The 130,016-nt window shown below is 40.5% G+C and overlaps 1 protein-coding gene and 3 long non-coding RNA genes across 4 annotated transcripts; 2 read left to right on the top strand and 2 right to left on the bottom strand.

The window, feature by feature from the left end:
- Positions 1–21,502: 21,502 nt before the first annotated feature.
- On the bottom strand, positions 21,503–26,768 carry LOC125008364. Its single transcript, XR_007112879.1, has 4 exons — positions 26,658–26,768; positions 24,943–25,052; positions 23,228–23,445; positions 21,503–21,750 (listed from the first exon to the last, which is right to left on the bottom strand). It is a non-coding gene; the product is annotated as an uncharacterized LOC125008364 (long non-coding RNA).
- A 17,373-nt stretch (positions 26,769–44,141) lies between these two features.
- On the top strand, positions 44,142–107,363 carry LOC125007621 (F-BAR and double SH3 domains protein 1-like). The gene is made up of 21 exons (XM_047584338.1): positions 44,142–44,162; positions 45,443–45,540; positions 45,675–45,720; positions 46,082–46,155; positions 47,319–47,463; positions 47,605–47,741; positions 47,978–48,041; positions 48,227–48,355; positions 48,797–48,919; positions 65,439–65,534; positions 65,848–65,964; positions 66,293–66,397; positions 85,171–85,326; positions 85,766–85,894; positions 103,664–103,747; positions 104,163–104,307; positions 105,448–105,548; positions 105,829–105,939; positions 106,046–106,163; positions 106,255–106,310; positions 106,463–107,363. The coding sequence occupies exons 1-21, from the start codon at positions 44,142–44,144 to the stop codon at positions 106,511–106,513; spliced, it is 2,106 nt and encodes a 701-aa protein (XP_047440294.1). The 3' UTR covers positions 106,514–107,363.
- LOC125007622 lies at positions 89,196–91,633 on the bottom strand. The gene is made up of 3 exons (XR_007112753.1): positions 91,617–91,633; positions 91,375–91,469; positions 89,196–90,312 (listed from the first exon to the last, which is right to left on the bottom strand). It is a non-coding gene; the product is annotated as an uncharacterized LOC125007622 (long non-coding RNA).
- A 7,047-nt stretch (positions 107,364–114,410) lies between the features above and the next one.
- Positions 114,411–116,290, top strand: LOC125007753. Its single transcript, XR_007112790.1, has 4 exons — positions 114,411–114,507; positions 115,391–115,476; positions 115,625–115,730; positions 116,166–116,290. It is a non-coding gene; the product is annotated as an uncharacterized LOC125007753 (long non-coding RNA).
- The last annotated feature ends 13,726 nt before the right edge of the window (positions 116,291–130,016 follow it).

The following is a 130,016-nucleotide window of genomic DNA, read 5'->3' on the forward strand; positions in this document are numbered from 1 at the left end:
CTGCCAGACATGTATATATAGAGCTTGACCAGGACTAGTACAATTTCTGAACATGGAGGCACCTGGCCAAGTAAATGAACAAGGGCAACTGCCTGGGCGAGGAAGAAGAGGAGGAGGTGTAAGGGTGCGTGGTGGTAGAATAAGGGGAAGAGGTCGAGGAGCAAGAAGACACCATGCTATTCCAGATGAAATTCGGGCCACACTTATAGACCATGTTATCAACCATCGGCTCACAATGGCAGAGGCAGGTCGCAGCGTACAGCCTAATGTGCCCCGCTCTACAGTCTCCTTCATCATCCAAAACTTTTGCAGGTATGTACTCATTTACTCGTGTGTGTGTGTGTGTTATAGGCCTACAGTAATATCTTACCTCAGTGGAATGTTATGACACTAAAAATGAGAAATAAACTATTAAATTATTGATGACACAGTTCACAGTAGTATAACAGTGCAGTGATGCATTACCATTGTGGTAAAGTTACTTTAAGCAAAACAACAATACAATTAAATTAGTAACTCATTCTGCAAGACATACATAAGGCATTGTTGAGAAGCTGACCGGAGCGGCATAAGTAGGAGGCAGACTCAAGGCCGTTTGTTTAGAAAAAATCACCACAAGGTGTTTATTTACAGGTGCTTCCAGCTTGGTATCAACAAAAGTATATACAACAGAAAAAAAAAAAGGTAACTGAACAGTTAACCGAGTTAAACTAAAGAAAACTCAACTTATAACAAAGCAAGATTCAACTGAAATCATGTGTAAATAGCTACACCTGATAAGCACACTGTCCTTCCTCCCCGACCGACAAAAGGCCTCTGCTTAAATACCCTATCCTCCTCGTAACCCAGCCTCCCTGGCTGTACCACTATGTGAGGAGAGTCCACTGGCTCCTAATAAAACCATTAAGAAAGCTAATCTCATACCCAACTACAGTAAAAACACCTTTACCTACATTACTGATGAATCCATATTTAACCATTTCTTCATTTAATAACAAATAAACCTAAATAATACTTTTGAGTAATTTCCCTTACCCGTACCCACTTGGACTAGTCCAATGACCTGCCCCCAATCATGTCACCTGAGTATAAAAGTAGGAAATATGGCCGCACTCCCTCCTTTGACTCTGGCTACATGGTGAGTATGGTAAGTAACACAAATGAATAAATACATAACTTATTTTAACAAGAAGTAAATCAATAAACTTTAACTAAATCTAACATGTGTAAGTGTCTATTTTAACCAAGATGTGAAGCTACCAAATATAACCAAACATAATACAAAACACAAACAAACCCGGGATAGTCTGTATCTGCAAAATGGTGATTACTGTTGGCAACATAACTGAAAACAAACAAGTGTGGTCAAACTAAAGATGGTAATAATGAGACAAATTGTCTGACCCACTTTGTCACCCCCCCCCTTAAGACCGTTACTCTTCAGAGTCACGGGACAAGAAGTCAGCAATGACATTCCTATATCCTGGTCTGTACCGTACCTGGAAACGAAAAGGTTGGAGAGACAAATACCATCTGGTAATTCTGGCATTGGTGTCTTTCATCTTGTGTATCCACTGTAAAGCACGATGATCAGTCTCAAGAATAAACTCTTTACCAATGAGGTAATACTTCAAAGTGTCCAAAGCCCATTTGATCGCTAGAGCTTCCTTCTCCACCGTTGAGTACCTCATTTCCCTTGGAAACAGTTTCCGACTGATATACTGCACAGGCAACAGATCTTCAGCTTCCTCTTGAAGTAAGACAGCACCAAGTCCTACTCCAGAAGCATCTGTCTGTACAGTAAAAGGAAGAGTGAAATCTGGACACTGCAACACAGGTTTCTCACAAAGACAGTTTTTCAAGTCCTTAAAAGCATCTTCGCTCTCTTGAGTCCATTTTAGCTTTACTGGGCTGGATTTGCGAGTCATATCAGTTAACACAGCAGATCTTTTTGCAAAGTCAGGTATTAATCTGCGATACCAGCCGACTAACCCCAAAAATGACCTCAGTCTCTTCTTGGTGTTAGGTAATGGTGAAGCTGCAATTGCCTCCACCTTACCTACCTGGGGTCGGATACCACCACCATCACATACCCAAGGTACTGAACCTCAGGCTTGGCAATGTGACATTTCTTTCCATTAATGACCAAACCCGCACTCCGGATACTTTGAAAGACATCAGCAAGATGTAGTACATGCTCCTCCCAGGTCTCGCTGTAGATAATGATGTCATCAATGTAGGCTGCTGCGTAGTCCTCTGCTCCTCGCAAAACCTCGTCCACCAGTCTCTGGAATGTTGCTGGTGCTCCATGCAAACCAAAAGGCATCATTCTAAACCTGAATAAGCCCCTCGGTACTCTAAACGTTGTTAAGTCCTTTGATGCCTCTGTCAAGGGTACTTGCCAGTAACCTTTGCAGAGGTCAAGGGTCGTCAGAAAGTTGGCATGTTCCAAGCGCTCAATCAGCTCATCCACCCTCGGCATTGGATACGGATCAAAAGCCGAAACTGCATTCAATTTTGAAAAGTTGACACAAAATCTCAGTTTTGGGTCGTCTTTCTTTGGCACCAACACGACGGGGCTGCACCACTCACTACGTGAGGGCTCGATAATTCCCATAGCCAGCATATCCTCCACTTCCTGCTTCAACTCAGGAACAAGTTTGGCTGGAATGCGACAAGTAGTGTCTCTGATGGGTTGCTGCTCGGCTGCATGCAGACGGATGTGATGTTTGATGAGGTGTGTACAACCTGGTTTCACACTGAACAGTTCTTTTGTCATGTATTTCTGAAGCACCTGGCACTTCTCTGCTGGCAGGTGACTCAACTCAGGATACACTGGTCTATCCATTGCAGAGGGAAAATACTGCTCTTGAAGCTCCTCCTCAATAACTGCACGTGCCCACAGGGTCCTAGAATGTTCTGGCTGGTCTACCCAGTCTTTCAAAAGATTTACATGAAAGATCTGATGTTTCTTCCGGCGATCTGGTAAAAACAGTTTATATGTGACCGGTCCAGTCTTTTTGGTGATCTTGTATGGTCCCTGCCACTTGGCCAGGAGACCACTATCTGATGTTGGGAGCAACAGGAGTACTTTCTGGCCCTCCTGAAACACTCTTCTCCTTGAAGACTTGTCATAGCTCTGCTTCTGCTTTTGCTGTGCCTGTGCCAGATTGTCATTGGCGAGCTCTTGGAACTGGTCAAGCTTGTCTCTCATTTTCAGAACACATGAGAGTTCACTGCACTGTTGCTGTGGTGCGGGTCCCTCCCAGGCTTCCTTCAAGACATCCATTGGACCCCTCACTGAATGTCCATACAGTAGTTGGAAAGGTGAAAATCCAGTTGATGCCTGTGGGACTTCCCTGTATGCAAACAATAAGAATGGAAGCCACTGGTCCCAGTCTGTCCCAGAGTCATTCACAAACTTCCTCAGCATGGACTTGAGGGTCTTGTTAAAGCGCTCAACCAGACCATCTGTTTGTGGATGGTAGGGACTGGTCTTCACCCCTTGAATGCCCAGCATGCTATAGACCTGTTTCAGCAGGCTTGAGGTGAAGTTGGTACCTTGATCAGTGATGATCTCTTTTGGAATTCCCACTCTAGAGAACAGCTGGATGAGGCAGTTGACGATCTGCCGAGCTTTGATCTTCTTCAGTGGAAAGGCTTCAGGGTATCTTGTGGCGTAGTCACAAACTACCAGTATGTACCTATGGCCTGCACTACTTCTTTCGAGGGGGCCTACAATGTCCATGGCAATACGGGAAAAGGGTGTTTCAATGATGGGAGTGTTAATAAGGGGGGCCCTATCTCCCTTCTTGCCTGGTGCTGTTAACTGACATTGCGGACATGACTGGCAATGTTTAACTGTGTCAGCATATTGATAAGGCCAATAAAACCGGGGAACCATCCTAGCAAATGTTTTTGCCTGCCCTAAATGTCCTGCCCAAGGGATAGCATGACTCAGATTTAAAATTGTTGCCCTCAAACTCTCGGGAATGACTAATTGGTCACCAATCTGGCTACGGCGATACAACAAGTCTCCCTTAACCACATACGCTTCCTTTCCTCTGTCTATTACCTGCATGGACTCTGGTACACATTTAGCAAACAGATTTGACAGAGTAGGGTCCTCTCTCTGTAGCCTAGCCACATCAGTAGGAATGAACACGAGATCAGGATCTAAAGGCTTGGTCACCTCCTCCACTAGTGACGTCCCCCTTATTCTGTCCTGCCTTCTCTGCCTCCTAGTCTTCCTCTCTCTGAGCCGTCTGATTTGGGTGAAGCTAGGTGCTTCCTCATTAGCAAAAGGTAGCTCCTCCCACTCTGAAACTGAGCTAGGCTGATCCTGCTTGGTTTTTGACCTTGTCACTGCTAGTAGACTTGAACTATTGCTAATAGCCCCGGCCTCACAAGACTGCTTAGCTATCAGATCAGCAAGGATGGGTAGATCACAACCTAAAACAACCTGATAGGGTAGTTGTTCAAATACTCCAACAGAAAGCAAGTAGTTTTGAGCTCCAACTTGTATCATTACCTCAGCTATGGGGTACCCTACCTTATCACCATGCACACAGACCACATCAACTGTCCCTCCACAAAATGTAGTGTCACTAGGGAGACTATCCTGTCTAACCAGGGTGCGATTACTCCCCGAGTCAAGCAGAGCTACACAGGGCCTATCTGCAATCAGCACACCAATTGTTAACTCCTCATGACAACATTCTGTGACTTTACCCCTTACCTCACTACCAGGTAACTGAGGTGTGAAACACATGTAGTTATTACTGGTATAAAGCTTAGGACACTTGGCTTTAAAATGCCCTGTCTGACCACAAAAATGACATGCTAAATGGGATTTGTTTCTCGGCTCAAATCTAGTTGAATTAGAGGGTGAGAAACTATGTCTAGAGTTCTTAAATCTAGAGTCATTCAAGCCAGCAGGTTTACTAGAGGGTGTGGGTGGGTGGGACTTAACTCTTATGTACTCTCTGGATGGACAGCGTGCAGCCAAAAAAGCTTCTGCCATCTCTGCTGCTTCCTTTGAAGTATCTGGGTTTCGTTCCTTTATCCAGGTGCGCAGTTCAGGGTTCAGGGCTTTAAGAAATTGCTCCATTATGATTGCATCACCGATCTGGTCTTTTGTTTTTTCAGTTGGCGTCATCCACTTGAAGTACAAGTCCTTGAGGCGCACCTGCAGCTCTTTTGGGGTCTCGTCTTCTCCTGGTACGCTTGAACGGAACCTTAGCCGATAGGTTTCTGCACTTATCTCAAACTTCTTCAGAACAGCAGATTTTACTTTAGCATAGTCCATTGTATCGTCTATGTCCATAGCTATATAAGCAGCACGAGCTCTGCCAGTCAGTAGTGGGACTAAGTGCAGTGCCCACTCTTCTTGAGGCCACTGACAGGCTTGAGCAATCCTTTCAAAGGTAATGAGATAGTGCTCAATGTCCTCACCTTCATTGTAGGGCTGCATTATAGGACTTTTCCAGCCAGGAAACCTCACCATACTGGAAATCTGTCCTCCATCTGCTGGCTGCAACGAGACGGTCTCAGACCTGAGTTGGACTGCTGGAATGTTAGCTGGCTCGGCTGGCAGTTCTCTGGAAGTGGTGGATGTGGCTGCAAGCCCTTCCAGTGTCTGCTGACGATCATGGCGATCCTGATGTACCTCATGTTGCAGCTGAGCAAACTGGTGCTGTATTCTTTTCCACCGCTCCTCCTGTCGCTTGTGGTCTTGATCTGCCCTGATGTCCCGATCAGTCTGCTGTTGCATCAGGCCTCGCAGGAGATTTGAGAGTTCAGCCACGCTGTCTTGCGTCGGTTGACCACCTGCTGCCCCTTGCTGGTCACAGCCATCTTGCAACTCTTCTGACGCTCACTTGTCAGTTTCTTTAGTCGAGTCGACATTTTCTTCACTACCTCCTACTGGCCTGGATCCCACCGCTGCCAACAAAAGTTGGGAAGCTGACCGGAGCGGCATAAGTAGGAGGCAGACTCAAGGCCGTTTGTTTAGAAAAAAATCACCACAAGGTGTTTATTTACAGGTGCTTCCAGCTTGGTATCAACAAAAGTATATACAACAGAAAAAAAAAAGGTAACTGAACAGTTAACCGAGTTAAACTAAAGAAAATTCAACTTATAACAAAGCAAGATTCAACTGAAATCATGTGTAAATAGCTACACCTGATGAGCACACTGTCCTTCCTCCCCGACCGACAAAAGGCCTCTGCTTAAATACCCTCTCCTCCTCGTAACCCAGCCTCCCTGGCTGTACCACTATGTGAGGAGAGTCCACTGGCTCCTAATAAAACCATTAAGAAAACTAATCTCATACCCAACTACAGTAAAAACACCTTTACCTACATTACTGATGAATCCATATTTAACCATTTCTTCATTTAATAACAAATAAACCTAAATAATACTTTTGAGTAATTTCCCTTACCCGTACCCACTTGGACTAGTCCAATGACCTGCCCCCAATCATGTCACCTGAGTATAAAAGTAGGAAATATGGCCGCACTCCCTCCTTTGACTCTGGCTACATGGTGAGTATGGTAAGTAACACAAATGAATATATACATAACTTATTTTAACAAGAAGTAAATCAATAAACTTTAACTAAATCTAACATGTGTAAGTGTCTATTTTAACCAAGATGTGAAGCTACCAAATATAACCAAACATAATACAAAACACAAACAAACCCGGGATAGTCTGTATCTGCAAAATGGTGATTACTGTTGGCAACATAACTGAAAACAAACAAGTGTGGTTAAACTAAAGATGGTAATAATGAGACAAATGGTCTGACCCACTTTGTCACAGGCATACATTACAAATGGTAATATAGTGTTGTCCTTTGAATTGTATGTCTAGGATTGGAGGACAACCTTGCACGGGTGGCAGAGGATAACTTCTCAATGACCAACAAGAACAAAACATCTGTAACATGGAGATGGCAAATAATGCCATCACACTGAGACAGATCCGCACTGCAATCATACAAGACAATGCCGTATTCCAAAATGTCAACTCTATAAGCATCTCCACAATAAACCGGATATTGAACAAGCATCAGATGACCATGAAGCAACTTTACAGGGTACCACTTGAGAGGAACTCTGGTAGAGTGAAAGAGCTGCGGTACCAGTATGTACATGTAAGTCAGTTAGTGGTTGTCTATCATTATAACCTTTTTACAATTAAGCAGTGGTTACCCCAGGTTTGGAACCACTGGAGTAGTGGCCAGTAGTATATTCCTATGTCATTTTCATTTACTGATTTGATTCTTTTTTATTTTTACTCTGTTGTAGAGAATAATGGCATTGGAAGGAAATGAGACCCCTCACATCCTTGTGTTTGTGGATGAAGCTGGCTTCAACCTGGCCAAGGGCCGAAGACGTGGCCGTAATATTATTGGCCACCGGGCCACGGTGGATGTCCCAGGCCAGCGTGTGGGCAATATAACTATGTGTGCTGCCATTTCTGAGAATGGTGTGGCCACTCACATCCCCAGTCTTGGACCATACAATACACAGAAGCTCCTCATCTTCTTGGACTGCCTTCGCAAGGGAGAATATACGCTGTGATGTGGACAAGAATCTGTGGCCAGACAGACAGCAGCGTGTGGATGGCCAGGAGACGGAGGGTGAGGACAGCGACCAGTGAAGAAATGTTAGTTTTGAGTCTCCGGCTTTATTTACAGCACTGTAGGCTACATATAATTTTCCTAGTTTTTGTGTGTATGTGTTTATATTACAGTATATTGTGCTGTATACATTTTCTTTTAACTCAGATGTATGGAAGTTACTTTATGTATGTGAATAAAAATGGTTACAATTTCCTTGGCAGTATGAGTGCAATGTGTGAAGTCAAACCTTGGAGGGTACTCTAACCGTAAAGTCCTATTTTTTCTTGTTTTTTTTTTCAGTTTTATACACAATTGTATTCTGTTAGCTAGAAAAAAAAATAGTACAGTAACTATTGAAGGACTGGGCTAAGACTGAGAGGTGGACATAAGGGATATTTCAATGGTCCTCTGCCATAGTGACAAAACATCTAACCATTTTGACTTGCAGTGCTCACACAATGCCAATGGGACAATGCATTTTGGGGGCACTGACTGTTTATATGAGAAAGAAATTTAGTTTTGACACATGAATGAACCGTTTTGGGAGAGATATGAGCTTTTGGAGGTGAACCATGGTGTTGTGCTGAACCATCCAGGTTATTTTGGCAAAAGCACGAAGAGTGTTGAGAATGTCCAGTCTGTTTCGAGAAATGAGCCAAAGCAATTGAGAAGGATCCTTTGGTGGCACTGACTATTTATATGGAAAAGGAATTTAGTTTTGAAGCATGAGTGAATGATTTTGGGAGAGATATGAGCTTTTGCAAGTGAACTATGGTGTTGTGCTAAACTGTAAGACTGTTCTGCCAAATGATCTTAGAGTTTTGAGAATGCAATTTCTGTTTCAAGAAATGAGACAAACCAATGGAAAAAACTGTGATAACCAACATAATTATATACTAGTAACCAAATGATATATTTCAAACTGTTTCTTTCTCAATATAATGCAGTACACCACCACTAACACCCACTATGGAATGAATGATGAACAAGGTGTAGTGTATAGTCATCAACAAAAATGTAGAGAAGATTCTTTGAAGTATAATTGATAGTAGAACTGCTGTATTGGACTGCATTAATTAGAACAGGTGTAGCTAATAAGTATATTTTGACTATGATTTTTCTAATGTGAAAGTTTAGTCTGTACAAACGAAACACATACTTGAAACACTTTCTTTTTGAGCAGTGACAGATGTTTCCTGGCTTCAACTGGTCCGAGTACAGAAAGGAGGTCACTGTCCTGCAGGTAGCTCAGGTCCTCCAGGTCCTCAACTCCTAAACATTGCAGATGCTCCAGCAAAGGCTCAGGGTCTCTCGGTTTAGGAAGACTTGATTTGATGAAAGACAGAAGTGCATCAAGCATACTGTCATATTTTAATCGCTCAAATTCCAGATTACTCTGAGTCAACAATGCTATGCTTAAGTGAAATTACTCTTGTCCTACAAAGTTTGTACACAGGCAAAGGGTCTAGTTTCCCCTCAGGCTTCTAACATTTCATGCTCTGCCTTGCTTGTTTCACTTCATACAATGCAAATGCTGGCATATAGGACACGGCATGAGGTGTAACAGTAAAGTATACATGCTGGTCTTGCGTCACAAGCATGAAATCAATCTGTCTGAATTAAAGTGCTTCACCTTGGTTTAAACACAGAAAGAGTCCCTTTCCACTGCACCTCGGTAGCTGCTCAACGTTGGGTTCTTTGACTAAGGTTTCTCCTACTGCAGAGCACACTACTTCGCTGTACAGTTCATGGAAAGGAGTGGCGTTCTTAACCACCAGTTTATGCCATGAAAACAACTCTCACCACTTATCTGCAGAAAGATCGAAAAAAAATTATGAAACATGAAATTTGCCAAAATCAAAATAACTGCTATTGGTTGGGAAACAGTCGACCTAAACTGTGTTCGTAGATCTCCCCTCAATAAACTAAAAGATGATCGTTAGCTTATCCTTTACATATTTTTTCAGTATTGTTTTGCATTTCATGTTGACCACTGACTGGTGTTGCACCAAAATTAAAATTTAAAAAACCTTGAAAATGTCAGAGTAGGTCACTCCTCCTATATTTTTGAGAGGTGTTGAAGAACATCAATTATTCTTTTACCCTGTTAGTCTAGGACGAAAATACACATGCTTTGTATATTGTGCTGTTGTCCAGGAGGTGACACTGTCTGAATCACCAGGTTATTCAGTAATGCCTGGACTGTTTCCTACCCCCTAGTGCTCAAGTCCTTGTTACCTTTTGTCATCCTTACCTGTGTGCCAGACCTGGAGCCTCCTGGCCTTTTGTTCCAATAGAGACTCTACAAGGATCCTTTTATTTTTTCATTTTCTTTTTATTGAGCATCAGTAATACATTACATCGTTTCAAATACAGGAGACACAATCGTCATATTTATATTTTAACCCCCCGTCCCAAGAACATGTTGGACACCAATCCAGTAAGAATAGATAATTGAAAGTAATACAAAAATAAATAAGAACAATAAGAAATCGAACACACACACACACACACACACGCACGCGCACGCACGCACGCGCACACACACACACACGCGCGCACGCGCACACACGCGCGCGCACACACACACACACACGCGCGCGCGCGCACGCGCACGCGCACACACACACACACACACACACACACACACACACACACACACACACACACACACGTTTTTATAGCTTTTCCTTAATGTTGTATGTCTTCTATCTGTGGTACCAAATATGGCCATAGCTATGTTTTGTTGAAGATTAATATTCAATGCTTCTGACAACGTTTTAAAGATGGTAGACCAATAGGTTGCCAGGGCTGGACATGACCAAGACATATGTGTTAAATCAGCAGGAGTGTTTCGACACCTGTCGCAGTTCGCATCCGGGTTAGGATATATTTTAGCCAGTCTTGCTTTGGAGTAGTGGATGCGATGTAGGATCTTGAATTGTATAATGCTTAACTTGGCACAGGAAGTGCTGTTGTTTACTCTTAGTAGAGCGCTCTCCCAAGTGTCCTCTTCCAAGTCCTCCCCCAACTCATCCACCCAGTCTGCTCTGATCTTTGCAACTGTTGTGTTTTTAAGAGAGGTTATACAATCACTAATTCTGGAGACCAGTCTTTTAGAATTCAACGGAGATTTTAATGGATCATCTAGACCAGAAGCTGATGTTATGTATGGGAAATTGGGATCATGATGTTGAAGGAGGTGGCGGACTTGTAAAAGTGGAAATAAGCTAGCCCGAGCTAGAAAGGTTTGTAGACTTAGAACTGGAGCGGTCAAGTGCTGGATTCATCACACAGTTTAAGTCTCCGCCAAAAATCAATTGTTGTGAATTCAAGTCTGGGATTAATGACATAATTTTGCCCATAAACTTCTCATCATCTCATCATTAGCGAGTGTTGTGCTGACATCCTGATAGACCCTTATAGTGGCAACTTGGTATCTGAGCTCATGATTCCTGGCCCAGTGCAGTGCAGCTTCTTTCTGTTGGAATCTGGAGAAGCAGACCAGGAACGTGTGGGGGTATGATCTCTGGCCGGCTCTGGAGGTTGGGGTACGGTGGGCTCTCTCCAGCTCAGGTGGTGTAGAAAAAACATTGGGGCCTATCACTTCCATCAAAACATCCGACATGAACTTTAGGGGATCTTTGCCGTCTTCACTGCCCTCGGGAATATTCAATATACGGAGATTAGATCTCCGTGAGCGGTTCCCGAGGTTGTCGCACCAGTCCAGCAGTGACTGGGTCTGGCTCTGGAGTGTTTTGATGGTGGACTTCAGTGAAGCTTGTATTGGTCTGATGGCGTCTTGAATCAGGCTGGAAACATCCTCCTTGAGTGATGTTCGCTGTCTAGAGAATTCAGCAGACAGTTGGTCCATAGTCACCACCGCAGCTGCAGGTTTCTTGGGTGTCACAGGATCTCCCGCTGTTGTCGGAGGGTTACCAGCTGCAAAGGATGCTAGCTTGTCCACCGCACGAGTCGCCGGAGTTTGTACGTTAACTGATTTCACGTGTTTGGACATGCTCACTACTGCGACATTGGTTAAACTAACTTCAGCAGCTAAAATTGTGTCGAAGTTCGTACAGAAAATTCGTTCAAAAGGGAGGGTAACAAAAAGTGAACTGGGAGCCTTTGCGTGTGCGTCCTCTCCCTACATGTCACAACCGGAAGCCCCTGAGAGTGCCATGAGGAAAGGGATCCTTTTGAAAACCCAATTGTTGTTGCTGTGTGTGGTTGGAGGTCTGTGAAATTGTAGTCCCAAAGAAGTTGACGCCATCCAGAATTTCAAGTAAGTTGCTGCTTATTTGAATTAAGTTTGCTATATGTGGTTGCGGGATGGGGTTGGGTCATCTATAGAAATGCTTAGGAAATGCTTGTCTTGAGTTGACCTTGCAAGTCTGGCTTGATTTTGTCATCTCAAGGTTATCTTGCGTTTTCTTGTTTTAGAATATGATTCACTCTTCTAAAGACAGTTGCTACAGAAATCTTAGAATCCTGCAAAGTGGTTTGTGTGTTGAGTGTTTGGAACACGAATAATGAAGGGCTTAAGTGTTTGGAACACTAAGAGAAGTTCAAAGTCCTGTGCTTAGAGCACAAAATTAAGGGCCAGTGTTTGGAACACTAAGAAGTTAAAAAGGTCCTGTGTTTGAAACACAAATCGTGAAGGGCTTGTGTATTTGGAGAAGTCCTGTGCTTGGAGCATGAGTAAGATTTAAGTTTGGGAATTTGTGGAATAACTATCTGCTTGTGCAGGACTGGCTAGGAAGAAGTAGGGATCTGATTCGCTCTCCCAGGGATGCTTGGAATGCTCCAATACTTAGCGTTACCTTTTGTTCTTGTAAGGATTTGACCCGCTCTCCTTACGCTAAAAAGAATAAAGGGTATTGTCTGAGTAGCAAGTTGATTTAAGGAATTCGGAAATGAATGTTGGCAACAGTCAGTGATAACCAACGTGGTTAAGAGGTTTTACAGAGAAGGACAGAGGGAGTTTGGTTTGTGTAGAGGGGCAGAGAAGATATTTCCGCTCCTGTAAAGTGTAAAATGGTAATTATGCAACAAATCAAAAGTGTAAAAATGATAATTAAGCTACAAATCACATTTTGTGAATTCAGCTAACCACAAGAAATGGTCTGCTAAGGTTCCCCAGTATGGAATTCTTAACTAGACCAAGTTAGAAAATTTAGGGAGATTGTAATTCAGAGGGACATAAAGTAACATCTCAACACCCTTTAACTTCAGACATGAAGATATAGGAGTGTGTGCTGAAATGCAGACTCCCAAACAGCTTTACTTGCTAGAAAGAAAGACGGAAAGAAAGAAAGAAAACGTAAAATTAATCTATCACACTTACATTATATAGCCAGAGGGAAGATCAACAACCCCCACAGACTGGCAATATAGTTAGAGGATAGTAACCAATCTGGAACAGTAAATGTGATTCAAGCTCCACTAATTAAGCTGGCAAAAAGAAACGAAGAGCCACATTTAACAATTGTTGTAAATGGAAAGCCAGCTCAGTTTTGGTAGATACTAGAGCTTCTCTTTCAACTTTAAATTCAAATGTAATTGACGTGAGAGCTTCAAACGAAACAGTACGAGCAGTGGGGGATGGAGGTATTCCCATGCGTTTGCCTGTCTCTGAACCCACACTAGTATCTATTGGCCCATTCACTGAGAGCTTGTCAAATTTCACAACTTCACATTCTTTTCTCCTATCAGACACCACTCCTGCCTTGATAGTCCAAGATCCACCCTCAAGTAAGGAAAAAGGAGAAATTTGTGATAAAATAGTAGCCAGTGTCCCTCCCATAGTTTGGGCTTCTTCCTCTAATGATGTTGGTCTGATCATAGCTGCTGAATCTGTGCAGATACTGAGGCCTGATGCTAATCTGCCAATGATTTGATTTCACAGTACCCTCTCCTATGAAAAGAGAGAAGGCATTCGACCTGTAATACAGTCGTTGCTGAACCAAGGAATAATAGTGCCTTGTAACACCCCCATACTTCCTGTAAAGAAAACAGGAAAACCTGAATACTGATTTGTACAAGATCTAAGAGCCATCAACAAAGTGGTACTCCCACGTTTTTCTTTGGTGCCAAATCCTACCGCTATCTTGTCCACAATACCTACTAACTCAAACTATTATACTGTAATTGACCTCTGCAGTGCGTTCTTTTCTATTCCACTACATGAAGACAGTCAGTATTTGTTTGCATTTACTTATGAGGGTCAGCAGTATACATTTACAGGATTACCTCAAGGGTACACAGAATCCCCCACAATCTTCTCTCATGCCTTGCACAATGATCTCAGAAATGCCTCATTTCCCAAAGTGTCTACCTTCATCCAGTATGTGGATGAGTTGCTCCTTGCATCTCCCTCGGTCGCGGCTTGTGAGGCTGATACAATAGTCCTTCATGAGGCATTGGCTAGGAAATTCACAAGTCTTCATTAAAGAAAGCACTGTGTTTAGACACTGTTCAATATTTGGGGCATACATTATCTGATTCCTTAAGAGTCCTAACCCCATCTAGAGTAAAGGCTATATCAGAAATGCCCAAACCCACAAACACAACACAAATGAAGACTTTCTTAGGAATGGCAGGTTATTGTAGACAATGGATAATGATGGATTATGCATCACTTACAGCACAACTTCAGGATATTTCAAAACCCTTGACATGCACTAACCCACTTACTTGGTCGCAACAAGCAGACGAGTCATTATTATTAGCACCAGCATTAGGACTACCAGACTATGGTAAACCTTTCACACTGTGAAAGGGTAGATAATATTCTCACTCAACATTGCTTACTTTTCCTCCAGACGAGATCCTGTAGAAAATGGATTTCCAACTTGCCTTAAGGCTGTGGCTGCTGCAGCACTCGTAGTCAGCAAATCTGCTGATATAATCTTGGCTCTCCTCTTATGGTTAAAATGCCACATGGCGATCCAATAATTTCTAATACAAGGGATGTCTGGCACCAGATACAGAATAAAGAAGGAGTATCTCCATTTTTGACAGGCTCATCATCAATATGGAATAACCCATCATTTAAAATAGGGGGAAGGTGTTCTTTTGGAAAGAGTGGCACACTAAAGGAACAATCTGCATAACAGATTTCTGGAAATTTATACAAATTAGGGACTGCCTGTCTAAAGCGGCTCCCAGAAGCTCTGCACTACCCATCCAATCTCCTATCTCCTCTAAAATTCATATTGTCAAGTAAGGCACCTCATCTGGTGGGAAACATTTATAATTATCACATTAGTGAGTTTCAAGGTACTACAGCGGGCCTAAAAGCAGTGTGGGAAGGAGATCTAGGAATGAGATATGAGAAGGAAGAGTGGAAAGGTCTGGTTGAGGAGATGCTGAAATCAATGAGGGATGCCAGGTCTAAACTTATCCAGTTTAAAATTCTCAACAGAATATATTGGACCCCATTGAGGATGAATAGGGCTGAGACAATCAAATCTTTGTTGGCGCTGTAAAACAGATAAAGGGGATTTTCTTCACATGTTCCTTTACTGTCCTAGCTTAACTACCTATTGGCAGAGTTATGGGGAAGATTACGGATTGTTTCGGCATAAATATCAATCTTACCCCTGTGTTATGCCTCCTGAATAGTCTTAAAAGTAATGAGAGAATAAATGGGGGAAAGGCACACTGGTTAAAGGTTGCACTTACTACTGCTAAAAGAATCATATTGAGGCACTGGGCAGGAGGGAATAGCCCAACTTACTCTGAGTGGTTTAATGCTCTAGCAGAAACAGCTTCATATATAAAATAAATGGTAAACTGGACCTATACATAGAAATATGGGATCCATTTCTTACTCAAATGAGGGACTGATAATCCAGGACTAAATTGGAAAAATGGTCAATTTAGTAAATTACCTCTGAGTGTGCTTTGTTTGACTGGCGATCAGGGTCGGGTGGGGGGGGGATTAAGGCTCCTTGTTAGTTTTTTTTTGTGTTCCTTTTGTTATTGCTGTTGATATTTTAAGTTATGTTTTGTTTGTTGGTTTTGTATGATAAATCTGAATTATATAAACTTTAGATACATTACACATGGAAATATGTAGGTGATGAGCTCATGTGTGTAATTATCAGTTGTGTCATTTGTTGTGTCAGTCTGTCATTTCAAAACTCAATAAAAAGTATAATGACAAAAGATGCCACATGACGCACTCACACTGATTACCAGGGAGGCACATTGACATGTTACGGGCACTAGAGAAGCAAAACTGGTGATAGCACTCAGTGCTCCACACTTAACCCTCAAACAATGTTTCAATCATAACCCAACTACACTATTATTTAATGGAGAAGTTGGTGACCCACATAACCTTTTGGATTTTGTTGCATGCACATCTAAACCGCATACTGTGCTCCCTGGATCTCCCCTTACTAACCCAGATCTTACTGTCTATACTAATGAACTGATGAACTCATGAGAGCTTGTCAACTAGCAGAAGGTAAAATGGTCACAATCTACACAAATTCAAGGTATGCTGTTGAGTGGTTGCATGACTTTTGGTATACTGTGACACCTGTTAAACATGACAAATTAAGTGGCAAACTTTTAGAGGCCTGTCAGTTGCCCTCAGCCATAACGGTTCTTAAATGCGAAACTCACAGCAAATCAGATGATCCTGTTTCCAGAGGCAACGCTTTGAGAGCGCTGATGCGAACGAGCAGAGATTATGGCATTCTTATGGGTGTAAATATGTAAATAATCTGTGCGTCCACAACGGCGGCCGCATTGTGGCTCACAGTGCCTTGTACTCGTGGCTAGCACGCATGTCACAAGGCCTAGCACATGTAGTTAAGGGGGATGTGTCAGATAGTACTAAAAGATTGGTACGCTCCAGGATTTATATGTTATGCACAAGAGTATTGTGAAAAACTGTTGATATGTCAGGAACACAACCCTGGAAAGACTGTAAGAACTGCCAGATCAACACACCCCCCTCCACAAGGACCTTTTGAATCTTTCCAAATTGACTTCATATGCCGAAATGTGATGGATATGATAATGTTCTTGTATGTGTGGATGTTTTTTCAAACTGGCCAGAAGCCTGGCCCTGCAAGAAAGCTGACTCTACCTCTGTAGTAAAATGCCTGCTGGAAGTCATGAGTCCAAGATTTGGAATTCCTCCCTGCATCAAAACCAGTTAAACAGAGACTACACACTACACTTGATTTATCAGGTAAGCTTTCAGTCTTTCAGGGATGAAGATAATTTAACTACATGAAGTTGAGAATTCCAAATTAAGGAGCCTCTGTACACAAAAGAAAATGGAGTATGTATAGCATGGCAAAAGGGAAGATGAAGTTATCAGTATGTCTTGTGTTGTAAGAATGGACCTGAGAGTTAACTGTAAAGAATTCATGAAAAGATTTTGGCAGCAAGTGAGAAAGATGAATATATTTATAAATAAAAATGCATGATTGAACTATATTAATATCATAGACTGATGATATATGAAGTTTATTAAACAGAGGGGCAGATGTAGACAAATGATTTGAAAAGGTGGCTAATCTAACACATTTCTTTTGTGTGATTAATAATTTCTGTAAGTGCTGGCCCAGACAATATTACAATAACTGAGATGAGGATAAATCAAACTATAATACAGTATATTTAAAGCATTCTGAGATATGAAACTACATTTTTTTCTGATGATACCAATAGATTTCAATACTTTGTTATTGACATGTTTAATATGTTCCGACCATGATAATCTCTCATCAATTAATACCCCTAAAAATTTAGGAGACGATACCTGGGTAATATCATTATCCCCAATAGTGATCTTAGCACTGGATTTACAATATTTTTTATTTTTTCCAGTAAATACGATAAAATTATTATTATTATTTCTTTTACAGTTAATTTCAACTTATTTATCTGGAACCATTCAGAAAATTTAAAAATGCCCGAATTGGCTTCACTAATTAAAGATTCGAAGTGACTGTGGGTCAAAATCAAATTAGTATCATCAGCAAAAAATATTGGTAGCATAGTGGAAGAAACAGTAGCAAGGTCATTAATGTAAACAAGGAACAATAATGGACAAAGTATGGAACATGGGGGACACCAAAACATTAACTGGACTCTGGAAGAAGTACAACCATTAACATAAACAAATTGTTCTCGATTTGAAACATAATTGACAAGCCAACTATATGAATAATCATGGAAACCATAACAATATAACTTGGAAAGTAAAATAGTGTGATCAACAGAATCAAAGGCTTTCGATAAATCTAAAAAAAATACCCAAGGCGTATTTATTGTTATTTATGGCTGTGTAGATTTTTTTCTACCAGCTGTAAGAGGGCCATATCTGTAGAGTGATTTTCCCTGAAACCATATTGGTGCTAGTGTAAAATAGTGTGTTTGTTTAGATGAGATAACATTCTTTTTGTACCAGTTTTTCTCATATTTTTTTAAAAAACATGGTAAAATAGAAATAGGTCGATAATTATTAAATGATCTTGTATCCCCAGTTAAATTTACCAATTTCGATCCTTTATCCGTTACCCGTTATGTAATCCAATGGGTTTCTATTAGAAAGTTTGACAAAGAGGAAGCCACTTTAGCAAAAAAAAATATTAAATTCACAAGGAATTACATATGGATCAGTAAGTGTTACACCACCCTCATTGAACTCTTAAGGATGAGAAGCAGAGAACTTTTGTTTGTTCATAAGTTGATTGATAACCTTCCAAGTACACTTAATATTAGTGGAATGTTCTTTAAATTCATTACTAAAGTATAAATTTTTAGCTACCCGAATTAAATGATTATATTTGTTATTATATGTTTTGAACTTCGCGAATTCAGAGGTGTAGGATTGGCTAGAAACCGCTTATATAACTTATGTTTGGTTGTTAAGGATTTATAGAGGCCAGATGTATACCAGGGTTTTTTGTTTATTTCAGTAGGTTTCTTTTTTGATTTTACCAGTGGAAAGCATAAATGAATAGTGAATTTAAATTTGACACAAAAGTCTGATAAGCAGACTCAGCATCTATATAATTATAAACATTTTTCCATGAAATGACATCAATCAACTTTTTAACCCGTTCAGTATTTTGCCAGTTAAAAAAAAAAATCGACGTTCAATGCAGAAATCTGTACCAACGGGGCAAGTCTTGTCAGGAAGAGAAAAATGAAAAATGGGGAAACAATCTGAGATATCAGTGAAAAGGATGCCTGATTTAGTTGGTAAAGATATTGTCAATTAGGATGGCAGATGATTTAGTTACTCTTGTTGGCTTAATTATAAGGGGATGAAAAGAACTGAAAAGCAAAATATTAAGAAAATCTGAAGTCTGAGCCTGAATTTCACATTTGAATAAATCAAGATTAAAGTCCCCTAGTAGAAAACAGAGTTTCCTGGTTTCCCATTTATCCTTTCTCATGTTGACCCAAGCATATCATTAAAACTTCCTGAATCTGTATCAGGAGACCTATAAACACATCCAATGATAACATTTCTGTCACTGAAAAATGAACAAGAGATAATTTCTATGAAGAGGGCTTCAACATCAATATTTTTCAATTCATAGACCAGATCTTCTCTAACACAGAACTGTAGGCTGGTATGAAAGTAAATTGACACAGCACCCCCAGTTCTCCATGATCTACAACAATGAACTGTTTTATATAAAGGTATATCATATAACATTTCTGTTGGATCTGTCAGGGCAATAATACAAAATTCATGATTGAGAGAAGATAAATAATTGGTAAAGTCATCATAATTTTAAGGAGGACTGTGAGCATTCAACTGACAAGTAGAAAAAGATGAATTTGAAAAACCCTCACATAACCGTTTAAATTGTTGGACGTTATAATATTCACAAGTGGCAGACACATTGCTGGTGAATTTAAGACAATTTGAGTCTAGATCAGTTCTTACAAAAAAACAAAACAAACAAACAAAAAAAAAAAAACAAGTAGCACTTAGGCTGCTAGGTCATAAACCTAGAATTGACTATAGAAAACTCATACACAAGCATTAGGTGTTGACTTACTTGTGGTAGGCTTGGATGAGGGAGCATGGACAATCAGCTGGTCACACTTTAGGAAAGTAATGTTACCTTTCATTCATTCGTTCTTAAGCTGTGGCAGTAGCTCCTTCCTTTTGGAGCGCACCCTCTCAGAGAAGTCCTCATTAATAAAGAACTTTGTGCCCTTCAGGCACTTGGCCCTGAGGATTTCTTCTTTGCCTTTGAATCGAAGGAGTTTGACAGTCATGGTCCTAGGTCTGCCATCTAGTTGGCCATTTCGGTGCGCTCTTTCCACCTCGATTAGTTTAGGATCCATCTTAAAGTGATCAGCAAGGAATTTCTTAGCTTTAACTTCAGTGTCATGCCAGGTTTCAGTTTTCTCATCTTTGATACCGTCAATGAGGATGTTATTCCTCCTTGTCTGGTTTTCAGTGTAATCCATTTTGGAGGTGAGAGCTTCTAGAGATTTTTGAAATTCACCAATATATGAGTTGATGGATTTAAAAGTGCTCAGATTGGCTGTATGAGCACTCTTTAACTCCTCCACCTCTGACTGAGAGTACTCCATACGAAGTTCTTTTCCTGGAGATCCACACTGTAAAAAAAAAAAAAAAAAAGAAAAAGAAAAAAAAAAGGTAATTTTACGGTAAAATACTGGCAGCTGTGGTTGCCAGAACTTTACCATTTAAATTACAGTAAGACATTTTTTACAATTACGGTAGATGAGTATTAGTACTGCTGATTCCACGGTAATAAATGGTGTTTGATATCACATTTTACAGTAAAAAAAATCCAGTTTTTACCACTGAGAAACATGTTTTGTCCTAAAATATATATTAAAATGATATATAAAATACTGTTTGTGTCATGAAAATATTTTACAGTAAATTAAACTATAAAATACATATTCACCATGTAAACATGTCCCTAAATTACTGTTTTTTTCTGTATTTTTAAACGGTAAAAAACTGGCAGCTGCAGTTGCCAGAACTTTACCGTAAAAATGATGGGTACATATTCTATACTATAACAGTAAAAGAGCAACAGTATTGCTGATTTTACAGTGTATTACTGTGTTTGAATTCATAATGTTCTGTAAAACTACAAGTTTTTACCACTGGAAAAAAAAAAAACTTGTTTCACTTAAAAATTAACAATAAAGAAAATTAAACTTTGTGCCATGAAATATGAGAGGATTAAAGGTAAATTCTCAATTAGAGCAGAAAAATAATGTGTTACCAGATTTTTCTAATGATGAAAATATGGAAAACTAAAAGTACGCTGTACATAAAACATCCAAAAACCTAACTTTTTCATTTTAATTTTTCATTTAATGAAAATTTGTGTGGCTGTGCAAACTTCTCACAACACTGTGTGCACTCCGAATACACAGAACTCGGAACACATGCAAATGCTACATTTAGCATTTATACCAGTGCAAAGGTTGGAACAGATGTGACACAACATTATCATTTCTTCTCCGGTGCCGTGTGTGTGTGTCAGATGAATATTCCACAGGTCACATGAAATTGACATAAATACACAATCTTAAGAACTTTCTAACAGATGTGCTGGGCAAGACTGTATCTTTTCTGAAATAAAGAGAAAGCTAAAATGCTACTGACTGTTCTTGCTGTTCTGATCTTCAGACTTGTAACAGTAAAATCACCACAGGTTCATTAAGCTGTGACAGTGGTGCAGCACAAAACCAGGACCCTGTTTTTGCTGTAGTGTTATATGCTATATATATATATATATATATATATTAAAAAAATAAAAAGTCAAAACATCAACCAGTCTCCAACCTAAACAACCATTGACACAAGGCTGGGCATGAATGATGAATGATGAAAAAGGATCACATCTTACACTGTGTACACTCAGAATACCAATAAAATGCAGTGTTTAACATACTGCAACATTACAACAACATTACACCTCACATCACATGACTCACGAAGTATGGTCTAAGTCTACCCATGGTCTGCAAGGTCTGCGATGAGTGTGAGGACTCTTGGGTTGACAGCAAAGACCTTCCTCTTCTTGCTGTGCTCGACTTTTGTTCGTCTCTCTGGATTTATTGAAAAGAAACACCTTGAAGAAAAGAAAAAAGGATAAATATTACAGCGTCTAATATGTTATGTTTTTAAATATCTTAATAGAAAGATACCACAAGATCCAGCTTTGTGGTGAACACAGAGCTGGACTCAGTGGCTGAGAGGACGACTCTTTACACAGAGGAGTGTGTTCAGCGACAGGCTTTTGTCCCTATCCTGCTGCGCAAACTGAAGAACTCTTCTGTCACCATGGCCATAAAAAATATACACTATAACACTGCTCAGCAACGGCATAGAAACGATGACACAAAACATTTGCACAGTTTCTTTTGGCACCGTTTCAATTATGTACATTTATATTTGGCACAGTTTTTTTTTTCTATTTCAATTGTCTTTTGTATTTATTCTATTGCGGTATCTAATAACATTAGGATCTATATGGTGAATATTTTCTTTATCTTTCTGGTAAATATAGTATGCATGTATGTATCTAAGAATTACCTCTGGAGGAACTACAGTGTTGATCTCAGTCCCACTGGGTAGTGTATATTGAAACAATAGTAACTGCCAAATATCAGGCAGATGGCACAGGAGAAGGCAGTGATGTGGTCATTGACAATCTATCTGATCAATGCTCAACATGAAGCAGTCAGCAGTGAAGCAAGAGGACCCTGAGAATTAACAACATGAACAAATATATATTACAAAAGGCATCTGTGTCAACCATTCAACTACATCGCAAACTTGGTTCAGACATACAACACAATAAGGCAGGTTGTTGCTGGCACATCCTCCATCTCAACCTTTTCAGCAAGGCTCATCTTCTCAACTGGACCAACCTTGTCAGTTTGTAACTTGAGGAGAGACCCCAGCACTTGTTTTTGTTTCTGGACAGAAACAGTTTTGAGGAAGTTTAAGAGGCGCTCCCCCTTTTTGTCCAGATTGGTAAAGAAGGCCTCAGTCAGATTGATGCCAGTAAGTTGCTGGAAGTGTCCTGCCATACCAGCTTCATGGAACAGAAACGGCAATTCTTGGCATAGCTTCAGGATGCTGGTACCTTTGTTGATGTCTTTACGCTGTGTGTAATAAGTGGACTTGACAAGTTCTTTCACATCTTCTGCAGCGTAATTTTTGTCTTTGAAGATCTTCTTCATATGTTCTTTTTTCTTAAGCTGACTACAGTCTCAGGAAGGGGCAAAAACTTTGGCTCCCAGTTGACACAGCCATATGTGTCTTGAACACTGGCTTTCTGTTCAGCAGGTATCTCATCAGTGTCGTTATCTGATTCTGCCTTGCGTTTTGTTATCTTTGGCATGTCTGGTCGTCTGACATTTTCAATTCTTGCCTGGAGTTGCTTTACCAGGGTAATGATATCCAAGTCCAATAACAACACCATCAATTACATCCTTAAGTGACTTTGGATATCTGCTCACCATCCTTTCTGCTATTTCAGTAGTGTTGCATTTGGTGGGATTCTTGCAAATCTTCATCATTTCAGAAACAATAATCCTCACCATTTCTCTTCGTAGTTGTGGACTTGGCCTTTTCTGTCTTTCCAAAGTCTGCATTAACTCTTCTGGGAGCTTCTGCCAAGGTATCTGAAAACTGTCTACCCAGGTTGGCAAAAATGGGCTGCAGCTTGGTGAAGGTGATGAGGTAGCAGTAGACGATGGTGAAGACTGAATGGACGGTGAGGAAGAGGATGCCGCGCCTGAAGTTGAAGCCGCTGAGTCTGGAAAGATACCACAAATGAAATTGAAAAGCATTAAGTATAAAATGTTTCTTTATTCTGTAAAAAAATAAATAAATAAGTTTATCAAAACAAGATATTATACACAATATGGTTAAATCTGAATACTGCAATCATCTTGAAAGATTTAATCTTACTGATTGGCCATATCAACTTAATCAAGTTCCTTATTGTATGCAAGTATGTGTACTTTTTGCTGTTACAATTTTTAATCTTTTAAATTGTGTTACTGATATCAAATTTACCTGTGTAATGTCAGGCAACTGTTAATGTAGTGTTTCCTTTTCTAACAGACTGTTGCGTGCCCCCTGCCCAGGAACTACCAGTTGTAAATGAGAAGCTGTACATTGTTGTCCTTCTCAAATAAACATACATATGATTGAAAATTTACCTTGTTGCATCACACCTTTCATTTTCAGTTTGATTTGTAGTTTGATATATCTTCAGTGATATACTGTAAAGACTGTAAAGACTGTGGTTGTAGTGCCGAGTTCCTCCAAAGCATCCTCTACAGCAGCCACAACTTCAAGTGAAGCGGAAGAAATTCTCCGTGATACACTCTCATCAGAAAACGAAGTGCAGAATCATCCTTCACAAAAGTGAGGATGAGTTCACCAAACTCCAGTGACTCATCATTCCTAATGACTACAAATTGGCCCTTCTTGTAAGTTATTCCATTATACTGCACATCAACAGGAATCACCGTATTTTTTTCCAGTGAACCCAAAATGAACGACTGCACCTTTAACTTCCTCACTGTTAAGTTCTGAGTAAAATGGTGAGCCATCTTTTATTTGCAAGGTTGGGGGACACACTGTTCCAGCAGAAAGAAAGACCTGAAACATTTGATGCCTCTCTGAAAGAGTCAAACACAGATTTTTGAAGTTCTTCAGATGTTTGGCACACCTTTTGAACTAACTATGTTTGCTTTCGAACCGCATAGTCCAGAGCCTGATGAGTGGACCAAATTTCAGAATCAGTCCTGGATATAATAATAATGATTTTTAGGTCTCAGTTTGTTATCTGGGAACAGTGCCTTCCTGGTTTCCAAATATTCCTGGATGAGAACATCCAAATATGCACCCTGAGGCTTGGAAATTTGTTGAGCACAAATCAGGTCAACGATATCCTTAAGCTGCAATGTTAACTGCCATATATTATCTTGTGAGTCCTGCACCTTGTCACCAATTAACAGAGGCAACAGTCTCAAGAAATTCCAGTTTTGTATAGCTTGTCCACTGAGTTTCAGTGCTTTCGGAGTGACAGCACAAGGTTTGGAACAAGCATCTGTTGCTTTGTATTTGAATTGTCTGATGTGCCTGTTCAAAATTGTGTATGTGAACCATTTCTTTTTGAGAATCATGTATTTGAGATAAAGGGTAACATCATATGAGGACACCCTCGAAGATGTCATGGCCCAGACAAGGGGGCATGCCTGGTGAACAAACATTAAAGTTCTGTAAAGTGTTAAATACTGACCTGAACTTAATCCCCTGTACTTCTGTCACATCCTCTGTCTCTAGCTGTTCAGTAGCAGATCTATATGTTTCTGCAGTCCGCTCCAGTCCAATAATTGCTGGATAAGCACCCTGAAATTCAGACCGAGTAATCAGACAATATCTGCAGAAGTACTCAGATGTACTGAAATTTTCTGTAAAACCTCCAATGCAGTGAGACCCCAAGTTGTCTCCAGCAATGCAGTACAGTGCTCCTTTCACAACTGATTCATCTGCCATAGTTATCCCATTCTCCTCCAGTAGTTTCAAGTCAGTCAACAGTTCTGAAAAAACTTTGGAATGGCCAAATTCCTTGAAATCCTTCTCTCTACACAATAAGACCAGCTGTATGTGATCAGTATTTGATCGGACATGGGGTGGCATATTGAGTATAGAAAAGTACACAGCCAAGACCTTATGCTTTTTTTTTTTTTTTGCAGATCCCAATGGGTTCACAACTTCGAATGCTTCTTGATATAGAACCAGGTTGAGACAACTTGGGTTTTCCTGAAAAAATGTGTATGACATAAAAACCTTACCATTGTAACAGTCACAGGGACATCAGTTTTTGAAATATCATTAGCCATCATTAGGCCCTGCCAATAACTAGATTCTAGCATACACTTTAAAGTATTTAGCTCAGGAACATAATATGCAAATCTGTCTGTTCTGTCCTCATCTTTGCCCAACAACACTTTTTTGGGTTCCCCATATTTGAACATGTCTTTAAAACACTGGGTTCTTGAATAAGCAGTTCTCATGCGCCCTGTGTGGCAGGCTGAGAAAAAGTCTGACTGCTTTACTGTGTCACAGATTTTTGAAATGTCTTCATCTGCAAATGACATTTCTTTAAGAAGCAAGTTCAATCTATTTAAAGTGTATGTCTGTCCCAATTCATGTATATTCTGTATTTCTTCTAGATGATGGAAGAAGATGCTGTCCCTGTAGTTTTATGTAAAACAAGCATACACTTCTAAGATACAAGTCACTGAAGTTTGGTGCATCTGTGACTGTGTCTTCTGCATCTGGCACACTGAAATTTTGTGTGGTAGCACTTGCAGCACTTTGAGTATCTTCATTACTTGTTTCACAAATCACATTTTCCAAACAATTTTTATGTTTTCTGGACATGTGAGAGGTAAAGGAAGATTTCACACTGAACACACGCGTGCACCCTCTCATAGGGCAGGTTACTTGGCGCCCCTCTATTATGTGCTCCTTCAAGTGAACAAACAAAGCTTTTATCCCCTCACCCTGCCGTTCACACAGTGAAACTGTGCATTTTAATCTCGTTACTGTTGTGTCCAGAGTAACCGTTGGCAAGCTATTATGATGACGATAGAAGTGCGCTTTTAATGCTGCATAACCAGTTCACACGTGCTTGCAACTAGCTGCAACACACTTGAACATGCACCTCGGTTCGTTGCGATGCAGTTTGCAATGGAAAACAAAAGCTTTAACAGATTTGACCGTTTCTGCACATACGTTACATGAATACATCTTACATAGACTACCTCGACGGTTAGCATACAGCAATAGCGACACGAAACAGATGTAGGCTACAGCTAGTGCTGGAAAGGCAAAATTTCCACAACGTTTTCCTCTTTCTTTTGTTTTGTTTTCCTTAAATATCCTTTCAACTAACCGAGTGCAATTTAAACTATCAGCTTTCTGAAATGTTCTGCAATATTTCCATACCTGAGAAATAGAGCAGCTCTGATGCAGAAGGTTGGATGAGAAGTCTGTCTCTGCACAAACTGAGCGGGCAGTGGAAAGCTGAAAAAAAAAACATCAATCGCCGAGTCCGATGGGTCCTCAGGTGCAGCGTGTTGATTGGCCCGTTCAAATCCACCGCCTCCAAACTACCACCAGAGTTCCACTGCGCATGTACGAGTAGACCAGGTGCAGGGCGCCCCTTGATGGGCCATTAAATAAGACTGCTTAATTAAGACTGTCCCACACATGCCCCTGGCAGCTGCTGCTGCCAGGGGCATGTGTGGGACACAACAGTATGCGCTTCTCGACTCTGTCAGGTCTACTTACTACTTAACTTGAATGTGACTGACGTGACTTTTATTAAACCAAATAAATTATATTACAGTACGCTACAAACATCTCTATAACGTTTTCAGTAGCTGGGTGCAGATTACTCTTTTATTTTATTTGTTACTTAATGAAAAAAATCCAATATTGGCAACAAGACAATTTATAGTATGTATTTTTTGCCATAACCATGTGTACCTTTTACAGTTAAAGACTTTATTTTTTAAGAGAAAGTATGCAAGAATTGCAAATATCAACTACTACAGAAATTTGCAGCGTATTTTTGTTATCACAATGAGAGTATGTAAATTTACAAGAATCTTTACAAGACACTCAAAAATTACAGTATTGACTGTTCAAACCCTTGCAGCAAATTTTTGCAATTGCCACAGCAGTATGCATATTTAACAGTTACCAACTGTATTCTTTAGGAGAATTTAATGCAAAAATTACGGTATACACTGCTAGAAAAATTACAGTATATTTTTGTAATTTCCACAAGCGTATGCACATTAACAGTTACAAACTGTATTCTTTAGGAAAAATAAGTGCACAAATTACGGTATGTTCTGCTAGAAAAATTACAGTATATTACTGTTAAAAGTAGTACAAGATTTTTTTAATTACAGCAGGGCAATGTATATATTCTGGAGAAAACCAGTAAAAATTACATTTTTTCCTAATTAACGTATTTACGGTAATTATTTGTTAAAGAAACTGTTTAAAACGGATTTACAGTTTACGGTTTTTAACTGTTATGGTTTACATTCTTTAACTGTACAATTTGTGGATTACAGTGCAGCATATCCTTGTAAAGGAGCTTTTGCTGATCAAGTAGCTCCCGTAGAGTGCTCAAAGAGACATCCATTTTATGCTCCTCATTTCTTTCCCCTTTTGGATTTTCATGAGGCATGGCTGGAAAGGAAGGTGACTAACTGTTGGTGGGGCCTGGTGGTGGCTGGCTGCTGGTGGGCCTGGTGGTGGCTAGCAGCCACTGGGCCTGGTGGTGGCTGGTTGCTGGTGGGCCTGGTAGTGGCTAGCAGCCACTGGGCCTGTTGGTGGCTAGCAGCGACGGGGCTAGTAGTTATCTGACTGCTCAGATCACTTCAGTTCTCTATATTCTCCATTTTAAGTTTTGTATTTAAAATTGCCTCTTGTGTGGAGCAAGTAGACAATTGTGAGCACAAGTAGCAACAGTTAAGTGAAAGAATACTCAGGATTAGCAAGATTACCAAGATTTCAAGCAGATTTTAAGAGGTGTCTTCAGTCTTCAGTCATGGACCTTCATGCCATGGATGAGTCAATGCTATCCTTCTGTTCTGCTCTAACCTCTGCTGTTCAACAAATCCACAGCCGGGTAAAAGCTGTCCAGTCCTTTCCTAGAGACACACTGTGCCATAACATCCAGCCAGGGGACTGGGTCAGCATCAGGGAGGTTCATCGCAAGAACGCTTTGACAACCCGTTGGTCCAAACCACAACACGTCCTGCTCATCACCAACAAAGCAGTCAAGTGTGAAGGCCACTCAGTTTGGTTTGGATCTATGCCTCCCATTGTAAGAAAGTACCTCCTCCATCATGCGCCACAGGCCAGCAGAAAGCCTCATCTTCACATGGGTCCTCGTCCTCATCACCGGGGAAACATAAGTGGCAAGATGGACCCCCCTGCACAGGAGAACTACGCAGGCCCTGGAGGCCCAGAAGAAGACACAGGACTAGGAGCAACACCGATGGAACAAGGGAGCATTTCTGACATTGGAGCCAACAGAAGCAGTCGTTGGCTCCACAGGTAGGACCTGTCACTTGACAGCGAGAGGCCAAATTCACATCCACTATCTAACACCTACCTTCAACTTGCAAAACTGGTGGCCGACAACAGCCCAACACCTAGGAACTGCTATGTGTGTGGTTTCATACCACACAGTACCAGAGAAGGGCTTCCACTGATGGCTTTGGCCACAACCTCTTGCGACACATGCCAGTTGCTACAAGAAGTTTAATTGGTGTCTTAGAGGTACAGGAACCACCTACATAGGATCATCTGACTGCGACCTTAAATATCAACTGTCAGAAAGTCCAGTCATAAGGTTCAAAAATATAACTGCCACACCAAACTCTGTTGACACACCTGATTCTGTTGACTTTTATAGCCTTTTTGCTAAAATGTGGAACAACCGCTCCATTCCCTTGCCAAAAGGATTGTACTGGATCTGTGGAGTGAAAGCATATGAATATCTGCCTGAGTCTTGGTCCGGTGCTTGTGGTGTGGGCTATGTGGTACTGGCTATGAGAGTCCTCACCTTCCACCTGAGGTCCACATCGTCAAAAGGGATCTACAATCATACACACACTCACAAACACCATGGACACGTTTTTTGTGCCCTTATTCCAAGTTATGGAATCATGGCAGCGCTAGACCAAATAAGAGACCTTTCTCATGCTGTGGAAGATTTTGCAAATTCTACTGCAGCAGGTTATGACCATGAAGTCTGCTGTGAGAATGATGACATTGCAAAATCAAGCTGCGCTGGATTTCCTATTAGCATCTCAAGGAGGTACCTGTGCAGTTATTGGAACATAGTGCTGTATTTTCATCCCTGATCACATTGTAACCATGCAAGAATTAACTGAACATTTGAGAAAGATTGCAGACAATACATAATCCTGTTTCTGGTGGACTAGTAGACTGGCTAAAGAGCAAATTAGGCGCACAGGGACATGTCATTTGTGAATGTGTACTGTTTGGCCTTGGTTTGATAATTACTGTGTTCTTTTTGATCACCTGCATCAAATGGATCATGCCATTTCAAGTCACACTGAAAATGTAGAAGACGGTTAATAAACGATTTTTGTTCATTGTTGCAGCTCTAAACAAATGTTGTTCCTCTTTCTCTCCGCCTGTGTCAGTTAGTTCACAAAAGCTAACGTAATGACTCACTGTTAAGTGGTAAGATAACATTAGTGTAAAAAAAAGTGGCTGGTCTGGCTGACTACTAACACTGGCAGACACCACGAGAAAACGCCAACACTGCCAGCCATGCTTTTGTGAGCTTGATAGTTAGCTAACATGTCAATCGACATGCTAGCGGATTCGGTTCCTTTTGCCGACTGAGCAAACTCAGAGGCATGGTGGTAAATAAAGCTAATGCTACTTAGCTTTACAATTTAAATGTAGATATCGATTATCAAGTTTTAGATATCTTGAACTGAAGTTTGATTATAGATATCTGAAATTGGAGATATCTGTAACTTTCATTCCATCTACTCAGAATGTAATTACAGATATCTTGAATTAAAGTTTTGCCTAGGCGAAATGACATTGCAGAAGGCCCCGCCTACCACTTCAAGCGGGAGCGAGCTGTTGATAAAACATTGCATCTGTGATGAGCAAGATGGTGGAGCACCTAGAGCTACTCAAATACTCAACGCCATAGCCTGTGCAAGGCAGGAGCTGGCTGGGAGGAATGCAGAGAACGCATTACTGGCCTCCTCATTTTCTTGCGTTTCTCTCAATTGCAGCCAACAGCATCTTACTTCTTTCTGAACTGACAGATGTTCAGAGTCCGAACAGCCAATGGCATGTCTTCTTCTGTTTCTGTCGACCAACCCAAATGGGAACCACGCTTTTCACAGCACATACTCCAATGACATGTTGACATGCGTTCACGTTTTTGTCTGTCTTTCTTTTTTTCTTTTGTGTGTTTGTGTGTAGTGGTGTGCGATACTGCATATTTTGGTATCAATCCGATACCAAGTAAATACGGGCCAGTATTGCCGATACCGATACTTAAATAAGGTTGTACTGGATGCGTCACCGAATTGCTAAATCGCTTAGTGTTTTTTGTGAGGTTTCCTTTTTTATTATTAAATAGTTTAAACCCAAGACAGTAGATAATAGAAAATCCTTTATTATCAATTATCTTTCAGAAAAATCTTAAATAAAAAGTGCACGCAAACCAGAAGTACTGTTGAGAAACTATAATACAAAAATTAAATTAAAATTCTCAACAACAAAAACAACAACTGGTGAAAATATAAATAATATGTAAACAACTTAACAACCCCCAAATCCTTTAGTTAGTCTGTGCAAAACAAAGGTTTTGGTTGCAGGTTTTTGTTCAAGAACAGTATCATATTAAAATTTTTCCTCTCCCACCACTATTGTGTAGGCAGACGCTGCAGTAGTAAAATGTCTCCTGATTACACGTGTTTTGTTCAGACATGCTGTGAAATAATTCAAGACTTTGTGAGTTACATTGGATATATATATCACAATAATGATTAAATCTCCTTTTCAAAATCACCAGTTCAACAGATAAAGTAAATTAACTATTTACTAGGCTACGTAGCTGGTGGCTAGGTAGCTGGTGTCTGGTTGTATCTTATTTCTGATATAGGCAGAAGGAAGAAATGTTTGGTTGGAGTGTGGTCACATTCCCATCATTTCTTACCTACTGCTGGTGGCTAGGCTAATTAGCTGGTGTTTCCAGTGGTGTACTTCCGTGGCAAAGCTAATTAGCTAGTTTCTGATAGTGTTTTATTTCTGATCCTAGCAGAAGGGAGCAGTGTTGGTTGAAGTGTAGTCGCATGTCCCACCACCTCTCATTACCTCCTGCTGTGGACTAGGCTATGCAGCTGGTGTCTGGTTACATCTTATTTCTGATGTAGGGAGAAGGAAGAAATTTTTGGTTGGAGTGTGGTCACATTCCCATCATTTCTTATGTACTGCTGGTGGCTAGACTAGTAAGTAGCTGACCACTGGTCTGCTGGTCAGTTCTCCAGTTGGACTGGGCTTCTAAAGGAGTTTTGCCCCAGATCATGGCACAAGGGATCGTAACATCTCGTCCTGTGTATTAATGTATATTTACAAATGTATGAGACTCCAGTCCTGCTTTATCAAGAGCATCAAACACAATACATTAGTTCTTGAGAGAACTTTACAGCCAGGCTATGAACAGCTGAATCTATACAAATTAACAGGTAGTCAGTGAGTGAGTGTGTGAGAGAGAGGAAGACAGGTATGCTTGTGCTTCTAAGGTGAGTGGATGGATAGTTCTTATTTGTTGAAGAACTTTGCTCATCTGTCTTTCTGAGTGGCAAGTTTCTCAATGACCCTGGTGTTGTTATTGACCTCTTCAATTGTGTTGTCTTACCGCAACGCTGTGTCCGTCATTCAGCTGCGTCGCTATACTAATCTTTCCTAGCACAGCTAGCTTGACGCAGTTTTCCATATTAACTCTTGATCGTCCATGCTTCTGGATGCGTTTAGAGAGGTGCTTTAAGTTTATTTGTCCTGACTGTGTCCATGTTAAGTCGCACTTTGGAGTCACAGGCTGCCCTCAGGCTTAGGGATATCATGGGGCATGTGCAGCAAGGGCGTGGAGGCCTGGGACCGTGTGCAGGGAAACCTCTGTGGAGCAAGGCATCCGGAAAAGAGGAAGATGGTAGTGGAGGAAATTCATAGGCAAGAGGAAGTAACAAGATGCACAAAGGCAGTGTCGCAGGCTGAGAAAAGAAAGGTGTCGTGGAGATCCGCCATTGCTCTCCTGTGTGAGTTGGGCATTCGCGGAAAAGAACAGTGGGTTGCCGTAAAGAATATGTCCCTGGCAGTGGAGCGAGTGAGCCAGTGGTTGTGGCTATAGAGGAAGCACGCTAGCTGGGGAGCATGCTAAAGGTAAGGCTAGCCATGTACTGACAATGGGTAGCAGTTGTAGTTAGATTAATCTTATCTGTTGGTTGAAAGGCACATGGTGGCGTGGTGGCTGCATTGGGGGGGGGGGGGTGCCCACTTGAAAACCCCAGTGATGTGCTGCCAACTGCTCACTGCCTACTGTTGCTAGTTAGGCTTGTTTGCTGGTGTTTTCTTGTGTGTAACTTCTGATCTTGGCAGAGGGGAGGAATGATTTTGAAGCATAGTTGCATGTCCCATCATTTCTGCCTATAAAAAATGTAAAATAAACAGTAAAATTCTATTATATTACTTTTTTTTTAACAGTGTGTGAAATAGAGTGCTTTAGTATATTTAGTATAAGTGCTTTAGTAGGAAACGAATATTTAGGACAAAACAACTTTATTAACGGATAAATTATTTACTCACCGAGAAGCCACCCATCGCGCATCTAGTGTTACGCCCGGAAAATGTTAAAGAAAACAGTGTGGAAAAAACCACATGAGCACGACACGGAGTGTGTTCTCTTTTAGTCGGGCATACTTTTTTTTAATTTTATTATTTGCACTGGAAAACAAAAAGGCATTAACAATCAACCACCGCGCAGCACACATCCACCACAGACCCGGGAGGCAAAAGCAGCCGAACACAGACTAGGTGATCATTTCAACATTTTTTTACATTTTTAACTCCAAACACATAAAATGTATGCATTATTATTCTTTTTAACTCACCCTTTCTAAGGTATTGCTATGTTAGCATAATGAACTACATTTTTAAAACAGAAAATCATGAATTATTGTCAGTTAACCGTAACCTTTTCTCATGTTCAATGTGATAGTCTAACCATAATCATTATAACCATGACACACCATTATAACCATGACACTAGCCTGTTCCCAACCATGCTGTTGGTCAGCATTTGCACATCACATATTATTTGAACATTTATGGAATTAAAATGTTTCTTGTGATGTCAATAGCTCTGATTACATTAGGGAATTGCAGTCTCTTGCTGTAAATTGCACTCTAATGTTGGTCTGTTCAACACATTGTATTGGAATTTGATGTACCTGGATGACATTCTGATTATCCCGTCCCACACTGCTGGCATGACTCGGCTCAGGGTTGACTGACACACTCCTGATTGGTCAGCCAGTTCCCACTGGAAACCTCCTGTTGCCAGGAACCCCAGAGTGGTGACCACCTGTGTGGGCACAGACAACCCCTGGCTCCGCGCTGTGTTGCGTTCTAGGGCCGGCTGTAGCTCTGCGTACAGCTCGAGTAACACTGGCCTCGGTAAACGAAAACAATTCATGAGCCGGTTGTTGTCGTTTGCCAGATCTTCGCATTCTCAACTACCCAGGCCGAAGGGACCCAATGGACTGCCCCTCCATGAGGAAACACTAAAAGACTAAAACAATAATTTTTTGTTTTATTGTCAAGGGGTGATACTGTAAAAGTAGGTCAGACAAATAAGAAGGTCCAAGACCATTAAGACATTTAAAAACTACTAAAAGAACCTTAAAATCGATCCTGAAGATTTTAAAACTGGTGTAATGTGCTCTCGCCCTCTAGTCCTCGTCAGCACACGAGCAGTTGAATTTTGTAACAGTCGTAGATTGTAATTGCTCTTTTTAGGAAGACCAGAGAGCAGAGCATTACAACAATCCAGACAACATTAGATAAAAAACATGCATCAGCACCTCCCTGCTAGCCTGAGAGAGAAACAGGCGGACTCTGTCTCTATATTCTTGAGATGGTAATCTTTGTAATATTTTTGATATGTGGATTAAAATTTAGCTCAGAGTCAAAAATCACACCCAGATTTTTTGCAGATTGTGATATCTTAAAATCCTGTAATTTTGGTAAAAGTTTCTCTCTCTGGTGTTCACGACCAATGACTGAAACCTCTGTTTTGTCCTGGTTGAGCTGTAGGAAGTTCTCTGTCATCCATGACTTAATATCTAAAATACAGTTTAAAAGGGCATCAATAGGCCCTGAGTTATCAGGAGACGTAGCGATGTACAGCTGTGTATCGTCAGCATAACTATGAAAGTTGATGCCATGTCTCCTGATGACGTCCCCCAGGGGAAGCATGCAGAGGTTAAAAAGAGTTGGATCTAAAATTGACCCCCGGGGAACCCCACACTCAATCCCATGGGTTTCTGAGGAACAGGTATCCAAACTCACAAAGAAGCTTCTATCAGAGAGGTATGAGATGAACTAGTTAAGAACAGTACCAGAGAGGCTGACCAAGTGAATCAGTCTGTTAATTAAAATACGATGGTCTACTGTATCGAAGACGGCAGTTAGATCCAGCAGAACCAAGACTGCGAGTTTATGGTTATCTAAATTACACCTGATGTCACTTACAATCTTTAAAAGGGCTGTCTCTGTACTGTGGTTCATCGTAAAAGCCAGACTGATGTTTCTCTAAGATGTTGTTCTTACTCAAGAAACCGTTTACTTGAATAAAAACTATTTTTTTCAAAAATTGTGCTTAAAAATTGTAAGTTGGATACTGGCCGATAGTTATTAAAATCGTTTGGGTCCAAATTGCTCTTCTTCAAAAAGGGCCTCACCAACACCGCCTTAAAGGAGGCACGGAAGACACCTGTCTGAAGGGAGCAATTCACCATACATAACAGCTGTTCCTCAAAGAATCCATGAAATGTTTTAAAAAACAGTGTGGGAAATGCGTCTAAAAGGTAGGTTGTGGGCTTTACTTGGGAGAAAGTTTGACCAAGTGTCGACGCATCAACCAGGGCAAAAGTCTCCAGGGTTTCCTCACTTAAAATCAATGATCCAGGTGCGTCAATGGTTAAAATCTGTTGAGGTAAAAGACCCACCCTAATGTCATTGACTTCTGAAGTTCAATTCAATTCAATTTTATTTATATAGCACCAATAACAATACAAATCGACTCAAGACGCTTCACAAAAACCAGCCTGTAACCTCCAGAGCAAGCCTGAGGGCGACGGTGACAAGGAAAAACTCCCTTTAACAGGAAGAAACCTTGATCAGAACCCAGCTCATATGGAGGGGAGGAATTTGGGGTTGTTTCTATGTTCTGTAATTAGATGTGGAAATGGGAAATTCTTGCCTGTTTGACTGAGTTATTGTAAGTTTTGAGGAGATACTGTAATATTGAAAAATGAAATGCTTTGATTTTCTCCATCTCCTTTCAGCACTCCTGCAGTTTCTTTTTATAAATTTTTAATTTCTTCATTTCTCCACGGGGGTGGAGGTTTCGATTTAATTGTTTTAATAACAAGTGGAGCCACTGAGTCCAGCGCTGACTTCAGTTTGCTGTTAAAATCATTAATAATAAAATCACGGAACACTGGTAAAATCTCTGCAGGAGTGCTCTGTAGAACCTGGATAAAATTTGCAGCCACTTTAGTAATAAAGTTAGCGTTTCCTCACTGTTCTCACATGGTCCTCCCGCTGGTTAAAACTGGTGATGTTAAAAAACACACAGAAATGGTCCGACACAGCAAGATCCATGACAGAGGACACACCCATGGACAGGCCATAGGATATGAGCAGGTCCAGGGTATGCCCCGTGCCGTTGGTCGACTGTGTGACATGTTGAGTAAAATCAAAGCACTGTAAAATGTTTAAAAGTTCTCTGGACATAGAGTCCAAGGGGACTTCAAGCTGTAGATTAAAATCACCAGTTATTAAAATTCTGTTATATGATGTGTGGGTAAATGAGAACAGATCTGAGAAGTCTCTGATAAAAGAGGGGGAATGACATGTTGGTCTGTAGATTGTGACACAGAGGATAGGCGGGCTGCTAAAAACAAAGGCATGATACTCAAGTGATATGTAACTGTTAAAAAGAGTTTCATTTGAGAACATGTTATTTTTTTATAATTGATGCAGTCCCTCCTCCTCTTTTGTCCCCCCTGGTGGAAAATAAAAAGTTAAAATTTGGTGGGGAAGCCTCAGTGAGAACAGCAAGTGCATCGGTGCCAAGCCATGTCTCTGTAAGAAGGCAGTCCAGGTTATTGTTTAAAATTACATCATGAATGATAAATGATTTCTTTCCTAGAGAGCGCACATTCAGCACAGCCATTTTAATGCCTGTGTTGAATGAGCGCTCATTATGTTGTTTTAGCAGAATATTAAAAACACTATTTGGTCTAAAAACAGTCCTGGGTCTAGTTCGTCTGTGTGTAATAATTGCTGGGATTGTGTGGATATTGTCCGGTGCTTCTGGGGGCAGTGAGGAGGGGTTGTATATAGTGTGTGTGTGGGTGCAATGGGGGAAGGTGTGTCAGTGTAGGTGAGTCAGGAGGTGGAGTGGATGGTCAGGTCAGCGTTAATAGATAAAAGCCTTGAACCCTCCTGGTTTCGGTGGAGGCCGTCCCGTTTAAAAAGGCTGGGCCTGTTTAAAACACAGTAAAATTGTCCAAGGGTATACTTTTAATCAGGCAATAGGCCTTCAGCCAGGTGTGGAGCTGATGTACCCGGTTGGTGGTGACTTCACCGTAACGAGGTGGGGGATCTGAGATAATCAGCTGCTTCCCTGTATCCAGCAGCTGGTCAGTCAATTCAATGAAGTCTTGTTTGAGGATCTCCGACTGCTGGCTCCTGAGGTCCACCATTGAGGCTGAGCTGGTTGTATAGTCAGCTGTAGAGCGGATGATGCTACCTCCTTAACATGGGCACCAGGATGACAGAAGGTCCGGCCGTGATGGACTGCCACCTGACGGACCATGGAGATCCCGACCACCAGCACGGAGGGGGTCCGCTGCTCCTGAGTGTGGGCCTCTGGCTCCCTGGAGGTGCAGGGGACACAGGACGAAGCCGGAAGCTGACGCCGTCGGGGCACTGCTGTGGGGAATGAGGACAAGTGCCGCGGTCCAGAGGCTTTAGGGAAGCGGGATCCCGCATGACTCGGGAGATTCCCCATTCCCAGAATTGGAAGCAGCCCCAGCCGCGCTGAGGGCCTCCAGATCCTGGCTGCCCGAACCCACCGGGGTCCCCGGGCTAGGTGGAACAGGCGCGCTGATGTGCACATTGCTCTGAGAACTACTTGATTTCACATTACTGACAGTTTCTTAGCATTGCCTCTTAATGTCGCCAAAGGAACAATAGCTGCAGCAACCGGTGTACGCCACCATGATGTTGGCGGAGGGCACATTTCCATGGTCATTTCACTTTTGATACATCTGAACGTTGACGTGAATGTGGGCGTACGCCACGTTTCTGGGCGTCCGCAACTTTGATACTTGAGGCCCCAGCATTTTGTCCTGGTTGATGCTGAAATGCTTGGTCGAATTTTCTCCCGAGTTAACCGCAACAACCTGCCTTTTAGATCCTATTCCCACATCGCTTTTAAAAATATTTTATGGATTTTTTGAGTTTGAACTTTGAACGGCTTTTTAAACAGAAAGAATATTTTAGAACGATGTCAGCCTGGTTTTAGGATGAATCACAGTACTGAGACAGCCCTTTTGAAGATGGTTAATGATCTCAGGTGTAATATGGACTCACAGAAACTTTCAGTCCTGGTGCTACTGGATCTAAGCGCTGCTTTTGACACAGTAGATCACCATATTTTGTTAAACAAACTCAGAAACCTGGTGGGCCTCTCTGGTACTGGTCTCTCAGACCTGTGTTTCTTTGTAAGTTTGGATACATGTTCCTCAAGAACCCATAAAATCAAGAGTGGGGTTCCCCAAGGTTCAATTTTAGGCCCACTACTTTTTAATCTTTATATGCTTCTTCTTGGGAACATCATCAGGAGGCACGGCATCAATTTTCTGATGATACAGAGCTCTGTATCATTGTTTCTCCTGATGACACAAGCCCAATTGATGTCCTTTTAGACTGTATTTTAGATATATTGTCATGGATGGCAGGGAACTTCTTACAGCTCAATCAGGACAAAACAGAGGTGCAAAAATTCCCACCTCCTTCCACCTCACCTCACTGGAGGGCAGAGCCCTGGAGTCTATTGAGCCAGCTCACCTGTGTGAGGCCTTTTCTCCCTGCCTGAGAACAAAGGAGCTGGCTGGCTTCAGCCTCACTAATCCATGATTGCTGAGCTGGGTATTTGATGTGAGTTATTCATTTTTCTGATCCACACAGTCTTAGTAGATTTAGTAGTTAAATCAATAATATAGATGCTAATTTCTACCCTCAAGTTTGAGTTGGATTTGTTCAAATTAAGTATCTTGGTTCAAGTGTTAATTAATCCTTATGTTGGAGTTGTGTGGCTTAATATTTTGCTGTTCTTTCATTTTCTCCTTTCCATCAGAACACAATCAGCTTAAACAATAAATGAGAATGAACTGGATCCTCTGTATTTGTGCCTTGTTCTGACCAACAACCCATCGCGATGATCCCCCCTCACCACGAACCAGTCACTTCACCACACCAAGTAAGTATTTTACAAGAGGTTTTAATCATTGATCCTGAAGGCAAGAGAGAGAAACTTTTACCAAAACTAAAACATTTTAAACCATTACAATGTGTCAAAAATCTGGGCGTCCTATTCAACTCTTTTTTCCACATATTAGAAATGCCACCAAAATAGGATTTTATCATCTTAAGAATATAACCAGAGTTCGCCCGTTTCTCTCTCTCTGGCCAGTCCGGCAGTCCGATTTTTAAGGGGAGGTTTGTATAAAACATTCCACTGTGGGCCGGGTCCAGTTTCCCCAGCTAGTCTTTTACTCCACGCTGTGGCCAGTCTGTTGCTCAGTCCATTTCTGTTGATACCCGTGACACAATTGGAGTAAAAAGTTTTTGAGTTAGCTCGGTGTAATGTCAGTTTACTTTCGTTGATGACGGTAAGCAAGGGGGCGGTCAAGTCTCCTAGTCCTGGGGTTAGATAGATTTCTGGAAAAGGGTCTGTGGAGTCCGGGACAGCCTTTCCCTGGTTATAGTCCATCAGGAGGCTCCTTTCCCTTCCAGAAAGCCTTTGCCTCCAGAGCTCCAAAAACGTTTTAGCAACCCGGACCGAGCGCAGTCCCAGCAGAGAGCCCAGGGCCACAACATTGCTCAGCGCCGGTCCCACCGCATCCACCAGCTGCTGCAGGCACAGGTTCCTGGTCTTGGTCAGGCTGGGTGTGACGCTGCTGCTGCTGATGTCCAGCCTGGCTCCGTGTATCAGTGGCTCCTTCAACAACCAGTGCAGAGAGTCAGACTTTTGGCACCTTTTTTGATAAAAAAAGGACCCAGGATTTGAAAACACCCTGATAAAACGGAGGCAAACCACTTAACTTTAAAAATTTTAAATCCGTTAAAAACAGAGCAGCATCCAGTCCCAAGTTATTTGCACGTCTGAGAATGCAGCTGGCTACATCGCTCCAAACTAGATCTGCCGGACCTGTTAAATACCTTTGTATAAATTGCAATCTAAATGTAGCAGTTCGGCTGGCCAGGTGAATGAGGCCCTGTCCCCCTCCTCTCTGGTTAAAAAAAACACCCCCTGTGGCACCCAATGGAGACCGTCCCAAATTAATCTACTATTTTTCGTTGTAGTTTTTGTAGTCTAATGGGGGATCTATACATGTTAATCGGTGCCAGAGTTGGGATGCCACAAGGTTGTTTAAAACAAGGACCCTACCTCTAAAAGACATTTGAGGGAGCAGCCATTTCTATTTTTCAAGTTTTCCCTCAATCTTTTCTGTAACGTTCTCTCAGTTCTTCTGGACCATGTTTTCATTCCCCAGAAAAACTCACAGGTATTTAAAACCATCTCTTTTCCACACTAGTTTTTGGGGAAGAACCGGTAGACCACCATGCCACTTGCCGACAGCAAGGGCTTCACTTTTCATCCAGTTTACCCTCGCTGCCGACACAATATTAAACTTATTAACAATGTTTGTTAGCCTGTCTGCATCCCTCTGGCTTCTAATAAAAACCACCACATCATCTGCATAAGCTGATAAAACAATGTTTCCCTTAAAACCAGGTAAAACCAGTCCTTGCATGCAGGAGTGTATTTTGCTCAGGAGGGGTTCTAGGGAGAGTGCATAGAACATCCCCTACAGAGCGCACTCTTGTCGGACCCCTCTACACACTCTAAAAGGAGCACACAGATCACCATTTAACTTCAGCACACTCTCAACCTCACTGTACAACACCTTGATCTTAGCTATGAACCCTAAGCTGAACACGAACTTCTCCAACACCCTCCAGAGGAAGCCGTGTTCAACGCGGTCAAAAGCCTTTTCCTGGTCTAGGGAAATCAGACCAGTGTCTATATCCAATGACCTGGAGAGCGCCAAAACATCTCGAATTAGGTAGACATTGTCTACCATGGACCTGCCGGGTACACAATAGGTCTGATCCCGATGGATTACCTGCTCCATAGCCCCTCTCAGCCTGTTGGCCAAGGCCTTGGACAGAATTTTGTAATCCACACATAGCAGAGACACAGGGCGCCAGTTTTGAATGTCCTATAGGTTTCTCTTCTTGGGCAGGAGCGTGAGGACAGCCCTGCGGCTGGACACTGGCATGGAACCAGAGGCCAGACTTTCATTAAACACCTCTAAGATGTCTGTTTTGAGGATGTCCCAGAAAGCTTTAAAAAACTCCACAGTTAGGCCGTCTATGCCAGGGGCTCTCCGTCCCAACATGCTTTGCAGGGCGGCCTGAAGCTCCTGCATCTGCAGCGGCTCTTCAAGGTGGGAGTTGGTGTCTCCAGAGACCTGAGGCAGTCCATTACAGAACTCCTCAGACAATGTGGCTTCCTCCTCATACTTGGAAGTGTAGAGAGAGGAGTAAAACTCTACCGCTCGCCTTCTTATCTGGCTTGGTTCAGTGAGCTCCTGCCCTGTGTCTGCTAGCAACGAGTGGATTACCTTCCTCTGTCCGTTTTTCATTTCTAGACTAAAGAAGTAGCTAGAGGGAGCATCCATTTCAGTGATGTTCTGGAATCGGGACCTGGCCAGTGCACCTTGTACTTTACTGTCCAGCAGGTCGGCTAAAGCCATTTTTTTTCTGTTTGAGAATTTCAATATATCCTCTTTCTCCTGTGGACTCATTCATTGTCTCTAGTTCCACGATATCACTCTCCAGGTCTTTCACAGATCTGGTAATGTCTCGGGTAACGTTGAGGGTGTGCTGCTGACAGAGAAGTTTAATCTCAGTCTTGCCATGGTCCCACCACTGCCTAAGACTACTAAAATCAGCTTTCCTCTGTCTAAAAACACGCCAAAAATAGATAAAAACCTCCCTGAACTTTTTATCAAGTGTTAAAACTGAATTAAAATGCCAATATGCACTTTTCAGTAAAATGTTCCTTATAAAAACATGACAAAAGAGCAAGGAATGATAAATAAGAAATCCTCAGAGGAACAGCTATTTAAAACAATCTTTTTAATTTACTTTTTGTAAAAACAGCTTCCTCTCTGCACCATTGGTTGGAGCGTATAAAACAGCAGTAAAATGTTCAAACCAAGCTTTAGTTAAAAGTAACCTCTCCTCGATTAGGTGCTCGACCTCAAGTGAGATTGGAGAGAAACTCCTGGAGAAGAGGAAGCCCACTCCTCCACTCAGAGTGCTGCTGTGACTTAAAATGGCTTCCCCTTCCCACTCTCTCCTCCAGTCTGCTTCATTACCAGAGTCACTATGCGTTTCCTGTAGAAACATGACATCAATGCGTTTCATTCTGGTAGTTTCATAAATGAGTGCTCTTTTTTTCACCTCTCTTGCTCCATTAACATTTAAACTGCCCATTCTAAAACTATCCATGTTAAAAGAAAGAACGAGAGCAATTTTTAAAATCAATAAATTAGTTAAAATACACATTGGAGTTTTTTAAATCATCACTGTTCATTTGTTTTTTCACTTTCAGCACAAGTTTCTTTAGCCTAAAAAAACTCCTGGTCTGTGATGCCAGACTCCCCTCTTTGGCTCATATGGAGTCTGGCAGACGTATAGAACAATGACAAATCAGGGAAAAACTCTTCTACTTTGACACCGTGTTGGTTTTTTGTCTGTTGGAGGAAACATTTAATCTTTTCTGCAGTGTACAGCTCTCTCTGTTGAGTGCTACTCAGGTTGAACACACATCACTGTTATCTGACACACACTCCTCCTCACTCCCACTTTCATCCGTCTGCACCTGCCTCCTCCCATTGTCCACCCCCACTTTACTTATTTTTGCTTCATTAACGGTGTTCTTTGTTTTCCTCCTATGCTTATGAGCAGGTTTTGGCTTTGCTGATGCCCCTTCTTCTTCCATCTCAGCCTCCTCCACCTGCTCATGCTTTCCGACACTTTTCTCACCCACCCTGTTCACCTCCTCATCTGCCTTACCTGCCTGCAATTCCCCTTCCTCACCTGTTTTTACCTCCTGTGCCCCACTAAATTCACCTGTCTTGTCCATCTGTTCCTCACACACACCAGTTTCTTCCCCGCTTCAGTACTCCCTTTATTTTCCCCTACCTCACCTACCACCACCTCACTCTTCTCATCTTCACCGCTTACATTGTGTGTAATACTGTCCGACCCTCCTAGAACCGGGCCAGACAGGCAGCTCCCTGACGTGGCAAGCTGCGTGGAGCCGGCCGCGGCCTTGCGTCCGCTGCAGGCGCTTCACCCGCGGATCTGGAGGCTCCAGCAGCCGCCGCCAGGCAGACTCGGATCACTCCGCCCCGGACAGGTCCTCATGGTGTGCCCCTCCTCACAACAACCAAAGCACTTCATAACCGATGAGGTTGCGAATATCACGTAGTCATAATCATCTACTTTGACACGGAAAACGAGGTTGAGCTCCTCGTCCCGGTTGTTAAGTATCATATAAAGCTGTCTCCTGTGAGACAGTACATGTTTCAGTAACTGAGACTTGCATCCAGACAGGATCTTCTTGATCGGGGAAACCACTTTCCCGTGTCTGGACAGTTCTCTACTGGGAAACTCATCGGTTATGAACGGAGGGACGTTTGATAGTATCACTTTGGTCGCGGGCTGCGTTAACGGCAGCACTGATACATACATACCGTTCACCGTGATGCCGGTCTCGATGACCCGGTTCACTTTGTCCACCTGGTCCAGGAAGATGACCACGGCACCGTTCATCCTCGCGGCCGACTTTACGCTGCCGTGTCCGACCTTCTCCCCCACCACCAGTGCAATGTCTTCCACGCTGCACGGGAAGCTGGCAGAGATTTTAATGCCATGCTTCCGCGTGAGCCTGGAAAACTCTCCATTTACCATGGCGTCTGAGACTCCGGCCGGACCCCAAAAAACACCAACTAAAACTTGAAAACCTCACACAGTAAATAATTTGAGTCAAATTAAACTACAATACATAACAAAAAAACTGAAAAAAGTTTGAAAACAGAACTTGCTCAGCGTCTCACTCACACGCCACAATCTCCCAGCATGCACGAGGGAGAGAGAGAGAGAGAGAGAGAGAGAGAGAGAGAGAGAGAGAGAGAGAGAGAGAGAATTGCACCAGAGCTGGAGCAAACTGACAAGGGACATCATCACTATCTAAACATGCAGCCACCACCCAGAAAGGTAAGGAGAGCTTTTGTAATGTTAAAAGTACTTATTGTGTCAACACTATGTGTGTCCATCACTCCGCTACTTTGAGTTCTGTTGCATGCATGGCATTTGCGATACATACACTACCTCATAAAGTAAAATATTACAGTATCATCCATTTTCATAGACATTTTATTCTATTTTTTTTGGAAATAATGTACGTATTTGAGTTGACTTGCATAGAGCATTGGATAGTTCCTGCAACTCAGAACTAATTTTACAGTTCATGATTAGATACAGTGAACTTCATTAATAGAAATTAAATACCAGTAATGTACTAGCATAGCAACTGCTATTCTTTTTGGTTGTGTTACTGATGAACAATTCCTTTCAGGCCAGCTTTTTAAAACACAATTTCAGCAACATCACAGGAATTTTCAAGTTTTTACACAAACCTTCTTTGTAAAATACAGACAGGTTTATAGGAAAATTATAAAAGCTAAGCATATTACGAATTTGGACCCTTTAAAATAATGACCAACGCCAATGATGAAAACGTAAATGATATAAATTATTTAATAAACCATGAACAACATCAACAAAAGCACTATTCTTGTTCTATTTAGAAATTGTAAAACACCATCTCCATATAAACTATCGAATTATCGAACATCTCCATGTAAATTATCGACATACTGACTACTACCTATTCCAAGTTCTAAAGTCTTAAATGATAGTTTTGTGGTATTAATTAATTGTGTTGTCTTTCCCTGTGCCTTTCCCTATAACATCTCAAAATGTCTGATATGACATCTTGACTCGTCTCCAACCCCAAAATAGAGGAGTACAGTGTTTTAGCTAACTGCTTTCCACACATCTACAAATGCAGTTATTGTTCTGCTTTTTTCATTTGGAATATTAAAACATTTGTTAAAATAACTAAAACTAAACACAGCATACTGAGTCATTTAGCTAGGCACACGCTGCTAGCTAGTAAGAGCACTAGTTTTTTTGTAGTTAATATTTGATATTGTCATTAAATATAAACTTTACAGCATGTAAATATCTGCTGTGCCTAAGCCCTTTGCCTTAAGTTAATATATTTACAATGATGGAAACTACTGGACAGCATATTAACATTGATCTTAACAAGACTCTGATTTTGATAATGAATGTATAACGAATGAAAAAAGTGCATGGAACACTGGGTCGTGTTTCAGTGGACAAAGATAAACAAAATACCTCTCATTCTCATCTTCTATAACCACTTGAGGTAGCTGACAGACAGTACCTAAACCTCTTTGACTGTGCAGGTTAAGGAGAGCCAGCAGGTGAAACTGGTCTTCTCAGAGCAGCTCAGCAAATTGCAGGCCAAACAACACCAGGACATTGAACTGCTGGAGGAGATCAGGTATAATATTCCTTGTGTCTAGCCAGACTGCAAATCCTCCCACAAGATCCAACGAAGCCAGATCGATACAAAAGTGCAAAATATATATATTTATTATTATTATTATTATTAATTATATGCAACATATCTTCCAGGTCCTACAGTAAGCAACGAGCAGCTATAGAGAAAGAGTATGGTCAGGTGAGTGTACATAGTCTATTCTAGTCCACTGTTACTGGCACCTTTTATCGTTTACTGAAAATGCCCATTATTTATTGATTTGGGGTCCCATGTTAATACCCGAGTGCTGTGTTGTTTCTTGAATTGTGTTGCTCCTCACTATACTGTGTATGTGTTACAGTTACTGCATGCTGTTATGCCACTGTTACTAAAACTAGAGATTTCTCTGTATTTTCTGTTTTTGGTAATTTTCAAATTCGTGTATACATCTAATGTACGTTTATAGAGAAAGACGTCAAAATGAAATGACAAGAAAACCAATCCAACACAATGCCTTTCTGTCTTTCTTTGTGTTGTAATGTGGGATTCTGTGCTTTTTCAGGCTCTTCAGAGGTTAGCTACCCAGTACCAAAAAAAAGACTGGCAAAGAGGAAATACAGATGACACCACATCTGGGTAATGCACAAATGCTGCACTATACACAGCTGTTTTATATAGATGGATGAACGGATAACAGTGATGTTATACAACTACAACTGTGTCTCTGCCCAAACTAATGACATTTTCAGCAAGTTCAGAAACTGTGTCAGCCAAAATCTGTGGGCACATGTGCAGAGACTTATGGTTGATATTAAGATTACATATTATTTACACTGGCGGGAGGTTTTTGGGTTTTAACGAAGATCAAAGGGGCTTTTCTTTCTTTCTTTTCTTTTCTTTTCTTTTCTTTTCTTTTCTTTTCTTTTCTTTTCTTTTCTTTTCTTTTCTTTTCTTTCTGCAGTTTGCTCTCCCTGTGGTCATGTGGGTATACTGACAGCACCCTCCCACGGTTTAAAGACAATCATATTAGGTTAATCAGTGGTTTTAAAATGCCCATAGGTCTGTGTGTGAGTGAAAATAGTTTGTCTCTCTGTATTTCGCCTATGATACACTGGCAACCTCTCCAAGGATGTACCCTGCCTCTTTACCCAGTGATTGCTGAGATAGGCTCTGGTCCATGCATGGCCCTTTAGAGAATAAGGTTAAGAGAGGACACTAGATCGTGAATATTATTTATGCAGATAAAACAATTTGGCTTTAGGTGGTAGCGTATGATAGTTTCTTCCATTCCACATAGATAAACCCCAAACACTAAGCCATAAGACTTCAAACAGGTCCACATTGGGTATCTAACAGCAGGCTTTTGGCAAAATCTAAATCAAAGTTTTTTTGCCGGAATTATTACTGAAATGAAAAAGTAAGTTTCAGCAGATTTGGAACAAACTACAAAGCAAAACTACATGTGCTGGAAAGTTGATCTGCCTTCGAGTCTAACAAACTACTACCATTAAATAGAAAGTAACTCCCTACCTTGTAAACAACATAGATGGTCTTTTATATTCAACTTTTATATTGCGGTTTTCTTCCGATTGATACTTAAAACATTTTACAGTCACAATGACACATCTGTCCATTCATTCACACCAACACACACACACACTCCAACACAGGGTTCACTGTCTTGCTCAAATGATCCAATAATGAACACAAGTTTTATCTGCTTGATCACTTTCACTCATAGTACTTGTATGAGGGAGGCTAAATCAGTGATTGTCTGGGACTGGGGTTTGTGCTTGCAGGGGTGCGTTTGCTGTATGGCGGTCTGTAGTAGATGCTTCAGCTAAGACTTCCACATTTCGCCTTGCTGCTGTAGAGGAATACCATCATCTGATTACACAAGCCTCCAAAAGTCTCCACAATGCAAAGGACATACGAGCTAAGAGAGTGAGTCAGTATACACACACAGGGCTCAAACACTCAGAAGATTATAAAGTCCATCAAATAGAAAACCAAACTGTGTGTGTGTGTGTGTGTGTGTGTGTTTGTGTGTGCGTGCGTGCGTGCGTGCGTGCGTGCGTGCGTTAGGGCTTAGAACAGCTCCAGCAGGTACAGGGTGAAGTGGTGGATGCTGTGCGGGAACTGCACAGGGTCAAGAAGAGCTACCACCAACTCAGTCATATCGCCAATGTTGCCAGAGAGAAAGCCATTGATGGACAGACCAGGTCAGTTTGTGTCAGGGAGAGGAATGCTTGGTTTTCCACACATGAAAAACCATAGAGAAGTACATTTCACCTTGAAAGGCAAAATGACAGTATTGTGAATGTTTGGTGTTATTAAATAGACGAAAGGAAGTATTATCAACAGTAAAATAATGTATATGCCCTCATTTATTCTATGACAGTTGTTCAGTTTGTTTTATCAAGGATATTCTTATTTTTTTTACCTTGTTGCCTTTCAGAGCCAAAAAGAGTGAACATGGGATTTTCCATTTTAAAACAGGACTTCAAAAAATGTCTGCTAAGGTAATGAACTGTTCTTAACTTTGGTGCCTATGAGTCTGGCCTGCCTCTTGGCTTGGTTTAGAGTTGGGAATACAATTGCAGTCAACTGTGATGGTTAAAATTAGGTTAAGGGACAATGGTGATATATTATGGCAATGGAATGTCCTACAGAGATAGTCCAACAAATACTGTGTGTATGTTTGCAGCTCACTGCCAGGCAGAAAGAGTGTGACGACCGTTTGACTGAAGCTCGTAATGAGTATCTACTGACATTAGCCGCTGTGAACGCTCATCAGAAACACTATTACACTAATGACTTATCATCTATTATGAAGGTAACACACACTAAATGGAGGAAGATTAACTAAAGCACTGTAAAATCTAGTAATATGGGCTAACTTAAAAAAAGGATGCAAACTCACTGCCAAAAACAAACTAAGTAAACATAATATGGTGAATTCACTTAAACAAATCTGGAGTGAACAATAAACCAGTGGGATATTACAACTCAGCTTCCTTAGAAGCGATGACTCTCGAAAATGGTTCTTCATTTAGTTTTATTCTGAGCCTCTTATTTTAGACTGTCTGTCTATTTATGATGTCACACTGGTTGCCCATTCTACCTACTAATGTTCATATCCAAACATTATTTGTGGGGGCTTGAAAGAGTATGTAGGGGTAGTTTTTCTTGCAGTGCATACAGTACACTTAATAAAAGCTAGTGTTGAAAGTGGTTGTGAAACTAAATAACACTTCTCCTCTACTTCCCACATCAGCATATGGATGGCCATGTGTATGATGATTTAAGACGGTATTTCACCGTGCTCTGTGGGACAGAGATGCACGCCTGTCTGGCCACACACAAACTGTACCATGGCATATGGGACAGTGCTGCTAAGGTCTGTAATATGTGAGCATTAACATATGAACAAACTGATTATTCTCACTAAATACAGTATATAAAGACTGATGGAGTCATTATTTGCATTTTTTATCAGTTTCATTTAAGCTGCAACTATTGGTCACAGGTAAGACAGAAAATGTGGCTGAAATAAAGAAACATGACAGTGTTCAACATCCAGTAATCAGAGATCATTAGGTCCTGCTGTATCTCATTGGGTAAAGAATGCTGGACATGTTGTATAATGTTGCAAGATTAGCTATGCTGACCTGTGCCATTTTTAGCTGTGATTTGCCATTTGTTTATACTAATCTTGGTTGTCATCTTTTAAAAAAAAGCAGCCATTCTGACAACTTCTTTAATATGCCGTCAGTTACTTTGCCAACGGGTGCAGTACATAAAAACACCATAAATGTATTTATTTTTTTTCCAAGATGGCACCACAGTAGGTGGCCGCTTGTTGCAGCAGCTCCGTATGCCTAACGTGTTTCGTGTTGTCTTTATGTGTATGTTTTGTCTACCGGGTAGCATAATGTGCGCCAAAACTGCAGTGCTATTTCTGTTTTTCCTGCACATATTTACCTGGTTCATTACAACAGCTGCCACAAACTCAACAGGCACTCCATTGTTCACACCCATAATCAGCTGTTAGCTCTAAGTAGCGCAGGAAGGTTAACTGGCTACAGGTCTGACTGTCCTTGGGAGCTGAAGAGAAGGAGAAAAGGCTGATGCTTGGGGGTAAAGGAAATGCGCAATAAGAGGAGCTTCAAGCCGATCCTCCCTACCATCATCACCGGGAATGTGAGATCCATCTACAACACGCCACCAAAGAACCTGACTAATGAAGCTAACACCAGACTGTAACACTGCACTAGCTGGTTTTCATATGATAAGAGCAGATAGGACATGGGGGAGAGCGGTAAGAGAAAAGGTGGGGGACTTGTGTTTGTGAATGATGTGTAACCCTGGGAACATCACTATCAAGGAAAAACTTTGTAGTGGGGACATTGAGCTGTTAGTCATTAGCATGAGACCATAGTTTTTGCATGTGATCGTGATAGCAGCGTACGTCCCCCACTCTGGTAATGCTGACTTGGCATGCAACGCCCTCCACTCAGTTGTAAGCAGGCTGCAAACACAGCATCCACAAGCCCTCATCCTAATTACCATTTAACCATGCCTCTCCCACCTCCACACCGCCAACATTCAGCCAATGCATCACCTGCCATACCAGGGGAAGCAAGACACTCGACTATGCTAACATTAAAGAGGCATATATTTTAAGCTGGACCACGCAGGGGTGCACCAACAGCTGTCAGTCTGGCTCCTGGACTTCCTGTCCAACAGACCACAGTTCATGAAGAGAAAGGACCACACAACCAACTGTCACCTACAGAAGTTCTCGGACGACTCAGACATCATCTGTCTTATCAACAACGGAGACGAAAGGAAGTACCAAAAACTGACATTGTGGCCTGGTGCCAGCAGAACCACCTCTGGATTAATGCGAGGAAAAACCAAAGAGCTGGTAGTGAACATCCAGGGAACAGTCATTGAGATAGTAGACTCTTACAAGTACCTGGGTCTTCACCTAAACAAGAACCTGGACTGGAATGATAACACTCAGGCATTATCCAAAAAGGTTGTAATCATGTTTGATATTGTCGTAAAGTTGAGTTTTTAATATGTGGGGTTTAAAAACATCTAAACAAACTGGCATAAGAAAAGGCGTCTTCGTAACCCTGGAACAACACATTAACTGCTCTACGTTACAATGTTACTGTTGCTGTGGCAACATTAGTTCCACTACATAAACTATGTACTATATGATATCTCCCACTTTTAAGTTATTATCAACCATAACCCTTACATAAAGTGCAATAAACACATACAGTAACAGCCAGAAAAGATTTCATATTCAAACACGTGTTGTAAATTCGCTCTCTATAATAAACACATTTACCCTGAAAACATTTCCCTCTATCTAAGGTAGTCCACACAGGATGCCATTAAATGTAATAATAATAATAGATATCAAACTCGTTATGCTATTTACTTAACCATAAATTACTAAATCAAATATTATGACATTAAAATTAATCAAGGCACTTTCACAATCACAAGATGATTTTCAGTTAACATACATATTTCATTCTTTCTCTCTCTCTCTTTTCTGAGTCCTCCTGTTTCCCCAATCTCTCCAAAGGCTATATGATTGACACATCAGTGTCTGTCTACACGACTAGCCTGTTGACTGGTCTGCCTGTCGTCCAGCTCTAGTTCAATACTGTCCTGATGTCTGTGCAGGGGTGTGTGTGAGGCTTGTGACACCCTTCCAACTAGAAGAAACAGTCTCTTAAGTGATAACAGTTGCTGGCTGGGAAATCACTCCTGTACTCTCAGCTGATGAAAGTAGGGTGTCTTGGGCAGGTTGTGAAGACAGATCTGCCTCCTGCTCCTTGTTTTGTGTTGATGATGTATGACCTTGGAGTCACACACTCTTTCGAAACAACTGCTGGTATCACCCAGGTCATAGTGGTGGAAGAGGTCTGGCTCCATGTCTGCGATAGTAGAAAGCTTGTTTTGTCTTGTCACCAGCATCTTTCTATTTTACAGTCTTTCTGTTGGGCCATTTAGATCGAAGGTTCTTCTCGAATGTGGGGAGTGTTGTTCTGATCTTTCATTAACAGTTCTGCTGGACTGACTTCTGTGGTGGCACAGAGAGTTCATCAGTTGCACATGAGGGCTATTACTGGGTCTTCTTGTCAGAAGATTCTCTTCGGAGTCTGTACTGCTCTCTCCGCATGACCATTTCCTTGAGGATGGTGAGGACTAGACGTGATGTGCTTGAAGTGTAGCTGTCTTGCGAGCTCCTGGAATTCTGTGCTGGAGCATTGAGGACCATTGTCACTCACCACCTCATCCGAGATCCCAATCTTTGCAAAGGTTGCTTTAAGTCTACCGTGAGTAATATTCTTATATTACAAGGTAGTTGTTTTTGTTGTGCTCACAGAGGTCAAGAGCTTTTCTTTTCCATGGACAGACAGGCAGAGGTGTAGAGATGAGTGGCTCTTTTTGTTGGGCCTGTTTTTGCTCTTGGCATGAGTGGCATGACATCACTGTGTTCTTGAGTTCTGCAGAGAGTCCTGGCCACTAAACCAAAGATTTTGCTCTGTCTCTACACTTTGTTAGCCCCTGATGTCCATCATGTATCATTTCTGTAGGATGTCGGCTCTCTGTGACAGTGGAATGACGACCCTGCTTCTACGTATGAGCAAACCATCAGCCTCTGATAGGTCATTTTTCACCTTCATATATTCTCTGACGTTTGGTCGTACATTTCCACTTCTTATGAATTTGATGACAGGACTACAGCACGCTGTCAGCTGCAGTGGCCATTTTGATGCTTTCCATCCTACTTGGAGATGCTGGGATGCCTTCTATCATCAAAGCTACATAACACTCCACCTCGCTATGTGTGTCAGTTTCTTCTTTTGTGTAAGTTTGTGGGCTTCGGGACAAGATATCAGTGAGGAGGAGAGCTTTTCCTGGAACATATACAGCAATTGGTTTGTACCTCATAAGCCGCATTAAGAGATGTTGACATCTCAAGGGAACATTATTGTGGCTCTGGCTGTTGATGAGTGGCACCAATGACTTGTGATCAGTCTCAAGCCTGAATTCATCTAGGCCTCACAGATACTTAGAACTTTTCACAAGCCCACACACCACTTCTTCTCTATCTGGGCATAGCGTGTTTCAGCTTCTGACACACGTCTGGAGCAGTAGGCTACTGGCTTCCACTCTTCTCTGTGGAGCTGAAGCAGCACAGCTCCCAGTCCATAACTACTGGTGTCTGCAGATACAGCTGTGGGCTTTGTGACATCATAAAAGGAAAGAACAGGTGCTTTTGTCAGCATTCTTTTAATGTCTTCAAAAGCTGACTGCTGCGAGTGCCCCAGGTCCAGATGTTCTTGCTCTTTAGCAGCTCAATGGCTGTCCCACCACTACAAAGGCTGGGACGAACCTCCCCAGGTAATTCACCATGAAAAGGACTCTTTTTAGCTCCTGCACATTTTCAGGCGGTGGCAGCTGGTGTATAGCCTCCACTTCGTCAGGGTCCAGTCTGACCCCTGACTGATCGATGAGATGACCCAGGTAGCATAGCTGGCTCTGCCTGAGGTAGCATTTGTCCTTGTTGAGTTTCAACCCTGCCAACTCAACATACTGCAGCATCTTCTCGAGTTGGGTATCTTTTTGCTCCATCAAGGTCCCATAGATTAGGATGTCATCCATGAAGACTGCCACGCCTTCCAGTCCTTCTAGAGTCTCCAGCATCTTCTGCTGGGAGATCTCCGGTTCACTTGTTATGCCAAAAGGTAATCTTTTGAAACATTATCTGCCAAATGGTGTTATAAATGTTGTCAGCTTGCAGCTGTCTGGATGTAGAGGGATCTGCCTGAATCCACTGGTAGCATCAAGGGGAGAAAACACAGTTGCACCACTCAGCTTGACTGTTATCTCATCTGAGGTAGGTAGGATGTAGCGTACGCGATGTAGTGGTTTTTTTTTAACTTTTTATTTATTTACATGTACAAAGAACATGAGGTCATCATGGGCGATGCAGTTAAAATCATAATCAAAATAATATTCTTTTACACTTAGATACATACACATACATCATAGCCTAATGTCGCACTATTTAAGGTGCACACACAATCCCAATTTTTCCCAGCGTTCCATACATTTCTCCAACTGAAGTCGTAAAACCAAAGTAAGTCTCTCCATACAGTAAATTTCTTGAATGATCCAGTGCCACTGGGCCAATGTTGGAGGATCTAGTTGCAACCAACTTCTGGTTATGGCTTTCCTACCACTTGCCAAAGAATCTTCAACAAGTACGAGTCTAAATCCACTATTATTTTATTTATTTCAGTTGACATCTCCCTCCAAAATAACTGGATTTTCGGACAGGCCCAGAATATATGAAAGTGGTTAGTCATAGGGGCTCCACATTGTCTCCAAGCCTCGGCCCTGTGTGCCTGTTTGCAGTGCTGTTAATTTAGGAGTTATGAAAAATCTCCTTATACTCTTCCAGCCGAACTCTCTTAAAGATCTTAAATTTGCAGTGGTTGCTTGAATCTCACATATTTCTATCCAGGTCTCTTCAGGTATTTGTGTGTCTGACTTCTTCTCCCATTTCTGTTTAATGGGTAACATAGAGTGATTTTTAAAGGCTCGTATACTTCCATGTATTCTTGAGACCAACGTCTTATTACCTTTCTTTTTACATGCCTCATGAAATATAGAAATGAAATTGTGTACTTCTCCTTGATTTGTAATTGTTAATTATAATAGTCTCTGACTTGTAGGTATCTATGGAAGTCCTGCTTCTCCAGTACAAATGTGTCTGAAACTAGCTCATAACTCTGAAACTCACTGTTTGAAATGAGGGAACAAAAAGATGTAATACTTCTCCTAACCCACAGTTTAAAGCCCCCATCCAATCTGGGAGGTTCAAATTAAGGATCATATGCTATTCAATTCAAGACTCTAACTTGTTTCTCTGTTTGCAACTTCTTCAAAACCTTAAAACATAGCTTAAGAGTGAACACAGTCCATTGATTCAAGCTGTTATAATGTCTTTCAGCTTGGCTTTTATATCCTATTATAGACTATATTGGAATTTTTAACTGTGTAGTTTCCAAGCATTTCCATTTAGATTCATAATTTGGAAAGCACCAAGATACTTTCAGATAATGTACACCTCGTCGGGCATTAACCCTGACTTATTTTAGTTAATATCTGAAGATCTTTATGTTCCATGTGTCTAGTTTCTAATGACTTAATTTCCTCGTGTAGTTCAACAAGTCTTCTCTGTTTTTTCTTTTTACAAAAAGCCGCGAGGGCAATAATTTTGCCTCAAACAACTGCCTTTGCTGTGTCCCATAAAATATTTGGAGACACCTCTCCATTATCATTATTTTGTAAATATGTTTCAAATTCCTGTTGAATCTGTTTCTGCACTGTTTTGTCATTTAAAATGCTCGTATTAAGTGTATTTTTCCGTTGCTTAGTTAGGTGCAGGGTTAGGTACACCCCTGAATGATCAGATACATCCATGTGCCATTCTGACTTATACATAAATAAGTAATCAATTCGTGAATTTACAGGGTGTGTTTTAAATTCGGTGACATGGGGAATAATAGGTGAATTGTTTTTCTCCTGGATGAGACTCTCTCCACACGTCAATGATTTATAAGATGAGTAATAGGTATTTTGAAAACCAAGTTTTTTAAATTTTTCATGTTCTACTGAAGACAGATGAGTCTCTTGCCAAAAAACTACCTGCAGCTTTTCTCATTTCATTTTAGCTATAATTTTACTCCTTTTGATCGGATTATGCAGCCCATTGACATTTAGTGTGACTGTCTTTATATATATTCCAACCTGTGTACACCTATGTAACATTACCCACATTCTCTCGAACAAGAACAGTAAACAAAAAAACAGAAAAACAAAAACCAAAGACTTCAAGTCTGAAGTTCAAATAAAACCTCAAGAGGAGATTCCCTCGTCCATTAAGGGCCTCTCATCAGTATCAGAGGAGATACTGTGCACCAGTGACAGTAAACAATAACATTTATTCTCTTTGCAAATTGGCAGAGTTGAGAAACACAGGAATTATCCCGCAGTGTGTGGAGATGTTTAGCCTCAAGCGTTTCACTCGCCAGCTGCAGATGCCCCAGGTCCCACTACCTGTCTGCGGCGATCTGCACCTACCTTCTCCCATGTTTCCAATCTCTGCTGCTTCAGCGCTGCAGAGTTGGGCTCCTTAACGTTCTCCATAGGAAATCCTCTCTTCTTCAGATCTTTAGCCGTCTCTACTGTGCTGTCATAGATCTGTGTGCCACTGCCGTATCCCACTCTTCAATGTCGGATATGTGCTGTTCGACAACGCCAACTCTTGCTATGGTGGCTTGTAGCTCACCTGTAGCCTCCTGGAGATTCCAGTTGATTTCTTCTCTAAACTCGTTCAACTCCTTCATGTCGTTACGAAAGGAAAGTCGAAATTCACTCATTTTACTTTTAAGATCCGACCTGAGCGCACAAATCTTGTTATAGATGGCCTTCATGACGGGGTTAGCTTCTTCCTCGTCAGCGCTGCCATTGTTCTCATAGATTTCCTCGTTGCTGTAGTATGTTTCCTTGACAGTCTCTCCTTTATCACGTCTTGAGCCTTGTTCACTTTTAGTCTTTTTTTGATCTGATCACCCACTTCAATATTTGTATTGTACAGGTACACAGTTTTTTCATATTGTTTTTCTTGACCACATTAAATCTGCTGGGTGTACTCTTACCAAGTGGTAACACACAGAACACTAAGATGTTTGCTGTACAGAGTTAGTCAGAAGTTAGTGCTTCTAGCTCTGTACAGTGAACATAGCAGTGTTCTGTGTAAAATCAGATTTAAGCACCACTTACATTCTTACAATGAAACAACACTATCCTATAATAATAAAAAAGTCTGTGATAACAAGCGCGTGCATGGAAATAAAGTGTTAATAGATGATTATTTGTACTTAAATGATGTGAAGGAGGTAAAAGTTGCAGGGAAATACTCTGGTAAAAATGTAGAAAAGGAAGAAGAAGAAATGTGTTTTCAACTTAGTCTGCAGGATTTTCACAAAGTCACTTTAGACAAAAAAACTATATTTCTACTTTATCCTGCAGCCTGATTAAGTAATTTTCATACTTATTTATAGTTTTTCTTACTACACACAGATGTTCTACTGTTAACAGATAATTATTTGTTCTACTTAATTATTTGTTCTCAAATTATGTGCAGGGGTTAAATTATGGAGGTAAAAGTTCAGGAAAATACTCAGAATACTGATAAAAAAAAATAAATCTATTCAATGACAAAAGATGATATACAGTTTTTTTTTTTTTTGTTATTGGGGGTTGGCGGCGGATGGGCGGGTGCCCCACCCGTGCCACCATGGAAGCCCCGCCACTGCTGCCCAGCCCTCTCAGTCTCTGTGACCTCATTCACTGACCTGCTGTGACATACTCTGGCCCAGTGTCCCATTCTGTGACAGTTGCGGCAGGTAGCTTTTTCTGCAGGACACTTTTCATCTCTGTTGCCCCCTCCCTTTTCTGTCCTTTGACTTGCCTTGTTGCCGTAAACTGTTGTAAATTGCACCTCCTGTACTGATCCCGCAGCGTCTCCTTGCAGACTCACTTGTGCTGCGACCTCCTCCGACTGTCTGACGGTCTGTATTGTCTGTATCAGCGTCAAGTCCACCATCAGCTGCAGCCTGCGGGAGAACTCTTTATTCAGTATCCCGACAATGATGCGGTCGCAAATATTTTCCTTGCGAGTTACTCCAAGCTCACAGTGCTCTGAGAGATCATACACTCAGAAAAGTTTGACCATTGTCTACTTAAAAAAATGAAGGCAACAAAGTGACACTTAATATAATTGAATAGATTTTAATTACTTCAACTCTGATTAAAAACTAGTGATTTAATTAAGCAAATTTAAACAAAACTATTAAATACAAAATAATGGAATCAATGGTTGAAATATTTTGAATGTACTAATAATATGGCAAATGTTGAGTAAATCCAAATCAATTATACAGGGAAAACTGATTAATATTTACTAGGTATCCGAAAGAAAGTAATTTAGATATACCAAATATCTGTGAAAAAGTGATTTATATTTACTAATTAATTAGGTGGAATTTATTTAGATTTACTAATTATGTGGATGAAATTGATTTCTATTTACTAATTTTATGGGCGAAAATGATGCTGTCTTTCTAAATATCTGGATATAATGATTTAGATTCAATATATAAAATGAGTTACATCAACTCATAACTTAGAACAATGTTACATAATTCAACACATTTAAACTGAAATTGTTCAAATGTTCAAATGAACTTATAATTGGTACCACATGACTTAAAATCTATTTAATGTTATTGATTGTCACTTTGTTGCCATATTTTTTTCATGTTGAATCTACTCAATATAATGCGTTCTTTTTGCAAGAACTTACTGGAGGGCAGTTAACAAATTACCTTATTTAGAATAACAGCAGGTAAACATTTATTTGTGCAACTTCGTTTACACATATATTTTGAACATTTTTCAAAAACATTTTTCGTGTAAAATGCCAAAATACAAAGAAATCCTGGTGTACAAAACAGAATTACAACAGCAAGCCCTTCAAATGAGTATGACAAAATATATTTTTCTGAACACATTTCTGGAGAAAAACTAAGGATTTGAGGCAAGCCAATTGCACAGGTAGATTCCTCAGTGTCAGATCAGTAGCTTGTGCTCACAATTATCAGTAACACAAAACAGAGGTAAAGACCCAGCAGAATATTGTCCACCTTCATAATATAGCTGTGGGTTGCTGTTGCAAGAACAACCAGAAGAATCATGAAAAATAACAGGAGTGTCTGGGTTTGCCCCTGTGAAAGTGGACTATGTCACTGGCATCCATGTCCTAAGCTGGTGGCAAAGTGTTTCATCCATCAAGAAGCTCTATGTTTTCAAGACACAACTCTCACTGTCCTGGTTATAGTACAACATTATCATTTACTCGTTACTTCTGGAATACCAAGCTACAAAAAGTATAACATCACACCCTTCAAATGAGTATGGATAACATTATTTCTGAACAAGACTTGAACAATTAAATGCAGCACAGAATAACTGAGCAATCCAGTATATTTAGGCTCCTTTTCTTAAGCCAGTAGCTTGCTCTTGAGGCTGTTCACTTTCGGAGAAAACTTTGAACAGTCCAGCTTGAGGAAGAGTTTCTGAAAGGCTTCGAAAGTGTACCTGAGCTCCTTGGGATAGGCAAGATTCACTGCATACGTCAAACCAACAAGCATAGCACAAGCTCTTGGAATGTTTCCCAGAGCGGTCAGGACCTTTGTACCATCTATCACGATTCCGATGTCCTCTGTACCCTCTGACAGATTAGTCTGGATGCTGTAGATTTTCATCTTTTGTACAGCAAGGTCCTGTGCCACACTGTCTTGATCTGCATCCTAAAATAATGAGAACATTTTGTATTTTAGACTATACAGCTAAAGGAGATGGTCCTAAATAAAGAGATTGAAAGAGAGAGATATGCATTTCAACTTACATCATACTCTTTAAAGAGCTGATCGGCAGATTCCCCAAGGTACAACATCAGACACCGGATGACAATGTCTCTGGTTATGTTGATGTTAGGATTGCTTGGAGCCTGAAATGGAAAAATAAACTGTCAATGATCCTTTATGTGCTGTTTGAGAGACCAGTCCTATGGAACACTTCCTGTCTTAACTGAGGTTTTCAGAGGACTAGCTATGAGTCCAGAAAGTCACTGGTCCTGGAAAAGAAACTTCCATAAAACCAAATTTACAACTATTTTAAATGTTATGTTTATCAGTGGACATATGGTGAGCTGATAGGTGAGTTTTGTCACCTTTGGACAAACTAGCTGCTTCCCTGGTTCTATGTTTTATGATAAGATATGCTGCTGATTGTACCTTCAAATTTACAGTATAAAGTACACTTGAAAGTGGAAATATTTGGCTGTAGACTTTCTTCAGCGGCATGGTACCTGGACAAATGTGTGCGAAGCGCACGCTGCGTTTTGAATGTGCAATGGCAACCACCATAGAGACATGGCTGAGATTGCCCATGACCAAATGTTGCGTGCTGTAGTCTGTAATGCTTTAGTAGGTTCCCTTTTGTAGCAGACAAAGCCTTGCAGATCTTACACTGCCATCCCATAGGCAAAAACCTAAAGTAATGAGAAATAAAGTTCCTATTAACTTGGAACTTCAGGTTAAACTGTATCGAATTTGCTTAACCAGCAAAAGTTGATAAAAAGATCATTTTTATATAAGTTATCAACATGGTGTTGCAAAACAGTGAATTAACTTTTACACAATATACTGTATGTGAAATGTAGTATAACAGCATGTATTTAGTAAGTGCAATACATACCTGTGGTCTTTAAGTGTTGATAGATTCTTTATGCACCTAGAAAGAAATGCATAGCTTTAAGTCATTTGGATGAATTAATATTTTAAGCAAAAATTCAGAGGAAGGATGAAATTCAGCCAAACAAGTAATAAAAGTTTACACTTGCTTTGGTATGTACAGTGAGGTCCATAATTATTTGAATGGTAGATTAATAGACTTGGCTGTGATAGACTGTCACACAGTCATCACCTATTCATATACACAATTGTATATGATTTGTAAGGGCCAATAAGGGCCAGTTAAATAATAATAAGTTGAGTTAAAAACAGGTAAAAAAAAAAAAAAAAGAACGATAATAATTTCATTATAATTAATCTAAGGCTTAGAGTATGTTAGTTTAACATACACAAATCATGTGTATAAGGTTAAAAACGTGTCTATGCTGTCACTGTATAGTAGTAACTATGGTAACTGACTGTGTTTACGTTAAGTTTCGAGTCAGAACATGGTGGAAGCAACAGTCTTTTGACCGTGCGTCAGACAGTGTAATTTACCTGTTGTTTTAAGTAAACATCTTAAAAGACAACGGAAGTTGTCATGTCTCGTCGCTCGCGTGGAAAAAGAGTGTTTTTTCCCGACTGACTCCAGAAGTCGTACAGTAAAGAAAGAGGAGCTAACGGAGTGCCAAAGATGGAAATAGTAATTAGTTAGATTACCCCGTTACTGAAAAAAGTAACGCATCACTGAATATAAGTCACACCGGTCTATAAATCGCATTTATTTTTCAAACATTTAATTAATAGCTGGTTCTCATATAGGCTAATGGCCATGGCTTTTTTTTTTTTTTTTTTTTTTAACGATATAGCCTACTATAAGCCGGGTCAAAACAACAACTACAACAACAAAAACTACTCGCCTGAGGGACAGCCTTGCACTTCGGTCTCTGCTTCGGTCCCGACCAAGCTCCGGACACGGAATAGAGGCCGACCACGGACAGCAGAACACATACTCTGAATTGACTGGGAGTTAAATGCTACGGCACAACGGAGACAGAGACCCAGGTCACAGCGCAGCGAGGAGAACAGCACGTGAGGAAGATGAAGATGAACTACTGAATGAGTAGTGTTGGGTCTTTCACGAATGATTCGAGTCTTTTGAGTGAACGAACTGTATCAAATCACTTTATGAACTGATTCGTTTTTTTCTCAGTTCTGTTGAACAGAGCTCAGCCGCGAGCACGTGGCCCGCGCGTGCATTCTCTCACCCCTAAATTCCACCGGGTCTATCTGCGTCGCTTGTTGGAAGCGTTGCGCCATCGCAAGTAATACGCGCCTATTAAAGTCAATGTATCAACTTTCACCGGCTCCGTAGTACTCCATTTCAGAAGCGTTCCAGAAATGTCTTGACGCTCGGCCACGCGAGCATTTCGCCCCTGTTCTATTTTTGACGGTCGATGCGAGCCACACGCGCCAAGCTGGACGGAGAGCAGATTATTTGGACAGGAAGTCAGACAGAAATTGCAAAGCAAATCCGCTAGATCAACATTACGCATCATTCCGTAGCAGTTCTAGTTTTGACAGAGGCGTTGCTAAACCGAGCCAAGCTCAACAGAGCAGAATGCATCAGGACAGGAAATCTGACACAGAATCAACGTAAAACACTTCCGCCCCTTTCAAAATTAAACACAATACGCCATTCACGTAGCCTTACGACTTCACATCAACATTACATCATGGCCGAATTGAAGTGGAACAGCGTAAAATCATTTATGATACAACACGGACAATACAAGAGAGGACAAAGGCTGGAATGTAATCCCACGGTCTCGTGTACGTCCAGGATTATCGCGTGATCTCGTGGTATCGCGTGAATATGGCCGTTTCGCAAGCCAGCGCTACGCTGCCGTTCCGCGCCCGTGTCGCGCCTGGTGAGTGTTGACGCGAGTGGAGGACGGACCAAATACGCGACGCTTGCGCAGCGCGACGCTGACGGACCCGGTGGATTTTCGGGGTAACTCGTGACTCTTCGTGAAACTTCGGCCAGTGATGCAGTTAGCCGGCAGATAGCGCAGGGAGACGGTGTGTGTGTGTGTATGTGTGTGGTGTGAAGAAATATTGTATTTTACACCAGACGTTACAATGCTGCCCATTTGCTTGTAAATTATTATTGTTATTGAGATGTGTATTAATACTCTTCACTACAAATTAACTTCTGTCATTAACAGACATAACACCTACTGCGCAGCGTTGTATGGTATGGAAGACTGTGATAACCGGTGTTTTATATCAGTCTCTAATAATTTTATCTTATTTAGCAGGCTAATCTACAAGCAAATGTGCAGCCTTGTAACGTCTGGTGTAAAATACAATAAAATAAACATCACGTAATGTGCAGCAGTGATATAAACATAATATATAAATATAATCAAATAAAAGTCACATTACCGTTCACGCCGTATTTTCATGCACAATGGTTCAGCCAGTTGTTCTGTCTCTCTGTCCACCCCGTGTGTCTCTCCATTGAGCTGTTAAGCTAGGAGCGCCCCCTTCAGGTTTGGAGAACTTCCGTTTGTAGTGACCGGTTATGCAGCGTTTTTCGTCTGCAGTTTCTTGTTTTGCAGATCCTTTCTTGGTTTGCAGATCGTTTCATGGTTTGCATCGTTTCTCTATTTTCAGCGCGTTTCATGATGACGCATCCGTCTTTGTTTATTGCAGCACGTTTTTTTTTCGTTTGAACCACGTTCCTCTTTTTGTACTTCGTTTAGACTTGTGTTTAAGTTTGTGATTTTGCATCGTTTCTGTACTTGAAGCTGTTTTCTCGAATTGAGACGTTTTTGATTGTTGCCGTCCGTTTGACCCTTGTCGGTCACCGTAGGGTACTGACTGACTCGATGAACAAATCAATGAAATAAAGGAACAGGGAGAATAACGGTTTAATTTAATTTGACATATTTATTCATATTTAAACAAGGGCTCTCAAATTTTGAATTTAGCTTGGAGTAAGATTTTTTTTTTTTTTTACTCGGTGGTAAGTAAACTTAAACGGGGCTGATGTTTTTGACCTTCTCATTATCTAGAACCTCATTCTTTATTTTGATTATATAAATGTTAATAATGTTACATGATATTCGCACTTCTAAATAGATAAATCTCGAAAATCTCATCTGACTGTCACACGTCTAGACAAAATAATAATAATAATAATAATAATAATAACAGAAATGTGTAAGAAAAAATAAAGGAGAAGAAGCTTCAAACCGCTTTAAAATTTACCCGTGACGAATAAGTTGTTCTGACAGCAGAGGCCTGTATCACGAAGCAGGATAACGAGTTTAGCCAGGTAACTTCAGGGTTAATCCTGAGTGTACGGTAACACGAAGCTGGATTAATTCTAATCGAGCTACGTTACCATGGTAATTTACTCTGAACGGCAAACCTGCTTCAGGTCAGGGTAACTTTCAGGATTTATCTGAATCCGATAAAAAAAAAAAGCTCCACCCACCGGCCAATCAGCTGTTCGGGAAAGAATCACGTGCTCTTTCATCGTAGACTCGATTGAGATTGGAGCCCAAATCAGAGAAGAGTGTAACGGCGTGAAGCCATCTTTCAGAGAATAATCACACAAAGAAGAGTATATTTTAGCCATTTGTCCCCGCTAAACTCAAACACAGCTTAAAATCAGGATAATTTCATTCAGGCCAACAACTTGATGCATTGATATGATGTAATTGTGGCATCAGCTTCCATCTTTATTGTAGTCCATATAACATTATAGAATTAAGAAATCCAACTCCCCTGATGAAATTATATTTTTGTGCTTGGTTTTTATCTGCTCCCACGTTCTTTTTACTCCAGAGGGGTTACATCCGGGGGCATGAGACTAATTGTCATACACGCGATTCATCTATGTAGCACAGTGATTGGGTTTCGTGGCTTCGTTAAATCTAAACTAATTGAGCTATTGATGTGTAATTTGCGCATCTATGCAATCTGCATCCTTTACCATGCCTTATGGCTTCTCTTCAATGCAGCCGCGGTGTTTGACTTTTCGAGATTTCGAGTGAGATTTACTTTTTCTTCTTCATATTTGAGTACAATCAGTCTTTGCTCATCGTAGGACACGTATGCTGTCCTTTTTGCTGGCGGATCAGCGCTCATGATTGTGATTGGTCTGCTGCCTTGGAACTCGCCCTTATACATGCGCGTTCACCGATTCGCAACAAGACAAATTTGGAATGATTTAGCGAGTTGATAATCAGCGTCGTGATTTGAGGTGCCCATACACTTTTCATGTGTGTACGGTACCGTTTAAAAACTCTAGCAGTTTGCCCAATAAATGGACCCTGTTTATTTTTCAGACTTCACACTGATATAAATGTAAATGACAGTAAATTGGTGGGTTGCCAACTCAGTCTCCCTGTGCCCTGTCTGCTGATCTGCCCATTCTCTTCACTGAAGTGCTTTTTTAAATGTCCGCGAATGACTGCCATCTGGTGGCCAGTCTCTTTTTGTGGAGGGAGCAGGATATAAAAGGGAGGAGACTGCGTCCCTGTAAATTCCACCTGTGTCTGTGTGTGCACTCACCTGTGCGCACTTCTATCCGTAATCTTTGGTTCTCTGGGCTGGCGCGGCGTTTGTGGCGCTGACCTTTTCTTTGTTTGGCTCATCTTTGTGGCTCTTCGAGTAAGTTTTCTTTTGGTGTATTGTAATTATGTTTTGTTTTGCGTTGATACCGTCTCAGTATAGTTTGATGTCGTTGCTATTATTAGGAGGCAGAATCAGAGACGGCACCTTCAAAATAAAGTATTGGCTCCCTTGGTAGAGTGGAACGAGGTATGTGGACTTCAGATTTGTGTTATGGCTTTATTTTGATGTTTTGATTTATTCTTATCTCTGGTGATGCCACCCACGTCATTTTAATGTTTTATTCGAGTTTAGCAACATTGTTTAATCGCCTAATAAAATGTATTTTTATTTGTTTATTCTTTTGAATGATAAGTTTTATCCTTTTTGACTCTGTATTGTTGAATAACGAGAAAATGTTTAATGTGTATGACTGTTTCTTCCTTTTCTTTTGTATTATTTCTGCATAGTTTAAGGTGCTGTACACTACGCAAGATAATAAATCAAGGCACCCATACGAAACTCTCCGCCTCATTCTTTGAACCAAGGGTCCGCTTCAACAAAGGTGTCATTTATTTGCTCATCTGTTCAGACCACCAGTGCTTGAGCGTTTATTAATCCTGCCCAGCTGCTGTTGTGTGAATGGTGTACCTGCTAAAGAGTAAATGGTAGGAAAACACTGAGCAAATATACCAGTACACTGGTTTTAAACAAAGGGAATTAGAAATAAAGACCTCCCTCTAATAAAGCCTGCCTCCAATAATGGTCAGGCATAGGTAGTTGTTTGCTGAAATGGTTACAAGGTTTTTAACAAGGGATCTCTAAAGCCTATCTCAGCTTTAAATACTTTTATTATTCTTGATTAACTGCAATTAGTTGCTGTGTTGTCAGGTAACCAGAGAGAGAAATGTTCAGCAGTTTCTGCAAGAATCTATTTCCTTCAGCAAAATACCTGAATTCACCTTCCACACTGCTCCACATGACAAGGTATGTGTATGTACTGACTGTGAGGACCAATTTAACTTTTAAACTTTAAGGGTGAGGAGATTTCAGAAAGTCAGTGACGTCAGGGGTAGACAGATTATGAGAAATTACCTGTATAGGCTTCATGAATCTATACTCAGACAGCTGAGTAGGAGAGTAGTGATGGATGGAATAAAACTAATGTCCTGCACACTGTGCACATTCATTTGAATTTACTGAATAGCTAGGATTTGGTCAAGCAGCCTTCAACTGGAATTTCATATACAGATGTCTAACAGACAAAGAAAGAAATGACCTGGCCATCTCCTTTGTGAAGGTGGTTGCTTTACAGGACTTATCTACTTCAGAGGAGGAGGGCTGTCTGGTGAAGGAAGCCAAGAAATTGGCTACCAAGGTTGCAAAGGACTACAAGATCATCACCCACGGAGAGAGGGTGAGACTTGCGGATGTAACAGTTTTAGTAGTTTTAGTGTATTAGTCCTAATTAATACATTTCTATGTCTTAAAATGTCAGCTGTCGCTGATAGTTGGTGTACTTCTCTCCATGTGTAAAAAGTACAATTTCTTTCTAATACTAAAGCTGATCTAGTATCTTTGAACCATTAGTAAACAAGTTAAGTGCATAGTGATCTATTTCACTTCTGTCACTGTATTTCAATGCATTTAAATAAGTAAGACAGTTTAGATAAGATACAGGCATTAAAATGGCATGAAAAAGTTTTTTTTCAATTCTAATAATCATGTCTTTTTCTTTCTACCAGGCTTTACAGATGTTAGAGAGTCGACTGAAGCTGTTGTCAGGGGAGACTGGCCTCAGTGTGGAGCAGAAGATAGATGAGGTACAGGACAGTGTCAGGAAAGCCAAGGTACATGCTTTCAAATGTGATCTCTCTTATGTAGAAGTAAAGCAAGCAAAGCATCCGTATTTTGAAGCAGGATTTTTATTAAATATAATTAATTACATTTCTAACAGAAAAAACTGCAAATGCACGAAATTGTTTGTTTGCATTGTATAGATGTTTCAATAACAAGATGTTAGGGAAATTATTTTATCAAGAATGACAGTCACTGGAGTCTCGTTTCAAACTTTTATTTGCAGCAAGGAGCTGATACAAAAAGCAAAAGGAGAATAAAAATTGAAGAAAAAAAAAATTAAACATAATCATCCGATACACTAATTCACATGGATTTTAAAATGCATCATCATTACGGTTGGATGGTTGGTCCAGGAACAAAACAAAATCTCATCCTTGGATCCATTTAAAGTCACCAATCAGTCTAACGAGCATGTCTTTTGGAGGTGGGAGAAAAACAGAGTATCCACAGAAAACCCATATACAGACACAAGGCCCGAGTTGGCCTCTAACCCAGACCCTCTCACTGGGTGGCAATGGTGCTAACCACCATGCCGCTGTGTCACTCTTGAAACAAAATAAAAATACAAAAGTAAGAATACAAACAAAACAAGTAAGATATTGTTTACGCCGCGTCAGCATCAGAGTCTAATTCAAAATACTGGTGAGGGTCAGATATATCAAATGCGTTTGGAGCTGGAGGTCTTTGTCCTTCTGTCAGGGTGACAGTGCTGGTAGGTGTGTGTTTGAATTTTCATTGTTGAGCAGGATCAGTTGTTGCATGTTTTGATGGGAAAGGTTGGTTTTGTTAATCCTGTATGTCTGGTTGGTTGTTGTTCGGATTCCTGGAGTCTTCCGTGCGTCTTCCTTCCTCGTCTCTTCCGGTTTGGCAGTTGGTTTCATCTGTTGGTTCTGGGACTTTCCTACAGTGGCTGGTGTGGACCTACGTTGCTCTCTCCGCAATCTTCACAGCAGGGTGCGTTGTCAGGAGGATCTGGAATGGGCCTTGCCAGCGTTTGGAATGCCAGTGCTTCCTTCTCAGGTCCTTTATCACCACCCAGTCGCCAGGCTGGAAAATGTGGAGTGGTGTAGAAGCTGATGGTGGAAGGGCTGACTTCCCCTGCTGAGAGATTTGAGAGAGAGTGGAAGATAAGCCTTTACAATATTGTAAAATGTCAACCTCACACAAGCCAGTGGAGGGGAGTGGCCTGGTTACAGGCTCCACTCACAGGAATGGAGGTCTGCCAAAAAGAATTTCAAAAGCACTCATGTTAGCTCTGGACCTTTTCCTCATTCTCATGTGTGTTAAAACAATAGGTAGAGCTTTTGTCCATGTTAATCCTGTTTCTTCACAACATTTGACCAGTTTTAAATTCAGAGTGCCATTCTCTCGTTCGACAGCACCTCCGCTGGCAGGATGGTATGCACAATGTTTTCTGAGGTCAGTTGCAAGAAATTCACTGATTTGGGTTATTGCAGAATTGACAAAGTGTGTGCCATTGTCACTGCTCAGTTTGGCAGGTATTCCCCACCTGGGTATGATTTCTGTTGGAAAAGCTTTTGCCACCACTTCACTGCTTTGGTGTTTGGCTGGGAAAGCCTCAACCCATTTTGACCACATGTCAACTATTACCAAGCAGTATTTCTTCCCTTCTGCTGGCGACAGCTCTATGAAATCCATCATCAGGTGTTCAAATGGTCTGTCTGGTGGTGTGTGAGTGGCATGTGTGATTGTTGTGGTTTTACCTGCATTGTGTGTTGCACAAATCATACACGACTGACAAAACTGAGTGGACCAAAAAACCTTTGATGAACCAGTGTGTCATCCAGCATCTAGGATACCCCCTTTTGACGCATGATTCGATCAATGTGTCAATTTGGTAAAGTGAGGGAAGAAATGTTTGAGCAGACAAGGCTTGTTGTCTGGTCCCCACCACAAATCTTCTGTCCTTGTGGCACCACATCGTCTCCACAACATCTTGTAGTGTGGCAAATGACTGTTTTGCTGGAGAGAATTAGGAGTTGAGAAAAGCAAAGTATCAAACATGTAGGAGTGCTGCTTTCTTTGTTGTAGCATCAGCTCTTGTGATTCCTAAAGAGACATAGTCTGAGTTGTTAGTTTGAGTAGGACATTTACATATAGCAACTGACTTTGGGAGCAAAATTGCATCCAGAAGTGCTGCGACTTTGTCATGATAGAGCATATATTTACCATCAGATTTTAGAAATTGTCTGTGTTTCCACAGTGTGCCAAAATCATGCACAACACCAAATGCATATCTGGAATCGGTATAGATGGTTACAGTTTTTGTTGTTTTCCAGTTTGCATGCCTCTGTCAGTGCCTCCAGTTCTGCTGCTTGGAGTTTCATGGTTAGTGAAAACAGCAAAACCAACTCTGTTGCGACTGGTCTTTGGGTTGCGTGAGGCAGATCCATCTGCAAAGAGAATTAGATCTGGGTTAGTTGGAGCTGTTTCCTGTAGGTCCAGTCTTGGTGAGCAAACCTGTTGAACGACAGCAATGCAGTTATGTTTTTTTTTCAGAGAAAACAAAGAACAAACAAAGAAAACAAACAAGCACACAAAACAAAAAGAAAAAAAAACTTTTAGAAGTGCTTTCAGGTACCAGCTTGATTGTTCTTTGGGTGCGCACCATGGGTGGTAAACTCTTAAGAGTAATACTGCACTGATGGTGAAAATAAAATAGATCGATCAGATGTTATTTGCCATCTGGTTGCGTGCTGACATGATATGACAAATAGTCCCAAATCTTCCCAGGTGTCTGATATGTGTTTTGTAAGGGTGATGTGTGGGACCAGGTGATCACTAGTGTACATACTGATTGGTAAAGCACATCCGTTTGGTGTCCTATAGACATGTGTTAGTGAGAGCTCCTCAACCCTCTCTGATAACAAGCATTCCTCAGCCAGATTGTTGCAGTTACCATTGATATGCATATATCAGGTTTGGGGTGTCGTTAACAAAAGGATGTGAGAAGAATGTGAGGCTCCAGATCCGATAATCTGTGAACCCCGACACTTTATGAGGTTGAGATCAGACAAAGGCCTAGTTTGCACACAAGTCTCTGCCCATTAGATTGATGGGGCAGACATCAGGTAGAAAAAATGTGTTCTATCCTCACATTTGAGTGGGACAGTGGTGCTCTTTTTTTTATAGTTTGTCTGATGAACCAATAGAATACATGTAATTACCACTCAGTTTTGTTTTTGGATTTTGACTCAAATGTTTTTTATCACAGAATGTGCGGCCTCTGAGTCAAGTAGATATCCAACATGTTGGTTTTCTATGATCAATGTATGTTATGGAATCTCTTGAAATGTTCAGATGTGTACTGAACATATGTTGAAGCAGTTGCATATTTATGCCTCCTCTGAAGTAGCTTAAGGTTTCAGTAGGTTGTGTGTCAGGGTACTCAGCATGTATGTGTGAGTGTGGTGCAGTACCTTCCTTTGGTTCCACAGTCCTTCCCCTCCGACAACTCCCAACCATCGTCAGTCCAATGTGTTTGTTGGATTTGATGATGTCGATATGGGACATCATTTCTCCAATGTCCAATTGTCTAATTGTTCCACAGCGATAACAGACGTCATTGGGAAAATTATTTGGATACCTAGCTCTCCAAATAGCGCTCTTTTTCCTATGTGTTCAAGATCTGTTTGTTCATGTCCTCGGACTGTGTTGTACATGGTCATTGCTGCCATGTGAAGTTCTTTTGTGTGGTCTCTTCCATTTCCTTCATTGGTTGTTGTAGTGTTGCATGGGGGTGGAGCTGAAGGATGGGTCGGTGGGCTGCCGTCGAAGTCCGGATACAGCTTCAAAGCAGCCAACCGTGTATACAAAAGAGAAGGAATCTGCGAATCTTGTGTTTGTGTTTGAATCTTTGTGTATGCGTAATTTTTTATTCACTCTTCTGCTTTGCGCCTCTGCTTCCTCTTCCTACATCCAACAACTGTATGTTGACTATATAGGGTCATTTTTTCTAACTAATTAGCTTTTTTTATAATATATAGCTTAAAGTTTAAAGTTCTTCATAATTAAAATGTGGCCGTCTTGAGTGTCAGGGGTCTCTCTGCTAGACCTCACTTGATCTAATGACAACCTTGTGGCTGTGTGTCACCCGAGTGTCCCCTGTAAGGGGGGCTGAGGTGAGATACATGCGCTACAGACGGTGTAAACACATGCTAGCATGCACCATTCCGAACATGTAATACACCACAATGATGGGGAGAAACTCATCTAAAAGCATTCAGGCATTGCCACCTAAACAAAACACAAATAAAACCCCTAGCAATTGTATGGGAACGTGACAAAAACATGAATACAGCAGACATTTAGCGCTTCTACTAACCTCATCATTTCAAGTCTTCAAGCCACACAAATGAGGTGAAAGCACAGATGCTGCTGATTACAGTGATGTCTGCCTCTTCACTGTGCAACAAAAACTCAGAGCTCAGAGAGGTAGAAGCCAAAGAGTCACAAAATATAATATTTGCAAAATCATAAAGTCTGTCTTACCTTTGCTGTTTTGTGATTAAAAGTTATATTCCAGCTCCAAAAAACATTGCTAATGGCTTCTCCTATGACTCTGCGTCAGTTGGAAATTAATCATGGCGCTCTTGTTTGAAAAAGTAGAGGGTTCTAGGTTGGATTGTAGCATCACTGACCATATGTGATCTTTGTGTGTACTTTGCTCTGGATCGTGGTTGCTATGGTAAATTTAGGCATGGCTTTCAATTCTCTAGACAGTCATTAAAATTGACCAGTTGGTTGTCGAGGTATCCTCTTTTGAGTTTCACCGAAGGAGTTTTACCAAAGGCCTCCTCCCCACAGTCTGGGTGAATGAATTAAAACTGTTGTATTTGTATTTAGTGATATATCAGTGAAACAAAATTAGTTTTTCAGACTGGTACCTGAGAAAGGTCAAATGGCACTTATGGTGCCAAAATGTGACACAAAGGCATAATTTGTAATTCCTCCTGGACATAAATGTGCTAAAACATCTCTAAAATTGTTCAGATTCACCTTTTTATCATCTGCTTTTGCAATTACTCATCAGATTTTTCATTACTAATGCATATTTGAACTGGACTTTTAAACCACATGTCAGGGGTGGTTTTTACTCTAAATAATATCTATCTTTTTTTTTTATTTTTTTAGATGAAAACAGAAATTAATATTTTTTACTGTGTTCCAGATGAATTTTCTCTGACACAGTAACATAGATAGATAGATAGATAGATAGATAGATAGATAGATAGATAGATAGATAGATAGATAGATAGATAGATAGATAGATAGGCTTTATTTCGGTGTCACTCCACAACACACAATAAAAATCCAGAGGCAATATAAAAATACAATATTCATTACAATTTACCTGTTCCCACTTATAAAAATTAAAAATGTTGGGGACCACTCAAAAAAGGAGTTGGGTGACACCAACTAATAAAATCATGAATAAAAACATACATTATGGTACCATACAGACAAAACACAAAACAGTTGTTTTATGAACCGAAACTCTCGAGAGGCAATCTTCTATTGAGGATGAGGTGGCAGGCTTTGGCACATCCGTTAATACAATGTTTGCCAGCTAAAATTACACACAATTTATTCATATCATCAAGGTCATTAAAATTAAAATAGGACTTAGAATGTATACTAAATAGATCAGCGCAAATGTCTGTATAAATAACACAGTGCAAAAGAACATGGGCTTCTGATTCAATGGAGCCAGTATCACATAAAGTACAGTAGCGTCTCTCCACTGGGGTGTTTTTGTATCTACCAGTTCCTATCTCCAAAGGAGCGACTTCGCATCTAAATTTAGCAAGAGCACTTCTAAGTTGTCTTGAAAGTATATCCTCATCTACCTTTGACACTGCCATATCAAAACATTTAAGGTCGTTACTTGAGTAAACCCTATCTGTACAAGCAAAATGAGGTAAATTCATAGTGCTGAAAAAAGTTTTTACCGTTTGCACAGAACTTTTTACATTTGCCAAATGTGCCGCCAACTGAAAAACACGTTTACATAATTGACTGTAAGGCAATCCACAGAGTCTTTGCCAGTTTTTGAAAATACAGGACCACCGATGATGCCATGGAGTTTTCCAGCACATATCAACTAGATAGATAGAATCTACATGCTCGATTAAACACAGCATTAATAGGAGAATAACTTCTGTACCCCCAGACAGCAGCAGCATAGGTCAAAATATGCAGGACCAAGGATTCAAACAATTTAGTATAGCATTTAAAAGGAAAACCACCCATACATTTACACTTGGCTATGATTGCACCTAGAGCTCTATTCGCATGCAAGTCAGACAGGGGCATTGATGGATTTCTAAAATGCACCACTTTGGTTTTGTCTGGATTTACATTCAATTTCCAGTCCTGACACCAAATATGGACAAGATTGAGCATTCCTGAAGCCCCTCCTCAGTTTCAGAAATCAAAACAGTGTCATCCGCGTATAACAGTGTGGATATTTTTTCATCACCAATAGAGACACCTTTACCTAAGGCCTTAATTCAGCTCGTTTATATACATGGCAAACAGAATAGGAGATAGAATGCACCCTTGTTTAACTCCATTATCAAGTGGAAACCAATCTGTGAGATGTCCATTAACCCAAACACAACATTTGACATTTTCATACAAAGCAATAAGACCATTCAAAATACTGTCATGTAGGCCTAATGCGGATAGCTTATTCCAGAGCATGTTTCGATCTATGTGATCAAAAACTTTAGAAAAATCAATAAAAGAACAAAAAGTAGCTTTCTTCAACTTTTTCCTTGTGTCTGTGATTGTAGTTAAAGTAGCAATATGATCAAGGCAGCTAAGTTTCGTTCTAAACCCGTTTTGCTCATCTGCTATAATATCGTTAGTTTCTGCCCATTCAGCAATACGACTATGCAGCACAGAACACAACAGTTTGTACACAGTGTACACAGAAGATGTCAAAGTGATTCCCCGATAGTTTAAAGGTAAGGTTGTCTTTTCCCCCAGCTTTGGGGACGGGGTTAATAATACCATATTTCCAAAACTTCCCCACAGAAAAGAAAACACTGCGAGCCACAAAACCTCTTCGACATCTAAAATGAAGATAACACTGCATATATGTTTTTTTTTTTTTTTCACCTGTATGCTAGGTGTATGTATACAAAAAACAATAGTGTGTTGCATTTATGAAAGAAGTGCAACAGAGAAAGCAACATTTTGTTTATGCATAGGAATACATTTTGAACTCCGAAGAAAAAAAGCAGGTTCAACGTAACACTGCATATATCGTTTTTTACTTCTATGCTATGTATAAAAAAAACTATAGTGTGTTGCATTTATGAAATGAAAGAACTGCTACAGAGAAAACCAAATTGTATTTATGCATACATAACAGGGATTTACCCATGGTTGGCTTACCTGCGTTAGAAAAATTCAATAAACAGCGGGCTGGCCATGCCGGCGGGTGTCGCACATCGGCAGTCGTGACGTATATTATGAGCGACAAAAATTAAACACATTTTATTTTAATGTTACAAGATCACCATAAATTAAAATTTATTATTATGTTTAAAAAAAGGAACGAACTAAAATAAAATACATCTGAATTAAATACTCGATAGCAAAGAGTATATGCGCTGCAATGCATTGTGAGAGTTCAGTGTTTTTTGATTTTACGACCTACAGTCAATGGTTAGACCATGAGTGTGAATGGTGGCGTGGCATTCAATGTCATTCAGTTGTTGTGTAGCTGTTGTTTGTTCACTACTGACTGAACAGTTGCCGCTTTTCTGAGGCAGTTAGCGTGAAAAAGTGAACGACTTTTGTTCAGCATCCTTGCTCCCCACCACTCGCCACGGAGAGCCGCAGCAGAGGAACGAAAGGCTCCGGAGCCGCAGGTTGCCGACCCCTGTTCTAGGTGGTAGACATGGAAGGAGATATTAGTCCAGCAGGAAGGACCATAAAGCATTTTAGGCAAGAGTGGTCATGAATAGCTCTGGATGTGTCAGTTGTGGAGACACAGCCCGCCTGTGTGAAGCGGTCCTTACTCCTAATTACACTAAAGTCACTAGACTAGTGCAAAATTTCATAAGGCACTATTATTTAATCAACAACTGACAACCCTTTTGATGATACACATGTAAAATCATGTTACTGCAGGACATATGTCTTTCTTCTGACACCTTTGTAGCAATCTCACTGGTGTTTGTGTCACAGGTGACCATAATTATTCATACAGCCCTTAGAGTTGTGAAGATATAACCCATTTATAGGTCATTTTCATACAGAAAAATAGGAATAGGGTAGTTAACGTCCATTTTACGTACAAATAGGTTAGGAATTGGATGTTATATATACTGAATGTTATATGTGCTCTGTTACAAAGCTTTGTGGACTTACGAGATGAAAAAGCTGAACTTTTAGAAGCTGTGTGTCCCATGACACCTGTCATGAAAGTAACACCACATTTCAGAAAAAAACATCATACATACCAACAGTAAAATATGGTGATGGTGGTTGATGGTCCGGGGCTGGTTTTGTTGTCGCTTCAAAAATCCTGAAAAAGAATGTCCGGCCATCTGTTTGCAACCTCAAACTGAAGCGAACTTGGGTTCAGCAGGACAATGATGAGAAACACACCAGCAAGTCCACATCTGAATAGCTGAAGAAAAACAAAATTAAAACTTCAAAGTCCTGACATGAACCCTATTCATGCTTGAATATCCTCCAATATGGCTTAATTACAACAATTCTACAAAGTTGAGAGGGCCAAAATTCCTCCACAGCACTGTAAAAGACTCATTGCAAGTTATCTCAAATGCTTAATTGCAGTCGTTGATCCAAAAACCTTTTCACACCACTGTACTTGCGGGTAATTTGATTTTTGAGACTTGGATTTGTTCCTGAACTAAGTTATATAACTTCATTTAACAATGGTACAGTATATTTATTGTACAATTTTTTTTGTTTGTTTTTTAATGACACATGAAATTAGTTTGTTGGTGTTTTCCTTCTCTGTGAGAAATACTCCTGACGGCATATACATTTACATTGCACAGTGTAATGTTCTCTTAAACAAATCGTATATTGTGATGAAAAGTTGATAACGTCCTTGATAACGATGCTTTGTGTTGGCACAATTGCATCAAATAATTTCTGCAAATGTAACCCTAATAGTGCCAGTTTACAGTAGGCTGAAACCTGAGTATGGGACTGTGGATGCTAAATTCCCATATTTCCTATAATAGACTTTATTGCCCTGCATATCTGGAGAGTTGCAATGTTCCTGCCCAAGACAGACGCAATTGTCTTGCTGTTTGCAGGGGTTTGACTTAAACCTGTGGAAAAAACAAAACAAAACACTGATTTTCCAGTTCAAAGCAGCATGTGGATGTGGTTAACAGCTAAACCAGATGTATAAACTCATCTCTGTGATCTATAGTGCACCAGAGTCTATAAATATTTAGCTCCGATGATGATGATGAAGTAGTCATATATTACCGTATATTGGCTTTTACATTTTAAAATGTGATTAATGACATCTCGCTTCTACCTATTGATTGCAGGAATTTTAGTTTAACTCACATTTTGCACAATTCCTTTACAATGTAACAAAATAACTAAGATGGTAGTTTGAACATATGAGGGCTTCATAACGAAGTTAACTTTCTTTGACTTCCATGTGCATTGATGGGCATTTGTTTGTGATTTTTATATATACAGTAATGTTCTCAGAAAGTGTTGGTCACAGTGCCAGTATGATTTTTCTCTCTGAACCCCATAAAACATATTTACTTAGCCTCCTAGTCAAATAAAAGCTTTGGATTTTATACAGAGTGCAAAGTTATTAATATAATGGTGTGGAAGACCTATTCAGAACATGAGTGCCGACAGCAGGTAAAATAAGCATTGAACACATCACAATTTTTCATAGTTAACATATTTCTAAAGGTGCTATTGACATGAAATTTTCACCAGTAGTTGCCAACGACCCAAGTAATGGGTGTGTGTTTTTGGCTCATTCTTCCACATAAACAGTCTTTAAATCTTGAAGGTTCCGTGGGCCTCTTCTATGAACTGATTTTTTCCATAGATTTCCAGTCGGATTCAAGTAAGGTGACTGGCTGGGCCATTCTAGCAGCTTTATTTTCTTTCTCTGAAGCCAGCTGACAGTTTTTCAAACAGATCCTCTCAGTTCGCAACTTTTTAAGAAACTTTTTGACCTCAACATTTTTAAAAGCTATTTTAAAATCTGATTTTATTAGCATTTTTACCTGCTTTTAAGATCCGATTTTATTATTGCTTTTAGCGGAGATCATTAGCGGATGATCGGCACTCAGTAGCCGAAATGGCTACATGTAACTATCTCGCTGCCCCACCACCTGCCCCCAGATATCCTGCTTGGGAAAGCAAACAAGAAAATTGCTGACCTCAAGGAAGACATCCTCAGACTCTTGGTCAAACTCTGTGAGAAAGACTCCCTGTTATCCAGCTTCATGGACGTCGCGGCTAAGCAGTCCTCAAAGCTAGCCGAGCTCAACACAAATCTCCAGGACACAGTGCAGTGGGACCCTACTACTGGGGCCCCAGAATGCCTGTTGTACCCCAGGTCCGCAGGAGTCCTGGACCGAGGTGGTTGTCCGTGGACACAGGAAGAACATGGCCAGTGATCCCCCTCCTTGGTTTCTGGACACCTCCAACTCCTTTGAGGCACTGGTGGCGGCTGATCCCCCGGCCTGTTTGACGAATGGTCCCGCATCAGGACACGCCGCTAGCTGGTACAGGGACACAGCACCTGTCAACCCTGATGATTTTCCACCTCTGGTCCCTGACAGCGCCGGGATGGACGTCTCCACTGCACCATCACGTCCTCTTAGAGGCTGACGATCACCCAGTCGTCAGCCTCCTCCACCCGCAGGCTGCTCAAAGAAGCCGACCTCCGACACGTGTCACACTTGCTGGGATCTGACGAAGGATTACCATGGTCCTGCCAATGGTACAGTCTGATTATCGGCCCACTTCCCCCACCTCGTTACGGTGACATCACCACCAGCCGGTATGTCAGCTCCACACTTGGCTGAAGGCCTATTTTCTGATTAAAAGTATACCCTTTGTGGACAGTTTTACTGTGTTTTTAAACAGGTCCAGCCTTTTTAAACGGGACGGCCTCCACCCAAACCAGGAGGGTTCAAGGCTTTTTTCTCTTAACATCTACCTGACTATTCACTCCACCTCCTGACTCACCTACACAGACACACCTTCCCCCACTGCATCCAAGCAGGATACAGGAACTCCTCAAAACTTACAATAACACAGTCAAACTGGCAAGAATTTCCCACTTCCATAAACTAATCACAGAACACAAAAAGGGCCCCAAATTCCTCTTCTCCACAATAAACCATATAACAAACACAAATTTTAACAGATCATCCAAAATACCCAGTGACGCCCTTTGTGAGGACTTTGCAGACCACTTCAGAAGTAAAATCAATGACATTAGGTCAAGTCTTTTACCTCAACAGATTTTAACCATTGACGCATCTGAATCATTGATTTTACGCAAGGAAACGCTGCAGAGTTTTGCCCTGGTTGATGCAAGGACACTTGGTCAAGTTTTCTCCCAAGTAAAGCCCACAACCTGCCTTTTAGACCCAATTCGCACACCGTTTTTAATTTTTTTTTTATGGATTCTTTGAGGAACAGCTGCTATACGTGGTGAATTGCTCCCTTCAGACAGGTGTCTTCCCTGCCCCTTTAAGGCGACAGTGGTGAGGCCCCTTCTGAAGAAGAGCAATATGGACTCAAACAATTTGAATAACTTATTGGCCAGTATCCAACTTAACATTTTTATGCAAATTTTTTTTAAAAAATAGTAATAATAGTATTTATTTTTTCAAGCAAATTATTTATTGAGTAAAAACAACATCTTAGAAAAGCATCAGTCTGGTTTCACGCTGAACCACAGTACAGAGACAGCGGTTCGATCCCCCGAGTGTGCCATATGCCGAAGTGTCCTTGAGCAAGACACTGAACCCCCAGTTGCTCCCAGTGCAACTGGCGCTGGTGTGTGAATGTGTGTGTGCTTGTGTGAGTGAATGGGTGGATGTATCTCTGACTGTAAAAGCGCTTTGAAATTGTGTAGGTAGAAAAGCGCTATATTAAAGCAAGACCATTTACCATAATTTAGATAAACCATAAACTCACAGACAATCTTGTTGCACTGGCAGATTATTTCACTTAATTTTAGTCTATATATGTTTTCACTTATTTTACACATTTCTACAACCATAGTTTGATTATTTCAAAGTGAAACTGATTAAAATTCATCGCCCAATTAACTTCACTCAGACACGGAGCTCTGGTCGGTGAAGAAATAAAACTACAACGACACCAGTGAACGACAGTTACACGGCTAAGCTAAAGATTGAGTCAAAATGGCCAAGGGTGGCCAACTAACTGTTGAACTTCTTCGAGAAGAACTTCAACTTTCCCGTAAAGCTATCCTGACAGACTTCAGAACAGAAATGTCTACTCTGCGTGCAGAACTGAGGCAAGAAATCGAGGCCATGCGCTTGGAAACTACAAGTTTTCAAGGCCTGCGCCACGAGTTGGGAGAGGAGATAAACTGACTCCGCTAGGATCATGCCCAGGTGACAACAGAGCAGGCTGACATGGCGCACTCTCTCTCGGAGGCTCTCGACCAATTTCAGCAATTAGAGCAACACGACGAGTCGAAAGCGAAGGAGCTGAAGTGGTTAAAGGACAAGTGTTTCAATCTGGAAAACAGGAGCCACCGACAAAACTTAGGGTTCATTGGCATCCCGGAGGGAGCAGAGGGCTCCTGTCCCACTAAATTCATGGTGGAGCTTATCCCTGAAATTTTGGGGGCAGAGAATTTTCCCACTCTGGTGGAGATTGACCGGGCCCACCGATCACTAGCACTAAAACCCCAAAAAAGAGCCCGACCAAGACCCATTATCGTGCGGCTGCACTACTATGCACAAAAAGAGAATCATGGGCCTCGCTAAGGGCAGGCGTCCCTTTATCTTTCGAGGCATGCCGGCACACATCTACCCTGACCTGCTGGCGGAGATAAGCAAGCTCCGGGTTACTTTCAGTGCTGTCAAGGCAAAGCTCTGGGAGGCTCCGGGAAGATTGAATAAAGCCTCTACTATCCTGCGGTCCTGGCCATCAACCTAAACGGGGTGCGGCACTCATTTGACTCCCCACAAGCAGCGGAGGACTTCTACCTGTCTAAGAGTTTTTCACAAGATGGATAATTCCTGCGGGAAGGGCAACTGCCTTGTTTGAGTTGGTTTCTTTGGCCACCGGCGTGGGTGTCGATACAGCGGGGAGTGTCGCCAGTGAGGTGTCGCATACCTGACAGCTAATGGACAATTATGGACTAATGTTGCCGTCTCACCTACCTGGTAATGTTCACTTGTTTTTTGCTCTCATGCTCTCTTTTTTTTTTCTTTTCTGGTTCACGCTTTGGCACTGAATGCTAATATTTATATATTCACACGTATGCTTTATTAGCAATTAACCTGACTGTCTAAGTAGTGAGGGGCCAGCAGTGTTAACTTTATATATTGTTTGTTTACTATTGTTCGTATTAGATTGAGCTGAAAAAGGGTGATATATTTGTCACTTCATGTGTCACTCCACACACAAGGGATGACCATTATTTAGAGTATAATGTGTTGGGAAATGTGGAACAATTATTTTTTATGTTCAAAGATGTTAAATTTAGGAAACTCGGGCTGAATAGTTCAGCAGAGCAGTGCTGTAGCACTACCTTAGGTTTGAAACATGTTGTTTTTTACACCTTCATTTGGGGAAAGGTAAGGGAGGGAGGTGGGGTACAATTTCTTGTTTGTATTGTTTCCTTGTTTTTATGGCAGTTGTAGCTCTATGTGCGTGTTTTGTGATGTGGCTTTTTTCTGCGTACCTGAACCTGAATTTATATGACTAACATGCATACGAGTGGGGAGTGTTAGATCCCACAGGTACAGGTAAGACAGCTTCTCCGTTTATACAGGGTTACAGCTTCACGTCAGGGGAGTATTACCCCAACTGAATTCAATGATAGCACTACTCAAGCTGTAGGCATGGTAACTTGTCCAGCTTCTAACCACCCTTAATCCTAACATCTGCCCCACCTCACGTCCCCCGGAACCATCAGTCAGGGAGGCTTCCCGGAGCTGGGTCCGTAGTTGAGTCCCATCAGTTATAGTGGTTTACCCCTAATGGATCTGTGCACTTAGTACGTGCCAGGTTATAATTTAAAGGCTAGGCTGAAAGCCCTAGGGACATACAATTGTTTTAAGTGGACTAGACTACTGTGGCCAATAAGAGCTAGGTGTCAGAGCTACCATTCAAGTTGCCTATAGTTTTACTGTCATGAGGCTATTTTTGTACCAGTAGAAAAGGGGATTTAATTGTCAACAACATTCCTCTGACTTTTAGAGCCAAGTTTTATTTGCAAGTTCAGCTTTAGCAATTGCAACAGTTCAAAAATCAATCAAAACCTAAATCAGATATTTGTTAAAATAATATTCATAAATACGATAATCAATTAAAAACTAATCGAGTGTTGTCAAATCAAACATAATCATTGTCAGATTCTAATCTAAAAATATTGATCAAAAGAAATTGCTTATGAGCTGGGCGGATGGAGTAGAAAATGTCCAAAAATCCTTTTATGGAAGGAAAGGCGTCGAGTGAGCCGCATGGTCGATGCGACCACACGCAAATCCAGTCCTTTTACTGCCGCAGTGCGAGTTGGTGAAATAGGGAAGTCCCTATGAACGAGTTTCTCTCCCTTGGTAATTTTTCACAATTATAATCCAATAGGTCTCCTTGACTCCGTACAAAGTCCAAGGAATAGAAATCCAAAGTGCGAAAGATAATCCAATCTTCGACTGCTAGGCAGGGGGATTCCAGACTGAACAAAAATAGCACTGCAAGGGAAGTGGCTCAGTCCAAATGCAACAGTGTCCGAGGTGAAAATCCTGTAATACTCTTCTGCATTACATCTTTTATACTCTTGATCTGGGACACATCCCATTTCCAACACATCACCTTGACTAACCATCACACCATCACTTTTCTCCAATGAGGGTGTTACGCTCATGACTTATTAATCTATACTGGGACATTAGATCATTTTCTGTGCTTTTCCACTGACTGTGTGTTTGGACATGTCCTGACCTGTCCCCAGGCCTGCTGGCCTTTTGGTTCCCCTTTTTGCCCTGACGCTTGACAGCTGTGTCCTGTTTTTCTCATTCTACTCCTGATTTCACAATCATTAGTTACATTTCTTCGGTCATTAATCATTTTACATTCCGTGTATAATATGTATTCACTGAGAATCAACACATTCAATTAAAATGACTTAAAATCATAAAAATCATTCTTCAAAAATCTATTAATTCAAGTTCTGATTGCACACTTAATACCAGGCTTTAAGATGTTGGTCAACTAAGATCTCAACTCACTTGACAGGAGAGTTTGGTTCAACTTATTAGCTGGAGCACAAAGGGTATGAACAGCGCTATAAAAAGGGGCAGGATTTTGGCACATCTTAAAAAATTAAAGGCAGACATAGCATTTCTACAGGAGACCTACCAGAGATCTCAAGACCACGTTTTTTTAATGCAGAGGCTGGGTGGGCCAGGTGTTCCTGCTTCCAGTTTAAATCCAGGGGAGCAGAAATTTTAATAAGCAAGCATACTCCATTTATTTGTTCCCTGTCTTTTTCTGATAGCCAGGGTAGGTATGTAATGGTGGAGGGAAAGCAATATAATGTCCCATTCATTCTGATCTGTATATATGCTCGCAAATTCGATGAGAAATTTTTCTCATCTTTATGGTCTTCAATTCCTAGTTTAAACTTTCACTGTGTTACTATGGACGGAGGTTTCAATTGTGTTTTAAACCCAAAGCTGGACAGATCTTCCAAAACCTCTCAGCCACTTTTTAGATCAGCAAAGTGTACTTTCTTTTAGACCAAAAACATTTGCCACAAACACTGTGAATATGAAGCTATTATTATTTCTGATTATGCCCCACATCTGTTACAGCTGGCATTTCAAAATTAATCAACGGCAGCTTCTTGGCGTTTTAATAATTTGTTATTATCAGATTGTGCATTGATCGAGTTGTCTGAGATTACAGATGAAATACTGGAAATCGACCGCCAGAATTCAATAACTCCTTCTCCAGACCTATACAATAAGAAGATCTCCCTTCAGTCAGATTTTGATCTCCTTTCCACCAATGAAACAGGTAAGCTATTACTTCAGACCAGACAGACTGTATGAGCAAGGAGAGAAGGTGGGGCGCCTATTGGCTCACCAAATTCGTCAAGCAGTCTAATCAAGACTTATAGCAGAAATTCGCACAGCCAGTGGTGAATTTCTTACTGATCAAAAGGAAATCAATAGTGGATTTAAGTCATTTTATACAAATCTCTATACCTCTGTGGCCAAAGGTGACCCTACATTAATAGGTGAATTCTTTAAATAAATTGTAAATTCCTGCAATAGAAGCGAGCCACAAAGCTAGTCTTGCTGATTCTCTTTCGCTCCAGGACTTAACACATGCAACAAAATCTATGCAAAGCTCTAAAACTCCAGGCCCAGATGGGTTCACCGCCGAGTTCTTTAAAACTTTCTCTACATCAATCTCTCCTGTACTGCTTGATGCTTTCAATGAAGCCCTTACCACCAGAACGAACGCTCCCTCCTACCTTTTATCAGGCGTCTTATCAGTTTTGTTAAAGGAAGGTAAAGACCCTAGAGAACCAGGTTCATATCGACCAATTAGTCTGTTAAATGTGGATACAAAATTGTTAGCCAAGATGCTTGCCATGCGACTGGAAGAAATTCTCCCATCGATCATATCACTGGATCAGACTGGGTTTGTTAAACGTTTTTTATTTTCCAACCTGCATAGGCTCTACAGCATTTTATACTCTCCAGGTTTGGCTCCTCAGCATGCAGAGGTTCTTGTGCACCTAGATACAGAAAAAGCCTTAGACCGAGTTGAGTGGGATTTTCTTTTTGCAGTTCCTGAAAAGTTTGAAATTGGTGATAATTTTATAACCTGGGTTAAGCTGCTTTATCAGTCCCCTCTTGCCTCCGTACTGACTAATTCCATTAGATCTCCCTATTTACCCCTGCAACGGGGAACAAGGCAGTGCTGCCCCCTGTCCCCACTCTTATTTGTCTTTGCTATTGAGCCCCTGGCTATTGCTCTACGCTCCCTCAGGGGCTATCAGAATCAGAATTACTTTATTGATCCCAGGGGGAAATTACTTTTCGTTACAGCAGCTCCAACCCAAAGTGTAACAGTGTTTATAACAAAGAGCAATCGGAATAAGTAAGAGACAATAAGGATAAATAAGGGAATGTAAAAAATATAGGAAATATATATATATAATATCTACAAGTATAAGTGAAGTGTGTATATGTATATGTATATACATATATACATATACATATATACATATACATATAAATAATATGGGTTCTACAGTCTTAGAGTGAGGAGTTGTACAGACTAATGGCCACCGGCAGGAATGATTTCCTGTGGCGCTCTGTGGTGCATCGTGGTGGGATCAGTCTGGCGCTGAAAGAACTCTATGAGGGAATCTACAGAGGAGAGATAGAAAACAGGGTCTCTCTAGATGCGGATGACCTGCTTTTATATGTAACAAATCCCTATTAATCCATCCCCAATATAATGTCTACTCTGAAGAAGTATGGTAAGGTCTCAAGTTATAAGTTGAACTTGTCAAAGACTGAACTGTTCCCAATCAACAAAACTGCCCATGGTCTTTCATACTCACGTTTTCCATTTAAAATAACAGATTCAGTGAAATATTTGGGAGTGGTAGTAACAAGAGGTATTAATGGCTTGTTCAATGCAAATTTTAAACCACTATTGGAGCGCACTGTTGAACATAAGAGGTGGTCCCATCTCCCTATCACTTTGGCAGGTAGATATTCTTCCAAAAATTTTTGTTCCTATTCCAAACTATTCCTATACTAATACGAAAATCCTTCTTTACACCCACTGATAAAATTATTTCTACTTTTATTTGGAATAAGAAGAGACCTAGAATTAGGGAACCATATTTGCAGAGGTCGAAGCCGGGTGGGGGAATGGGACTACCAAATTTTCAGCTTTATTACTTTATGGTCGAATGATGTTCTTTCCACTTCCGGGTTATGGCCCCAACAGTGCTCACTGGAACATTCAGAAGTTTAGAAATCATTCTGTAACCATGCCATCCAAATGTTTAGCAACAATAAGGTTGCGAAAAGTTCTTTGCTTTTACCCATCATGAGATGTTCCTTGTGTGACAACTTGGTAATGACACACCTTTTTATAGGCCATCAGTTAGGACTGAACTAGCTGATATTCATTTGCAGTGACAAGGGACAGGATGGCTTTCTGATCACTGACAGATTTCAGCTGGTGTCTTGGCTTTCCACACCCTTTTCCACCTCCATTTCTGCGTGTGTTTAATACTTTTTCTCTGTGTCATTTCACATTATTACACATAACTTAATTTCTGAACTTACTTGTTTTGGTTTCTATGTATTGATTACTTGGGTTGTAACCAAATCCTGGTTAAAAAAAAAAACAAATCAATGTCAATAGCACCATTATAAATATGTTTACTATGAAAAATTGTGATGTGTTCAATACTTATTTTACCCACTGTATCTGTGTCTCTGTGTTTCAGTTAAGTAAGGTGAAGGAAGAGGCTCGTTTCTCTCTGTTGTCAGAGAGCATCCCAGGAACTGAACAGTGGCTTCACAAGGCTATGGACCAGGCAGAGAAGGAGCTGGAGAGAGAGAGACACCTGAGTGAACAGAAAAAGTCTACTGAGGACTTTTCAGTAAGCAAATGCGTAGTCAAACACACACACAGAGTTATGAAGACATAATATAGGCTACAGTAACATTTATGTTTACAAGAAAACTCTAATCATAAAGCTGGATAATGCTGAGAATATTCTGTATTTGTGTATTTGCTAATAAATCAATGAGTTCCTGGCTCTCAGTCCTAGGCCCCATATTTCATATTGAAAACATAAAATAAACACACGAAAAAAAAAAAAAAACAACTCACAAATGAAACGGGCTGGTTTATTTATTCTTGAGCAAACATTGCTCACAGGATCATATTTGTGGGAAACTATTGTTTATCAAGCATTTGTAGACTTTACCAACATAAATAAAGAACAGTGGAATATGAAAGAGGAACCACACTGAGGAGGAGCCATATTGTCTTTTTCATAATGTGACAGAATCATGTGTTTTTTGTATATCTTCCAGGAGGATGAGTTTAAGCTGACTGACTTTGAGGACTACAAGGATGAGAATGGTGACATCTTTGCAGATTCAGCGTCAGCATCTGGAGGGTGTATCTACCCTGCAGCCTGCAGAGTTATCTACAGCTATCAGGTAGTGATCACTAAAATAGTTAGGCCTACTGTCACACACAATGTCAAAATGTTATCTTAAAACATTTTTCATGAGATTTGCTTAGAGTATTTCAGCAGCTAAACCTAACCAAACTTTTATTTGCTTCACTCCGTGGTTGTCGCTCATGAAAGTGAGAAATGTGAACGAAAATGAGCATCTAATTTCCTAAATTAAAGAAGTAGGGTTATGATTTGTTTAGATTTATCATACGCACATCTCAACAACTCTGCTGATGCCGCACCGAACCACTCTGGGTGACCAAGCTGTCCTCGTGAGCTCAGATCTCCACTGCGGTACCGTCGGGGGAAACCCATGGTCCCAAGGTATTAAGAGCCGTTGATGTGACAGGCCTTTCAGGTTCTGACCTCGGCGTTGGTTACAGCAGGAGTCTGACTCAGGGTTACACAGACAAAGTGACACTTGTGAAGTTGCCGTGTGGCAGAGTCTGATGACGTGTGGTAAAACAAGTAGTTGCCAATAATGAAATTGGAAAATACTTCCAATGGCCGATCGAAAATATCTACAAAAATATCATTAATGCGTGACTGTCTTGACAGTTAAAAGAAAATTAGGCTTGAACTTTGAAAAAGTTGTGCGTTCAATGTGGCAAGAAAAAATGAAGAATAAAACTTAAACATGCCAATAGGTGGGCAACTAAAGAGTTAACAGTAAAAAGTATCATGAAGACAAAGACAAACTAGACTGAACTAAAAGAGAAGTGGGCGAAGGAGAAGACTGAAAAAGAACTGAGCTAAGGCTGGCCAGACGTTTATCACACCACTTCTCTCTGGGATGTGTCACTTGGTGAAAAACTGGTGTTCGTGCCTTTGGATGATTTACATATTGAGTGCTTTCATTTCAAGATCATTAAACTGTGGTTGTACTTCTCACAATGTTAAACTCAGAATTACAATGAGACACATAAAATCAAACACTTTCAATCAAACATGTCGGTATGAAAACACATTACCAGAAACAATCATTCATTTCTACGGCTTTCCTCAATATCCTAACTAATACGATAGTTAATAGTGACACTATGCTAACTAACATCAAGAAGAAGGAATGGTAGATTATATTCAGACTACGCTAACCAGTCTTGCTTCGTAGAATATAAACGTATTAAGGCACTATAACAGTATTACTCAGTAGAATTACATTCCAAAGATATTTGGATTGCAGTATGGCTCCATGGTAGAAAGTTATAATAAAAATATTCAAAGGCTAACTTCATCGTTATAAGGCCTGCAAAGATGATCAAAACATAGTTTTGATACTGATCACGAGCTGGGTGTAGTTTAAACACTGTATTTTTGGTTACAAGTGTACATTTCCTAGTTTCTAGTTCTAGTCAAAGAGAGGTGCTGCAGTTCTAATTTATTTATGTTTATCTAGCCAGATATCCAATGGCGCCAGTAGGTCTGGGGCCTTATTTATCAAACCGTGCGTAGAAAAGGTTCTAAATTCTGACATAGGAATGAAATTTAGAATGTGTGTAAGTCCAAAAAAATCCAGATTTATCGATTATCAGTAATCAGTGATGATAAATCCCACCTGTTCTTAACTACCACTACTTGTGCATGATCCGGATTATTTGCATTCAAAAACGCCTCCAATTGATCATAATGGATTACGTACTGGTATGACAAAAAAACTTTACTCAACATAAACGAGTCGCTAAAACAGATTGCTGCATGCATGCTGCAAATGGGAATAAATAAAGTTTAAAATGTTGAATGACTTTGAGATTATTTTACAACACACCGTCCATCTGAAATTTCTCACTTTTTAAAAATGAGGCAACATTTAAAACTTACCTAAAACCTCTGTATTATCCTTTCTCTCATTTGGATGGCAGCAGCATTAAGGGGTGGGAAAGGCTCTTCATTGGGCATGGTTTCATCCGCCCTGGGGGGTTCCCGCAGAAGGACACCTCATCTGATAGCCACGTAATGGAGCACAGAGCAAGCCAAAATGATGTTGCAGACTTTCTCATGCTTGTACTGAAGTGCAGGCCTATTGCACGCTCAACAATTGTCAAGTGCACACGTGGGCCCAGTTGCAGAGGTGCTCCTGCGGGGTTGGCTACAGGGGTCATGAGCCACGGCTTTAATTGATATCCCCGATCACCTATAGAGATGTGATAATAAACCATGCGAAGCCCAGATAATAATTTGGAAATGTTGTAACACTCACCAATAAGCCAGCCATCCTCAACAGCTCCTGTTTGGGGGTGCACACCCACAGAGCTGTTCTGCAGTATGAAGGAGTCGTGTGTTCCTCCAGGGCACTGAGAAACGACATTTAACAGAGATCGATGCATCACAGATTATTTGTACTTTGATTGAATGATAGCCTCTCCTGTTGACATAACTTAATTCATTGTGTGATGCTTTAATTTCAATGTGGGTGCAATCTATGGCTCCTATTATGTTTGGGAATCTGGCGATGATGCGAAATCCTCATTTAACTTCGGACTGGTGGTGATGTCCGTATGGGAACTGGATGTAAATTGGGACGAGAGAAAGTATTGCACCTAACACTGCCTGCATGATTCTGCTTAGAATTGGCTGTGAAATGCCGCATATGTCTCCAATCTCTCGCTGAAATGTCCCGGTGGCCAAAAATCCCAGGGTGGACAGGAGCACTGGGACAGCTTTGGTGTGGGTGATCTCTCACTCCAACATGGGTCTTACATCAAGGCATAAATCCATAAGTATGTCTTTAGGCAAGCGGAACCGATCGACACGGTCTTTGAAAACGCATTCCCTGCAGAGCGCACCGGAGTCAGTGATCCGTGTGAGATGAACATGTTGATGTAGTGAAAGCCATGTGTGCAAGTCTGTGTGTGTGTGTGCTACAAAACAAGGAAACCAAACCAAACCACAACCAAACAGAAATGGAGGGGATCTTAGCTATCCAGGTGGGTGAGAGCGAATAACTGAAGAAGTGTAGCTTTTATAGACTCCTCCCCAGTTGTAGCCTGTCTGCAATCACAGGCGGAGGCGCAGCCTCCCACAGCAGAGGCAGAGCTTCACTGCATGGATGGACAGGGCCAAAAGGCCTGCAAATCAGCCAAGCCAGCAAACGGCCATGGCTGTCTCACGCATTATTCAAAATGATTGATTAATTACTTGTTGGGATTTTTATTTTTTATTAATTAGAGTACTGACTGACTATGGAGTGGTATGGTTGCAAAGAGGCTAAGTAGGGGAAAGAGACTTTACCTGCATGACGCGGTGACTGTGAGATGAATAAAAACCTCGATTTCAAAAAGGAATACTGATCAGTGCACATTTATTGATGCTAAAAAACACAAACAGTGAAAGGTTTCCACAATACTAAAAACATCTGAAACAGTGCCTTTATCTTTACATTCAGCGGTCAGCAAAGTAGGACTTCCCCCCTCACCTTCTCAGTTCATTCATCAAATCACCAGGTGAAGAACAGCTGATTTTACTTCCTGCTGACATACCACCACCTTGTGACTCCTCCCCAGAAGTAACAAACTAAACAGCAACCTCTGGCACTTACATAGAGGATACAGGACACACTACAAAAATGAATAGTCTTAAGAAACAAGAAATAAATACTTGGTTTGAGGAGATATAGACTTAAAGCCCTAAAGAAAAGGAAAAGAAACACGGAAACCACACGGCACGTAACAGTTATGATTAGCTTTTATCTTAATCAATACATTTAAAATCATACAGAGAATATTGTTAACAACATTTATTTGAAGTGAAGTGTAATATCTCAATTCAAGTGCATTAAACTTACTGTAACCTCTACAATAGTGATACTGTTCTAGATTTAAGACAACCACCTTGTGGTGTAGCCTGGCCAGAGCAGAAGGAATTTAATTTAGGAGGCAGACCCAACTTGTTCCATCCTGAAGTGCATTTATTTATAGGTGTCTCTGTGTACACAAAAACCAAAAGAAAATATCTACAAAAATGTACACAAAAATAAACAGTTAACACAGCTTGACTGAATAAAGCTGAACTCATACCAACATGAACTAACATAACATGTATACAGCTACACCTTAGTTCTGTCCTCCTCAAGGGCCATCAAGCCACTGTTTAAATAATGCTGTCCATCAGCACTAAACCAGCCTCCAATTGGGAAGTACCATTAAGCAGGTACATTTCCTTTTCCTTTGAAACAACAAGTAAGTGGAAAGTTATCAATTTATCTAACATGAAGAAGACATTGATATTAACCTTAAGCTCTACCTCTTTTGTCCCATTTCACCTTGAAAAAAATCAACACAATGATAAACCATAACATAATACCCAAACACCCTCCATGAATGGTTGAATCTGGCAACCTCCTTGATGATGTCACCAAGACTTTAAAAGCAGGAGGTGAGATGACTTTTCCTCCTTTTGTTCCTGGAACACATGGTGGTTAAGGTAAGTAACTCAATGCAACTTAAAATAAACTAATTCTAAACTTAAAGATAATTGTCCGAGTCTGATTTTAACTGAAAATGTTGTTGTATGAATTGTAAACCAATTTAATACAAATGCAAACAAACCCGAGATAGTCGTTGTCTGCATCTTATGGAACACTGGAAATGGTAAATAAATATTAAAGTAACACGATTAAATGAAATGGTCAAATGGTGTGTTCTCACCCACTTTTTCACATACTACTTGAATGAAAACAAGTCCTGCATGAAACAAACAAATATTTTATTTTCTCTGCATAAGAAAGAACCTGCCTTTTTTTAGCTCCGAAATGCAAGAGTAAACAGTTCTTACAATCCAGTGCAGTTAGTCAGTTACACTGAGCATGACGTGTGAGACTGGAGCACCAGTCATGTTTTGGCTCACAGTGTGTATGTTATCTGAGCTCTCTTTGCTTTTCGTAGCAAGAAGTTCTGTGGGCCTGGGAAAAGGTCCCACAGGTCTTCATGAGACAGAGTGCTGATCATTTCTTAATTCTTAACTTAATGTTTGCAGCTGTGACATAATGTAAGACACACATTGCAAGATGAATTGGTGCCATAGAACAAACTGTATGGAACAGCTGACTAGCACAGACTAGTTAGTGCATTAACAATAGATAAAGAACATACCTCGGTGGACTATACATCACCATATCAGAATGATGAATTAAACATTGTAATCGGTCATAATTCTCTTAATTCTGAAGCGATTTTAATTCTAATATACAGATAGCATATATAAAATTTTGGAGAAACTCTTAAAAGCATAAATTCTAAATAATTTACATTTTAAGTTCTGGCCATTCAGAAGGTTAATGTTTTAGTATAGAATTGAGTAGATCCAACCCAGTAACTGGATTTAATTGAAACAAGTAACCAGTATCTTGCTCATTTTATCCAATTTACAATAAAACCAATTTAATTAAAATCAGTTCAGAATTCAGAGTTATGACGTAAAAATAAAACAATAACTATGTTCAAAATATATATTTGACTACATTACCTCCTAAAGGCGACACCGTGGCGTCATCAAGTTCGTCCATGCTGTTAGCGGTTTTAGCTAGCAAGTTAGCTCAGGTAGCATTACCTCGTGCTCGGCTACAACAGTGTACACAACAAATCCACATTGAACATGGATAATATTTAAAACATACGTGACTAAAAAACGTGGGATATTCGATACAACTGAACCTCCAATGAAGTACGAATTCAAAACGTCTCGTACGAGGTAGCTTTATTACGAACCTGTAACGTTCCCTCCAGAGAGCCTAGTGTTGGGTCGTTCACGAATGATTCGAATCTTTTGAGTGAACGAACTGTATCGAATCACTTTATGAACTGATTCGTTCTTTTCTCTGTTCATTTGAGCAGAGCTAAGCCGCGAGCGCGTGGCCCGCACGTGCATTCTCTGACTCGTGACTCTTCGTGAAACTTCGGCCAATGACGCAGTTAGCCGGCAGATAGCTCAGAGGGACGGTGCGTGTGTGTGGTGTGAAGGCGGGTGGGTGTGGGGAGGTTCACTAGAATCACTCCAAATCATTCCCTTGTTTGACATTTGTCAAGTTTGTTTAGTTTTTTGTTTAGAAAGTTATTTAGATATTTGCTTATCCGATTGAGACACCCAGATAATGCAATTGAATCAGAGTTTTCAATCAGATAATGCGTATGCGCATGCTCCACAACCACTACATCATCACGAATCAATTGAACAAATCATTTTAATGAACTGATTCGAGTGATTTGGTACAGTAAAAAGAACGATGGTTCCGATCACTAGTTGTAATGGGGTTTTATTGAGTTATGCAGGGCATAGGAATAGATAGTGGTATATACAATATAAAACCTTTTATATTGTGGAGTGCAGGGCGCCGAATAACAGAACAGTCGTCAAAGTGGACCTAAAGATGATCGCCGAGTGACAGCGACACTACAGCCATGGCTGATACCTTTCCTGTCAGTGTCGCATCATGACCAGTGGAGCGTAACGTGACTGCCTGATGAATCGAGGCATTTTTGAGGTATTTGTGAGGTTGTATTTTTTGAGATGTTTATTTTTTTGAAGTGAATTTTTTAAATGTTGAATTTGTTTGTATACAAACAAATTCAACATTTTAAAAATTCACTTACCAAGTATATTTGTCTCATTTCTACTCAAAATATCTCATTACACTCAATATAAGACACAATTGCCAAGCAAGTACTATTTCAGCAAGATATAGGGACTTGTTTTAAGACAATACATCTTGAATATCTTAAGTGAAGAAGTCTTGAAAACATTTTGTTTTGAGTCATGTCATATGAAACAAGCTTTTTTGACATTTGAAGAGGCTTTTAAGCTCCTGTGTTATTTGCAAATGGTAAACCATCTTGTTTCAGGAATTAGACTTACTTGATTTAAGAAAATATATGTTGTTTATAGGAAAGCCTTAAGTTTCAATGAATTTCGACGAAAGCTCATCAGAAAGTCAGCTCATCAGTGACTTTCTGGAGTCTCTGCTGTTTGCCTCATGGTGATCACAAGACTAGGGATTATCAGAATGCTGAACTATTCCTTCAATCAAAATAAAACTCCAACAAAATGGAATAAAATACAATGATACACAAATCCAGGATTTTTTAAAGTTCAGTTACATAAAATTAATTTCTGCCATAAATCCCTGTTTTGGAAATGGTAGCAGTCTATGGCACAGAAGTGGTCAGGCTGTGCGGCTAGTTTACCTTACTGCACAGCCCTCATTAAAGATTAAACGAAAATGAGAGATGGCACACTCCATGGCTATTTCCATCTCCGTTTTATTCAGAAACTAAGTGAGCATAATACATTCACCTGATTTTTTTTAAGAAGTTTGACGTCTCACTTTTTTTTATTGTGTCGGTTGAAACTTGGACATGCACAGTAGCGAACACAAAGAAGAAGAACAGCAGTACGGCTCTCTTAGTGATGGGAATCATCGTTCTTTTTAATGTACCGAATCACTCGAATCAGTTCATTAAAATGATTCGTTCAATTGATACGTTCATCGAGTCACTCAGTACCAACCCGCGGGGTTCCCAGACTTCTAGACTTCTGGTGCCTCTGTGTCGACACCAATGGTTGGCAATGACACAGAGGCTGACTCGCGACTTGCAGTGTACTGGTTCACTTGACGAACGAATCAGTAACTGATCCGTTCGCGTACTGGTGGTTCACTTGGCGAACGAATCAGTAAGTGATCCATTCACATACTGGTGGTTCACTTGGCGAACGAATCAGTAAGTGATCCGTTCACGTACTGGTGGTTCACTTGGTGAACAAATCAGTAAGTGATCTGTGTTGGCAAATGTTAACTCCCGCCAGCAGGAGGTGCTGTTGTTTTGTGTTCATTTTTATGTGTGTTGAAATGGCCAATTAAGAATTGTGAAGGTGAGACAGGAAACAGGAAGTGGAGCTCAGATGCTCAGTTGTGCTGAATAGAAGAAGATGTGACTGAAGCGGGCCTAAATCTGCATCCATCCATCTTTGTTGTTTTACGGAAAGCATTGTGAGTACTGACTATGTTTAGCATAATCTTCAAGCAGTATTATTGATATTTTTAGTTTAGAAATGTTAAAGTGTATCACAGTTGAGTATATTTATATTACTGACATGATTACATAAAAATGGCATGTAATTTCATTGTTTACATCTTTATTTGACTTTTACCACGAATATGCAGATATATTTTGCTTGTGAATTTCTCTAATACGTTTAAAGGGTTAATTGCACAGCACCTATTCAAGTACTCTGGGTTTAGTGTCATATGGAGTTAATGTTCTAATTTTTTGTATGCTTGGGATACATTTAAATATGTGTGTATTCAAACCACAACTAAACATCTAAAAATTGTGTTTTATTATTTTTTTACAGTTTCACTCTGTTGTCATTTGAAGGGAAACGTCTCAATAAAGAAGACAATACACCTGTCATTTGTCCACGAGTTTATCTGTCTGCGTAGCTGTGTTCAGGTCGAACAGTAAGAGCAGGACATGATCCGTTCGCGAACTGACTCGAGTCAGTGACGCTACGCGAATGAGTAGATCTGTAATTCACTGACCGGATCACTCTCTTCAGTCATTGACTATATCATCCATTTGCTGCAATATAGGCCTTTACAGCCTTTCAAATAAACAAAGTATAGCCTTTGTGACTGTCTATGCTTTTTTCCACTGAAATTAATACAAACAATTACGAAAGTGGAAAATAAATATAAAGCAAAATGATAAACAAACAGCATTGTATAGTTTAACATATGAACACATTTTAACAATCAAAAACAAAAATAGGCTTCGTTCAGTTTAGTGCAAAAACCCAATATATCAATTACAAGAAAATGCCATAAAAAATTAAAGATATGGAACCTGCATTAAAAATATAAAATGACAACATAAATAAGCTTAAATATGCAATAAAAATAGCTTAAAATATAAAAACAAATATCTAAATAACTTTCTAAACAAAAAACTAAACAAACACGACAAATGTCAAACAAAGGAATGATGATGAAGGGAATGATTTGGAGTGATTCTAGTGAACCCCCCCACACCCACCCTGCCTTCACACCACACACACGCAGCGTCCCCCTGCGCTATCTGCCGGCTAACTGCGTCATTGGCCGAAGTTTCACGAAGAGTCACGAGTCAGAGAATGCACGCGCGGGCCACGCGCTCGCGACTGAGCTCTGTTCAACAGAACTGAGAAAAGATTCGTTCTTTTCTCAGTTCTGTTGAACAGAGCTGTTCTGTTCTGAACAGAGCTGAGCAGTTCTGTTTTCTCAGTTCATAAAGTCATTCGATACAGTTCGTTCACTCAAAAGATTCGTGAACGACCCAACACTAATTACAATGGCCACCAATGGAGTGATGGGGCTTCGGTGAGTATCTTTCCTCTATTTGCCATTCGTGTTAGTAAAATTGAGTTATATTACTCGACAAGTTGCACATTAACCGGATTAATTAAACAGTATCTACACTGAACTTTCAATGAGGTGGTGTTTGTGAAAACTGTGTTAGTATCTAGCAAGCTAAACTGTGACAGCGTTAACATGCAAACCTGTCTCATCATGGATCGTGACTGTCACGAAAATTAATCTATTGTTTCGTGCGTGACTCTGTACATTGTACAACAGCCAGCGTTAACGTTATTGTGTGTCATTTAATTAACCAGCGTCGTAACTTGTTTAATGCCAGTATCACTTTCAGCATCAAACAGATTCAGGAAAGCTAATAGTGAAATGACATACAATAACGTTAAAGCTGGCTATTGTACAAACGTGCTAGGCTAACTGTACACTGCTCTATGTTATTGTTGTAATTATGGATGTAGTTATACACATGGAGTTTATTATACAGACATGACGGTATGACTGAAGAATACGACTAAGGTCGTTGATGGTCATCCAAGGCAAATATTGGAGAGGCAGAGTGAAAAACGCCATGGAGAGTCCTGTAATAAGGCCGACGATGAAGCGGAAGTAAAGTAGCTGTCTTACTCGGAAAACGGACAGGGATCGATTGCTTCAATAGACATGATTGCTTCACTCTGGTCACCTGGAAGTTGAGACTGGCTCTTTTGGGGGTTTAATATTTGAGGTTACATTATTTGAAGTTGAATTTTTTTAATGTGGAAGTTGTTTGTTGTAACCAATATTAATTTAGAAATTCATGATGGCACTGATGGACTTGACGATTTAAATAAAGCTATTTAAATAGCCAGGGGTAGTTCAATTCAGTTTTATTTATATAGCGCCAATAATAATACAAATCGTCTCAAGACGCTTCACAAAAAACAGCCTGCAACCTCCAGAGCAAGCCTGAGGTTGACGGTGGCAAGGAAAAACTCCCTTTTAACAGGAAGAAACCTTGATCAGAACCCAGCTCATATGGAGGGACCCATCTGCTGAAGGCCAGCTGGGTAGAAACAGAGAAGATAGAGAGAAAAGAAGAGCAGGAGAAACAAGATAAACAAACTTCTGTCATAGATACATACATCAAGCTGAAGGAAACATGTAGGGTCTAGTGATATAACACATAGCTGATGATCTATGAGACAGTTTGTGAGTATAACAGGAATCATGGGCAGGTTGGTGAATTGTTCATCTAGGTAAGAGTGGACAACTGGAGGAGGCCATGATGATTGGGGCAGATGTAGTTTATGGAGCTCCACAGGTCTGATGCACAGAACTCCAGACCATGAAGACTGGGCTGGTTGATGAGGCCACGGCAGCAGATGTAGCTTAGAACTCCACAGGTCAGATATTCAGCACTCCAGACCAGAGACCCTCACAAGATGATGGAGGGGGAGGGGAGCGGAGGGGAGAGAGTAAGACACAGTGGTTAGTAAATTATAAGAGATAGAAAATAAAATGATAAAATATTAGAGGACAGAAGCCAGAGAAGAAAGAGGAGAGGACATGTCCTCAGTGCATTGTCTCCCTGCAGCCTAGGCCTATAGCAGCATAATTAAGGGATGGTTAAGTCCAACCCTAACTATAAGCTTTGTCAAAAAGGAAAATCTTAAGCCTGACCTTAAACGTAGAGACTGTGTCTGCCTTCCGAACCCAAACTGGGAGCTGGTTCCATAGGAGAGGAGCCTGATAGCTCCCATTCTACTTTTAGAAACTCTAGGAACCACAAGTAGACCTACACTTAGAGATTGTAGTGATCTGTTGGGACAGTATGGTACTATGAGTTCTTTCAGATATTATGGAGCTAGGCCTTTCAGGGCCTTGTTTGTAAGGAGGAGGATTTTAAATTCAATTCAAGCTAAAACTGGAGTAATATGATCTCTCTTGCTAATTCCTGTCAGTGCTCTTGCTGCAGCGTTTTGAATCAATTGGAGGCTTTTTAAAGAGCTACTTGGACAGCCAGACAGTAATGAGTTACCATAATCCAGCCTGGAAGACACAAATGCATGAACTAGTTTTTCTGCATCACTCTGAGAAAGGATGCTCCTAATTTTGATGATATTACAAAGGTGGAAGAAAGCAGTCCTGGTCACCTGTTTTATGTGAGAATTAAAGGACATATCCTGGTCAAATATAACACCAAGGTTTTTCACAGTAGTACTGGAGGCCAAGGTAATGCCATCCAACAGAACCAGGTGATTAGATAATGAATCTCTGACATGTTTAGAGCCAGATACAATAACTTCTGTTTTGTCTGAGTTTAAAAATATAAAATGACATGTCATCCAAGCCTTTATGTCTTTAAGGCATGCTTGGTGTTTAACCAGGTGATTAGTTTCATTTGGTTTCTTGGATAATTATAGCTGGGTATCATCTGCGTAGCAATGGAAGTTTAACCCGTGCTTTCTAATAATATTGCCTAAGGGAAGCATGTATAATGTGAATAATATTGGTCCTAGCACAGAACCCTAAAGACCTCCATAGCTTACGTATATATAGAAGAATTGTTGCTTACATGGACAAACTGGAATCTGTCTGACAGATATGATTCAAACCAGTCGAGTGCAGTTCCTGTAATCTTGATCACACTTTCAAGTCTCTGTAGTAGAATATTGTGATCAATAGTGTCAAATGCAGCACTGGGATCTAGCAGGAAAAGTATAAAGACAAGTCCATCGTCTGAAGCCATGAGGAGATCATTGGTAACTTTAACCAGAGCCGTTTCTGTACTATGATAAGCTCTAAAACCTGAAAGAACTCTTCAAACAAACCATTCCCGTTTAAATGATCAACCAACTGATTGACAACAACCCTTTCTTAAACTTTAGAGATAAAAGGAAGGTTGGAAATTGGCCTATAGTTGGCTAAAAGATCTGGGTCAAGAGTGGGTTTTTTAAGTAATGGTTTAATTACAGCAGTTTTAAAAGATTGGGGCACATATCCTGTCAATAAAGATACGTTTATCTGATTTAATATGTAGGTATTAATTAATGGAAAAACCTCCTTGAGCAACAGTCGGGATGGGGTCTAGAAGACAAGTTGATGGTTTAGATGCTGTAATAACTGAGAGAGAGAAAGAGAGAAAGAATCCAAATATTGACTCGGTCCTACAGAGGTTTCTAATGGCACTGTACTTACATCTTTGACGGATGGAAGGGTGCTATGAATTTTATCTCTAATGCCAACAATTTTATCAGTAAAGAAGCTCATGAAGTCATTACTGCTGAGGTCTGAAGGAATAGATGGCTCAACAGAACTGTGACTCTTTGTCAGCCTGGCTACAGTGCTGAAAATAAATCTGGGGTTGTTCTTATTTTCTTCTATTAATGAAGAATAATATGCTGTTTTAATCTTACGGAGAGTTTTTTTTATAAGTTGTTAAACTATCTTTCCAGGCTACGTGAGCTCCTTCAGAACTAGTGGAATGCCAAATTCTTTCCAGCTTTCGAAATGCCTGCTTTGAACTACGCAACTGTGAATTATACCATGGAGCTACCCTCCTTCGATTTACCACCTTCTTTTTAAGAGGAGCAACCAGATTTAGAGTTGTACTAAGCGATGCTGTCGTGCTGTCAACAAAATAATCTATTTGTGATTGAGTTAGATTGTGGTTGCTGACATCCACATCACTAACATAAGGCACTGAGGTAAATACTAAAGGTCTTAATTCCTTATATCTAGTTATAGCATCATCGGATAAGTGTCTACCATAACGAAATGTCTTTCCAATTTCTGTGTAATTACTTATAGTAAATTCAAATGTTACAAGAAAATGATCGGACAATAGAGGGTTGTGAAAATATACCTTCAGTTTCAATGCCATAAGTTAGTACAAGATCTAAGGTGTGATTGAAACAGTGAGTTGAACCATTTACATTCTGAGAAAAGCCAAATGAGTCTAGTAATAACATAAAGAGCTAAGACTGTCACTGCCAACATCAACATGGGTGTTAAAGTCACCTACTATAATGACTTTATCTGTTCTAAGCACTAAATCACATAGAAACTCAGAGAATTCAGCTAAAAATTCAGAGTAAGGAGCAGGTGGGCGATACACCATAACAAAGAGAATTGGTTTTTGTGTTTTCCAGTCTGGATGAGCAAGACTAAGAGTAAGGCTTTCAAACGAATTAAAGCTTTGCTTAGATCTAGGATTAATACATAAATCAGAGTGGAAGATTGCTGCCACTCCTCCTCCTCGGCCTGTGCCTCGAGGAATGTGACTATGACTGGGTGGCATGGACTCATTTAAACTGACATACTCATCATCCTGCAGCCACGTTTAAGTCGGATCAATCTGATGATCAGTTATCAAATCGGTCACTAAAAGAGATTTAGATGAGAGAGACCTGACATTCAAAAGACCACATTTAATTTTCTTATTGCTCTATTGTACTAGTGAATTTGTGTTGATTTGGATAAGGTTCCTATGAATAAATATAGTTATTTTTTTCCATTTAAAAAATCTGGGACCAGACAGCACATCTATGGAGTTTGGGGAGTAATGGGTGTGAGACAGTACTAGAGAAGCAGCAGAGAGGCGTGTAAGACTGCAACTCTGCCACCTGGGCTGAACTCTGGGTTGTCATGATTTTGGGGTGTTAATAAAATCGGCCAAATTCCTAGAGATAAGAGAAGCAACCGTCAAGGTGGGGTGAACTCCATCTCGTCTAATCAGGCCAGACTTTCCCCAGAAAGAGTTTCAAGTATCAACGTCGGCCACCAGTGGTGGAATGACAACATGCGACTATACATATCATCAGATTGGGCAGGAGACCAGAGAAAACTATGGAGTCCAACATAGTTTTAGCAAACTTACACACCGATTCAACATTAAGTTTAGTGACCTCCGATTGGCGTAACCGTTGGTCATTACTGCCAGTAGTGTTCCTAGTTAGACTGAAAGTGACTGACAAATCCTTTTCTGTAGTTGTCTGACCTTAACGGCATCTTAATGATGTCCAGCTTTTCTTTAAAAGTTCATCTTGAAAATGGCTTTGACAATTAATCCTCAGCCAAATCCATTTTTTTCTCCTTCTGCCATTGTGGTGAAAAAACAGCTATTAAATCAACACAGCTATATTTTGCTTGTCCAATTTGTTAGCTCTGGCTAGCTCACTCTCTGACTGTCCAGTCAGAGGGTGTGAATACGCTGACGTCACTGTACGCATACTAGCACGCCCCAGTATCCTCAACCCAAAATCAGACGGTAACCTCCAGGTCTGAGTGATGAAGCCCATGCGGAAGTGAGAAAAAATTGCAGTTCGTCGAGTGGCCGCTTGAGGCTGCTGCAAAAGGTAGCAAATTCCCATAGACCCCATGTTAAAAAGCCCAACTTTACTGAGTTTTGGGGTTTGAGGTTTTGACAGCTGTGTCATTGGTCGTTGGCTGTGGCGTTCAGTGGAGGGGCCGTTGTGCCTGGTGGTGTGTTCCAAAGATCTGCTGCTTGCACTGTCCATGTCCCCTGAGCTGCCCGGAGTGAGGCCTGAAATTCCCCCTGAGCTTCAGGAGAAGTGCTGGGGATACCAGGCTGGAGCTGGAGGTGGAAGGGCGGACAAGGAGGCTCAGGTCGTTGGTGCTGTCTGTCCTCATGGTTAACAGGAGGTCTTTGGATGGACTCTGTACGCTTGATGGGACCCAGAGGGAGTGTGTCATGAGAAGTGCTTTAGCGATCTGGTTCAGAGGACCACAGTACGTCTGTGCCCAGCTTCAGACCCTACAGGCTGGCACATTCCGTTTGCCTACCCTCAACGACAAGGACAAGTAAACACCATGCGACACGATCCATGCCACAGTTGCTATACTATGCAACCACATCACCTTGGACACTGTTTTGCCAACTACTTTTTGTATATTTTTTCATAATGCTAATTCTGTAAATGTGTTGATTACACAGTTTATTTTTATTTTTATTTTACTTTAATCTTATTTTATTTTATCTTTCTTGTGTTTTTTATGAGTGTCTGTTAAGATTCTCAGTCATACAGGTCATGGTAACGAAAAGGTGTTGAATAAAGGCAACTGGACTTGTAGAATTTCTTGAAGACGTTTCGCCACTCATCCAAGTAGCTTCTTCAGTTCTGATAGACTACTGGGAAATTGAGGTTTAAATAGGAAAAACCCTGTGGGTACACCCACCGGAAACTTGCTTGACCGGAAAGTAGGGTCTCTATTTTCATAGTGGCTGGTACTTAGCTGTCGTTGAAAGGCGGAACTGTGTGCCTGGGATACTTACCCTATGAATGGAGCTCTAACGAGGCTATTGTTAGTGGGAGCCTGGAGGCTCAAGGTGTGAATGTTGTTGAAACTTCTTGGGGATAGAAGTCTTTTCCTATTTAAACCTCAATTTCCCACTAGTCTATCAGAACTGAAGAAGCTACTCGGATGAGTGCCGAAAACGTCTTCATGAAATTCTACAAGGGTTTTTATGAGTATTTACTTTATGTGCAACGAAGCTACGGTAACAAAGTAATTTCCCTCGTGGATCATTAGAGTCTATCTTAGTTTAAAGGGAGGCTATCAATCAGACTGCCACCGAAGTCTGTTGAAGAAAAATACTCAAAGTCCTTATTTTAATGTTGCTGTAGTGGAGCGTTTATTGGTATACCGATATACGGGGAGCTTACAGACACAGAGTGTAGGTCTGGGAAGGTAAGCCGACCCAGAGCACTGGAAATGCACCACATTTATACAGATACATCAAAGGAAAGTGGTGGGGGTTATGGAGTCATTTCCGTGGTCAAAGGAGGGGAATGGGTTATATGCAAATGGTCCAATTTTGTAGAGTCTCCGTTGAAACAAAAGGCCAGGAGGCTCCAGGTCTGGCACAGAGGTGAAAAGGTCACAAAATCAAAAGGTAACAAAGGACTTGAGCACTACGGGGTAGGAATAGGAGGCAGTCCAGACATCACTGAATTACCTGGCTACCTAAAGTCACGTGAGGGTGTTACCCTTTGGACAACAGCAACAGCTTAATAAAGCATGTGTATTCCGAGGTGGATGTAGACACAAAGATGTACCTAAATTGTTATTCTTCAACAAGTCATAACGTAAATATTAATTAATAATACTTTTAAATAAATTTTGTCAGTTTGGGAAATATTAATCCACGACGTAAAGTAGGAAACTGTTGTATCACATTATTCCGTAATAGGAGACCCTTGTAAAACTTAGTCCTTGAAAGATGTTCAATTCAGCCCGAAGATATCTTCTCTTTGGAGTCTCAAAAAAAATCATCAGGAGTCTAAGTCCAGAGCATCAGAGTGATCTTTATTGCCGGCAAAAAAGGAGAGCAGCATCACAGGACAAAAAATGGTCACCACAACCCCGCTCTAAGGTGCGAGGGCCACTGTCCTCATCTTTTATACCTTTGGGACATCACAAGTCACACCCTTGTCCTTCCCCTACATGGGGCACAACCTCACCAGCCCCTTATTTTAACCAATCATACCCTTAGAAATTGTCTACGTCACCGTTGATGAGCCACATGGCCTGGGATGCCAGATGTGCCACATGGCTCTGGGATGCTTGGTGTGCCATGTGGCCTTGGATGCCAGATGTTCCACATGGCTCTGGAGAATCGTGATCTACTCCAAATACCTTTTCTATTTTTTTTCCTCAGGTTCAAACACCTGCAGTTACGTCAGTAGTTTTGGAATTTCCCTAGGCTCCCAGTTTCACAAGGTTACTCTCGTCAATTTTACACCCTTATCTTCTAGTCCACTCTTAAGCTCATTATTCTTTAAAATAACTTTACCAAGTATGATAAGCACAACCATCTTCTACATACACACGTGCTCTTGTGAGGAGTACAGTAGATATACTTTTGGTTCCAGTGCTCTCCCTTTGTGTTCTAGTAGCATATGCCTGGTGAAGGCCCATCATATCAAACTTAATGTTGTAATCAAGCTAATGACATTATGATCGGACATATCATCGTTTACATGTCTATTTGTCTGTGTAAAATTCAGGTGATCCAGTTGTTCTACATGAGATGAAGAACTGGACTATTAGGACTTCTTATGTGGGCCGAGAACACTTTAAAAGTCATCACTCCATCACCGATTTTTATTATAGCCCAGATGTGAAATGCGACCTATAACTTCTAACAGAACTCTAATATTTTTTTTTCTCCTCAGCCTCTTCCTTATCCTGCGTTGTGTTGTGTTCAAATTTTGCTGCCAGTGCAAAAAAGAGCAGAGGAGTTTTGCAGATTGTGTCAAAGTAACTGAACGGTGTTTAGTTTGGCTAAAGGAGCGTTTGATTAAAAAACTGCTTTTAGGTCACTGAGAATTTGGTTCAGAGAATCAGCTTTAGTGTTTAGCAACTGAGAAAAACTGTCAGAAACAATAATAAAGTGATTTTTTCTAGGCTAGCCAGTCAGATGAGTTGTCAGTTTCTGAAGGGGAGGAGCTTCATGTGATAGAGGATGGAGAAGTGGAGGACTGGCTGAAGGTAACAATAATTTTTAAAGTAAAAGGAATTTAACTTTTATGCTTTTGTTATTTAACCAAGTTATTTACCAAGCTTTAAACTTTAAACACATATTTACATAATATAATTGCTTGAATATGACTACAGTTTAAACAAAATAGTGGCACAAGCTACAAACAAGAATCATGCCTGGATTTTGTGGTGTTTAAAATCATGACATGACAATATTTTATGTAAGCATGTATGTGAGATACACTATGCAACCTTGTTATGTGAAGTACTCATAAAATATCCAGTATCTAAACGGTAGAGGGATATTACTTGGAAACAATATGAATGAACACCAGTTTGTATGCACAAAGGTGTGCAGTAAACACTACATTGTGTACGTCTTCCAGTGTCTCATCTGTTTCTCTGTATACCTCTGTCTGCGCAGGTGTGCAACACATGTGGTCAAGTGGGCTATGTTCCTGAGCATTATGTGCAGGTTGTGTGTCTGCCAGCAGAGGGCACTGCTCAACTGAACCGTTCATTCTCATCCACCTCATCCTCAAAGAATAAAGAGAGGGCAGAGAGCAGAGGTCAGTAGTGTGTTAGTGTTTACACCATAGACTGTATAAAGATGGACATCTGGCTACAATATTAGTCATAAACTCCACCCTCCTCCATGTCAGTGGATGGGACTTGGGCCAAACTAAAACACTAAAATGCACATTAAATTAATTTGGTGGATTCTGTCGTTTTAGGTAGTTAATATAACACAGACATGCTATAGACCATTATAGGACTGTTAGAGTTGGTGAAAAAAATAAGTACATTGTATAATTGTACCATTCTTTGTAACTGGTGGAGGAACAAAACGAAAACAAGAGTCAGGCAGAAATGAGGGCAGGTCATCAGCTCCACTCTTGGTCCATACTACACCACAGACTACAAACTCACAAGATGGCGTGACCAAGAGACATGTTGTTCATATTTATATACAGTCTATGGTTTACACAAGGACGCATATTAGTGTTTATGTCTTAAAGTATTGTATCATGCACAGTACATACAAAATACAACTGCAGAGTTGTCAGACATGGGGACAACTTCTGGCATTATACTGCAAGCAAAATGAACACATAAAGTTCCAGTTACGTCTGGACACACTGTCTGGCATTAGCCCCCCATTGCCCTTTCAAAATTTCCCAGAGGGGGACGAAGCCTTGAGGCCCGTGTTTCTTCTTCGTATTAGGGCTACGGGGCCTCGCTACAGCATAGCTACAGCAAAGCTGTAGACTGGAGCGAAGCTGCGAGGAACCCATTATGATTCTATTGGGGGTCCAAGCAGCAAAGCTGCAGGAACCCCATTGTTTTTGTTAATGTTATTATTGGGGGTCCAAGCAGCGAAGCTGCTGGAACACATTGTTTTTATAAGTTTTCTTATTATTATTATTGGGGTCCAAGCAGCGAAGCTGTGAGGAACAATTGTTTTTCTAAGTTTTCTTCTTCTTCTTCTATATTTTTCTTAGTTATTGTCCTTTTTTTCTTTTCTTTTTTTATTGTTGAACGAAACAGAAGCACCACTTGCGGTATTTGCATTATTAAACAAAACTGTAAATAAAGCAAAATGGGAATATGTAAATATTTGAAAGTTGTCACCTTTTACTGTGATAACAGCCTTTTGTACTCTGAAGATCTAGTGTGTTGATTCATAATATAAGTCAGATTTTTCTCAGGTGTAGCCAGAGCTCTGTACTCCTACCAGGCTCAGAGTGCAGAGGAGCTTTCGTTCCAGGAGGGCGCACTAATCCGCCTGATTTGCTGTCAACACGGAGAGGTGTGTGTTGTTGAATATCTTGTCATGTTAAAATCTTTATTAAATGAAGTCTTCAATTTTGTCTTAACTTTGTAAAGTCATAAAATCAAAGTACACCAGCTTGGCTTCAGTTTTCCTCAGGTTTATTCTCAACTCAAAATGCACTGCTGAACAATTTCCATATACCCAGGAAGAGATGGACATAGAAATTCATGAAAATCAACTTGCTTGCAATACCTTGAGTTTCATTAAGTTTTGTTTGCCTTGTTTACATTAATGATTTGAGTGTACTGCTTTTTAGGTGGATGATGGTTTTTGTGAGGGTGAGCTGAATGGACAGATCGGTCTCTTCCCATCATTGGTGGTGGAGGTTGCACATGAGGAAGTAGAGGGGGAAGAGAAAAAGGAGGAGGTGAGAACAAATCCTTTGTTTAGGTTACTTACACTAAAATAGTTTTAGTTAGTTACCTAATTTTTTAGGTAACATAGGTTTTTCTTGCATTTAATTTTCTCTCCAGCTTCTTCCAATTCCAACAGTGCCTCCCTTCTCACCCCCAATCGCCAGCACTTCAGCTTCTCCCCTTAGTGGTATTGAGGACAAACAATGGACTAGTGAAAAAGTGTCAGTGCAGGCAGGTAACCAAGTTCAGTCTCTTGACAGTATCTTATGTCTAAAATGTGTTATGCAAGGGAATAATGGTTTATTCTTTATTGATTGTACTTTCAGAGATTAAAGCCAGCAGCCGCAGTGTTCCAGAGCTCTACAGCTGTCGAATAAGACCAGTATGTATTGTAAAAAATAAATATTTACTGTACAATGGGGTATATTATTGTGCATAAAAGTCCACCTTCAACAACAACATGATTTATTTAATCATCTTTGAGCTAACATGTACTAGAGATAACACATCTGTCTTCCCTTTGTACTGTTTCAGTGTCGGGAACCCCCTCCTCCTCCAACACAGAAACCTTCAACTCGAGCTTAAGGCTGGAGTCACCATACATTTCAAAGAAATATATTTAACTACGAACTGTAAATAAAGATGGAAGAGGAACATCCCCTCAAAAGTAAAGCCAAAACAAGGAGAGCAACTGCTGGTGTCTTGCTGCAGTGTAGGTCATAAGTCTCGCCTCTTCCATATTGGGACATTGACAGGACTGGGGTCAAACTAAAACACTGAAGTACACGTCGGATACATTTTTTTTCACCTACAATTTCTGTCACGGTTCTGTGGTTCTGCAGTTACACTCTCTGGCCAAAAAAAAGTCTCCACCAAAACGCCACTACTCACACTAATATTTCGGTGGATCACCTTTAGACTTAGACTTAGATTTTAATGATCCACGAAGGAAATTATGTCATCACCGTAGCTTTGTTGTACATAAAATTAAACACTTTTCAAAAAAAACACAAGAAAGATTAAATAAGATTATATTAAAACAAAATAAAAACAATCATCTAGTAAAATAAACAGTATAAACAAGAAAATTTACAGAATTAGCATTATGAACGTGTCTCTCGTTGTCTCTGAGGGAGGGATGCAAACGCCAACGGAGTGTGTCAACCCACTTACTTACAGCGTTTCTATAAGCTTATGCATGTCAATACATTTATTTCCATCCAGTGTTGTATTAATTTTTCACCAAGACCTTGAACTGATGATGGGAGAGTCTGACCACTGCACACGCCATGACCACATGACCTTTTGCCGTCCACTAATTAGCTTCAATTCAATTCAATTAAGTTTTATTTATATAGCGCCAATAACAATACAAATCATCTCAAGAGGCTTCACAAAAACCAGCCTGCAACCTCCAGAGCAGCCTGAGGGCAACGGTGGCAAGGAAAAACTCCCTTTTAACAGGAAGAAACCTTGGGCAGAGCCCAGCTCATTTGGAGGGACCCATCTGCTGAAGGCCAGCCGGGTAGAAACAGAGAAGATAGAGAGAAAAGAAGAGCAGGAGAAACAAGATAAACAAACTTCTGTCATAGATACATACATCAAGCGGAAGGAAACATGTAGGGTCTAGTAATATAACACATAGCTGATGATCTGTGACAGTTTGTGAGTATAACAGGAATCATGGGCAGGTTGGTGAATTGTTCATCTAGGTAGGAGTGGACAACTGGAGGAGGCCATGATGACTGGGACAGATGTAGTTTATGGAGCTCCACAGGTCTGATACACAGCACTCCAGATCATGAAGACTGGGCTGGTTGATGAGGCCATGGCAGCAGATGTAGCTTAGAACTCCACAGGTCAGATATTCAGCACTCCAGACCAGAGACCCTCACAAAATGATGGAGGGGGAGGGGAGCGGAGGGGAGAGAGTAAGACACAGTGGTTAGTAAATTATAAGAGATAGAAAATAAAATGATAAGATATTAGAGGACAGGAGCCAGAGAAGAAAGAGGAGAGGACATGTCCTCAGTGCATCGTCCCCCTGCAGCCTAGGCCTATAGCAGCATAACTAAGGGATGGTTAAGTCCAGCTCTAACTATAAGCTTTTTCAAAAAGGAAAGTCTTAAGCCTGACATTAAACGTAGAGACTGTGTCTGCCTCCCGAACCCAAACTGGGAGCTGGTTCCACAGGAGAGGAGCCTGATAGCTGAAGGCTCTACCTCCCATTCTACTTTTAGAAACTCTAGGAACCACAAGCAGACCTGCACTTAGAGATCGTAGTGATCTGTTGGGACAGTATGGTACTATGAGGTCTTTCATATATGATGGAGCTAGGCCTTTCAGGGCCTTGTATGTAAGGAGGAGGATTTTAAATTCAATTCTAGATTTTAAAGGGAGCCAATGAAGAGAAGCTAAAACTGGAGTAATATGATCTCTCTCGCCAATTCCTGTCAGTGCTCTTGCTGCAGCGTTTTGAATCAATTGGAGGCTTTTTAAAGAGCTACTTGGGACTACATTCACCGACCCAGACACTCTCACTCACTAAGGGGGTGAAATCTGGTCTGTCTTTATCAAGTGAAGCCTCTCTAACACAGATATTACAAGAAGTAAGTGGAACCACTGTCGATGGTGAAGCAGTAAATGCAACTTCTGCTTGGACACCCATTAAACATGCTTGTGGTTAGCATTAACGTGCACCAAGAATGCCCTAAATAATGATTAACGTAACGTAATTTGTCAAATAGTCCACTCAGTGAGTGATGGATGATTTGACAGGACTGCCCCCCATGCAATAGGCAGACGTTTACATGGACCTAATTAAGAAACACAGCGTCTACACGCAAGAGAAATTGAAGGCATACAAATAGTTAGACGCCTATAACAATGTCTTGAATGAACATATGCAAGATTTGCAATAGAAGAATTTGTCCATACAAACACAGGGCTGTCTTTATCAACTGAAGCCTTTCTAAAGATACAAAGATATTACAAGAAGTAAGCAGAACCAATGTGGAGGGTAATGTAGCGAATGCAACTTCTGCTTGGACACCCCTGAAACACGTTGTATAACCTAGCCTAGCATTAACATGTAACAAGAATCCCCAAAATAAGCATTAACTTAACGTAATTTCAGTCACAATTTATTTTTTTTTTTTCCCGTAAATGGCACTTTAGCCTTTATTGAAAGTACAGAGAGGGACAGGGAACTGGAGGCATAGATGAACCAGGGCCGCCTATAGAGGACTATAGCCTCAACACATGGTGTGGTTGCTCATCTGAGTGAGCTAAACACCGCCCCAGTCACGATTTATTCTAACCCATAATGTTGTCCAGGCTGAAACTGATGCATTACATATTAATCTCATCTGATAAGTGTGCGTGTTGTTGATTGTCTCACTCCAATCCTTTCTTTTATTCGCCAAAGCAAAGTTGTCTACAACTGGCAGTGGCTGGTATGCGATAAAACTTCAAGTTAGTGTTTTTGATTTTTCAGTTTTGGCACCAAACAAAATTCAGCAAGATGACATTTTCATGGTTGAAAGTGACAGTGTTTGCCTCCAATTAACATTGTGATGTCACAGCGATGTAGGCCGTGAAGGGGTTTATAGAAACAGACTATGACCTCATAATGACTACCAGTTCAAAGTATTCCTTCCACCACCAGACAAAACCTGAACTTTAAGGAAGTCAAAGCGAGGTTTTGGCTGTTGAACAAGAATATGTGTGTGTGCACAATTACTAGGCAAATATTAGTACAGAATTATTATGTGTCAGGCCGGGACACAAACAGAACTCAGATGCAGAGTGAGATACGGCTGAAGCCAACCTTATTTAAACAAAAAAATCACTCCAGACAGAGGAAAACCAAAAACCAACAGACCTGGCTTACATGGAATGTGGGGCGCAAAGGGATTGGGGCAGGCTAAGGTGAACTGCGGTCTGCAGCTTTCTTAACCCGAACTCCTTGGCATATCAGCATCTGCCAGGCGGTTGCCCAGATGCGGCGGCAGCGGCAGATCATGGCATGGGCGGAAGGCACCGATACTTCAGGCTATTTTTCTGCAAAGACAGGAGGTTGATAGCCAAAAACACACTTGAAAGGTGAGAAGCCGGTGGCTGAAGTGATCAGGGAATTGTGGGCGTATTCCACCCAGACCAGGTGCTTGCTCCATGTGGAGGGATTCTGGACACCAGACAGCAGAGCCCGTTCTCCAACTATTGGTTGAGGCGTTCAGTCTGGCCGTTGGCTTCCAGGTGGTATCCTGAGGTCCGCTCACCTTGATTGCAATGAATCAGCAAAATTTCCTCCAGAACCGGGACACGAACTGGGGCCCCCGGTCCGAGACGATGTCCTTGGGAAAATGATAGACTCTGAAGATGTGGTTCACCATAATTTCAGCTGTTTCTTTGACTGAAGGCAGTTTAGGCAGAGCAATGAATCTCACCATTTTTGAAAGCCTGTCCACCACCGTGGGTATCGTGATATTACCTTGTGAGACTGGGAGCCCCGTGACAAAGTCCAGGAAGATATGGGGATGGGGGGTGGCTGTAGCAGTCCCATGCGAGCCCCGGAGGATGACTTGTTCCTGGCGCAGACCGAATATGCCTCAACATACTCCTGAACCGATTCCATGGATGGCTACCAGAACCTCTGTGAGATGACATAGTCCTCTGGACCCCCAGGGGACAAGAAAGCAGCAAGGTGTAGGCCCAATGAATCACCTGTGGGCACAACTCAGCGGAGACAAACAAACAATTCTCTGGACACTCACTAGGTGGTGGAACCTCACTATTAGCCTGCATTACCTCATTTTCTATTGGCCAAGTTACCACTCCAATGACACAGGTCAGTGGAAGGATGGGCTCTGGTTCCTTGGCCACGGGCTCGGGGTCAAATAGTTGGGACAGGTCATCAGGCTTGATGTTCTGGGACCCCAGCATGTAAGAGAGGACAAAAGAAAATCTGTTACAACAGAGCCCACCTGACCTGGCAAGAGTTCAGTCGTTTGGTTGATCTTATGTATTCCAGGTTCTTGTGATAGGTCCAGACAATAAAAATGGATGTTTCGCGCCCTCAAGCCAGTGCCGCCATTCCACCAGGGCCACCTTTATGGCCAACAGTTCTTGGCCAGTCATCAAGACAGGAAGGCGCAGGGGTGCATCTTTCCATCCAGCTCCGAACGTTGGGACAGAACAGCCCTGATCCCCTCACTGGATGTGTCCACTTCGACTACAAACTGCCATTGAGGGTCAGGTAGGGTGAGGATGGGAGCCGAGGTGAATCGCCACTTGAAGTCTTGGAAGGCAGTCTCTGCCACTTGGGGCCTAGGGGAAGCGCATCTGACGAGAGGTTAGTAACACTTATGAGAGATTTCGTAATACCAAGATTTGTGGATTAGTAGATGGGATAGGTTCGACTACTGGAGCATCGTGAAATGTAAGAATGACACTCAGAAGGCAAAGTTTAAATATAAAAGTAATGCCAGGTTTAGTTAGAAAAAAAATAAAAATGAATTGATTAGAACAGAATAAACAGATAAATAGATGAACAAATAGATAAATACGTTAAAACAAGACAAACCAAAACAATTAAATAGATATATACAATAATATCATTTGATTATCTAATTTAGCTAAATATTCTAATTTGGGTGCACCCTGTTAACCTGGGTTCTATGTTTAAATTTAAAATTTCAGTTTCAATGTAACAGTTTCAATAAACCAAGGGAAAAAAGAAAGAAACAAAATATCAATTAAAATACATCACAACATTTTTCATTTTGAGGAGGATTATCCTACACAACAGCCATATCTTTCCAATCCCAGGACAAGTTCAACGTCCAAGAAAAAGTCAAAAGGTGGGTGCAGGTCCAGTGTTCCAGAGATTGAGAAAATGTAAGTTTGGAGAATTGAGGGTAGGGAATTATGTGACAAGACTGTGTGTGAGGGTGTCCCAGTTGTTGAGCCTACCACACCAGAGAGTGTAGCTGGACCTGTCCAGTGACCACAGAATATCTAGGGTTCACTTCACTCTAGATCAGGCATGTCAAACTCAGTTTGGCTCTGGGGCCGGATCCAGACTTTCTGTTCTCAGGTGGGCCGGATCAGTAAAAGAATGTCAACTCCAAATATTTAGCTTTGTTTTTCAGTACTATGCTTTATCATTCAGCCTACATTTGTAGCCTACCCTACATATTATAATCACGGATGACAAGGGATCTTTTCTAAGCACAACACATTTATTCAAAACCAATGGGAAAAAAAAGATTTTTCATGTTTGGCCGTGAATGTGTTAACAACTGGTTTATTTTAACAGTTGAGTGAATGCAGTTTTACACCTGAACCAACTCACCACACTAAACAAACTCAAGTGGGAGCTATAAAAAAAATATTTTCGCCTTAATTGTCATACTGCTTTGAAATAAATGAAAAAAGAAATACAAAATAAAATAAAATAAATAAATAAATAAAAAAGTTATAGCAGTGCATGGGCAATAGGATTAGACTACATCAGATCAAACTACTAGGCTGGGCCTACTGAAGTTGAGAATATACTGCACAATTTTAATTGTCTTTAATATGACATACTTGTCTTTATGATGAGTGGCGCCGAATATTAAACTCTTTGAACACTGCAACTTGCTGATTACATACCAAGCACACTGGTTTTGCATTCACTTCTGTGAATAAATACTCCTCGGTCCATTTCTCCCGGAAAACTCTGCACTCCGTGTCCACTCTTCTTTTTTTTGACAGTGCCATTTTGGGAAGGGTGTGTTGACCGATAACTTGTTTAGTAGTGGTGAATGGTGAAGCAAGATTGCCGGCTTATTTTTACTTGGACACATCACGTTGCGAATGTTTATTTCCTGTGACTAACTCGTGTCAGTGCCGCATGCTTGACGTGAGCGCTTTTACACATTTACTGCCCTCTAGCGGCCGGAGGGAGCATTTGGTTTGTATTTATTTTAAAAAATCGCAACTTTTAATAGAAATTAGCTAGAGACTCGCTTCTTTTTTTGACATACTCAGAAATTTATGCCGGGCCGGATTAAATGACCCAACGGGCCGGGTCCGGCCCGCGGGCCGTATGTTTGACATGCCTGCTCTAGATCAAGTGGGTGGCTCGCTATCGCTTCACTTCACTGGAACAAACAACACAACACAAACAAAAAAAACAAAAAAACTGACCTCTCAACAGACAGGGTCAGAGAAATATCATCAGTTACTTGGTACAGTTTATCATTCACAGTTACCATGGCAACATAACAATATGCAAAACAGCACATCTTGGTTAAACTGCTTCTTGTAACCGTTTCAACGTCTACTCTCTATAATACAATCATCAACCAAAACAATTGCAAAATAAAACAAAATAATTAATTAAGACCAATAATCATGCTCACTGATCTCTGTGTTCGGCGGGGCACAGGCACAAAACGGCTCTGGCACCCGGTACCGCAACAGGGGTTCAACACAAAAATTAAACTAATAAACAAATGTACTTTTGGTGATATTACAATGGAACACATCGTTCATGGATTGTACCTTTAGCTTGCTGCTGAAAGCAGTAATAGATGAGAGGGAAGTTGTCCACATACAGACACACCGACGACAGTTAGGAGCAACAGCTAAGCGCTAGCAGACAAGCTTATGGTAGTAACGGCCACAAACGTTAGCCGGTGAGTTAATGGTAGTCAAAACCCAATAGCTTTAACGGCTAATGGCAGTAACGGCTAAAAACAAAAGCCGTTACCACATCTACCATATCATTAACTCACTTTCTGTTGCTTTTTTTTTTAGCAAACACTCACTGACTGTTCGTTTGCCTCCAGCAGAGTCCGTTTCAATTAATTTATCGCGTTTGTCTCCCTTTCGTTCACTTAGCTCACCTTACAAAACTCCGCTCCGTTTCAATGCTCTCTGTCTCTGCTATACTGACCTCACTCACACTCAAACATACCAGTGGGCGGGGCTAAACTGTGTTTACAGCTCTCCGATTGACCAATTTGACCTATGCATTCAGGGTACATAATAACATGGGAAACATTGGAACTGGACAAAACCATACAGTACATTCAGTTTTCCTATTAAACGAAACAATTAATAAAACATTAATTTCCTTTTCGTTTCTTTTCCAATTTATTTATGTAGCCCAATATATTAAAGGGGTTACACCTGGAACTGCTGAAACTTTTTGCGGCTATCCGGCATGGGCCATTCAGCCACAGCACTTACTTTAGCTGGGTCCATCTGCACTCTTCCAGGAGCTACGACGGAGCCCACGAAGGAGATGGTATCAGCATGAAAGACACTCTTTCTACTTTTACATATAGTTTGTTTTCCAATAGACGCGCCAAAGCCCTAGCTACATGTTTCTTGTGTTTGTCGAGATCTGGAGAGTAGATAAGGATGTCGTCATGATATACAGACACAACTGGTCTAGGAAGTCCCTTAACACATCATTAATCATGGCTTGTAAAACTGCGATTGGCTGCTGTCATCTGCTCCGTCTCTGGCCAGAGTGTGGCCAGAGTGTACTGTCAGGCCGGGATACAAACAGAACTCAGACACAGGTAAAATAGCTAACTAAGCAAACTTTATTTGAAAAAAAAAAAAAAAAAAAAAAACTCTGGACGGAGGAAAACCAATGAGGCAATAGTACAACCAAAAATTCGCAGTAAAAGAAAAAATACTCCAATGGAGGGAAACCAAAAACCTCTGGAGATATAGTACAAAGAAAATAAACAGGCAAGATTACTTAGCTCGAAGCTGTGGCAAAACGTGGACATAAAATGCTGGGTGAACCCCACCAAACACCAGACGTCATTTGGACGTTGTTTTTTGGGCTAAATCTGGCCGGTCCGTCATAGTCTTGATTTAGTCCAGAAATAGTTGTTGAAAATTGGGCTGCGTTTGGTCCGTCCGATTTTGTCCAAATTTAGTCCAGAAATAGTCGTTGAAAATTGGGTTGTGTTTAGCCCATCCACAGTGGTCCAAATTTAGTCCAAAAATAGTTGTTGAAAATTGGGTTGCATTTAGTCTGTCCATTGTGGTCCAAATTTAGTCCAAAAATAGTTGTTGAAAATTTTTATTCTACATTTCAGAGGGAGATATTGTACTTTTTACATCACATGTTGAAAATAGGGAACATTAAACACTTTTGTCACGTTAAATTTGTGGAGAAACTTACGGTCGCAGGTGCGCTCGTCACGTGCACGCGCACACCCGCTGTCGGAGTGGATTTTTTTTCCGAGACCGGTAATTTTTTGGAGGTACTGACTCACGATGAGAGACTGATCCCGGCGGTTTGTGAATTTCCATGAACAGAGGGGCATTGACATGGCAGAAAGTCAGAACAAGCCTGGGTGTATCATTTTATTTTAAGCTCGGCTGTTAAGTTAGGACTATGCTAACTTAGCCAACTTTAGTTACCAACAATAACTTTGCTTGTCAAAGTCAGGACCACCACTGTCTGTCGACCTATGATTGAGGATATTACCGTCAACAAACCCCATCCCTACCCATCTCTATCACTCTTAAAGGTAATAGCTATGCTTACTTAAATTATAATATTGTACTTTCTGTCTCTATCCTATTGATTTAACTCATGAAATATAAGTATGTACTCATTTTTCCTTAAAAACTAAGTTCATCTGAGTAAACTGGACTTGTAACATTCTGTTCCTGGAGTTAAAACAGGTTCGGCAGTGCACATGCTCAGTAGAGCAGCACAAGGGGGGTTTCCAGAAGCCTGGATGAAACCGTGGGACGAACACCACAAGTTCTCGGTCTCTTGGTAAGTTATTCAAAGTCTTTAAATTGTCAGCTGTAATTTCTTTACTTAAAGTACAACTAAAATTTTGGCAGAACATTTTTTTCTGAACACAGGAAAAAACTCTGGAGATAGGCTAATGCTATTGTTAGCTAACATTAGCCAAGCCAGCTAACTAAAACTGCCATTATCATGTCATTCACACAATATTACGATACTGTTAGCTGTTGTTCATGGTAGACATGGGCCGGTTACCAGTTTCAAGGTTTACCACGGTATGAAAAAGTTAGGGTTTCAAAACCACTAAAATTTTCCGTCACACCTTTCCTGCGGTTATTTTTTAATGTGACGTCTCGTCAGAGAGAGAGTGGGGGTCACTCAGGTCGTGTGCAGCTGCAGCGTAACGTAGTCCTCCTCCGGTCCAGCTCCGCTGGCTGTTACAAGTAGGTAGCTCTGCAGGCTGTATGAAGGCGAAGGAGGCGTGCCCCCCAAACTTCCTCCCCCCGTCTAAAAGGACCAAGTTGGCTGTATTTATACTTCAGCTACCGTAAAAAGACAGACCACCACGGCTTGGAGGAAGAAGGTAACGAACAGTAGCAGCGCGAGGAGGAAATACATCTTATATGACAGTGAGCAAGTCTCCAAAAACCATTGAGATTCAGTTTTAAGCTCCCGTCTGCATTTATATGGGGCTACTGGGCTTTGCCTGAGGCCTAGCCCCGAGGCCCCTATTGTTATCCCGCGCGTTTCTTCTTATTATTATTTTTTTTCCCACTTTCCCCACATTTTCGTCCCTTAATTCATCCTACCGCTCGAAGACGAGTTATATATCAAAACGTGCGGCAGAATCGGGATCGGTGTGCAATTACTTTTCTTTCCGAAATACGAATTTACGTCGCAAAAAACTGCAATAAATTTCCCATTGAAAATGAATGGGACGGCCGAAAAAAAACACGCAAAAAACACATTTTTTTTAAGGTCTACTGCTCCTAAGGCATACTTTCACTTACAGACTTAATTTAAACTTTAAAATGTAGACACAAGCCTTGTGTATTGGTGTATTATTTCCTCGTTTTGATAGATCTTATCGTTGTTGATCAGTCACTGATCAATGACCATGATCTTTTTCGAAAAATCTCGTTTTAGAGTGCGGAATGTTGGTACTGGTACTGGAGTGAGAGAACGTGTGTGAAATCGCCTGAAATTTTTCTCTTTCCACGCTCGTACTGGCCACAATTTGCACACCAAACTTATGATTTTTTCCACAGTTGTAGACAAACTAGTTGTGTCTCTCACAATGTGCTCAGCAAAGCAGTGAGACGTACAGAATTTAAACTGCGAGCCTCTGTTCATGGTAAAGTACCTGTCTCTTTTTCATTCACTCCAATGCAAAGATTTTCTTAGAGAAGGAAAATGGACCTTTGTCTTTAACTCACGTGTGTGTCCAAAATATTTACTCTACAAGGACAAAAAACATATCAAAGTCTCCAGGAAGGTCTTACGACGCCCACGGTCTGGTGGTTTTACTGATAGGAGCTACCATTTTGTCACAATAAGCCCAAATGTGAGGCCATCGAAAAGTGGGGAAATCTAGCTCTTTTCTGTGTCCTGGCTTCGCCTGCCTTGGTCGTCATTGATGACCACTGTGAGTTGCCACGGTAACCCCTGAGCCGCAGCCCTGGACCACAGCTGAGACCAATTCATTTATCAGTTGTCTCTGCTGTTAATACAGCTGATCCCTGTGTCCCATACATTTATGTTACAACAACATTTTTTTTTCACTAAAAATAATTCATATATGTCGTGACTTGAGCTGCAAGTTTAGCCTCAGTTTAAGGACTGCACTTATTTTTTTATTATTTTTTATTTAGAAAGAATTCAGGTATTTATTATTATTATTTATTTTAAATACATACTTACTAATGTTCGGTCATGTTCTATATATGTTTAAAAATAAAAGACCGTTCAATAGATTTTTTTTTCTTTCTTTTTTTTTTTTTCGTTTTAAATGCAGTCAGCCGTAAACATAATACCGTGAAACCGTGATATTTTTACCTAAGGTTACCATACCGTCAAAACCTCTTACCGGCCCATGCCTAGTTCAGGGTTTCCACTACATGTAATTGATCGTGGCGCACTACCACTGCAAAATAAAAGCCACCACACCTTCAGAATGATGTTTTTTTTTTCTAAGATGTTAAAACAATGTAAAGCACGTTTTCCACTAACGTACCAGTTACCAGTACCATTACTTTGCACCCCTTTCCACTACTCAGTTACAGCTCTAAAGTTACTCGTTACAGGGACGACTGAAATCTCCATGGTGCCACACATAATTTGTATAATTTGGTATGTTGAAGTTTTTGCACTGTGAAGCCAACATTTTTTTATTTGTTTTTAACCTTCCTTTATATCTGCAAGACACTGACATCATTGCAGACATCACTCAAGTCCCCGTTGGGATCTTAACTGTCATACCCGAAGACAGACAGCAGCCAGCTCCTCATGCTCTGCACCTTTAACCCTCCAGCATTGCTATCATACTGGAAGATAATATCGTCGTGGATGACTTTGAAAGCCATGCACAAGCTTTTTGTGTTACATTTGGACTAATATACGATCTTCATTGGGATTATCCAAAAAGACTAAAAAACACTTTTGTCTTCATTCAGAGGGTGATGCTCAACCTGGGTGTAGGTAACCTGAGACCAAAACTTCAGAGCTTGAAAAATGCTGAGATCCTTAACCCTTCTGTTGTCCTCCTGGGTCAAACTGACCCATTCTGTTTTGAATGGTCCTTCTTTCCTCCCTTCCTTCTGTCTCTCCAATCCTCCTTCCTCCCTCCTTTCTCCACTCCTTTCCTTTCTTTGTTCGTCCCTTCCTCCATCCTTCTTTCGCTCCTTTCTCCTTTCTTTCTTTCTTTCTTTCTTTCTTTCTTTCTTTCTTTCTTTCCTTCTTTCCTTCTTTCCTCCCTCCCTCCCGTCTTTCCCGCCATCCTTGCTTCCTCTTCCTTCATTGACCTAATCTGTTCCATTTCTTTCCTCCCTCCCTCCCTCTTTCCTTCTTCCTTACTTCCCTGACCCAATCTGTTCCCTTTCTTTCTTTGCCTCATCCTTCCTTCTTCTTTCATTGACCCAATCTGTTCCCTTTGCCCATCCTTCTTTCCTTCCCTTCTCCCTTCTTCCCACCATCATTTTCACTTCCTTCCTCCCTTCTTTCCCTTTGTTCTTCTTCCTTCCCTGATCCAATCTGTTCCCTTCCTCCATCTTTCTTTCGGCCATTTCTTCCTTGAGCCAGGAAGACAACAGGAGGATTAAACTTTAGGGATCCTGAAACATACTTGATTTGAGTGTTACAGTCAGTCACAGATATATGTTTTTTGTTATACTTAAGTGTCTGTAGTGTATTGGTTGGAGGTTTAATCCCATCTTGATTAATCTAAATTATTTTGTTAAGTTTAGTAAATGGAAGCTTGATTGAATGTAATGGCATTAGCAGTCTTTTGAAAATGAAGCCATTTTGAGGCCAAGTCAGAAAATTAGTCAGATGATTATAAAGAACCTCTTTGTGTACTTACCCAAATGTTTGTTTTAAAATGTTGGGACACACCACCCATAAATGTTATAGATGTTACAGAAAGACTACATTACATTTTGTTCCAATAAAATAGGCCTGCAAACTTATCATTCTTTGTTCTGCTTGCTTGATTTTTTTTAGTGCAATCGGTTTCCTAGGTTCTACTAAGTAAACAACTGTTCAGTTAAGTCTGACTAACTTTGCTAACTTAAGTTGGTAACACTTACAAAGATCACGTTTTTTATGCTTGCTATTTTTAAGTGTAAATAACTTCACAAAATTAAGTAAGCACAACTGTTCAGTTTAAGTCTGACTAACCTTGCTAACTTAAGTTGAAACCACTGACAAAGACCAAGTTTATTATACTTGCGACTTTTAAGTCTGAACAACTTCACAAAATTAAGTGAATGCAACTTGATATGAACGTAAGACTATTAGTTACAGTTACTTTTACAGTTACCTTTTTTAGTGCAATCTGTTTCCTAGATTCTTTTAAGTAAGCTGAACTTGTCACATTTAAGAGTCTACTTTTCAGATGTTTGCTGAGTTCAACAGAAACGAAAGTAAGAATCTTGGGGGAGATTTCTTTGAGGCTCTGGACCAGTATACCCCACGTTTCATTGAACTTCAAAACAAAAAAGGGAACTGTTGGCTAGAAGCTCAGTGAGCTGATGCAGCACATGAGCTGGATGGTAAGTAGGTTAATTTTGCTTTTGATCTGTATGATAGTTCATCAGTCGAGTTCTAAATGAGATCATCCAGACCAACCTATTCTATTTCCTGTCTGACTTGTGCCTTGCAAATTACTCTGTTAACTGGTGTTTTTTCTGTGTATCATTAGACACCAGATGTGATGGTACTTCGCTCTGTTGTCCTCAAAGGCATTCCTATTTTACTTGGTGACGACTCCAGTGAATTCTCCAAGGCATGCTCTGTAAGTTCTTGCACATGAGAAAAAGTTTGGTCTGCAGTAAAGTAGAACTATATCTGTGCTTAAATAGAAGATGTAATTCTATCTGCACAATATATAATATACATTTTGTACAGTGATTGATGTATTTTGTATAGCAATTCACCCACAGCTAATCTGTGAAGTATTTTAAGAGCCAGTAAATAAAAATGTCTTCTAAATAAATAAAGACGTCTTTTTGAAGACGTCTTTTCAGCAACCTGAAAATGACGACTTTTTGCCTTTCAAATTTAGATGTTGTTTGGACGCACATGAGTTACGTCTTTTCAACAGCTGTTCAACCAGGTTTTGCTGGGTGGGCAGGGGTTGTCCGTTGCCCATCAATGCTGTTGAACAAGCCAACATTAAAGTGTAGTTTACAGCAAGAGCCAGTTTCCCTAATGTAATCGGAACTATTGACTGCACACACATGCTATAAAAGAGCCATTACAGGATGAATGTGTTTTTGACAACAGGAAACATTTTCATTCCATAAATGTTCAAATAATATGTGATGCGCAAATGCAGCTCACTAACATCGTGGCAAGGTGGCCTGGTTCAACGCATCACTCGCCCATTCTGACCAACAGCATGGCTGGAGGCTGGAGGCTGATACAGTTGGCACGATGGGTGGCTTCTCAATGGGTAAATAATTTATCCATTAATAAAGTTGTTTTGTCCTAAGTGTTTCGTTTCCCACTGAAGCACCTAGAATTAGAAAAAAAGGTTAGTGTGCTTCATTCAAATGGTGTATGAACAAAGGAAACTAAATCTATTTCGCACGTTTTCTGCCTTCATTTTACCCCAGGGGACCGTGGATACCCCCTGAGAGTGTGGCTGTTGACCCCCCTCACCAACCCCGGCACCGACCAAGAGAGGAGGTACAATGACCTCCAGTCCCGAACTCGGGCAGTGCGGAGAGGGCAATCGGAACGCTTAAGGGACACTGGTGCTGCTTGGACAGGTCGCAGGGAGTGCCGCTCTACAACCAGAGAAGGTGTGCCGCATTGTAATGGCCCGTGGCTTCCTGCACAACGTGGCACACCGCCACGGCATACCACTGCCAGAGCACATCCCCCCACCAGAGGAACTGGATGCCGGACCTCGGGAAGCCATACGGACCCGTTGCATGTCATTTCAACCATGTAAAGAGGCAAGGACACAATTTAGCTACGTATTACAAGTGCAGTTATGGCATTGCTAATATTCCGAGGACGGTTATTATGCGCCGTTGAGATCACTTTTCGGCGGTATTCCGAAATCCTCTGCTTCACTTCCACCTTTATGTCAGACCATTTATTTTTTATTTCCGTGTGCGCGCTGCTCCACGGCATTAACAGGGTCACGCACGCTCCCACTTACTTTTCTTTATTTTTGTGTTTATGCCTGGCGACAGGCTACCAAATAGAATGTCATTGCGTGTCTCCACTTCATTTAATAACACTTCAACCTCAGACTCGGTGAAGTTCCTTTTTTCCGCTTTACTCATGGTGAAAATCCGATCGCGCTGAGTGGGAAGTCCGCTACACAGGCCATATTTAAATAAATTTGGATATTTAAATTGGGGCGTGGACAAGGGGGAGTGTGGCATTCCTACATGTGCACTCAATTCCACATTGATTGGGATGTACAAACGAAAAGTGCTTGGATCCAGGCACACGCACACTTTGATACATCTGATTTTTTGGGGGCGGACGCCAGTTTCTGGATTTTAGTGCATTGTGTGATTGCACTCTGAAAAAAAAAAAAAAAAACATAGAACAAATAAGCAATTTGAGTTGAAAAAGAAAGAAAAAAATCATGGAATCAATTTATAGACCAAAGGTGGCAGATGTAACAGCTGAACACACTCGTGGAATTCTTTCTACAATAGAAATCAAATGTTCAGAATTTACACACTTTTCTAAACATAAGTACAAATTGATAGATTCCATACTTTGCATTGGAATGTGCTTATGCTCTCTTCACGCACACATCTGTGCATATGCACGGTTGATAAATGAGGCCCCTGGATTTCATTTGGTTAAGTGAATGTATGTATAGTAATTGCGGGTGCAGTAGATTTTACAGTTTTGAGTGGTGGATTATAGGAGAAACTCAGGACCTGATCTGCTAATGTTCTGATATATCACATCTCTTAGTAGTGTCATCAAAAGTTCTATGTTTTCATCAAATGCGTTTTCTTTTGCAAAGTGCTGCATGTAGCAAGCAGACCAAATATATGTATTATTGGTCTTTCTATTTTTATTAGCTAGGGTTTAATGAATTAGTGAACACACTTGACATTTAAATCTGGATTTGTCCCCCTTATCAAACTACACTGTAAAAAGAAATCCTAAAAAAATGGTAAATTTCTGGCAGCTGCGGTGCCATAAAATACTGGCTCGTAATTAAAATACAGTTCGTACTTGTAATTTTAACAAGATTTTGCCTTAGTTTTAGGTTGTTTTAACATTTAATTAGAAACGTTTTAACATTTTAATACAATTACCTAGAAATATGGTAAATAAATGTTGTATTACGAATAATAATGCTTAAATTTACAGAAATGTGCTATTATTAGTTGGTTTTAATGACATAATTTTATGGGAAGAGACTGTATAATAATTTATATTTGATGTAATACAACAGTATATGACACAAAATAATGAGATTCATCTTTCAAAACACGTCAACTATTGCAAAACTAGATATTTGGTTAGATTGCAAGAATTTACAGTTTCAGATTACATCAAATGGATATTTAATTGTTTTACGTTGTTTTTAACGTTTAATTACAAACATTTTACACATTTAAATAATGAAATTACCCATAAAGACGGCAAATTAACATTGTAATATGAATAATAATGCTTAAAGTTACAGAAATGTGCTCTTATTAGTTGGTTTTAATGGTATTATTTTATTTAAAAAGACTATATATGACTATATTAGATGTAATATAACAGTATACAACAATAATTTGATCTTTTCAAAACATGTCCAAAAAAAATGAGACCAAGCTGAACAAGAACAGCTACAATTTCCCATTGTCCGTATTTTTATTCAACTGTAACAGGTAACCATTATTACAGCAATATTCAAAAATCAATTCAATTAAAATGTCTGGTTCTGACACAAAAAAACAATAAAATTTAACTTAACTGGTAATGAAAGAAAAAAGTTTAAAAACAAATAGTTATAGATGACACCGTTGCTTTGGGACAGACAAGCTTGCGAGATCTCAACATAACACACTACAAAGGGGAGCAAAGAAAACACACACCAGACTGACTATAGATGGGAACTAAATGAACAACATATTCTTGTGGGGAATTATTGCTACTGCTGGATACAAAAGTCATTTTTTTCTGTACATTATATTATTGTCATTGTATTATTGTTCAGCCCATCTCACCCAAAAGAGTAATGCTGTGCAACAGATGCAAATACTCACCAGAGAGGGGAATCTCGTCAGACTGTGTTACTGGACTTGTACTGGCTCTGCTCAAGTGTTGGTTGCTCTGGCTGCTTGGAGGACTGTCCAAGACATCTTGCTGGCCTTATTAAAGGACAGATAGTAGTAGTATTTAAACACATCTGATTTAAGACATCACATAGCTCAATCTGGGTATATTATTACCCAACATAATTCTATCCTCAGTAGCCATTGATATATTTTAAACGGTTCCTTTCTCAATATAATGCAGTACACCACCACTAAGACCCACTATGAAATCAGTGAAGAACAAGGTGTGGTGTATAGTCATCACCTTTTTCAAAACATCAACAAAAATGTAGAGAAGATTCTTTGAAGTATAATTCATAGTAGAACTGCTGTATTGGACTGCATTGATTAGAACAGGTGGACCTAATAAGTAGATTTTGACTATGCACATTTTTTTTAATGTGAAAGTTTATTCTGTACAAACTGAAACACATACTTGTCGTTTTGAGCAGTGACAGGCGTTTCCTGGCTTCAACTGGTCTGAGGAAGGAGGTCACTCTCCTGCAGGTAGCTCAGGTCCTCAACTCCTAAACATTGCAGATGCTCCAGCAAAGGCTCAGGGTCTCTCAGTTTAGGCACTGATCTGACGAAAGACAGAAGCGGACTCTCTGCATCCATGACAAGGAGGACTAGAAGGGATGAAAAATACTGTTAATGTCAGATTTTAATCTTTCAAACTCCAGATGATCCTGAGTCAACAATGCTATGCTTAAGTGAAATTACTATGCAAATGGTAATAATCTAGTTTCTGCTCAGGCTTCCAACATTTCATGCTCTGTGTTGCTTGTTTCACTTCATACAATGCAAATACTGGCATATAGGACACATCATGAGGTGTTACAATAAATTATACATGCTGGTCCTGCATCACAAACACGAGCTGAATCTGTCTGAATTCAAGTGCCTCACCTTGGTTTAAACACAGAAAGACCCTTTTTGTACCGAGTGCCTTTCCACTGCACCTCGGAAGCTCAACATTGGGTTCTTTGACTAAGGTTTCTCCTACTGCGGAGCGCACTGCTTCACTGTACAGTTCAGCATGGAAAGGAGTGGAGTTCTTAACCACCAGTTTATGCCATGAAATCAACTTTCACCACTTATCTGCAGAGAGAAAGAAAAAAAAATTATGAATCATGAAATTTGCCAAAATCAAAATAAATGCTGTTGGTTGTGAAATAGTCGACCTAAACTGTGTTAGCAGATCTCCCCTCAATAAACTAGAAGATGATCGTTAGCTTATCCTTTATATATTTTTCAGTATTGTGTTGAATTTCATGCTGACCACTGACTGGTGTTGCACCAAAATTAAAATGTGAAAAAGCTTGAAAAAGGCTGAGTAGGTTGCTCCTCCTATATTAGTGAGACTGAAGAAGAAAATATTAGTTTTAAGAAGGAGTAACTGGTTGAAATAAACCATTACCAAGTCTCAGTATCATTTATGAAACATTTGTTCTCTCTTCTTTGGAAGAAAATCCACTTAAAATGGCTTATTAGCAACACCTGCAAGTGGAGGAGTAGGAGTAGTCTGTGTGGAAAGAAGACTTTGACATTTTGACACGTTCCATAAAATCCAGCTTCCTATCCTAGCCAGAAATCATGCAATTTCATGTCACACAGTAAAGGTTATGTCCAAAAAATTTGTGAAAATGTAGAAGAGGGTTAATAATCGATTATTGTTCATTGTTGCAGCTCTAAACAAATGTTCCTCTTTCTCTCCGCCTGTGTCAGTTAGTTCACAAAAGTAAACGTAATGACTCACTGCTAAGTGTTAAGCTAACGTTAGTGTAAATAAAATAAAAAGTGGTTGGTCTGGCTGACTACTAACAATCATAGATATATATCTATGACTAACACTGGCACGTGAAGAAGATGATGCTGCCGCCGCCGGCCATACTTGTGTCATCATAGTTAGCTAACATTTCAATTGACGACATGCTAGAGCTTTTGCCGAGTGAGTAAAATCAGAGGCATGGTGGTAAATAAAGCTAATACTACTCAGCTTCAGTTTGATACTTGCCTTCTGCATTCGTCCTTCCTCCAGCCTCGACATTAGCTGCTGTTTGCTCCAAGTTTCTGTGACCAAACGGGAACAGCCGTGTGGTGGTTGTTGACCTTGTTAAGCGCTTTTCAAAGCACGCACTCCAATGACATGTCGCGTTCACGTTTTTTTCTTTTGTGTTTGTGCAGGGAAACGGTGCAGCAGTAAAATGTCTCTTGATTACGCATGTTTTGTTCAGACATGCTGTGAAATAATTCAAGACGTTGTGATTTACATTGGATTGTGTGTGTGTGTGCACAGTAATTTTAAATGACTTTTTTAACTTTTGTTTTTTTAGAGTTTTAAAGTTGAATTTTATAGTTTATTCCATTAAATAACAAATATTTGTAAAATTATGATACATTTGTGAACATATTTTAACAATAAATATCTGTATTTCTAATGGGGTTTCTTTTTGTAAAAGGACAGAAACGTGTTTTCACGTGTTTTCACCGTTACCGTGATTAAATGTTACTTTAAAAATACTGAAACAAACTGTAAAATAAACAATAAACACTTTTTTTTTCACTCATCTGATTCATTATGCATAAAACTAAATCTGTCATCATCATGACACTTCTATTCTATAGAAAGACAAACAGCTAATGGGGAATTTTATCCAATCTATGCTAGGAAGGAGATACAAATAAGTTCATAATGTGTTTAATTATGTAATAATTTAAGTTAATGATATTAGTCTGTTGTACTTGAAGTTTATATTTAGTTAAACCACATAAAAAATAAACAGATTGATTCACAGTTAAAAATAGCAATTATCTCACATTCCATAATTAAATTATTGCCAAGTCTTACTCCATGAAGTTTCTGAAGTGTAGGTTAGTTAAATCAACTGACTTTATGTTGACGTTGGTATAGTAATTTGTAGCAATTCTGTGGCAGGATGAATCTATTAATAGTTTGGACATTTGATACAAATGTAACACTGCCTGTAAAGAAAACAGAAAGAAAATACTGTGACACATACTGTCAAATTCATCCATGTTAAAAAATAAAATAAAATATGGATACACATTGTTACAACACTGACACATTTCATGTACAGTCAAGTCTGAAATTATTTATACCCCTGGCAATTTTGACTTTAAGTTACTTTTATTCAACCAGCAAGTTTTTCCTTGATTGGAAAATGACACAGACGCCTCCCAAAAAAGATAATAAGACAGTGTACAAGAAGTGTCATTGTTGGAAAAAGAATATATCTTAGCTTTTATTTACACTAAACAAAAAGTGGCATGCCAATTACAACAATGCTTTCCTCAATTGTTATTTAATTCTAAAAGTATTGTGTAAATCACCTATCTAATAAATCAACATTGTCAATCTTTCTTTTAGAAGTGAATTACATACACATAACATGAATAGGTTACCACATGAACAAAGAATGCTTGTACTGATGTTGAAGCTGTTAACTTTAGTGATTAAGGTGGATGATGGAAATAAATTTCATCATGAAGATGTATTCATTCGTGATACCAAGTCAAAAACGTTCATGGAAATTTTACAATAATATACCTGATTCTCTCTATGTCTCAGAATCTCTAATCTGTGTCTCTATTAACACCTTTAAGACAGTCATAAGATGGAGAGTGGGGGAAAAAAACGTTGACAGTTGTTGGTGTCCCATAAAGCCCAGGAAATAATGTTGAACTCTGACCCAAACTCTGAACTCTGATCCTGTCTGAATTTTGTCTGGTAAAGTGAAGAACTGTCTGGCATTATACTAGGTATATTTCCAGCACAAATTCTTATGGCATAGAAAAGAGACACTCATACTCAATTTATACAAACTACATTAGACTTAGACTTAGACAGACTTTAATGACCCACGAGGGAAATAACTTGACCTTAACTTTGTGGCACATAAAAGTAAACAGTCTTAAAAAAAACACAAAGAAGATAAAATAAAATAGGATTAGATTAAAATAAAAAAAAATAAACAGTGTAATCAAGACAAATTTACAGAATTACCATTACTAACAAATATACAAAAAGGAAGTTGGCAAAACGTTCTCCAAGGTGATGTGGTTGTTTGGCCTGTTGCATAGCAACAGCGGCATGGATTGTGTCATGGTGTTTCCTTGTCCGCTGAGGGAGGGATGTAAACTGAGACCGCCAACCTGAACCTCCTTCTCCGCTACGCAACCTCCAACTCCAGTCCGGTATCCCCAGCACTTCTCCTGAAGTTCAGCGGGAATCTCAGGCCTCACTCCAGGCAGCTCCACCGCACACAACGGCCGCTCCGCTGAACACCACAGCAGACGACCAACGAAAAAGTCCAGTGTTGTATATTGATGTGCTGAAGAAAGAAGTGATCACCGCTGACAAGTCTTATCTTGCATTTAAAAAGGTTTATTTACAAGAAAGAACAATGTCAAACTCTTGCCGAATCTGAGAGAGCCTCTGGCCAATCGTCGAATCCCCTCTCCCATTCAGCTCCCACAGTCACCTTATGTAGGATGGTCATCCCCGAGAACCCCCATACACAAACAAAGCTTTAGATTGTATGTCCTGGTTCGTTTTATGAACTGGCATCTGGTAAATGACCTTTTGACCTTTAACCTTTAACCTTTAACTTTATACATCCTTCACAACCCCCAAGCACAGGAAAGGGACAGATAAGAAGAAAAAGAAGTTAATATACTACATATTTCCCCCCTTCGAGGCTCCTAGAGTCTCGACCACCAAAAAACACACATTCAACATATGCATTGTTATAACAGAATAATATGTCCTTCTTACAGTGCCAGTTACAGCACAACCCTTAACAATACAACAAATTCATGGAGTGTGAGAGCGAAAACCTATCAGACAGTCATCTTTCTTAAAATGTCCACCTTTCAATCTAGACAGGAAATTCTCTCACGGCCCCTCTGTCTAAGGCGACCACACAGTAGTACTCCAAGCCTACTAAAAAGAAAGATTTCTAAAATTTATAGGGAAATATCTTAAGCAGAGTATATATATGGATACCTCAGAAAATAAATCAAAACCATATCCAACATCAGGCTGGTCGACCCATCGGACCCTCCATTGGACCTTTCCCTTCCTAGCATTACTTTCCTTAAACACCCCGAAAACAAAAAGAAAACAACTGAGGTTCCAATACATCCACTTTCTTAACAAGCACATAACTCAATTACATTCATTACAACATTGATAAAACAAAAGTATGTTGCACTGTGATTCTTTTCCACTTTGCTCCATTCGTTTCCCACTGGCACTGCAAAGCTTCATCACAGTGTCCTAGTTCAGGGTCCTTCAGTCCCGAGCATCCAGCTTCTCACATTGATCCTCCTTCAATATCCTTCTAAGTGGAGAAAAGACAGCACACCAGTATCTTTGCAAACATTAAAACAAATAGACACAATATATTTAAAAACAAACATCAACACACACACATTTCTCCCTTGACTCTGTGGATGATAAACTGCCCCTAGACCCTGTTTAATCCCCAATTTTTGTAAGATCAGTTTCACAGTTCTATCCACAAACTCCTTCCCGTTATCCGAAGATATTTGATCAGGAAGTCCCCACCTGCTTATGACCTCCCCGCACAGAAACTTTGCAACTGACTGAACATCCTTTCACTTAGTTGGACAAGCTTCAGGCAATCGTGAAAATCTATCCACGACGACCAGCATGTACCTCTTACCTCCCACTGGTTTTATCATATCAACAAAATCCACCACCAACTCACGCACTGGACCCCTTGGCGTTGGAATATGACCTGGAGGAACCATCACACCCCTCCTGATTTCTCCAAAGACCAGTAGAATCCTGTGTTGCCCCTCGATCTACCCACAACTGTTTATCCACCTCAGAGACAGCTTCCTGCATTAAGACCACATCTTTCACTGTAATCTTATCCTCCAAATCTACTTCATGTGTGACCAAGAAAACTTTACCCAACTTCTCAGCTCCTGTCACTGCTTTTGCAGCCTCATCAGCCGCTTTATTACCCTGAGTGACTCTTGACACATCCTTCTTATGTGCTGCACATTTAGCTATTGCTATTTCTTTAGGTTTCATCATAGCATGGAGAAGTTTCATTATCTGAGTGTGATGCTGTATTGGGGAACCATCTGTTTTCTTAAACCCTCGATTTTTCCATACCGATCCAAACCAATGACACACATTATGAGCATATGCAGAATCTGTATAGACCGTCACACGCTTGCCTTCCGCTAAAAGACATGCTTCAGTTAACCCCACCAATTCAGCAAGCTGCGCTGATGCAGG

The sequence above is a fragment of the Mugil cephalus genome, chromosome 5 (genome assembly GCF_022458985.1).
Source record: "Mugil cephalus isolate CIBA_MC_2020 chromosome 5, CIBA_Mcephalus_1.1, whole genome shotgun sequence".
NCBI lineage: Eukaryota > Metazoa > Chordata > Actinopteri > Mugiliformes > Mugilidae > Mugil > Mugil cephalus.

Bases quoted from the DNA above. Each gene is read 5' to 3' on its own strand.
- LOC125007621 (XM_047584338.1), top strand. From the start codon at position 44,142: ATGCAGCCACCACCCAGAAAG. The intron at 66,398-85,170 runs GTACATGCTTTC...TCTGTGTTTCAG, and splicing joins ACAGTGTCAGGAAAGCCAAG to TTAAGTAAGGTGAAGGAAGA. The intron at 106,164-106,254 runs GTAACCAAGTTC...TTGTACTTTCAG, and splicing joins AAAAGTGTCAGTGCAGGCAG to AGATTAAAGCCAGCAGCCGC.